This window comes from Stenella coeruleoalba (genome assembly GCF_951394435.1).
Source record: "Stenella coeruleoalba genome assembly, chromosome: 4".
In the NCBI taxonomy this organism is placed as follows: Eukaryota; Metazoa; Chordata; class Mammalia; order Artiodactyla; family Delphinidae; genus Stenella; species Stenella coeruleoalba.
Window position 1 is genome coordinate 35,818,114 of NC_137149.1, and position 110,682 is coordinate 35,928,795.

At 50.8% G+C, this 110,682-nt stretch overlaps 1 protein-coding gene across 4 annotated transcripts; it reads left to right on the forward strand.

The window, feature by feature from the left end:
* Positions 1 to 39,719: 39,719 nt before the first annotated feature.
* JAKMIP1 (janus kinase and microtubule interacting protein 1) lies at positions 39,720 to 110,070 on the forward strand (the record flags this gene model as incomplete). 4 transcript variants are annotated; one of them, XM_079920520.1, is made up of 20 exons in its annotated part: positions 39,720 to 39,848; positions 46,799 to 47,293; positions 55,745 to 55,954; positions 56,754 to 56,873; positions 59,935 to 60,081; positions 61,011 to 61,151; positions 62,854 to 62,913; positions 74,705 to 74,833; positions 76,018 to 76,146; positions 77,527 to 77,610; positions 80,662 to 80,724; positions 82,618 to 82,716; positions 85,293 to 85,394; positions 86,138 to 86,191; positions 86,722 to 86,787; positions 92,641 to 92,709; positions 94,108 to 94,197; positions 97,018 to 97,221; positions 107,109 to 107,174; positions 109,768 to 110,070. In XM_079920520.1, the coding sequence occupies 20 exons, from the start codon at positions 39,720 to 39,722 to the stop codon at positions 109,816 to 109,818; spliced, it is 2,508 nt and encodes an 835-aa protein (XP_079776646.1). In that variant the 3' UTR covers positions 109,819 to 110,070. The 4 variants fall into 4 exon arrangements, with proteins under 4 accessions (XP_079776646.1, XP_079776647.1, XP_079776648.1 ...); XM_079920521.1 differs by having other exon boundaries at positions 94,108 to 94,185; XM_079920522.1 differs by lacking the exons at positions 85,293 to 85,394; positions 86,138 to 86,191; positions 86,722 to 86,787; ... (3 more) ...; positions 107,109 to 107,174; positions 109,768 to 110,070 and having other exon boundaries at positions 62,857 to 62,913; positions 82,618 to 83,069.
* Between the last annotated feature and the right edge of the window lie 612 nt (positions 110,071 to 110,682).

Below are 110,682 nucleotides of genomic sequence, written 5' to 3' on the forward strand. Positions count from 1 at the left end.
GCTGTCAATATGCCTGGTTCTTGGAAGGTGATGGCATGATGTGCAGGAAGGAGCCTGGCTGTTCATTCCTAAAAATGTTCTTGGGTGCCTTCTAAGAGCATTCATGGTGCTGGGTCCTGAGGATAGAAAACAAAATTGACAGTTCTTTGGGCACCTGGGAAGTGGCCTTAGAGTCAGACATACCTGGGTTCAGTCCTGGCTTTGCCACTTACAAGCCACAGACCTTGGGCAGGTGACTTCACCTCTTTGAGCCTCAGTTTCCTTATCTGTCAAATGGGGATAATACTGTTACTTGTTTCACAAGGACGGATGGACTGAGGATGGATTGAGATGGGTAGGTCCAGCACATTGCCTGGCATAGAGTAGGCTCTCATGAGTGGCAGCTCTTGGTTTAACAATGCTGCTTTTAGGGCCCAGAGGAAGGAGTCCTGCCCCAAGAGTCCCATGCAGCCTGACTCGGGGCCACCCTGGGCCACTCCCTTCCTCTTGTTCTCCGGCTGGCAGAATGGGTAGGGTCACCTTCTGCAGAGGAGGTGGCTGTGTGTGGGGGTGAGAGGCCTGGTTTCCTGTGGGTTTGCGGCAGTATCCCATCAGGGTCTCCCAGGAGAGCACGGCCAGCGACCACCCCCCCTCCCCCTTGGCCTCTGCCTTCCTGTCCAGCTCTATCCAGTCTGCCTCTCAGCAGTGGTATTTACTGAGTGCTCCCTGGGCAGGTGCTTTCTGCTTCTCTCTGGGCCCCTCAACCACCGTGTAAGAAGGTAGGAGGGCACAGGAGGCCCTGGGAGGTTACACAGTCATTGAACCGTCAGAGTTAGTGAGCGGTGGAGCCTCAGGACGAGAGCCTTGCCCTCTCTCCACCCACGCTGGCGCTTTCTGGGTGGGCTCAGCAAAGGTGGCTTAAGAGGCTGAGGTTTGGGTGTGGGTCCTTCCAAGAGCAGCTTCATGTGGACTGTCCAACAAGTTTTCATGTCATGAAAAAAAGCAAAAACTGTTTGAAAAGCACCTCTAATCTTTATTTTTTTTGCCCTCTGAACATATATGCTAGTTTTGTATTTTACTGGGGTCATACTGAACCAACTTTGTAGCCTGCCCTTCTTTTTAAATGGAGCAATCGAGGCTGAAGACTTCCCCACGGCGTGGTTCCTTTGGGGCGGGGACAGGAAGCAGGCTGTGGGCGTGGCTAATGAGGTGGGCTGGGGACAGGAAGCGTAAGGGGAAGAGTCAGGCTCCACTTTAAAAGTCCGTGGCAGGAAGTGACGCAGGACTGGCCGGAAGTGGAAGGGGCAGGAATCAGAGTTGGCGGCTTTGGGTTAACGTCAGGGCCTTAGTGAACAAACTTGCTTTTGGAGTTGAGGAGGCTTGGCATGGGGAGAGGAGAGGTGACCAGGCAGAGGGATGAGGGATGGCCTGCAGCGTGTGAGAGGCCCCGTGGCAGGACGGGGTCAGGTGCTTCCCAGGCCGCAGAGAAGGTGGTGGCTCTGACGTAGGTAGTGGCATTGGAGGGGAGCAGAGTCTGTGGCACTGACATTAAAGGGAACGCAGCTGTTATTGTATGGCTGTTCTCTGGGCCCATCCATGGAAGTCTAGACTCTGCAGGGGTCTTCTTAATTCATGTAATCCTTACAACATTCTCAGGAGGCAGGGTTTTCTTTCGTTCAGGTGACATGACTTGATTTAGGTCCTACAGGAAATAAGGGATGGAGCCAGGATTCGACTCTGGGTCTGACAGTGAAGTCCAGGCTTTTTTGGGAGTCCCAGGATTTCAGGGGCAGGAGCCTTGGCAGTCATGGAGGACTTCCTGGAGCCGGTGGTGATGTGGCTTATACACCTTTACCAGGCTAAGTATGAGGTAAGGGTAAGGAGAGCAAAGGATTGGGTTCAAATCCTGCCTCCCTGTGTACATTTGCATTAGACACACCATCTCTGGGCTCCATGTCCCATCTGTACAATGGGGAGGTGGGACCAGATGGCCTTTCTCAACATCCCTTCTAAGTCTCGGGCTCACTCCTTCTCTACAGCAATGTTTGCTAAATATTTTCCTCTTGGGGAAGCCTGACATCTGACTACCAACACTGTCTCTCTTCCTGAGCTCCCTTTCTGGTTCCAGGATGCCAGTGGGTGCCCAGGTAGGTGTCCCTGTTCACGACAATGAGGGCTGTGCCCTGCCCGCCATTTTGAAAGACTCCAACTCTTTCTGGCCACCTGGGCTATCAGTGCTGCTAGGAGGTTCACCTGCTGGGTGACGCCATGAAGCAGGCCCTGGGGCCTGACAGACCTGTGTTCAAATCCCAGTCTTCTTGCATGTTCGGTGGAACCTTAGGCCAGTCCCTCTGCCTCTGAGAGCCTCCATTTCCCTATTTGTAAACATGGAGGTATTATCTCCCTTATCTCCCTTAGTCTCCTGACCTCCCTCCCCCATCCCCCCACCCTTGGTTTTCACCCTGAGGGCAGCGGGAAGCCAAGGGTGAGGTGAAGCAGGGCTGCTTCACATTTCTGCAGAAAAGCAGCCCTGTGGTAGGAATGATAAGGAGCTTGGTGAACCCTTTGACGAGATTTAAAAATAGATTAAAATGTAAAATACAGCTTAATTCAAGCTTTAGGAAATCTTCTTTGTCCCTCTCGTCCTATGGGTTTTGCCTCCTGAAATATTCACATCCGTGGCTCACCTCAGGCCTCTTCGTCCCCTACCAGGTGAGGACACAGCCTCAGCACTGTGCCTCTGGGGGCCCCCTCCAGGCAGCCCTCCGTGTTGACCCTGAGCAAGTGGTCTGAACTGCATGGGTATCTGACCTTTTCCTCCCAGGCATAAACCTTAACCAGTGGCTCCCTGCTGTGCTCAAGGTCACGTACTAGCCCTTTAGGGATTTATTGTGCTTCCTCCTACACGAAGAGCCTGTAATCACTCCAGGGCAGCACTGCGTCTTGTTCATCTCTATACCATCAGTGCCTGGGAAAGTATCTGACACTTAGTAGATTCTCAGTCAGTGGTAATGATGCTGCCTGTCTACTGAGCAGGGTACCTCCTCCACTGTTAAGAGTTTCAGTTACAGCCCTGTGGATGCCAGTATTATTATCTCTTATATGGATGAAGAAGCTGAAGTTCAGAGGATAATGGGTCTTGATGGGATTCAAAATGATCATTAAATAAATATATGGTTACTCTCTTAAGCTCTTTAAAGGGAGCCATGAGGCATCTATTACTTCAATTGGACAAAAAAAACCCTGAAGTCTTCCAGGTGCAGAGAGAGCCCAGGATAGGCAGGCATGCTGCAGATGTGGGTAGGGTCATGGGCTAGGGCAGCGTCCACCTGCCTGGGCAGAGCTCAGGGGGAAATCCTACCTGTGCCAGCCACACTGAGGTGAGTTCCCAGCTGAAATCAGGCCACCAGTTTTATCTCCTGTGCATAGCATATCAGCTATATCAGCATATAGTGACACTGAGATGCTTGTGGAATTCTTCATCACTTAGCGCCTGCCAATTTCTAGCCACTTTTATTTTTCCACTGTGAAAATTTTACACCATACAAAATTAATGGAAGTATTGCATAAAGAAAAAACACACCAGCATCCACCTCTATTCCTAGCACCCTCTGAACCACTGTTGTAATTTCCTTTCCAGCACTGTCCAGAGGCAGTGTGCATGTAGAGACCTGCATCGATGAAACATTTTGCCTTTAATGTGGGATGAAGGGATCGGGCTTGGAGCTCACTTCTTTGTGCCTTGGTTCTATCACTCCTGAGCTGTTGAACTAGGGAAAGTTTGTCAACCTCTCTGGGACTCCATGGCCTTAGCAGTCTGTCCCGTAGAGAATGCCATTGCTGGTCAGGGCCGCTGCTTTCTGACGTTGGTTGGGATGGCGGGTGAGGGGAGTCCGAGGGGATCTGTGGTAAGGGGGAGGTGGGGAACAGACGAGGAAGGGCTTTATCCAAGCCAAGGAGTTTGGTTTTCCCCCTGAGGCCAGTGGAGAGCCAAGGGCAGTCTACGAATATATTTTACTATTTCTGACTCTCAGAAAAGTAGTGGTAGACACCCGGATCAAGAGGCCCTGATCAGAACTCTGCGGCGCTCAGGGTGGCCGTGGCCGTGGGGGCAGTTGGGGCTGCATGGAGTGGGGCGGGGGTGAGGAAGTGGCCAGATCCCATCCCTACAGATGGGAAAACTGAGGCCCACAGCGGCTGTGTGACTTCTCCAGAGTGACTCAGCAGTTGAGAGGTGGGAGCCCAGGTCCCCTGCTTTTCTGCGCCATGGCCCACCTGGCCCACGCTGCCAAAGCCCAAGGACAGAAGGACCCTACTGTCCTGCCTGAGAGCGTGTGGTTTGTGTTTTCTTAGACACAGAGCTAAGGACCAGGGCTGGCATCGGCTGAGGGGTGATTTGAGACTGATCCTCGTTTATCGCTGTGCCCAGAACCCCTTCCAGCTGCCCTGCCCTGTTGTCAAAGATTATTCTGTACTTAATGATGTTTATTATTCTTGATTGTTATGTTTTACTTTTCCACTTGATTATTTGGGAAAGTTTGTTTGTGGTTTGGAGTACCTCTGACAGAGACAGAGCTGCATCCTGCCAACAACTGCTATTTAATAAGTGCTGCGTGAAGAAAAAGAATCATTTTGCTACATAGGACATCATTGCAACAGTTGGTGACATTGGAATATGAAATGTATCAACGATAAAATTTCCTGGTCTTGATAATTGTGTTATGATTTCATGATGTCTTTGGCGGTAAGGGATGAAAGCCACAGCACTGAGCGTGAGATGTCATGATGTCTGCAATATACTTTCAAATGATTCATAAAAATAGACGTTTATATATAGAAATGTATCTTTATAAAGTAGCTGTGGGAAAATGTGAACAATGGTGAGTTTAGGTGAAGGTATGAGGAGTTCATTATACTATTCTTGGGACTTTTCTGTAGTTTCAAAACTTTGCAAATTGAAAAGTTTGTGAAAAATACTCCTAGCGGGAGAGGTGTGGTGAGGCTCGGCTGTGTCCACCTGTCCACCCTGGTGTCTCTGGCCTCTTCTGTGTCTCATTTGCCTCTAGGTGGAGAGATCTGCTCACCCCACAGTTCGAGTCTGATCAACCCCTTGGGGGCCAGTCTTGAAATAGAGGCACAGCCTTTTGACAAAATTCATTCTTCCCTCTATAGAGAATTCATTAGATTTTCAGAATCTTTGCTTTTGGGTCAACTTCCCCTAAAATTTTCATTTCCCTCCTTCCCTTATTACATTTTTTAAAAAGTTGTGTTGCCTTCCAAAATTACTAAAGTAGTATTTGTTATTTTAATTATTCAAACAGAGAAGAGAATAAAGAAATGAATAGACTCTATTTTTCTCCATCCAGTGTGGGGTAACCAGTGGTAGGTGGAACCCCCAGAACGTTCTCCCATGCTCGTGGGAACACATAGAAATGCACACACACATCTAGTAGGGCTTGGTGTCTTCTTTTCATTTTTTGTCCTTTGTTAACCTGGGCTTCCTGCCTCTCCTTGAAGACATGGCCTAGGGGCCACCTCCTCCAGAAAGCCCCCCAGACTCTGAGCGCTGACCTTACTTCATTGCAGTCATCTGATTACAAGCCGCCTCCCCTGCAGATCGTGGGTAATGCAAAGGCAGCAGCTGTTCCCATTTCATCGTCTGCACTCGAGCCAGGAGCCCAGGAGATGTACAGTCGGTGTTTGTAGAGTGAACAGATGGGCAGGGCAGGCATCCTGGGCGAGGAAGCCACATGACCAGAGCCTTGCAGGTAAGAGAAGCCTTCTCGTTCAAACACTCCTAGCCCCTGGGAAGAGAGTCCCAGGCCCCTGGGCATCTGGGGTTGGAAAGTCACTTTGGGGAACATGGTCACTGCCGCCCTGAGGCTCCCATGCCCGGGCTGATTCTGTCCTGTCACTAATGCCCTATGTGGGCCAGGCTGGTGAGATGGCCATGAGCAACCAAGGGCGGGCAGGGCTGGATCCTCTCTTCCATCCCAAGCCCCGTACAGGCTTGGCCCACTGGGAGTCTCAGGGGCGACAGGAAGAAGCCCAGGCCAGGGCTGGAGCAGCACAGGATTTAGACGTGAGCCTGGCCTAGTCTTGTTATCTTGCCATAATCCCGACTGCTTCCTCATTAGAGGCACTGCTTTCTGCATCTGGGATTTATTAATCTTATCTGCAGGTCGTCCGATTGGTGCCAAGGGACCAGGTCACTGCAAGCTGGAGGAAGTTAAAAATTTCAGCAGGATGTAAAGCTGAGGGGCTGGCTTCTCAGCCAGTGTGCTTGGCTAGTGCAGAGAAGAGCATCCCTTGCTCTGGGCAGCTGTCCCAAGCTTGCCCGCCAGTTCAGGCTGGAGGGGCCCTGGCTTATCTGATGGCGGGACTGTAGACATTAGAGCACTGGACCAAGATTTTAGACGATTTAGGTTACTGGAAGAGAGTGCGCTGCGAATTCCCTGGTGGGATGGTGTGGGCATGTGTCCTGGGAAGAGCGGTCATGGTCAGTGTCAATTGGGGAGCCTGTTAGAAATTAGAAATTCGGCTTTTCTGTTAGTTTTGATTATTAAATTATTAAATAGTTATTCAGTATTAATAGTGCTTGACTATTAAATGTCTTCATAGCTTTGTAGGAATATATACTTCAGCAGGTTTGAAATTAGCATTTTCCCTGTTTAATGGAGGCATAAGCTGAGTGGGAAAGTGACTTTGGAAAGTCAGGTCTTGTGGACTCATTCCTGATGCCATGCCAGGCCCCGGACCGAGAGTCGACAGTCGGAGATGAAAGAAGCACAGTCCTAACCTCACCTAGTCTAGGTGGTTTTTAGGTTTGTCCACCAACGTGCAGGGCATGTAAAGCTTCCTCTTCTGTCTCCCACGCCCGTCACTATTTTGTATTCATTCCCATGGCGTTTAGTTCTGAACAGGTGCTGAAGTGAATTGAGTTGGGCTACATGACAGCAGGTTCTACATCCTTCTCTCCCTCTCAGTTTCTTGTCTGCTCGTCCACATAGGCTGACATTCTTTGATGGCTGGAACTGTACTGTGAATACCCAGTGGTGGTGCTGGTGGGGTGGTGGGGAGGGTGGTGACAGTGATGATGGTGCTAGTGGTGGCAATGGTGACGGTAGTGGTGGTGGGGAGGGTGGCAATGGTGACGGTATTGGTGGTGGCGGTGGCAGTGGTGGTACTGATAATGGTGTTGGTGGTAATTGTGATGGTGATGGAGGTGGTGGTGGTGAGGATGGTAACAGTGATGATGGTGCTGGTAGTGGTGATGGTGACGGTATTGGCGGCGGGGAGGGTGGTGATGGTGATGGTATTGGTGATGGCGGTGGTGTTGAGGGTGATGGTGGTGGTGTGTTGGTGGTGGTGAACGATGGTGATGGTGGTGGTGGTGGTGGCAGTGGTGATGGTATTGATTGATGGTGGTGGTGGTGAGGATGGTGGTGGTGGGGAAGGTGATGGTGGTGGTGAAGCTGATGTGGCAGTGGGGATGGAGGTGGCTGTGGTGGTGGTGGTGGTGTTTACTAAACTTAAAATTATGGGCCTGTCCGTACTAGGCACTCTTGTAAGCACTTTAGTTGTCTGAATCTGTTGCCTGCTCATAACAATCTATGAGGTTGTAACCATTGCTAGGCCCATTTGCCAGGTGAGGTGATTGAGGCACAGGGACACACAGTTAGTGCATGCTAAAGTTGGCTTCAGAGCCCACACTAAATCAGAGTTACCCAAGGATGGTCGTGGGTTCTCCAGCATCACATCACTTGGGAGCTCTGTGGAAATGCTGACTCATGGGCCCCGACTCATGGGATCAGCATCACTGGGGAGGGGCCAGCTAAGGGACATTCAAGGAGCTTGTCATTCTCATGCACGTTAAAGTTTGAGAATCACTGCATTAAACTGTCACCGAGTCCTGCTCTCAGTGGCTGAGTCAGCTTGTAACCAGGCTCATGTGACTCTGACCTTGTTACTTAGAGTAGCCTGCGTGCAGCACAGTAGCAACTTAAACAGGACCTGGGCCTCACCCCTGGCTGGATGAGAGCTTCTAATCCAAAGTAGGGGGAGGGGCAGGGAGAGGAGAAGAAGGGAGGGTCTTCTCACTCCTTACTGTGTGCTTAAATCACCTGGGCATCTTGTTAAAATGCAGATTCTGATTCAGTGGGTCTGGCGGGGGGCGGAGAGAGCTGAGACTATATCTCGCAAGATCCAGTGATGCTGACGCTGCCAGCCTGTGGACCCACTTTGAGTTGCAAGGCCCTAGGCAAGAGATTCTCACACTTAAACTAGCATCAATGGCACCTGGAGGACTAGCTAAACTCACCCCCAAGTTTCAGATTCAGCAGGTCTGGGGTGGGCCTGAAATCTTGCATTTCTAACAAGCTACCTGGTGGAGCCAGTGCTCTGGACCTGGAGGCCACACCTGGAGCAGGCAGGGCCCGAAGCCAGCGACTTCAGCTTGGACTGCACGTTGGAATTACCTGAGGACCTTATAAAACCACTGAGGACTTAAAAAACCCCACTCCAAGACGCTGAGTCACTAGGACTGAGAGGGGCCTGGGCGCTGGGAATTCTTAGCCAATGTTGAGAACTGCTGCTCAAGCCTTTTTTTTTTTTTTTTTTTTTACCCTAGTTGCCTGGGGAGGTGAGAATATAATACCATCTTGCCCCTGGAGAGTTCTCATTCTGTGGCCAGGTGGAGCCAGGCAGGGGCATGAACAATAAATTCTCCAGACTTTTCCGGTGGGCAGTGTGGCTGAGAACAGCTGCCCCGGACCTAGAGCTTGTGCCTGGCCCCTCGAGGCTCTTCTGCTGCCGGCAATAGGTCCTGAGGGCCAGCCTTGCATTCCTAGCCTCTAATTCCTTACCTTGGTGAGGTGAAGCACCTTGAAGTCAGAGACCTACACAGAGACTCCGCTTCTCCTGCTCCCCGCTGGGCTGTGTGACCTCCGGGAACTTACTTAACCTCTCTTGAAGTCTGTCTTCATCTATAACATGGGGGAAATAAATTATTTGCTCCAAAGAGTTGCCTGAGAAATAATGTTTATAAGCAGCTTGCACAGCACCCGACACCCGGGAGTCCCCCTCAATATCAGTAGCTGCGTATATGTGGGTAGTACTGTTTATCAAGTACAGCAGCTCTCCAGCGTGGGGGGCAGGAGAATCACCGGGGGACTTTAGGAGCTGGGCCTCTGTGACCTTTATGAGCCCTCCAGGGCTTTTGGTGCACAGCAGTTTGAAAACCACTGATGTTATAATAATCTGGTGGCTATTATTAGCTAGTAGCTAAGAAGCACACCCAGATTTCTGGCCTGGGAGTCTGGTGGGGTCTTCTCTGGGCTGAGGAACATGGTAGAAGCACAGATGTGAAGGAGGGAGATGGGGAGCCCAGTTCTGGGCTACTTAGTATGAGGCATCTGGGGGTCAGCCAGGGGAGGTACAGATGGCAGTTGGGGACATAGGTCTGAAACGCATGAGAGAGTCCTATGCCGTATTCCTACCATCTCTGAGGAAAGGCTCTGGTTCTTCAGGACCTAGAGCTTCTTGCATTGCACTGTGACATTAGCAGTCGGTCGTACAAGCGAGATCCATTTGTGGGATCTATGGGGATGCTCTATGCCATGAACTGGCTCTGGGTCTCACTCACTGTCTGCCTTGTCCCTCAGGCTGTGGCTCTCAGCACTCTGACCACTGCCTCCCACGTGCTTTGTCAACCCCTGGCCTCAATTTCTTTGCCCTTCCTCCCCTGACACCCCCTCTGAGGCTGCCTCTCTGAGGCCATGGTTAATGGTTTAATGTCTCTGGTCAGATCTGGTCACAGCTGTCCTTTGCAGGCTGTGGGCATCGACATGGCGTCTCTCAGCCTTGAGAGTTTTGTTTGTTTCACTTGCCTAATGGTTAAAAGTCAGTTTAAAAATAAATCATATATGCTCAACAATGCTAATTGTTAGAGAAGTGCAGATCAAAACTACAATGAGGTACCACCTCACACCGGTCAGAATGGCCATCATCAAAAAGTCTACAAATAGAGACTTCCCTGGTGGTCCAGTGGTTAAAACTCCAAGCTTCCAATTCAGGGGGCGTGGGTTCAATCCCTGGTCAGGGAATTAAGATCCCATATGCTGTGGGACGTGGCCAAAAAAAAAAATCTACAAATAAATGCTGGAGAAGGTATGGAGAAAAGAAGACCCTCCTATACTGTTGGTGGGAATGTAAATTTGTGCTGCCACTATGGAGAACAGTATGGGGGTTCCTTAAAAAACTGAAAAGTTACCATATGATCCAGGATCCCACTCCTGGGCATATATTTGGAGAAAACCATAATTCAAAAAGACACATGCACCCCAGTATTCATTGCAGCACTATTTACAGTAGCCAAGACATGGAAGCACCCTAAATGTCCATCAACAGATGAATGGATAAAGAAGATGTGGTACATATATACAATGGAATACTACTCAGCCATAAAAAAGAATGAAATATTGCCATTTGCAGCAATGTGGAAGGACCTAGAGATTGTCGTACTGAGTGAAGTCAGACCGAGAAAGGCAGATATCATGGTATCACTTGTATGTGGAATCTAAAAAAGAATACAAATGAATTTACTTACAAAACAGAAATAGACTCACAGACATAGAAAATAAATTTATGGTTACCAAAGGAGAAAGCGGGGAGGGATAAGTTAGGAGTATGGAATTAATAGATACACACTACTATATGTAAACCAGGTAGCAGGATTTACTGTATAGCACAGGGAACTATGCTCAATATCTTGTAATAACCTGTAATGGAAAAGAATCTGAAATATATATATATATATAAAACTGAATCACTTTTCTGTACACCTGAAACTAACACAATATTGAAAATCAACTATACTTCAATTAAAAAAAAAAAAGGAAAACATCATGTATATATGTGTGCACACATACACAGAGTTTCCCAGGGCTGCTGTAACAAAGTACCACAAGCTGGGTAGCTTAAAACAGATATTTATTCTCTAGTGGGTTTAAAGTGCTGTCTCACTGTGGTTTTGATTTTCCTTAATGACTAGTGATGTTGTGCATCTTTTCATCTGCCTATTGGCTATTTGTATATATTTTCTTTGGAAAAATATCTATTCAAATCTTTTGCCTATTTAAAAATGAGGTTGTTTGTCTTTTCATTGTTGAATTATAAGAGTTCTTTATATAGAGTTCTGGATATAGGCCCCTTATTGGATATACGACTTGCAGATATTTTCTACTGTGGGTTTTCTTTTCATTTTCTTCGTGCTCTCTGTATTAATTTCCTGGGGCTGCTGTATGACTACAAACTGGGTGGTATTTTCTTAAAACAACAGAAATCTATCCTCTCACAATTCTGGAGGCCAGAAGTCTGAAATCAAGGTGTCAGCAGGGTCATGCTCCCTCTGAAGTCTCGTCCTGGCTCTCCCAGCTTCTGGTGGCCCCAGGCATTCCTTGGCTTGTGGCCACATCAATCCAATCTCTACCACTGTTTTCACACAGCCTTCTTCCCTGAGTGCCTTTCTGGTGTCCTCTTCTCTTCTTATAAAGACACCAGATCCAGAATGATCTCATCTCGAGATCCTTAACTAATTATGTCTGCACATACCCTATTACCAAATAAGGACACATTCTGAGGTTCTGGTGGACATGAATTTTTGAAGGACACTATTCAAACCACTACAGTATCCTTCAAATTTAAAAATTTTGGTCAACTCCAATTTATCTATTTTTTTCTTTTCCATTTATGCTTTGGGTATCTTATCTAAGAAACCATTGCCTGATCCAAGGTCATGAAGATTTATTCCTATGTTTTCTTCTAAGAGTTTTATAGTTTTAGTTATTGCATTTAGGTTTTTGATCCATTTTGAGTTAATTTTTGTATATGGTGTGAAGTTCATTCTTTTGCTTGTGGATATCTAATTGCCCAAGCACCATTAGCTGAAAAGACTATTCTTTCTTTCTTTATCAACTTGTCTTGGTACTGTTGTTAAAAATCAAATGACCACAATGTAAACATTTATTTTTAAATTCTCAATGCTATTCCATTTATTTATACGTCTGTCCTTATGCCAGTATCGTATTATCTTGATCACTGCAGCTTTGTGGTGAGTTTTGAAATCAGGAAGTCTGTGTCCTCAAACTTTTTGTTTGTTTTCAAGGTTGTTCATGTTGAAATGTGAATTTCAATGTGAATTTTAGGATCAGCTTCTTAAAGAAGTCAGCTGGGATTTTGTTAAGAATTGTGTTGAATCGGTGGGTAAATTTGGTCTTAACCATATTGTCTTCTGATCCATGAACATAGGATGCCTTTCCATTTATTAAGGTCATCTTTAATTTCTTTCAACAATATTTTGTATTTTTCAGGTTTTTACTTCTTTTGCTAAGTTTATTACTGAACATTTTATTCTTTTATATCTTGTTTATTTTTAAAAGTTGTCCTAAAAGCAAAATTCCTCAGTGGAAAAGACTCCTCCAGTTTGAGAAATGATTGTTTCCCTCCTTTGAGTGGTGCTTCTGCTGAGAATTTTCCTTCTAAGCCGAGCCCAAGAATTGAGGCCAGCCCCAGGCATCAGGGGATTGTTCCATAAAGTCCTAGAAGCTCAGGTTGGAAGGATCTTATGGACCCCCTGGACCAAACTCTGCTTGGGCTCTAAATCCTCTATTGAAGTTCTGAGTTGAACTGAGAAGTTTTTCTTTATCCCTCTGTTTATCCATGCATCCATGCATCCATCCACTCTCCCACCCCTTTAAGCCCGCCACTGGGGTATCCCACGTGCACCCTGTGCTGAGGGATAGAGACTAAGATGACTTAGACCCAGTCCCTGCCCTCCAGAAGCTCACAGTCTGCAGGAAATTAGGAGGCAATCCAGATGACAGCCTCAATGACTGTGGCAAAGCAGAGAGAGGCAGAGGTTAGGGGTGTTGGGGACAGAGGGAAGTCTTTATTTTAATGGGAATGACCCAAGTATATAAAGCTGACAGTGAGGTGCCCTGGAGGGAGGTGACACTGCAGCAACTGGGAGAAAGAAGGGAGGTTTGGGAAAAGATGGGGATGATAAGGTGTCCAGGGCCAGAGAAGAAGGGGGTGTTGATTTGGGGGCGTGGGGTTGAGGGTGACCCTGTCTGATTCTCAGTTCAGCTTGCTCTCTCCTTTATAGAAAAGTACCGTTTTCTTCTCTCTCCTGAACAGTCTGTGCTGTTCATTCCTAACTCCTTTTGTTTCAGTTATAAATGGAATCTTCCAGTTTTATCCACAAATTGGTTATTGCTGGTATATAGGAAAGAAGGCTATTTTTTGGGTCACTTAGCCCTATCCAACTACTTTGGGGAATTCTAGAAGTCCCATTAGTATATTTCAGACTGGACGTTTGACTTTCATCTTCTCAGTGCCATTGTGGCTTCTCTCCAGCCTAATTTCTTCTCCCTCTCTTTTTCTTGGCCTAAACCTAGCCCACCCCCACTCCATTTCCTGGTTCTTTTCTCCCTCCCTGCCCCTGATAGGAGCCTTCCACCTTCTCTTTCTAAGAATCCTCTTTGTTCACACAGCCTCCTTCCCCTGCCCCTAAATGGAAATACTTTCTTGGCTTATCCTACTCGTTAGGGCTGTGATGTCAGCGAGTGTCTCAATGTGGGGTTTTTCCCCTGAGAAACGGGATCACCCCGTTTGTGACCAGCTTTTCTCACATACACGGGTATACAGAAATCTTGCCGTGGCCTCTGCGGCTTGGACGTATTATGATTTATTTAACAAGTCCCTTATTATTCCCATCTTTATGGATTATCCCCTTGTCTGATTGTTCCCTTAGGAAAGATTCTAGAAGTGAAGCTACTGAGTGAAAGCAATCCATGTTTAAAAAGGTTGACAGAATTGCCAAATGGCACTCCAGAAGAGTTGCGTCAATTTGCACCCACCAGGGATGAATGAGAATAGCAGCTTCCCAGAACCTTGCCAGCAATGGATATTGCAGATCTTTGCCAGCGTGATAAATGCGAGTTCTCAGCCCTATTCTCACTCCTCTGATTGCAGTGAGGCTGAGCATCTTGTGGTCTGTGTACTGGCCACGTGCTTGTCTTCTCTGGAGAACTGCTTCTTCATTATTTATACTAATTGTTCTATTGATGTGTTGCTTAAAGCAATTTTGATTTGTAAAGTCTCTTCACTAAAAGGGATATTAACCTGTGGTCCTTAATATGTTACAGATATTTTTTCCCAGCTTTTGGTCTGATGTTTTTGCTCTGTGATGCTTTTCCCCTCCGGAAGTTTAACAGTGGTGCCTTCCGTGGACGCTTAGACTGTTTGCCTCCTTTAATACTTGTTTTTAGGAGATTCCTTTGTTTTGTGTTTCTTTGGTTTTTTTAAACAAATGTATTTTTAAATTGAAGTATAGTTGATTTACAATGTTTCAGGTGTACAACAAAGTGATTAGGCTACATACGTATATGTATATATATATGTATGTATGTATATATATATATATATATATATACACACACACACACATACACCTATTCTTTCAGATTCTTTACCATTATAGGTTATTACAAGATACTGAGTATAGTTTCCTGTGCTGTACAGTAGGACCTTGCTGCTTATCTGTTTTATATTTAGTAGTGTGTATCTGTGAATCCCAAATTCCTAATTTATACCCCCCTTTCCCCTTTGGTAACCATAAGTTTGTTTTCTAAGTCTGTGAGTCTGTTCCTGTTTTGTAAATAAGCTCGTTTGTATTATTTTTTTAGATTCCACATATAAGTGATATCATATGTATTTGTCTTTCTCTGTCCAACTTACTTCACTTAGTATGATAATCTCTAGGTCCATCATCTCTAGGTCCACGTTGCTGTAAACGACATTATTTCATTCTTTTTTAAGGCTGAGTAGTATTCCATTGTGTGTGTATGTATATATATATATATATATACCACATCTTCTTTATCATTCATCTGTCAACGGATCTTTGTCTTTATTTCAATTTGTAATCCACTTGAAAGTTGTTTTACTGTAAGGATCTAGGTAGATATCCAGTTTTATTTGTTCCCAAATGGCTAGTCCTTTATCCCAATCCACTTGTAGTGCATGAGCTGTTCTCTGTCCCCATTTGTGTGTGTTAAATTCCTGTGTCCATCCTTGGATCTGTTTTTGGACTGTCTCTGCCATCTCACTGATCTGTTGAGCAGCCCACGTTTTACCCCTAAGGAGAGAGACACAAACTCCCAGTTTGAAGTTTTCAAACCAGATTTTTCTTTGCTAACTGAAAAAGATGGACTTCCTGTCTGAGAATGACAGCTGTTATCTGAAGGAACCCAAAAGATCGTCTGTGGGTGACCAGCCGTATACCCCAGCCCCTCTAGAATGTTCTTATACCTTCTTTCTCCCTAATCATATCTCACCCGGGGCTCCAACACTAAACCTTTACTTAACCTACAGACATTGCTTGCCACCTCCTCTGCCAGGCCCTGTGCCGGGGCAGCCACACGAGTTAAGCAGGGGCTTCAGAAACCATGACCCCTGGTGCCTTTCTTCACCCACCACAAAGCTTTGTGGACCTGTGTTCATTCACAGCATCTCTGACATTCCTACTTGGAAGCAGGCGGGCAGGCAGACACCACCACCCCACTGCTGTCCCTATGCTGGAAGGCTCTTGGCCTTCAAGTGCTTCGTGTTCGAGCCTGTGGGAAGCTGGAACGTGCGTGGGGAAAGCTGGGATGTCTGGAGCACTCGCTCTGTGCTGGCCTTTATCTGTCCTCAGTTCTGACAGCATCCCTGTGAGGTGGTCCATTCTCATCAACCTCACTCTGTTGAGGCTTGGAGACAGTGAGAAGAGGGCAGAATAACCTGGCCAGGGTCCCACACAGGGGAAGGGGCGGAGCCAGCCTACAGCTGGGGCTCTGCCGTGTTGCACTGTTCTCCGTTCCTCTAGCCCTGGAAATGTGGCCCAAATAACTCTTCTGAAGTTGTGGAAGCTTAGTTAGCTCTTGCTCTTTGGGGGAATAAAATGCTCCATAGAAGGAAAGCTGAGCTAACCCGGTGCTGTTGCTCTAAATGAAGACGTCGTGCGAGTAGCTCTCCTCCCCAGAGGCACTGCAGGAGGGGGCTCTGTGCCTGGTGCTTTGCAGAGAGGTGGATCTAACTGTACAGGGAATGGGAGAACTAGACAGTTAGCCCCAGGTTACACACGAGGAGATGGAGGCTCAGAGAGCTTAGGTGGCGTGTCCAGGGCAGCACAGGGAGACAGTGCTGGGATTCTGGCCCCAGTTCCTGGCTCTTAGCTGCTGTGATGGTTTGTGCCACTGACTCACGAAAAGGTCTGGGCAATGATGGATTTCAATCAAAAAAAAAAGGCAAGTGTTACGATGGAAAGTAGGTGCTGAAGTTTTCCTGAAAGTTTGAGCATTTCTACTCATTTGTGTCTCCTAAATGTCACGAATTACCTTGTATAGAAATTGCTGCTATTCAGAGAATTTTCAAATGAATCTCATTTGGTTCTCAGAACAACGCTGTGTAGTGGGCCGGATTCCCATCCCCAAGCCCTTCTTGCAGATGAGAGTAACCTGCCTAGGGTGTCCGACTTTCATCTAGCCGTGGGACCTGTTAAAGGACATGCAGGGCTGTAGAGCACTGGCCAAAGGGTGCCGGTCCTCTGAGTGCTGAGAAGTCACAAGAGGACCAACAGCTGTTGTGGACAGACCACGTGCCAGGCCGAACATCCAGGGGCGACGGGGCTGGGATGAACCCGAGTCTGGGCCAGAAGCACCCTCTGGCCCATCCTGTGGCCTCCAAGAATGTAGAGAAACCCTCCAGCCGATGCTGTCAGAAGTTTCCCAGGTGAAGACAGGTGAACAAGCCTGTCATTTGCATCAGATCTTGGTTTTGCATCTCAGCAGCAAAGGGTTGGATGACCAGGAGTACTGGGGGCTGCAGCCACAAGCTTAGGACAGATGGCATTGGATTAATTCTTGAAAATCATGAGAAAGGGGATGCACAGCAATCTGTTAGCTGTGTTGGCATCCGACTTTAATTTTTTAAAATCAGAATTATGTACTCAGTTCCCGTATTTTAATAAATCTAAGATGACAGCAATTGAGAGATGGCATCATTATCTTTGTACCACTAAGGAAGGGGAAGAAACAACGCTGCCAGCTAAACCATGACAGAGTTAGGTTGTAAGACACATTCTGATTTCAGAAATGTTAAAACGTGAAAGGACGTGCAACTCAGAATCAATGCAGACGGCAGTGTTCATGTGTTTATGTGTTCATGTGCTGGTGGACCGCGTCCGAGGGCTGGTTCTGTGCTGGGTACAACAGGGTAACAAGATGTTCACAGGCCCTGCTCCTCAGAGGCACACAGATTGGTCAGTTATTTAGACCTGCCAACAGAGCATTGCAGAATAGTTTGTTGATTGATGTGTTCATTCAGTCACCAAATATTTCTCGAGCACCTGCCGTGTGCCAGGCACTGTTCTAGGCACTGGGGACCCTGTGGTGAACAGAACTACTCGCGGAGCTCACCCTTTCCATGGCATAAATATTCATCCCCAGCAGTGGTTCTCAAACATTACCATGCAGAAAACTCTACATGTAAAGATTCTGATTGCCAGGTCCCACTTCCAGACATTGTGTTTCATGAGGTCTAGGAGGGACCCAGGAATCCACATTTTCACACACACCCTGGGAGCTCCAGGGGCAGGAGGACTTCAAACCGAAATGTGATAAATAGAGTTTATGACTCTGTTAGCACGTTAACGACTTCATAGCATCCCACTGCGTAAATGCTCCTCAGTAGTTCAGGACGTTTGCTAATATTTGGATGTTTAGCAAATACTTAGTCGTTTCTTGTTTTCCTGTTAGAAACAACACATCCATGAATATCCCTGCAGCTAAATCCTTGCGTAACTCTCCCGTGGTTTCTTTAGGGTAAATTGGGCAGCAGTACTTGGGCTAACTTTCTAAGGGTGAGGTATGGGTCTGCCGTAGTTCTCCCAGCCCGTCCACCTGAGTTCCTTTGCCACTTGTTAGCTGGGCACTTTTGAGCAACTTCCTGAACCTTGCCATATTTTCTCATCCCTAAAACGGGACAATAATAGTGCCTACATTTTAGGGCTATTGTAGGGGTTCGATGGAGGTGCTTAGAGCGGGACTGGTAAATGGTAACCAGGCTGTGTTATGTGCATATTAGCTGCAGTGCTGGTTGTGATACTGCCTGGCAGGTAGAGGGGCCCTGCTTTCTCTGCACGGTGTCTGGGCACAGCAGTGACTCTGGAAGGATGCTCTGGATACAAGCAGTCAAGCATATACGATTTGATGCTGGAGACTCACTTCGTCATCACGGATCCAGTTTCAGCCTGTCTCCCACATTGTCACCAGAAATTTTCTACCACGCTCGTCTGGAAGTGTTTCTCTGCTTGTGTCTCCTCCCTGACTTCCCACACTGCCTGAGGATGAACTGTAAATTCCTTACACACCGGACAAGGAAGGAAGGCCCTTTAGAACTTGGCCCCAGCCCCATGGAACAGCCCCCCGGACCCCGCCCTGCCCCGTGTGCTCTGTGCTGCTCTGTGAAGGGAGAGATTCTATGAGGGGAGACTTCCTGTGGGAGGTGATGGTTGAACTTGACCATCATTCCTGGGCCTTTGAGGAATGAATAGGAGTTTTCCAGGTGGAGAAGGAAGGAAGGGCTGTCCTGGCTGATGAACCGGCACATGCAAAGGTGTAGCTGAATGTTTGGGGTGATGTCAGTAGATCATTGCGGCTGGGTATGGGGTGTTGGGATGGGGCTCATAATCTAAATTGAGAAAGAGGCAGCTGGGGGCTGGGTTGGAAGGGGCTCCAGTTGCCGGGCTGCAGAGTCGGGCAGTGGTTCCTGCACGCAGGGCTCTTGAAGTCATGCTAAGGTTCCCCGTCTACCTTTTCAATAGGGCCTTTTTCTAGGCTGCAATCCACCTCCCCATTCATTCTCTATTTCTGTTTTTTAGAGGACTGTAAACATCTGACAAACTCCTTGCCTAGTTGCTAAGGGCACAGAAGGCTTCCCTTCAGTTATTTAGCTCGTTGCAATACTGGGACTTGGAAGGCTACCAGTCCCTCTTTGCATTCTTTGTGGCAAATCCCTTCTGGGAATGCAGATGCGACATCTTGGAGGGCTTTTCTTGCAAAAGGTTTTGATGTGAAAGCGACCGAGTTATTAAAATAACTTAGTGGGCTGAAAAAATGCAGGCAGAGGACGGAGAATTAGGAGTAGCTCTCCCAAACGTAGCCTTTGCACTTTCACCGCTTTGTTTCTCTTCTGCATCCACCTGGTTTCCTGCTTGGCTCTGCTTCTGGTCCCCTCTCCCTCTGGGGTGGCCGTTTCTCTGAATGCAGCATTTATCAGCTCCGAGGAACGTAAGCTGGCTGCTTCCCGCTGCAGGTGGTGGAACTCAGTCAGGTTGGTCAGAGATGGAAAGGAGATGGGCCGTGGATTGTCCCTCGTGTTCAGCAGCCAGTATTTAGTAAGTGCTTGCTGTATACAGGGCACCGGGCTAGACTCAGTGACAAGTAAGATGTGGAATCCAGACTTTCAGAGCTAAAGGGGCCTCGGGAGGGAGTGGTCACTTCATTAAGTATTTCTCCATGGGGCATGCATCGCTTTGTAGGTGCGTGAGAAGATTTGGGGTGGCACTTGGACGTTTTATTTTAATAGGAATTATTTCCGCGTGTATTAGAGAAAGTATACCTAGCCCATTAAGCCTGTCATTTTGTGGATATCATTGCTTAGAATAAAGCTGAAGCCGTGTATGTTTTTAAAAAGTCAGTCATTTTAAAGGAAAATATTAAGCAAACAAAGGTAAGTTGCAAAGGGGTGTGAGGGAACTTTTGGGGGTTCCCCCAAACGTTTTCTATCTCAATTGCTAAAACCCTTTGAGCTTCCACTTAAAGTTGATTTTTAAAAAGTAGTACTTGTTATATGTATTTTATGCAGAAATTACAGCAGCTGCAACCGGATGACTGAAACACTGTCCAGCCCAAATGTGCATTTTTCAAAGGATGAAACTGAGGCCCAGAGAGAGGCGAGACGTGGCCCGAGGTCACACAGTGCACTGAGGGAAGAATGGGGATCAAAACCCAGGGCTGGCGGCGCTCAACTCAAGATCCACCCCAGATCCAGCCTGCGACCAAGGCCTGTGTTAACAGGAGGCCGGGGTGCGGCAAGGTCTGGAGCTGAGGCGGCCGTGGCGGGGGAATCTGAGTGCTGGTGACGTGCAACAGGTGTTCGGGCCAGGTGCACGAAGGTCTGGGTGGGGCTTGAGTTTGAGGCCTTGTGGCTGGATTTGCCTGCTGAGTTGTCAAGGAAGGTGGGAGTGGTGGACATGCCTGGTTGTGGCTTGTTACAGCAAAACAGATGGTCCTCAGGTTAGCAGGTCGGCGCTGTGGGTTACTAGAGTTGCTAAGGAATACCCACTCCTGGGACAATATTCTGAAGACATCCCCATGGCAAGAGTGAGGGTTTAGAAGTTTCAGGATCAAAGAAGGAGAGTTTAGGTTAACTTAGGGGTTAAACCATCGTGTAAACACTCCTAGGGGTCCGATGTTATGGTTCTCTCTTGTTGACTGCCTGCGTTTTGAGGGCTGGCCCAGCTCCTCCGATGCCTGGTCTTACCTTTATGTTCACGGCACACAGAGAAGCTGCAAGATTCCTCAGCGGGTTGGTGGGGGTCGGGGGGTGGGGCGCTGGGAGCAGAGGCTCCAGGCTCAGGTAATGCAGCCTCCGCCAAAGAAGATGAAAGTCAGGCTTGGGTAAGTTAGGACAGTTCATCAAAGCCGCTGCGGGGTGTCATGGCCAGAATTCGAAGAAATTTGGCTTTTTTGCTCCCATTTAGGGCATTGTCTGTCGGTTATGCAGTTTTATTCCAGGTAGATTCATTGGCCTTTTTCTTTCTTCCTCCTTCCCTTCCTCCCTCCCTTAAGTGGCTTACAGTGTATCAGGAAGAGTGGTGAGGACTGTAGTCGCTACCGAGCCAACACAGGAACATCAGCTAATGTTTAGTGAGCGTATAGCAGGTGCCCAGCACTACGTTAAGCTTTTACTTACATTATCTCATTTACTTCTCGCAACAACACTGTGAGTTAGGTATGGTTGTTTAATAATCCCATTTTCCAGTTGTGTGTCCCCTGAGCTCGCTGGTGGACCACCTGCTTCAGGTGTAGAAGTGGGTGTCTTCTGTCTGGAGGCATGACTGTCCTGCTAAAACGGAGGAACCCCAGATGGGTGTAGGCAAATCATACCCGTTATTTAACCGTCATGGTCTAGGAAGGTGATTTTAGAGACCTGCATTTCCAAAGGTGCTTTTCAAAGAGTTTGCTTCCTATCAGCAGCATCAGGGCCATTTTGGGGGCCCAGGTGGAGTCTGTCGGGTTTCAGGGAGGAAGACAGGCAGACGCTGATGCAGATGCTGCCGGCTCCCTGGGCTGTTCATCACGATGGAGAGGCCGTTTCGGGGAACACTGCTCAGAAGCCGAGAGTGGAAGCATGTGTCTATTCCTGGACGCGGAAACCACTCAGTTCAGCAAGCAGGGCCGTGTCCCTGCTGTGTCAGGCCGGAGACAGGGCCCTGGGGATGCAGAGGTGATGAGCTGCAGACACTGCCCTTGAAGTTCAGGGCACAAAGGTCAAGGTTTAGGTAGATTGAACCCTGATGGGTGGGTGCCGCTTCCCAGCCCATGATCTTGGGTAGGTCACTTAATTTCTCTGGGTCATGGTTTCCCCTTCTCTGAAATGGGGGTGGGGTGGGGAGGGTGACAGCATCTCTTTCAAAGAATCATGACGATCACCGAGCACATAGCATGAGTCTGCTCTTGAGAGCTGCTCCTCTCTCTCTCTCTCTAGAATGTTCTGTGCTGTAGGAGCAGGGTGGGGACACTACCTGTCTCATTCACCTTTCACTCACAGAGCTTGGCATACAGCAAACTTTGTGGCATGTTTGTTGGAAGAATGAATGTGACAATGGCCTTGGAGAATTTGGAGTTCAGGCAAGTGGAGACCTGGGAAGGCGGGTCAGTGTTCTGGGCAAGCAGGGAGCACAGAAGGAGCAGAGGTGCAGAGGAGGGGAGGCCGGAGGCCTGGGCAGGGGTGAGAAGAACGGCCCGGCTGGAGGGCGGGTTTCTGTAGGGAGAGTTGGCAGTGGGACGGGAGAGGTCAGCAGGGCTGTGCTGCAGATCCTGACCACCAGGCGGATGCTGTCACTGAGGTTCTGAGGCTGTCTTTTGGGTGTGGGTAAGAGATGTTTGGCCTCGTCTTCTCCAGCCTGGTGGCAAATGGAGGCCTGCTCTGTGCTGTTCAGGAGCTGAGAGATACAGCCCTCCCCGCTCTTGGAGCTTACAGCCTGGTCAGGAGAAAAAGACACTGCAGGTGCAATGAGAACTTGATATAATTTGGACTTTGTGAGCAGATATAAATATTGATGTACAGCAGAAACTAACACAGCATTGTAAAGCTATTCTCCAATAAAGATATTAAAAAATAATGAATTTTAAGTTAGGTAATTTTTTGCCCTATTTTTTTAATCTTTGGAGGAGAGATGAAATGAACTTTCCTTCCATCTTGAGCACATGTGGCACAAACTGTGATTTGCAGTCAGATCTGGTTTCAGATCCTGGACTCAGTATTTCTTACCTGGGTGGCCTTGGGCCATGTCACTTGATTTCACAGAAACTCTCTTTTCGTGTCTATAAAGTGTGAGAGTCCTTCTTCAAACATAAGACTTGAGGGTCGACTGGGATGGTCTCACAGAGCTGGGCCTGGACTAAGTGCCCGCTCACTGCTGGGCCTTTCCTTCTGGGAAGAAAGGTTGCAAAGACGCCATGTGTTGGGTGTGAGGTGTGGGATTGTAAATTAATTTTGTTTTTTTTTCTGAACCCCTCAAATTTTTTCTTTGCTTAGCATGATTTTACTTTTATAATTAAGAATATGACTTATAAAGAAAAGCCCCAACAAGCAATCTGCTCATTTGGGTCCTTGCCTCTGCAGACTGGCCTTGTGCCCACTGGCGGCAGGTGCGGGACTCAGGAGCCCCATGCCCGTGGTGGGTGGATGCCATGTGCTGCTCCAAAGCTTTGAAACTTCCCAGGCAGCCAGAGAAAGGGAGATACTTGGACCCTGGTACATTTGCAAAACCATTCGCTTACATGCTCATATGCATTTCCTGCAGTGCAGAAGCTGAAGCTTGAAATCCTCATTTGCTTAGGAAGAAACAAATGCAAAATGTCACCAGTCCTCTGCTCCAGAAAATCTGCTAGGTGTGAGCCAGCACTGGGGACTGTAAGTCAATCAGCTGCATGGAGCGTCTCAGGAAATGCACCTGCCCCGCTCTTGGTCTGAAACTGACGCACCGTAGCCATCACATCATTGCACTCCAGCTGGCATTCAGCTTGGAATATGCCAGAGTTCAGTTAGCATGTACTGTTACCCAACCCACAACAGTTCCAGAAAGCCATTCTGCAGTGGAAATCCTGCTTGATTTTCATTCTGTCACCCACTATTCTCTGAGCACCTACTCAGCCCCAGGCACTGTGGTAGATCCCGGAGCACAAAGCTGACCTGACCAGGTCCTGGCACCTAAGGAGTGAATGTTCAGAGGAGGTCAGCTCTGGGAGGGCAAGGACTTCTGTCTGTCGGGTGGTCCCAGTGCTGAGAATTGTGTTCTTCAGAGTGGAGGCTCAATAAGCCTTTGTCAACTGGATGAATGATTGCGTGGGAACAAGTCAGTGGGTGATGCCAGCCCAGCATAGCCAGGGTAGCCCTGTCAGAAGGAAGTACGGGAGCTGTGGGTACCCTGAAGCGGATTATGGAAGCTTCTGGAGGAGGAGACTTGTGAGCTGAGAAGAAGACTGTGTCCAGACTGAGAACAGGGCCTCTGGTCAGAGGGAGGCAAGGAGGCAGAACCCACATTGTTAGCAACCATGCGAGTCCAGTGAGATGCACAAATACACCTGTGTCTTCTGGGCCGTAGCTGGGTGTTTTCTTAATTGTATTTTCCCATTGTTCATTCCTAGTGTATAGAAATGCAATCAATTGTTGTATACTAATCTTGTATCCTGCCACCTTGCTGAATTTGTTTATTAGTTCTAATAGTTCTGTGGGGTTTTTTTTTGGGGGGGGCGTCGATTCCTTAGGGTTTTCTATACAAAAGTTCATGTCCTCTGCAAGTAGGGGTAGTTTTACCTCTTCTTTTCCAATATGGATGCCTTTTATTTCTTTCTTCTGGCCTTATTGCACTGGATAAATCTATAGTATAATGTTGAGTAGAAGTGATGAGAATAGACATCCTTGACTTGTTCTGAACTTAGAGGGAAAGCTTTCAGTCTTTTACCATTGAGTATGATTTAGCTGTGGGTTTTTGGTAGGTGCTTTTTATTTGGTTGAGGAAGTTCCCTCCTGTTCCTGGTTTGTTGAGTGTTTTAACCATGGTAGGGTGATATGCCTTTTCTGCACTGAGATGGTCCTGAGGATTTTGTACTTTGTTCTATTAATATAGTATATTAAACAAATTCATTTTGGATGTTAAATCAACTTCGCATTCCTAGGATTAATCCCACTTGGTCACGGTGTACAGTTCTTCTCATATGTTGCTTGTTTGTTTTTCTAGTATTTTGTTGAGGATTTTTGCATCTATATTCATAAAGGATATTAGTTTGTAGTTTTCTTATAATGTCTTTGCCTGGTTTTGGTATCAGGGTAATGCTGTCCTCATATAATGAACTGGGAAGTATTCACTCCTCTTCTACTTTTTTGGAAGAGTTTAGCATTGATTCTTCTTTAATGTTGGGTAGAATTCACCCATGAAGCCATCTAGGCCTGGGCTTTCTTTGTATCTAGCTGTAAAGTTTGTTTAATACATAACAGTTTTCATCTCTGTTGTGGCATTACAGTTTTACCTGAATTGGAAAGGAATGGCTAACAGGGCCAGGGCTTTTAAAGGATAAATTTACATCAGATTTGCACCTTTTTTTTTTTTTTTTTTTTGCGGTACGTGGGCCTCTCACTGTTGTGGCCTCTCCCGTTTCAGAGCACAGGCTCTGGACGCGCAGGCTCAGCGGCCATGGCTCACGGGCCCAGCCGCTCCGCGGCATGTGGGATCTTCCCGGACCGGGACACGAACCCATGTGCCCTGCATCGGCAGGCGGACTCTCAACCACTGCGCCACCAGGGTAGCCCCTGCACCCTTTTGATATAAGGATGCATAGGCAGGAATGGTAGTTTTTTTTTTCTACCCAAAATCAGACCTTTGGCGGCATCATGACAAAGCTCCTTCCTTTCTAACCCGTCTACCCACACCAGCCTTTGTGCTGAGCCTGGGTCACCATCTCCCCTTTAATCTCACGGATGCTGTGAGGTGATTCTGTGGTCCCCTGTTCCAGATGAGGAGACTGGGGAGAAGGGAAGGTGCTCACCCAGAGCCATTAGCCAGTAAGTAGCGGGGGAGCGGACTAGACTGGCCCCAGGCCCCGCAGGCCTTCCGTTGTCCCCTGATGACCAGAGAGAGTCACTGTGAGACTATTCTTTTTCTTCTCCATTTAAATAAAAAGCCGTGCTCCAGAGCAGCATGCATTAGGATCAGCTGGAGGACTTGTTAAACCTCGCGTTGGTGGGCCCACCCCCAGTTTCTGATTCGGTAGGTCTGAGTCGGGGCCAAAGGCTTTTAATTTCTAACAGGCTCCCAACTGGAGCTGATGCTACTGGTCCAAGGACCACACTTTGAGAACTGCTGTTCTAGGGGAGGCATCCAGACTAAGTTAAAATTTTAAAAAAACCAATTATCCAGAGGCTGTAGGTGAAGCTGTAAGAGACTGAATGGGACCTGGGGTGGATACAGCAGCGTTGCTTCTTGTCTTCGTTTTGGAGTGTGAGGGGGCCCATGCTGGCCTCAGAGGGGACCTGGTCACTCTGATGAGCCCGTGTTCAGAGAGGGCCACAGAATGAGTCTATGGCAGCTGAGCCTTAAGCCTTGGTGATGGCAAAAGGTGGTCTCCCACTTCTAGATCAAAATTCGGACAGGGGGCCACAAAGCCCCTAAGTCTGTTCAGAAAGCTTTCAGAACATATCCAAAGGAAAACAAAAACGGGATAATAAAGGTTTAACGTTTTCTGCGAACTCTGCCAGGTGTCAGGTGCTGTGCAAAGTGCTTTACATGTGTTAAGTCATCTAATCCTCACAGGTGAGAGCTGTCATTGTCTCTACAGATGGGACGCTAAGGCTCAGAGAGGTCCAGTAACTTGCCCAGAGTCACCCAGCCAGGCAGGACCAGAGTGTGTGCTGAACCTGAGTCTCCCAGAGCCCCTGGAAGGCATCAGGGTAGTTTTTCTCTTTATGTAGATAGTGTAGTTGGAAACAAGAGGCCGTACACACGTGCATACCCACACACACACAGTGCTGGACTAGGGAACCAGGATTCCAGGTTAACCTCTGTCATTTCCAACTGTGTCATTTAACTTTTCCATCCTTAGTTTCCTCATCTGTGGACAGTGAGGTTGAGTTATTATCTCCGAGGTCACTGAAAACCCCACGATATCATTTATCACTTCTTAGAAACCTTGCAGACAGCACTGGGAGTATTTAGATGAGTGTGTCTCTTGGTGGTTCAGTCGTATGATAATCTCAGCCCCTGTGGACTGCATGCTGATTGCGGCCAGGCCCTGTGCTAGGAGCTTTCCATCTTTGTCTCATGGAATCCTACATCAGACTCCAGAAGCCATGAACTTGACCCCTCTGCTAGCTGCCTCTTGAGTCTGAGAGCAGTGACTCCAGATATATTTTAAGATTCAAGATTGGAATGCGGATAGTAACGTTTTGATATGTTAGCTTAAAAAATACCACTAATATGAAACAAAATCAAAATATACAGCTTTTGAATATCACCGAGTCTACTTAGAACTTTTATTGTGTGACAAATCAGCAGTGCTGTGGCTGAAGGTGCAAAAAAAAAAAAATGTCATTAGGAAGCACTAGTCTCAGAAAAAGCAGAATCTGAGAAGCTACCATTATGAAAACATAGGACTCCTGGGTTGGGCCGGCTAACCTTGCCTGTGCAGGTCTAAATGGGTACAAGCCCTTTGGAAAGTTTGTGAGGTTTGGCCAGTGAACCCACTCCTGGGAAGGGAATAATTCTAAATATGCATAAAAGTGCCTGCAAAGCGAGGGTCAGTACAGCTGAAAAAACGTTGTTCACGTTTGTTCTACCCCCTCCAGTCTTTTTTCTCTCTGTGTGGATGAAATGGTTCCCTTCAAAAATTGCGACAATATTTTATATGCCGTTCCCATTACTTAGTAAATATACTGCATTAGTTTCCCATGGCTGCTGGATGAAGGGACCACAGACTGCGTGGCTGAAATGACAGAAAATTATTCTCTCGCAGTTCTGGAGGGTGGAAGTCTGAGGCAGGGTTGGTTCCTTCTAAGGCTGTGAAGGGGGATCTGTTTGAGGCCTCTCCCCCAGCTCCTGGGGGTTTTCTGGCCCTTCTTAGGGTTCCTTGGCTTCTAGCTGCATGCCTCTGATCTCTGTCTTCACACAGTGTTCTCCCTGTGCGCATGTCTGTCTCCAAATGTCCCCTTTTTATAAGGACACCAGTCATATTGGATTAGGGCCCATCCTGATGGCCTCACTTTAACCTGATTACTTTGGTAAAGACCTTATCTCCAAATAAGGTCACATTCTGAGGTACTGGAGGTTAAGACTTCAACATGTAGCTTTTTATAGGAGGGCGAGGAATTTAACCTATAACATATCAAGAACATTTTTCAATATCATTGAAATTTTCTTCTGACATTGTGGCTTTCAAATGTTTTTCAGCTGGCGTGGAATCCTTTTAACAAATGAAATCTTGAAGTCCATGTGAAACCCTCAAGTGCAGGTTAAAGTTGGGGAGGGAGAGTGGTGCCCAGGCTTTAGAGGAGTTCAGAGGAGAGCAGGGCTGGCCCCTGCTGTTGTGTGTGTGTGTGCATGCATGTGTGTGTATGTCCGGGTATGTGTCAATGAGTATTAATTATTAATATTAACTAATGGGATGGGTAATAGTTAATAATTATCCCCACTGTTCCCAGAGGGGTGGGGAAATAAGTGATTTTTAATCTCATCTTTATCTGTCTTGTTCACATTTTCCATAATGAGCATGTAATACTTATTAATTAATTATATGTACTCATTAATGTTAATAACATTAATTAATAATTAAATTATGATTTAACAAGTTAATGCAACTCATGCTGTACTCACAACAACCCAGCCCTGTGAGGTAGGTGTTATTACTTTCATCATTTTCCCAGGTGGAGAAACTGAAGGCCAGAGAGGACAGGTAACCTGCCCAGAGACGCACAGCTAATGAGGGGCAGCTAGCTCAGTCTGATGCCACAGTCAGCCCTTGAGAACCCTCCACTCCACTGCCATTTCTGAGCTTCTGGACTGAGAAATTCCATCAGTGGAGTGTAGGTGAGGCAGGCTCTGTTTGTGCTGAGTGTGAACAAAGTATTGGGTTTTGTGCTGTGTGATTTAACATTGTGTGTCCCCCTTTCATTTCAACTCAGGTTTCTGGGGCACCGCCTTTTTTTTTTTTTGCAGTACGCGGGCCTCTCACCACTGCAGCCTCTCCCGCTGCGGAGCACAGGCTCCGGACGCGCAGGCCCAGCAGCCATGGCTCACGGGCCCAGCCGCTCCGCGGCATGTGGTATCCTCCCGGACCGGGGCACGAACCCACGCCCCCTGCATCGGCAGGCGGACTCTCAACCACTGCACCACCAGGGAAGCCCTGGGGCACCCCCATTTTAATCTGTGTTCAGTTGCAGACAACAGAAGCCACTCTCTTGGGTTCCTTTAAACAGAGGGGTGTCGCACAGGGAAGCAGGTGCTGACAGCATGCTTGGAAGGTGGAGGAGTGGGGTTTGGGCTGGGCCTCAGGGTACCACCCCAGAGTTGCCCTCTGGGGAGCCGGGGGATTAGAAGCCACTGTCCCAGGGCTACAGCTGCAAGCAGAGAGGTGGCCAGACCCCAGGAGCACCAGAGCATCCCATATCCTCCAGGCCCACACCAGCAGATGGGCGCCTGGCACCAGCACCTGGTTGCCCATTTATCCTGGAGTCAAACCTTGTGTTTATGAATGATTGAATGAATTGAATGAAGGATGGAGTGTGAGTCCCACGTGAAACGCTAGCCCCGATGGAGCTGAGAAGTGTAGATCTCAGCTTGCCAGCCTCCGCAGTTGACGTTGGCACGTTTGTCCCCCTAGGGGGTCATTTCCTCAGGGTATGAGAGAGTATGGCCAGACCTCTAAAGAGAATTTTGAAGAGCTCCTGCCTCTAACCTTTGAATGAATCACTGATGTCCTGGAGCAAAGGACTTGAAGGGTTCGTACTTGACATGCAGCCTGTGCTGTTTCCCAGAGTGTGAGTCAACTTTGCAGGAACTGGAGCAGGTGTGTGGCGGTGATGGCTCCACAGGGCAGAGCCTTGTGCATTTCCTGAATCCCAGCGAAGACACAAGAAGTGCAGCCTAAAGCTGCTCTGGGCCCTGTTAGGAGAACAGCGACAACATGCTGTCTCTCAGCAGAGATGGGTGAGCCCACAGGACGGGCACTGAGAACACATGCAAAGCACCTGTCTGTTCACATGGAGGAGCGTGGAAGAGGCGGGGCTGCACGGGCTGTGTTCTGGGGCATAAGATGGGGAGTGCCACCAGGCAAGGCGACAAGCAGCCCCTTACTCTGAAAGTGTGGAGTCGGGTGGGAGGTGGGGGGGAGAAGCAGTTATCCCTTCCTTGGGAGGGCAGAAGGGCCACAGAGTGGAGCAGAGGAGGCTGGAGGGAGCAGGCTGCGGAGTCAGGCCCGGTGGGATCGAGGCCCCCATTTCACCTCCTTGAGCCTCAGTTTCCTCAGCTGTAAAATGGGTAGTCAACTGAATTCCATGAGCTTGTTATGGAGTTTCAGAACAAAACTGTTTAAATGCTGAGTGGCTACATGGTTTGTTGCTGTTGTTTTGTTTCTGCAGGCTGTTCACAGAACAGAGCTTTCTGGGTGCAGAGGACCTGCTGCCATGTGGGTTCTGGCCAGCTGATTTCTTTGTTTTTTCCTGGGCCGGCCATTTCTTAGAAGCCTAGTTTCTTTACCTTAGTTTGGCTCTTAACTAGTACTAAGTTTCATCAGAAGTAAGAAAAGCAAGCAAGAAAGGGCTAAGAGTAGGGGTGGGGTGGGGACGGCAGGGGCCCTTTCTGGCTGTGTGAGCATGGGCAGTGGCTCAGCCTCTCTGTGCCTCAGTTGTCTAATGTGCAGAGTATGCCAGATGAGCCTCCCTGTCAGGAGCTCGAGAGGGTTAGCGAGATGACTCTGTGCAGACACTTAGCACGTTCTAATAGGTCCCTAATTGGTGCTTCCCTCGTTCCTGCTCCTGGAGGGAAATATTACCACTGGGGTGCTGAAATAGGATCTTTCCAAAAGTGCTTAAATATTCTCACGGTTATTTGGGTTTAAACAGACCAAAATATGGATTCATAGATGCCTGCAGGAAACCAGAGCACTTCCATAAGCATTGAAGGAATGGTCCATTCACTGTGTAATTTTCCACCTCCCACTATTTCTTAATTCCCAGGACACCAGTCTCTATCACGGTGTTAGGTGATGATTTGAAAACGTTTGTAAGAATTTCTGTGACAGCTAGCAGTTCTACTGGGCAGTGCTTTGGGAAGGAACCAGTGGACTGGGCTTTCAAAGGTTTGGGTTCAAGTCCAGGCAGAGGTGGGACTTCAAACATTCAATTACTGCTTCAAATATTTCTTGCGTTCCTTTCTCTGTTTCTTCTCTCTTCTCCTCTCATTATGCATATGTTACAGCTTTTGTAATTATCCCACAGTTCTGGGATATTCTATTCTGTTTATCTCAGAGTTGGTTTTTTTTTAATTTGCTGTTCACTTTGGAAAGTTTGTATTGATGTATCTTCAAACTCACTGATTCTTCAGCCATGTCCAGTCTACTAATGAGCACATCAAAGGCATTCTTCATTTCTGTTACAGTGTTTTTGATCCCCAGCATTTTTTGCTCCTTTCTTAGAATTTCCATGTCTGCTGACATTAGCCATCTATTCTTGCATGTTGTCTACTTTTTCCATTAGTGCCCTTAGCGTATTGATCAGAGTTATTTAAGGTTTCAGTCTTATAATTCCAGTATCACTGCTATATCTTAGTCTGGTTCTGATGCTTGTTCTGTCTTTTCAAACTTTTTCTGTTTGGTTGTTTTTTGTTTGTTTGTTTGTTTTTGCCTTTTAGTATACCTTGTAACTTGTTGTTGTTGTTGAAAGCTGGCCAGGAAGTATTTGGTAAAAGGATTCTAAACCGGTTCCCACAGAGGTTTCTACTCCTGGGTTTCTGCTGTGTTATGTTGTTCTCTGTATCTGCCTGTCTGCAGTGGTTTGCCTCATGACCTCGGTTCTCTGACAGATATAAGAAAAGTTACTGATTTTCAGTTTGTTCAGCTCTTGTCTTGTGATGACTCCCAAGTTCCTTACACACCAGACCAGAAACCAGAAGTTTGATTCCATTCTTTCTGTGTTCTCCCTTCTCCCTCCTTCCTTCCCTTTTTCCTTCCCTCCCTTCCTTGTTTTTTTCTTCCATTTTTCCTCCCTTCCTTCCTCCTGTGTAGGGGTCCCCTCCTTTTCACTGGGCGGAACTTTGCCAAAGTGGCCACAGGGCAGGTAACTGCACAGTGTTGCCCTATTTGGGTTTCTCTGTTTTTTTTGGCAGGGGAGGGGAGCTGGCATCCATGAGTGCAGGTGTGGCCTCTGTGGGTCCTTGACTATGAGTCCTGGTGTTTCAGAGTCTGCAAATTCAGAGAGGCCTCCTGTCCCTGAACTTGGCTGTACTCTACTTCTTTGGGACATATCAAGATGGGCATGCTAGGACCAGGTGATGGAGGCTGTCCAAAGATCCCTGGGCTCTCCTGCTCCTGTTGAAGGGGTGTCCTCAGGGTCCAGCTGTTGCTTATGTCAGCTCCAGCCATTCACATGGTCTTGACCTCAGAGGTGACGATGCTGATTCTGTGACTGGGGTGACAATGGCAGGGGACGATGGCAGGTGATGCTGCCATCAAAAGGAGGGGGTGTTCTGACCTCCTAATACTTTTCTAGGGATTGAAGGGTGGTGGTCCTTGGAGAAATCTCACTACACCCTTCTTACAGCAGTTTTAAGGTGCAAAGGGCAGGTCTCCTCCGCAGCTGCGTATGGAGATACAGAAAAGAGCAAGGGAGCAGGGGTCTGAGAGGAGGGAGCGTTGGGCTGGAGAGGCCGTCAGCATCCCGAGGTGGGGGCGGGCTCGGGCGGGGCTACTCGGTGCCGTGGTCCAGTGCCCAGCGCAGTGCCTGCATGCAGGAAGTGAGCGGTGTGCTTCCGCTGAACAGATGAGGGAATGACGTGTTCATTCGGCTGAGCTCCTCTCTGCAACCAGCTACCCAAGGGCAAGGCCAAAGTCTTTGATGCTCATATCTTGTCATTTTGCTGAGGGCCACATTTGACTATGGGGGGTACCCATCTGGCACAGCAAGGGGGCCAGCTTGCAAGTGAGCCAGACCCACTATCCCGGGCACTCGCGTCTCTGTCCACACAGAAGTCAGTTCTTACGTAGTGATGCTCGGCTTCATGGTTGGGGGATTATTTTTACCAAGGACTCAGGAATCCTGCATCCCTTGAAGGATCTCTTGTGTCCTTCTGCCTGAACTTTGTAATTGTAAAGACACCGCGGGCTGGGTATGAAAGAAGGGTATGTGATGCTTTCACAGATGAGCAGATGTCCAGGAGGGGCCCTGATGTCGCCAAGCACCTGCTCTGGGCAGGCACTTTGCTTGATACTGGAGAGTCAAGTGAGTAGCTGAGAATCCGGCAGGGCAAGCAGACAAGGAGACGCGGCAATGGGGCAAGACGGCAGGGGCCTCGCAAGGCATCCTCGGTGATGTGCGGACTTTCCCCTGAGGCAGTGGGACCACAGCAGGTTGACGTGTTGTTTGATTCTTACTGTTGTTGTTTTGATTATTTTCTAGGCAGGGGTGCAATGTGGGCTGACTCCTGCTTCAGGAGGCTTCCTCTTGGTGGCTGTAGCTGGGTGACTGGAGTCGGGGGGCCAGGGAGACTGCTTGGTAGTCTGCCAGGCTGCAGGTGGCAGGTGCGGGGAAAGGGAAGGACGCTAGAGGGAATCTGACAGGTGGCACCGTGGGTTTGGGCATTGCCCGTGAGGGGCAGGCAGCAAAGTCAATGGTGGGAGGAGCGGCCCATGCCTGTGTGTCCCCCTGAGCTGGGGTTTGTCCAGTAGATGAGTCCATTCTTTTCTCTCCACTTGCGGAAGCAAGTTTGCCACCAGCCGGGTTCCCCACTGTGGGGACGAACTCCCAGGCCCCAGGCTTCCCTTCACCCCCTCCTCTTTCTCTGTCCCTCTGAGCTCCATCCACCACACCATCTGCAGTGCCTGGCTCCGGGGGGTAGAGTGCTATGTCCTCACGTTTGGAAAAACACACCCACAGGAAACCGGTGCTGGCCGGCCCTGTCCCCATGGAGAGATGTCCCGTGCTGAGTACCTACTGTCTAGGACCTTCTCAACAGTGACAGCTCCACTTCACAGATGGGAAGACCGAGGCCCAGGGAACTCAGATCACAGACCGCAGACCAGAGTGACTGACTGGGATTTGCATCCAGGTCTGCCTGCCTCTTTTCTAACTGCATGACCGCCTCGATTTAGGGCCTCAATTCCTCCATCCACAAGATGGGGGCAACAGTAGCACCTGCATCACAGTCATTGGGAGGCTTAGATGGATTTGTCCTGTAAGAGGCTGACCGTGGTGCCTGATGAGGGGCATGTGCCTTGCTCTTCTTATGCCTCGTCCCCTGGAGGAGAGGAAGGTGGGGGAGTGTGATGGGCATCTTCAGGCTCTAAAGGGCCTTCTTTGTGGCGGGGGAGTGGGCTTGTTTGGGGAAGCTTCCAGGTGCTGGAAGGCACTAACAGCAGAAGTCCTAAGGAAGCCCTTTTAATTTGTGTGTCTGCATGTTTTGGGCTTGAAATAGGAAGTGCTTTCTAAAGTAGGGATGCCCTGGAGAGCAGACGTTCCCATTGTGGTGGCGTCTTCCTGTCCCTGGAAGGACTTTCAAGAGAGGCTGGAAGGCCACGTGTGGCAGCTCCCGCAGGGGAATGGCCAGGAGGAGGTGACCTGTGGGGCCTCTGGGTCCCAGGGTCCCTGCTCACTGACCTTGTCTTTGTTTGCGTTATTTTTTCATCACACATTGAAAAGCCCTGTTTCTGGGCCACTTCATGGCCTTCCAAGTACTGTCATAGCCATTGTCCCAGTTGGCCCTTACCAGTGTGCTGGTGGGGTCGTGCTAGTGACCTGACCAGTGGGAGTCAGAGGCTGCCCGCCGAGCTTCCCCTGCCAGGGCCCGCAGTCTCTGCCCTGCCACCCCAGGCCACAGCCCACACCCCCTTTCTCCTCTGCTTACCCCCATCCTTCCACAACAACCAGCTTTTCAGCAAACCCAGATGTGTGGCTTTTTAGTGTGTGTGTGTCTGTGTGTGTGTGTGTGTGTGTGTGTGTGTGAGCCTCAATTTCCTCATCTCTTAATCGGAGAACAACCTTGCGCTGCCTGCCCCTGGGTTACTCTGTGGTTTGGCCGCAGTGAGGTGGGCCATGGCGGGCAGCTGGTAAACCAGACTCAGATGGGGCTCGCCTGCAGTGACTTGGGCGCTCTGAACCCCTCTGAGCCCAGTTCCCTCGGTGGAACGATGGGAATGATGATCCCGTCAGCCTGTGGGCCTGCTGTGAGCGCACCTGCTCAGAGCCTGCCGATTCTGTGCTTGCTTTTGTTGTTGGTAACAGGAATTCTGAAGCACCCAGGCCTTCCTGAGTCATTGGAGGCTCCGAGGAGCCTTCACAAGACGCTCAGGACCCCTTCTGGGGAATCCCGACATGGAGGCTGGAGAGGCAGGTCTGCGCGTCTCAGAAAGGCTTTCCTTGGACATTCGGGGCCTCCCCATCCTCGTTGGAAATGCTGACCTAGTGCGTGTGGCGTGTATGGGATGTGTGTTGTGTTTGGAGGGTATGTGTGTGGTGAGTTTGTGGTGTTTGGTGTGCATCTGTGTGTGTGTGTGTGTGGTGTTTGATGCCTGTGGTGTGGTATGTGTGTCTTCGTCAGCTTGGGCTGCTATAACTGAACTCCATAGACTGCATGGCTTAAACAACAGGCATTTATTTCTCACAGTTGTAGAGGCTAGAAGTCCAAGATCACGGTGCCAGGATGCTCAGGTTCTTATGGGAGCCCTCTTCCTGGCTTGTAGACAGCTGCCTTCTTGCTGAGTCCTCACAAGGCAGAGACTACAAAGGCACTAATCCCATTCACGAGGACTGCACCCTCACGATCTAACTTTTTCCCAAAGGCACACCTCCTAATACCATCGCATCGGACATTAGAATTTCGACATACGAATTTTGGAGAGAGACATTCAGTCCTTAGCAGTGCGTATGTGTACTCACTTCTCTGTGGTGTATATGTGTGGTGTGTGCATTGTGTGTGTGCTTCTGTATGATGTGTGCATTGTGGTGTGTGTGCGTTTGTGTGGTGTGTGGTGTATGTAGAATATTAACAGAAGCCACCCCTCCCTGTCACTAGAGGGACCCTCAGATGTTTGTTGGGTGCAAAATGTATAACCTGAACTAGAAAAGGAGGTCAGCACAGCGCAGGCCCTGTGGTTGCAGAGTCCGCGGCTGGGAGACTTGGCAGCAGGGGGCTTGAGTCCCAGCTCAGTGGGAACGGGTGGCCCTCAGTGTAGGGAGGAGCTAGGCAGGGTCTTGGCTCCGGTGGCCCCTGGGATGAGAGGGTCCTAGGTGAGGGGTCAGCCAGCCCAGGCAGGGGAGCCCAGCTGCTGTGATGAATGACATCATTGGCCCGGCGGTGGGGGCCATGGGAGCCGAGGGCACTCCAGTGAGCTGGGGCTGGGCCCGTGGGGTCCGTGTGGGGTGGTGCCCACCCCACAGCCTCTACAGCTCAAGGCAAGCTCTGCCGACTGCCAGGTGGGCTCAGGGGAGTGGTGAGTTCTCCTCTCCCCACTGGGCCCCCCTCCCTGTGACCCCAGGCAGGCCTCCGATCTGTCTGGGCCTCAGTTTCCCCATCGGTAAAATGATTCTGTCTCCTGTGGCAGCCCCAACCCTGCTGGACTCGTGGCCCTGGATGGTGGCTGAGAGTCAGTCTGGTGAGGCTCGGGCTGCAGGGACACCCTGACCCTGCCTGTGGGGCGGAGAGGGCTGCCGGAGGAGGTGTGGCCGGAGTCGCGTGCTGGGCACAGTTAGGAGGTGGCCCTGTCAGGCAGGGAGAGGCACGGGCTGAGGACGGCAGGGGACGGCAGGTGTGGCACACGGGGGCCACCACTGGTTCAGGCCGGGCAGTGGATCAGGGCCCAGCACAGCGGGCTGCTTTCTGTGGCCATGGGCACTGTCCCCTGCAGGTTGTCAGCAGGGAGTGGCGAGGAGGGTCATCCCACTGCCCCTGGAGCCTGGGGGGGCAGGCAGTGTGCAGGCCAGGAGACAGGGAAGGCCACAGTCAGGCCAGCGGGACGGCCAGAGCCTTGGGAGGAGGGGACACCTCTGAGAACTGGTGGGAACAAGGCTTGGTGGCCGGACACTGATGGTCAGGAGCCCCGGAGTCAAGGTGAGGACCGAGCCGCCACACAGAGAGCTTGGAGCAGGGCCCAGGGAGCCGAGCGCTGCCAGATGTGCTGTTCTGTCATCATTTCTAAGACGTGGCAGCTCCGGGCTGCTGGGGTCTGTCGCGGGACGCAGAGGCCCTGGCACCGTGGCCGCAGGCAGCCTGCTCTGGGGTTAGCCATGGTGGCAGGCCTGGCGCCCACACCACCTCTGCGCGGCCCGCTCCACTCCATGGCTCGAGAGTCCTGGGTGAGGAGAGCGCAGAGGTTGGTGGCGGAGCTGGGCTGAGCGACTGAGCCCAGCTCCTTCTGGGTCCTCTTTATAGCCCTGAGCCCCGGAGCCCAGGATGTGTGTTAGGAAAACCCGACTCAGCTGACTTTATTTATTACATCTCATGAACTTTTTTTTTTAAACTCCCACTGACTCTCTTGCACCAACACTGTATAAGAAGAGTCTGGACAGGTAGCACCTTATTAATTTACTGTAATTGGAGAATGAGGTGTCCTAAGAATGTTAATATTTTAGGCCTTGCAGGCTTTTTACGTATTAAAGGTAATACTGAAGGTAATAAAAGTAATTATTATTTTACTCTCTTAAGTTTTGGGGGGGAAGGTATGGTAGAAAAATCTTTGCTCTCTTTTCATTCTCCTATCTGCGTGTTTGCCTTTTGCAGAACACCGTCTGCCGGTTTTTAGTTTCCTTCTGCTCTGAGCTGGGAGAACAGACAGCACAGCTTGCTAGCACTGTGTGTAAATCATGAGATAGTAGGCTCTGAGTGAGGGACAGGGGATTTGCCTGTGGTGTGGCGTGAGCTGGCTTATTACTGATGGGAAAGGAAGCAGGGAAAGAAGCAGGGCTCAGTGCTGAGAAGCTGGCTATCTTAAGTCATTCAACAAAGTGCTGAATGTGTCTCACGAGCGTTTTTCCCTTCATGCCCAGTGTATTCCTTTCCGGTGTCTGCCATAAAGAATTGCCACAAGTGGAGAGGCTTAAAACGACAGAAATTTACTTTCTTACAGCTTTGGAGGCCAGAGTCCAAAATCTGGCGGTGTCAGTGGTGTCGGCGGGGTGCTGCTTACTCTGGAGGCTCTAGGAGAGGACCCCCCGACCTCCTCCAGCTGCATCACTCCAATCCCCCCTCTCTCTTCACACGGCCTTCCCTTCTGCGTGCTCTCTGCTCTGTGTCTCTTTCAAGGGCGCATGTCACTGAATTTAAGACTCGCCCTCATCGTGGATGATCTCATCTTGGGATCTTTAACTTGATTACATCTGCAAAGACCCTTTTTCCAAATAAGGGCATATTCCCAGGTTCCGGGGAATAGGATGTGAACATGTCTTTTGGGGACCATCATTCAGCCCACTGTGGTCCTCATCAGCTAAAAGCTGACCCCTGTTGCTCGGGACCTGCTGCCCAACCAAGCATCCTCAGAGTTGCGCTTAAATTCTGTCCGGGGCCAGCATCGCCGGTGCATGGTGTGGTTGTAGAGGCCGTCAGGGGGCTTCACTCTTGGTTTAATGCTCAGTGTCGTGGTCATGAAAAGCTGAATAGCTTTTGAAACAAGACCCTCGCATTTCCATTTTGCACTGGGCTGCACATTCTGTACCTGGCCTTGACTCTGTCCATGGTCTCTAGGCCCCATGTGGTCGGGCAGTTTACTCCCCTTGTCTCCCTCTGCCAGTGACTTGGGTAATATTTGATAGAGGTCTCAAATACCCCGTTTACTATTTCTTTCCAACGCCAATCCCAATCCAGAGTTATTTTATGTATTCATTTCCGTAGTCGTCTCCCTGGCTAGAAAGTTCTATGACGGCTGGGACGCTGTCTGGCCCTCCATCGCATCCCAGGGCTAGCGCAGGGCCGGTGCTGAGTATAACTTCTGGAGCGCACCTTCTCGGCCCTTCTCTCCCCGTGGTGTGGCATCGAGCAGTCACATCTCCTTGCTGAGACTCTCGGGCTTCTTTGTCAACACTGTGCTGCGCCGTGTTCTGTGGGGTGACAATACACAGTGCTACTAGCTGTCACTAGGGCCTGATTTTAATGGCTTTGGCTTTGACACCGTGTGGGCTGTGAGGGCAGCCCTACCAAATGGAAGGTCTGGGGTCCCCCAGGGAAATGTGAGTGCGGGAGGGACCGTTAGCTTATCAGGGCATCCCGTTGGCCGCCTGACCAGCTCAGGCCTGGCCAGGCAGGCACAGAGGCCTGGAGGCCTGCAGAGCACCATGCTTGGCTGTCACCTCCTCCAGGGGCTGTGCTACTCCCCCAGGCTGGCTTGGGCACCAAAACTGGGCCCAGAGCTAGCAGTTCTGGGCAACCAGTGCTGTGCTAGTCCTTGGGGTGGGGAGGGAACCACTAACCTTTAGTGAGTCAAAAAGCCCAGTTTTCAGAGTGCGGTCCTTAGACTCTGCTCCTGAATCACCTGGGTGTGTGGATGAGACATCCAGGTCCCCTGGCCCCCTCCCCACAGGCCTCAAGCTTTGAGCTCTGTGCTCCCCCAGAATCCTGCCTGTGAATCAAGCACCAGGGTGACCGAGGCCCAGTTACACTTGCAGATCGAGGTCTATAGTTGCTTAGATGGCATGGTCTCATCTTGATGAGGCCGGGACTGGACCAGACAGAGCTACTCAATGAGGGTGGTCACCTGGGAGCCTCACCTGGGAGCCTGGGAGACGTGCAAATCAGATTCCTGGGGGTGGGCCCAGGACTCCGTCTTAACAAGCTTCCAAGTGATTCTGATGCGGCCCCTGTTGGAGAAGCCCTAGGTCAGTGTTGTGAATGGTGGGCCATCTTCGGGGTGAGCAGGTGCCCGGATCAGGGAGGGAGGCATCGGCAAACGCTGCCTGCCATCGTGTTTGAGTGCCCCAGGCGAGGGGGCGCCGGCCCGCTCTCTCTGCTGACCTGGCTTCCTTCCTCCCCCAGGATCCCAAGTGATGGTGGTTTACGCAGAGGAGCTGAGCCCTGTGAGACTGATTAGTGCGGTGGAGCTGGGAGCGGCGCCTGCTGGCTGGCGGGAGTGAGCACAGGATCTCAGCGTCTCAACCTGAGAGGAAGCATGTCTAAGAAAGGCCGGAGCAAGGGCGAGAAGCCTGAGATGGAGGTGGACGCGGTGCAGATGGCCAACGAGGAGCTGCGGGCCAAGTTGACCAGCGTTCAGATCGAGTTCCAGCAGGAAAAGAGCAAGGTGGGAGGGACAAGGGCCTCCTGGCTCAAGTGAGGGGTGGGCTGTGAACTCCCGGGGGACAGACTGCCCCCGAGGGAAGTGTGAAGGGTGTGCCCCAGGGCTGGGGTGGGGCTGGGCGCTCCACCTCTCTGAGCCTCAGCTTGCCTCACTTTAAAATGGGTATAACATCAGTGGTGGTACAGAGACCACCTGGATGCGAATCCTGTCCGCTACCCGCCCCCCACCGACCCTCCCCGACATTTGGCTCTGATGTCGGACAAGGTACTTCACTCTCCACACCGTAATTTCCCTCACCTGCAAGATGGGATCATAACAGTACCACCTGATGGGCCGGTGGGCAGGAGTAAGGATGTAAATACGTATATCAATACGTAAAGCAGCGGTCCCCAACCTTTCTGGCACCAGGGACCGGTTTCGTGGAAGATGGGTTTTGCATGGACAGGGTCAGGGGTAGGGTACAGGCGGTAACGCGAGCAGTGGGGAGCCGCCACGGGGAGCGCCAGCTGAAGCTTCGCTCGCTCGCCCGCCGCTCACCTCCTGCTGTGCGGCCCGGTTCCTAACAGGCTGCGGACCGGTACCGGTCCACGGCCTGGGGGTTGGGGACCCCTGACATAAAGGGCTTGATTTGGAGCCTGGCTCTGTGATGGGAGCTGTTTTGCTCTCGTAAGGCAGGTATGAGCTTTGGAGCCAGTCAGTACGATGCCCCGTTGGGTGCCAATCAAAGTGTCGGCGTGATGGGCAGCCAGTCACAGTGGGAGGAGCCCAGGCTTCCTAACCATGCAGACCTGGCTTCAGACCTCACCTTGACCCCCGACTGGCTTCACGATCTTAGACAAGTGACATAAAGCCTCTGAACCTCCGTTTTCTCACGTGTAACATGGCATCACGATAACCACCCAGTTTAAGGTTGTCTTAAAGATCTTAGGTAATGTAAGCAAGAAAAGCCCATCCGGTGCCTGGGCGCTGCCCCAGCCCTCCTTGTTGGTGTGGTTCTGACCTGGGTGGTTTGAGGGCAGAAGCAGGCGGGGTGGAGGTGCTCTCCTAGCAGGATGGAGCCGCCATTCGTGTGAGAAGAGAAGGAGGACGGGGTTAGGGCTTGCTCCTGGGGGGCCCGACGGAGGGGCTGGCCTTATACCCCAACCGTGAAGGTACCCTCCGGCCCTGCCCATAGCACCTGAGGGAGGGGAGGGACTGCTTGGGGGATGGCAGCAGGTGTCTGGTTGAGAGCTGCAGTGCTGAGCGGGGTCCAGCTCCTGGGTGGGGAGGGGGCTGGGGCTTGGTCCTTGGCTCTGACCCCAGCTCAAGACAGCTACATGGAGAGCAGAGGCAGAGCCCCCGACCTGGGGCGATGAAGACTGGGCTCCTGGAGCTTGCGGACACATGTGCTGCCTCCCATCCCCAGACGCTCAGAGTTCCAGGGCCAGTGCAGCCAAGGTGTTTCAGCACAGTTGCTGGTGGTGCCAGCCTGTCCACATCCTGTCCAGCTCAGGAAGGATTTGCCTGCCAGGATCCCCTGGGTTGTCAGCTGCACAGCTGGGCCTAGAGGGGCTGACCAGGCAGTAGCAGCAGCAGCTGTGGTTATGGGGAAAGCCGCACAGCCAACGTCATTCGGCCAGGTCTCCGTCCCACCTCCACCACCTAACTCGCCTTGAGGCCTTGGGGCAAGCCAGGTAGCTGCCTTATGCCTCAGTTTCCCTATCTGTTAAATGGGGACATCTGATGTGTCTGCTTCCCTGGGTTGTTTAAGGAATAAATGAGAGAGTCATATCCGGAGCCTGGGCACTGCCTGTCACATGTAGTTACTCAGCGGTTGGCAGACACGTGTCTGCTACACAGGCCACACCAGGTACCTTAGAGGGCCTCCTGACCCTCATAGTGACCTGTGAGGTCAGATGTGGCTTTCCCCACTTTATAGGTGGGCAAACTGAGGGTTGGAGAGGAGAGGTGGCTGGGCTGCCGTAACAAAGTACCACAGACCGGGGTAGGGGTTCAACAACAGAGATTTATTTCCTCACAGTCCTGGAGGCTGGGAGTCTGAGATCAAGGTGTGGGCAGGGTTGGTTTTTCCTGAGGCCTCTCTCCTTGGCTTATAGACGGCCGCCCTCTCCCTGTGTCCTCACATGCTCTTCTCTGTGTGCATCTGTGTCCTAATCTCTTCTTGTCAGGGCACCAGTTGTATTGAATCAGGACCCACCCCCAGGACCTCATTTAACTTAGTAACCTCTTTTAAGACTGTCTCCAAATACAGTCACATTCTGAGTGTCTGGGGGTTAGGACGGCCACTCAGGAATTTGGGGGGACACAGTTCAGCCCGTCACAGCAGGTGTGCACAGTCACAGGTCACACAGGTGTTGGCACTGGGTTGGAAGCCAGGCCTACAAGAAACCCAGTCTGTGCCTCCCCAGGCACCTCCTGCCTCTACGTGCCCTGGCTGCCCGTTTGCTCAGTCCAGCCACCCCGTGGCCCTGCCGGGGGCGTTATCCAGGCCGCCACTGGGAGAGTTTCTGTTCTCAGAGAATTCAGCAATGTGCTTACTGGCTGGTATGAGAAGCATAAGTGTAAACTTTGTGATTGCGTTTAACTGCTGTTTCTATATGATCTCATGATAACTGTTGCTGATGTATTTACAGTGTTGTTACTTGAGTAGAGGAGTCCCCATTGAACACCGCAGGGCGAGGGCATGTGGGGAACGTACCTGTTGGTTCATCCACACATTCATCGAGCCCCCAGCCCCCCGCCCCGTGCCTGTGCTCTGGGCCTGGGCTGGGCGTTTGGAAGTGACTCAGAAACGGCCCGCCCTCAGGCAGGCTGGGTGCTCAGATACTCAGGGAGCTAGCCGGATGACAGTACTTGGCATGCTGCACCAGAGATTTTAGGAAGCCATGCAACGGTCAGAGTGGCCCGAGAAAGCTTTGCAGGGGTGGTCTGGAGCTGGCTCTGAAGGATTTTGCTGGCTGGCCCAAAAGGTAGCAGGGCTCACACCGTTCCAAGTGTCTGGCATCACCTGGGAGTATGCGCAGCACCAATCAGCGTGCCAAGGCCACTGGGGCAGAGACCCTGACTTGTTGAGGCCCATAGCCTGGAGTGGGTGGGGGCAGAGAGGGCAGTGGTCAGCACTGAGCTGGTGATTCATTCGTTCTTGCAATGAGCAGCCCACTCTGGTCTGCATCTACATTGGAGGTCCTCTCCTGGAGCTAGTGTCTAATGGGGGAGGTAGGGAACGAAGGCCAGGAGATTAACGTGTAATATTTATTCCATAGTGAAAAGTGCCAAGAAAGTAAAGCAGCAGAAGCTGGCGGAGAGTCGTGGGGCTGCAGTGGGGGTGGCTCTTTTGGGAGGTGGTCAGCAAAGGGGTGCTGCAGGGGGTGGGAGGGCAGGTCCTGCAGAGGCCTGGCTGGGAGCATTCCAGGCAGAAGGGCCGGCTTGGGGAAAGGCCGCAGGCGGGAAGGTGCCTGCATGTCTGAGGTGCAGCAGCCAGGGACGTGGCTTGAGCTGGGTGGTCAGGGAGGAGGACCGGAGAGCCATCAGCCGGGGTCAGTCCTGTGGGCCGGGGAGGACGTGGGCTTGTATGCTGGATGCCACAGAGCCCTCGAGGGTGTTTTTGGTTTTCTTTCGTATTTTTACGTGTATCAGTTCAGTCATTTATATCACTATGAACACTATTTTACACTTCGGCTTATAATCCAAAAGTACTTTATTTTGTTGCTCAGACTGTTCTAGCTTTGGCCACGGGAATCTCTTTCAGTTGACCCCTGTGTTCCTTTGCACCCCATCATTGTGGCATTTATTTATTAATTTATTCTTGGGTACACCCTTACTTTCCAGTCCTGTAAGGTGCTCCAGGTTCGTCTCGTATATTCCCTGCCCCAGTCCTAGAGCCACTCATTTCTCCAAGGAGCCCTGGTCCCACTTATTAGAGAATGGCATGAGAAACCAGGATCTGGGCACTGGGTGTGCTCACCGCTGCTGGCATGTCGTTGCTTCTAGGCTTAGCTGACAGAGCAAGGAAGTGTATGCGTATATACTAACCGTGTATGTGTACATATCTAAAATATTTCTAAATGTAGCATCTATATGTATATTAAGTTAAACATGAGTTCTTACCGATGTCCCCAGGCTAATCCACTAGCACCTGGATCCTCTGGCCTTCTCCCCTGGCTCATCTGTCCTCCCTCCAGCGGGGAGGGCCTGACCCCACCACCCATTTACTTAGTTATTCAGCACTCTAGTGGTTTCAGAACGGTTAACCCTCACCCCGTGGATTCAGAGGGCAGTAGAGGGAAACCTTCTAACGTGTGTGTTCAGAGGCCTGTGCTGGCCGCTGGGAAGGACTAAAGGGCGAGTGTGCGGGGGCAGAGGCAGGGCGATGGGTGAGAAGGTGACTGCCACGGGCTGGCAGAGGGCTGCTGCCGCTGGCTTGGACCAGGGTGGTCGCAGGGAACGGGGAAAAGTGGTCTAGGCCTGGAAGTGGAGACCCGGCGCTGACAGATGGGCTGAGGAGCTGGGGAAGGAGCCAAGTGGAGGCTGACTTCACTGTGCCCAGGGGGCGCTGGCGGTGCTGCCTCAGAGTTCTCCAGGCCAGCCCCTCCCACCTAGATGCCTGCCCTTTGTTGGTCACTTTGCTCTTGCCACATTTAGAGCCCAGGCGCTGAGGCAAGGCTGGTAAGGGCCCCTCTCTCCTGCTGCACCTCTGGACTTGGGGGCGGGGCACAGCTTGGAGGCAGCTGGCGAGTCAAGTGGCACATGACTTTCGTAGACCTGCTCCACTCAATGGAGTAAGGAGCGGGTGCTCTGTGCCCACCAGGGGCCACCCCGCCTCACTGTGCCACACCTGGCTCATGGCGCCTGGGCTGGGCCCTCAGCTTTTCTAGGCAGAGCTGGTGGGACCCAGCAGGGCCTTCTCCCGCAGCCCATCCACTGTTAGCCTCCCTGCCCTACACACGGGTGTCACCTGGCCCATCTCAGCTGGCCCCCTCTGCCCCTCCCAGGGGCAGGCCCGGCCTCGCCCAGGCTGCCCTGCACACGCCTCTGCTCACGCTGGCCGCATTCCTCCTTCCTTTACTGCCTGGGACCAAACTCCCCTTTATCCGCTCATCCGCTTTCAGCTTTCCTCCTCCCAACAGTCTTTAAGGGGCAGCTGTTGATAGCCTTGTTTCCCAGGGAAGGGTCAGGAAGCTCTGGGAGGTCTGTATAGTCAGGGTTCTTCAGAGAGAAGAAGAACCAGTAGGAGAGAGAGATGGAGGGGGATTTGGTGTTTTCAAGAAGGTGGCTCACATGGTCACGGAGGCTGACAAATCTGAAATCGGCGGGGCAGATAGGCTGGAAATCCGAGCGAGCACTGATCTCACAGTAACGAGGCAGAATTCCTTCCTCATTGGGGGACCTCAGTCTTTTCTCTGAAGGCCTTCAACTGACTTGGTGAGGCCCACCCACATTATAGAGGGTCATCTGCTTTACTCCAGGTCTACTGATTTAAATGTTAATCACATCCTTAAAAATTCCTTCACAGCAACATCTAGACTGGTGTTTGGCCGAATGACCTGGTACCACAGCCCTGCCCAGTTGACACGTAACATTAACCATCTCGAGGTTAAGTAGTTTGCAGAGGGAAATGCACTCGTCAGTGCAGATTCGGATTCCGACAAGATCCCATCCCTTTGACTTCAAATCACCGTCAGCATCCCAGAAAGTTAGAACAGTGTTGCCTCCTTAGAAGGAGAATGCCAGAAGCATTTAGTTCCTCCCTGGGGAGATCATGTTAAATATTTAAAGTTCTGGCTTCCTGGCACTCAATCCCTTAGGAAGAGGCCAATTCTAGCTCTTGGGTGAGATGAGCCCTCTGACAGGTCCGGTCCTTGTTTTATTTCTGTGATTATGCGTGTTTGATGTAAGGAGACATTGATCTTGTATCTTTGCCTGGCCAGGTTTATTTGCTCCTTTCCCTGCTGTTATGAGTAAGGATTTATCAACCCGAGTGACATCGTGAAACTCCTCACCTAAAAGTAATTTCAGCATGTTGGTGTTCTGTAGACTGTGGTCTGGGGGAAATGTTGCCACCTTGGAAGCAGCTCATCCATGAGAGACACATTGGTTTCTGTTCTTCGGAGATTGCTGTAATTTAGAAGACGAATGGGTTCCTGTGGAATGTGTGTAATTGTGTGATATTTGAAATAAAAAGATCGAATAAAGCCTTTTGGAGTGTTTGAAGAAGACACTCCCTTGGCATATTTTACAAATAATGTTTTTTTTTTGCTGAATAGACGAATACCTTCTGGTGGGGTTAGCAGCCTGGCACCCGCAGAGCACTGGCCCTGGGGCCGGGCTCCTGGGGGTGAAGCCTGGCTCTGCCCCTTGGCAGCCCCTCATCCCAGGCAGGTCACCAGCGGCGCATCTCTGATGCTCGGCTGCCTTGTGGCAAAGCAGTTACCTCCTTCCTGGCTGCTGTGAGAGCTTCATGTGGGGGGGAGGGTCACAGAAGCCCCCAGCCCGGGCAGGAGAGCCACTCAGCAGTGAGGGCACCTCCACCCTGCCCCTCTCTACGTCCACCTGCTCGGCCTCCTCTAACTCCAGAGTTCAGGGCATGGGCACTGGAAATGTGTTTCTGGTTTACAATCTGTTCTGCTCTGATGAGACAGATGATTTCTGCGCGGCATATTTTGTGACTGATAAACTGTCCTTCCTCGTAAATCTCCAAATTGGAAGGGATGTTAAAGCCTTACTCTCCTCTCCAACACCCTCAGATGTTTTTCCACGGCTGGGAACATCTCAACAAAATAGTAGGGAAGACTCTGCGTGGGACTGATGGAGGTGGCAGGAGGGGGAACTGGAGAGTGGGGACCGGGGGAGGGTCTCAGGGGCCTGTCACACACGAAGGGACACGGGGAGGTGGCGGCAGGCGTGGCTGGCTCCCCCAGCCCGGACCCTGACTGGCTCTCCCCCCACGGCTGCAGGTGGGCAAACTGCGCGAGCGGCTGCAGGAGGCCAAGCTGGAGCGCGAGCAGGAGCAGCGGCGACACACGGCCTACATCTCGGAGCTCAGGGCCAAGCTGCACGAGGAGAAGACCAAGGAGCTGCAGGCGCTGCGCGAGGTGCTTATCCGCCAGCACGAGCAGGAGGCAGCGCGCACGGCCAAGATCAAGGAGGGTGAGCTGCAGCGGCTGCAGGCCACGCTGAACGTGCTGCGCGATGGTGCAGCCGACAAGGTCAAGACGGCGCTGCTGGCCGAGGCGCGTGAAGAGGCGCGCAGGGCCTTCGACGGCGAGCGCCTGCGGCTGCAGCAGGAGATCCTGGAGCTCAAGGCGGCACGCAAGCAGGCGGAGGAGGCACTCAGCAACTGCATGCAGGCCGACAAGGCCAAGGCGGCCGACCTGCGCGCTGCCTACCAGGCGCACCAGGACGAGGTGCACCGCATCAAGCGCGAGTGCGAGCGCGACATCCGCCGGCTGGTAAGTGCGCTGCCCTCTCCCCCCCACCGGCTCGAGTGCGTACCTGACCTTCCGCACACGCAGCCCATCCTCCCTGCACACATGCAAGCCCTCCTGCACACACGCAGCCCATCCTCCCTGCACACACGCACCCTGCTCCCTCTTACGCACAAGCAACTTGTCCTCCCTGCACACATGCAAGCCCTCCTTCTGCACACACGCAGCCCATCCTTCCATGACGCATGCGCCGTGTCCTCTCCACAAGCAAGTGCCCCAGTCCTCCCTCACGGAGCAGTAAATGCCGAGTTTTGGGGACCCACTGTGCTCCAGGTATGGTTCTAGACCCTGGGGTCCCAACAAAGCCCCTGCCATCCTGGGCGTGGAATGGAAGCTTTGGCAGGTCTCTCCTGTCTCTGGAAGACACCTAAGAAATTTAAGGACTGGAGGCAGAAGGACCAGGTGTTCTTTTTGGAGGCCTGGTCCAGCTGTCCATCCTAGACTGGTCACCAGTCAGTGACAGAGCATCAGTTCACAGCTTAACAAGCCAGTACCAAGAATGGCAGAAGAGATGCACTGATTTTAAATGTCTAATGTATAGAAAATCTAAGCACATACCGATACTAAGTTCTCAGAAGTATTCCCCAGCCCCTTTTCCCTTTGTGTGTGTAGGGACGGTGTTATCACATAATAGGAAGAGAAGGCTTTGGAGAAAGTCTCTTCTGGGTGTGAATCCAGACTCCCTCACTCGTTAGCTGTGTGAGCCCAAGCAAGTTGCTTACGGTCCCTAAGCCTCTGGTGCCTCACCTACAAAAGGAGAAATAATCACGTATCTGTTACCGCATTACGAGAATTAAGTTAACTAAAGCATCTATCCGCAGCTTGTAGATTGTGTAATAGGAGACATGTAAAATATGTTCCTCTGTTACAGGAAATGTATATTTAAGGTAAATAAAATGGGGAAAAAACAAGTATTTGCACAAGAGACAGACTGAGCTTAATTTAAAACGAACCAAGGACTTGGTGTCTGTTTCCATTTCAGTGCCAAACAGAAGTATCCCCAGCTCAGGTAGTCTCAGTGTGTGGGGGCCACTTAGGAGAATAGAGTGAAAAGAATAAATGTCCATTTCTCCAGTTCTCCACGCATTTGATAAATGTCCCTCGTCAGACAGGCCTCTTGGCAACGTGTTCAGAAAGTGGCCTGCGTTTTGTTTCTTTGTCAGCTGGATTGGATTAGAAATGCAAAAGGCTTCCAGGCTTCCACTTACACATTTAACATGCCTCTTAAGAAACAGTCGAGAAGAAAAGGCAATTATGGTCAACGTGGGGCTATTGGACACATTCTTTAGACCAGTTAGGATTAGGTCTGAGAAGACTCCCCCCAATACACAGGGGCTTAAAATCTGGAAGTTATTTCTCTTTCATATACAAAATCTGTAAAGTGCTCCACAGAGTAGGGTAGGCCACAGGGCCTCTTACCTCTTCTCTCAGAAGGGGCTCTGGGATGTGGCCATGGTCCTCATGGCCCCTCATGCCATGGAGTGCCAGCCATCACATCTGCATCCCAGGTTGGCAATAGGAGGGCAGATGAAGGAGGGTATGGTCTTCATTTAAAAGCACTTTTCTTTCTGGAGGTTCTATATACCTCCACTTCCGTCTCTTTGGCCGGAAGTTACTTGCTCAGCCTCACCCAGCTGCAAGGGGAGCTGGGAAATGCATGGCAGCTCCTAATAAATCCTGGTATGGCACTCTGTTCATTTCCTAGGGCTGCTATAACAAACTCCATGGCTTATAACAACAGGAACTTATTCTCTCGCAGCTCTGGAGTCTAGAAGTCTGAAAACAAGGTGTCAGCAGGGCTGTGCCCCTCTGAGGGCTCCAGGGAAGAACCTTTTGTTTGCCTCTTCCAGGCTTGGGTGGTTGCCGGGAATCCTTGGCGTTCCTCGGCTTGCAGCTGCATGACTCCAGCCTCTGCCTCCACATGGCCTTCTCTTCCCCACGTGGCTGTGTCTTGTCGTCTTCTTATAAGGACACCAGTTACTGGATCTAGGGCCCACTGCCATCTGTTATGATTTCATCTTAGTTATATCTGTAAAGACCCTATTTCTAATAGGATCACATTCTGATTTTCCTAATAGACATGAAATTTGAGGGGGACACCATTCACCCAACTACAGGTACCAAGGAGGAGACGAGAATGGATCTTGGGGTAGCAGCTTCTTTTTCATTCTTTGATGCTCCAAACTTTGCAAATGAAGTGGAACTAACATTTATTCACAAATTGGTGGGTTCGTTGGGAGCTGACTAAACTGAGGTTTTCACTGAGACGAGTGTCCTGATGGATGTGACTGCTGAGAAATGCTTAGATTCTGTGCCTCTGGGGCTGAGAGAGGGCATAGTGAGGGCTTTGCAGGGGCTGACCCGAGTCTGAATCATGGATCTGCTTCTGACTAGTGTGTGGGCACATTCACCTCTCAGGGCCTCAAGCTTATCTGTAAGATGGAGTAAATAATGTCTACTTTGAGGGTCTTTTGAAGACTGAGAGAGAGAGTGTCTCTTAAGTACCAATGTAGTCCCGAGCTCACACTAGCACGTAAGTAAAAAGTGATAGACGTCATCCAGACTGTTGTTCTTTCCCTAACTGTATGTCAGCTAGAATCTTATGGTTGCAAGGGACAGAAATTCCACCTCACACTAGCTTAAACCATGAGTCTGCCGGCTCTCATGACTGAAGTAGCAGGACTAGCCTCAGGCATAGCCCCAGTGGCACTAATGATGTCACCCCGGACCCAGGTTTCTCAGGCTCTGCTGTGTCCCCTGATGCATCATTCTCAGGCTCTGAGCTCTCAGTGTGCTGGTGAGATGCCACCACTGTGCCAGACCCCACATCCTCACAGGAAACAGCCCAGTTGATTTACAATGTTGTGTTAGTTTCTGCTCTACAGCAAAGTGAAGCTGTTATACATATACATATATCCACTCTTTTTTAGATTCTTTTCCCATATAGGTCATTACAGAGTATTGAGTAGAGTTCTCTGTGCTATACAGTAGGTTGTTATTAGTTATCTATTTTATATATAGTAGTGTGTATATGTCAATCCCAATCTCCCAAGTTATCCCTCCCCCCCTTTCCCCCTTGGTAACCATAAGTTTATTTTCTACATCTGTGACTCTATTTCTGTTTTGTAAATAAGATCATTTGTACCATTTTTTTTAGATTCCACATATAAGTGATATCATATATTTGTCTTTCTCTGTCTGACTTACTTCACTTAGTATGACAATCTCTAGATCCATCCATGTCACTGCAAATGGCATTATTTCATTCCTTTTAATGGCTGAGTAATATTCCATTGTATATATGTACCACATCTTCTTTATCCATACCTCTGTCAAAGGACATTTAGGCTGCTTCCATGTCCTAGCTATTGTAAATAGTGCTGCAGTGAACACTGGGGTGTGAGAGAAGCTCTTTCTTAGCTCCTAAGAAGAAACAGGAGGGGCCTAGCAACACCCTCTTCGGGCCTGTTGGCTCTGATTGGGTCATGTATCCATCCCTGAACCAGTTACTGTTAGGCGGCAGAGCCATGCAGGTGATGTGAGCCAATCAGGGCCTGCCCTGGGAACTTGGAGTGATTTCAGCCCCACCCCTCTCCTGAACCACATGGTGAGAGTGGGAGTGTGGGAGAAGGGGAAATGGATGCTGGGAGGCAACCCAGGAATGTCCAGCACACTCAGGTGTTGGGGTTTGGGGAAGCTTGAGAAGCTCATTGTCAGAGGTTTACACTTCCTCAGGTCCTCAGGGCAGGGGGCAAGATCACTAAGGGCCCAGCCTGGGGGCCAGACCAGAGTCGACAAATAGTGAGAGTAGCTGTGTGAGCTGGCAGGTCTCCTGACCTCTGCAGCCTCAGGACTCTGGCTGGGGAAATGTGACAACCTAGAAAATGTTGGCTCCACAATCTATTCCACATTGTCCATCCATTCCTGGATGCCATCTCCACTAGTGGAGACTGTTTTCTGGGAACCTTTCCCACATGATGGGGTGTAAGTCCTCTGCTCATTTTCTAGGATAAATGGGGAATCTGTGCTCTTCCAGGCTGAGAATTTGGATTTCCAGAGATGTCTTGCTTAAGATGCTGTTCTTTCTTGTGGGAGGAACTAGTGTAATGCAGTGGTGGAGACAGCGCTTCTGGGCTCCAGTGCAAAGCCAGGAGTGTGCAGCTGGGATGCTGAGGGGGACGGACTGGAGCCCTACCTGTTAACTTGTAACACCTCCCCAACTGGCACCACTGATTCCCCTCGATTTATCTTTTTCTCCTAGCATTAATCATGCTCTGATCTACTCCATGTTGACTTTTTTATTCTGTTTTCAGCTACCCTCCCCTCTGGAATGGAAGCTCTGAGGGCGGGGACTCTGTTTTGCTCATCAGTGTTTCCCAGCACCTGCTGATGGCACTCAATTCAGTATTTGTTGAATTAATTAAAGCACGTTTAAGTGGTTTCAATTAATGAACTTTCACTGGTTCACATTGCTTCTGGATTGAACCCTGCAGTGGCAACAGTGTTTTCTGCATCATCAAGTGCTCTTCCCTACAGCGGGGAGGTGTTCCCACCTCCGGCTCTGAAGAGCGGGGAGCTGCGGGTGACCGCCACCAGGGGGAGCAGCGGGCACATTCTGCAGCTGCTGCAGGAGAAGCTGCACCGGGCACACCCTTGGCTGGAGTTCCAGGAAACTGTCATGGGGAGGTGGTTGGGGAGTATCCTTTTTTCTTCTAAAGAAAGGCCACTCAAAGAGCTTGTCAGAGCTCTGGGACTTTGCTTGAAAGCCTCAGTCTGGAGGTTGGGGGTACCATTTGCTGCCTTCTGTAAACTGTATTTTGTAAGTTTTTCATGGTCTGCTGTTTAAATCAGATAGCCTTCTGTTATGCAGGAGCTAAAGTAGATTACTAGTGGCCGCTAACATTGATTGTGTGCTTGTAAGATGCCAGGCTCTGTGCTAAATTCTTCCCGTGGTTGAAGTCTCCCCCCAGTTGGACGGGGTGTTCTCAGTGTCCCCACATTACCGAAGCTGAGGCTAAGAGGGGTGGCCCAGTCTGCCCAGAGTCACACAGCAGGTAGGGGCGGGGATTTGAGCTAGCTTCTGTCTGCCCTCAGGGCAGGGCTCCTAACTAGCATTCTCTGCTGTAGCGATGTTTCAAGTTACAATCAGCTTTAGTTTGTTACCCTCTGAGAGTGTGATGAGTGAGAAGGGCATTTGTATTAGTTTCCTGGGGCTGCCTTAACAAATGGCCACAAACTCAGTGGCTTAAAACAACGGAAGTTTACTCTCTCACTGCTCTGGACTCCAGAAGTCCAAACTCAAGGTGTCAGCTGGGCTGTGCCCCACTGAAGGCTCTCGGGGAAGACCCTTCCTTGCCCTTACAGCTTCTGATGGCTCCAAGAGTTCCTGGGCCTGTGGCTGCACCACTCCAATCTCTGCCTCCCTCTTACATGGTGATAAATGGAATATTTCCTGCCATACCAATAAACAAAGGATGTCACAGTCATCAACGACTGCAGCCCTTCAACGTGAGCCGGTGAGCTCTGAGGAAACTCAAGGCTGACAAGAATACCTGCCATCTAGCAGCCCTCAGACTGCAACCACTCCCTGCAGCGGTGAGCCCTGAGGAAACTCAGGGTGTGAAAATACAGGATACTGGCCCCAGGTAGCTGAGGTGCATATCAAAGGAATGATTTCAGTGAGCCCAGACTCTTGCATCTTCCCATACATAGGAAAGCACTAAATTCCTTTACTTGAGATATCTGGTTTTCTTTAATTAACAATCATCTTTTGACGTTCCCTACTACTTTGCCTTTGTCGCAAAAACTCCTCTATATCCTGGCTCCTCCCCTCGCCTCCTCCGAGCAGTTTCTCAGAGTTGCCTGAAACGCTGTCTCCTGGGCTGCGGTCCTCATTTTGCCCCCAATAAAACCTAACTCGCAACTCTCACATTGTGCTTTTTTTTTAAGTCAGCAATGGCCTCCCCTCTGTTTTTTTTCTTTGGTCTGCGTCTTCTCTTTGTCCTATGAAGACACTTGTCATTGGATTTAGGACCCAGCCAGTTAATCCAGGACGATTTCCTCATCTTAAGATCCTTAATTACGCCTGCAAAGACCGTTTTCCCAAAAAAGGTCCCATTCACAGATATCTGAAGTTAGGATGTGGACATGTCTGTTTAGGAACCACAATTCAAACAACTGCAATATTCATTCATTCATTTCCTCAATATTTGCACACCTAATGGAAACAAAAGTCTAGGAAAGACAGGAACTACTATTTATTGAGACCTACTATGTGCATGCAGCAATTATACTTAGAGCTAATGTTTATTTCATGCCTACTGCGTGCCAGGCAGTTTTTATGTGTTAATGTATTTCATCCTCAAAACATCCCTGTTATTATCCCCATTTCACAGATCGAAAACTGAGGCTTAGGAAGAAATCAAGTAACTAAACCAAGGTGACAGAGCCAATAAGTGGTGGCATCAGGGCTAGAACCCAGGCAGTCTGGGCCCAGTGGCCTTCCTCCTAAGCAGCCTGCCTGTCTCTGCTGTGCCTTTCAGCCCTCACAGCTCCCCTTCCAGGTGGATGTTCCTACATCCCCATGTTACAGGTGAGGAGCCTGAAGCTTAGAGAGGTTGAGTGACTTGCCAGAGGTCACACAGCTTGCCAGTGGGGATTAGTCTCCAGTTAATACTTTTGTACGCCATGCACAGTGCTTTTTCCTCTGTGCCACGTTGCTTTATATCAGTTGGCTTTAACCTTTACGTTGGGTAATCAAGGTAGTATCCACGTTACACTGCCTAATACAGGCCCGCTCGCGGCGGGCACTCACAGGTATGTGTTAAATAAATCCCCATCATATAGACTTTGTCCAGATTTCGTTGAAACCATCCTTACTAAAGCATTAGTATTCCTTTCAGAACTTTTTAATGTACTTTATCTCAGATAGAATTTATTCCTAAGTCCCATGATGATAATAATCACTGTAGCCGAAACTCTTATGGTTTTTGTCAATTAATGAAACTCTAGTACTTGGGAAATTTTCTCTTTTAACACCTGTATTAGTTTCCTAGGGCTGCCGTTACAAAGTACCATGAACTGGGTGGCTTAAACAACAGAAATTTATTCACTCACAGTTTTGGAAGCTAGAGGTCTGAAATCAAGGTGTCGGAGGACCATGTTTTCTGAAGGCTATAGGGGAGGATCCTTCCTGCTGCTTCCGGCTTCTGGAGGCTCCAGGCGTTCCTTGGCTTGTGACCACATCACTCCAGTCTCTGCCTCCATCTTCTCCCTGTGTGTCTGTCCTCTTATAAGGACACCAGTCGTTAGGGCCCACCCGACTCCACTGTGACCTCATCTTAACTAATTATATCCGCAAAGACCCTATTTCCAAATGAGGTCACATTCTCAGGTTGTAGGAAGGATATGGATTTAGGGGAGGGGCACCCCAGTATAGCACCCTTACTGGGGCAGTTTCCCAGCTGTTGGCTTTGTGTTCAGAAACAATCGAAGTGTATGGCCCGGGGCAGAAGCTCCCTCCTCCGTAAGCTTCTTTCTGCTTGGTTTCCTCTAGGGAATGTGGGGCGAGGCTGGGCTGGGGGAGCTGGGGCTCACGCTGAGGCTCAAATATGGGGAGGCTGAGGTGCTTTGGAGGCCCCAGAAGCATCCAGTCGGCTCTCTGACCGCGGGAACCTTAGAGACATCAGGGCGGAGGGAGGAGGTTGGAGTGTCAGCTGCACACGGGGAGTTAGCATGGGTGAGGATGCGGCTGGCTGAGGAGAGGATACAGACTGGGAAGAGAGCCAAGCCTTGGAAACTACAGATTTCGATGGTGACCAGGGCAGGGCGAGAAGAAGATGGAAGCAGTGAAGTCCCACAGAGGGCGCGAGGGTGGGAGCAGTTCACGTAGCTGGAGTGGGCGACAGTGTCAGACGGGGTGAGAAGGAGAGAGGATGGAAAATTGTTCAGTGAGTTTGCGGGCCAGGAGAGCGTTGGAGACGTTAGCAAGAGCCGTTTACTGGAGGGGTGGGGACGTGGCCAGACAGGAGTGGGAGAGAGGACGACCAACTCTGTGAAGAAGCTGAGCTGCTGGAGGGCCAGGGGGTGATGGCTGGAGGGCCCTGGCAGGTCAGGATTTGACTTTATTTCATTAAGGTGAGAGAGACACGAGCACTGATCAGTTTCGAGGGTAAGTGTCTGGTTGACCATATAGGTCGTTGAACCCACAGCTCTGTGCTCCTCTGTGCTGGGGGCGGTGACGGCGGAGCAGGGCCTGGGCTGTGCACTATGGTGTCTCTCTGTCCTGTGTTGCTGAGTTCAGCTGCCCCAGGTCCATGGACCTGCTGCACCTTTCCCTGGGCCTAAGGCCAGCAAAAGAGAGCTTTCCCTGGTCACGAGCCCCTACAATTGAATGCTTATTCTTTCTCTTTCCAGATGGATGAGATCAAGGGAAAAGATCGTGTGATTCTGGCCTTGGAGAAGGAACTCGGTGTGCAGACTGGGCAGACCCAGAAGCTGCTTCTTCAGAAAGAGGCTTTGGATGAGCAGTTGGTTCAGGTCAGAGAGGCTGAGCGGTACCACGGTAGTCCAAAGAGAGAGCTCCCACCTGGCATAGGGGACATGACCGAGCTCATGGGTGTCCAGGTGAGGGGCTTATGCAAGCACTGGGGCCTCAGAGCTGACCACCTACCTGTCCTTCCTCCTACTGGTCATTCTTCTGGCGAACTTGCCTGCCTGCCTGCCTTTCCCCCACCCCTCCCCCTTCCCTCCCATCCATCTGTGCGTCCTTCCTTCCCTCCCTTACCCCTTCCTCCCCAAACGTGAGCTCAGTTGAAAAGAAATGAAAACATGAGTGCCGAGTATACAGTGAGAGCTCAGAAAGGGACCCAGTCAGATCAGGACATGACTTAAAGGCAGAGCTCTGCCCATGAGGAGAGCTCAGCCAGCAGAGAGGGCACCTGGGGCCACAGCTTGGTACTTACCAGGCACAGAGGAGGCCAAAGCTGCATTCCTTCATTCATTCCCTCATTCATTCATTCACTAAATACTCAAGTGTCTGTTGAGTGTGCTGTGTGCAGACACCACGTGAGGTGCTGGCGTCTCAGTGGTGAGTGAGGTGGGCACAGTGCCTGCCCTTGAGGAGCGTCCTGGAACTCTGTGACTGTGCCTTTGTCAGAGATGCTTGGCGGGCAGGGGTTGGGACGGGAAGGTCCCCAGATACCACGTTCAGATGTCAGGGAGCCTCTGGAGGGTTTGAGGTCTTGTCGCCTTTGAGATGAAGTCTTTCCACCTGTTGCTTGATTTGGGGGAGCCCCAGCATGGCGCATGGTCCTCCTAGTGAGGAGCTCACCTTTGCCCTCAGAGTTTTCCACAAAGGGTCCACAGAGCGCTTTGACTCAGTTAAGCTTTTTCAAAGTATGTTTGTATCTTGCTTCTTTTTTAGGATCAGCATATGGACGAGCGAGATGTGCGGCGATTTCAGCTAAAAATTGCTGAACTGAATTCGGTGATACGGAAGCTGGAAGACAGAAATACCCTCTTGGCAGACGAGAGGAATGAACTGGTAATCAGCCCCCAAGAGGCAGATGGCGCCTTGGGATGCAGGAAAGCAGCCCCGGGGCCACAAACCACGCCCTAAACAGGAAGTTAACACACAGGCCATCTGGTTTTCTCTACTTTCCTTCTCATTTCTTCCTGATTAAAAATCTAACACTCGCTTGTTGAGGAAACCTGTTAGTGCCCTTGATTCTGTAGGAATTTATCCTGAGCTGACAATCAGAGAAGTTCAGTGAGGGGTGTGGAGAGGGCTTTCATTGCAGTGTTGTTTATAGTAGCAATCGAAACCGAACCAAAACAAAACCAAGCCCCACCTAAGTATTGATCAAAATAATTATGGAACATTTATGCAGTGAGTTGCGTGCAGTCATTAAGAATGATGTTATAGGTCACGTTTATTTGCCGTAGAAATTTGTTCACGATGAATTAAATGATAAAAGCAGTCTACAGAACAAAAATACATTGTCATCCTCCTGGATTTTGGAAGTTATTTTAGGTGGTGTGATTATGGATAATTTTTATTTTTTGCTTATCTATTTACTTTCTTTTGCATAAAAGTTCACATATTTCTAATTTTAAAAGTAGTGAATGTGAACTTCTGGTTAAAAAAAATAAATCTCTAGTAAGAATAGCAATTTCTTGAATATGTTTAAGTTTGCTGGATAAACAATCAACCTAATTTTTATGTAGTGGTAGTCAACACGTACAAATGTCTCGACAAGTGTCTCGTAATATTTCTCTTTATTCTAAATTTTATTATGAAAGTAAGTGTATCAATAAAATTTGAAAAACATGGGAGATGAAAAGTGTTAAAAAGTGTCACCTCTTCACAATTTTAACAGGATCAGAATAAATTCATTTCCTTCCAGTATTTTTAAAGGCATATTTTTATATAGTTTTCATCAGACTGTACATCTAATATTATGTCTCCACTTTTCATTTAAATATTCATGAGCTTAAAAAAAAATCCCTCATGAGAGGCAAAATAGTTTACTAAGTGGATTAGAAAAAAAAATATCTTGCTTGAAACAATGCAAACCTTCTGAAGTGTTTAAAGTAAGAATCAATAAGCTGGCCAGCACTGGGATCTTAAAATCATGAGGTGACTTCTGTTAACAGTTTGAGGTGATTCTCACGTGTTTTTAACGCTTATGCAAATATTTTGACACCCACGAAGAGCCTTTTTTTTATTGTTTTGTGGTTACAAATGGGACATTTTCCCTGTGTAATATTGTTCTGCAACTTGCTTTTTTCGCTTGCTGTGTCAATCACAGTGCTCCCCAGCAATGCGTGAGATCCACCTTTGTCTTTGTAACCGCTGCATCATACTCTGTTGGTTTATTGAATGGTTTATTCAACCATTCCTCTACTGGTGAAGATTTAGGCCGTTGCGCGTTTCCTTGCTGTTGTAAACAGTGCCTCACAGAAGATACATTTCTGTCTTTACCGACTTGAACCTTTATTTCTGCAGGATAGATTTCTAGAGGTACAATGTATGAGTCAAGGTACATGTTATACTTTAATGGCTACCATCAGTGTTTTATCTTAACTTTCACAGCCTGGTAACCAAAAGCAGGGGTGTGCAGTCAGTCCCTTGTGTTTGGTTCTTGGTCCTGGCACTTTCTACGTGGTACATCACCCCACCTCTTTGTAGCCAGGTTCTTTGTCTGTGGAATGGGGATGGGGATGGGCCCCCTCCTAGGGTGGTGGTCAGGGCTAAATGAGAGGGGATGCCTGGAAGGTCCGAACATCGTTTTGGACACATGGCGAGTACTTGATAGATGCAGTGGTTCTTGTGATTGTTGTGATACTGATAAATATTTTAAATTGTTTATAATTTTCATCCATTAAAATGACCCTGTGAAGACTGTCACTATGCATTTAGTTCTCGTAACAAGTCTCTGAGGCAGATACTACCATCATTCCCATCTTATAGAAGAGGGAACTGAGGCTGAAAACTCGGCGGTGGTCGTGCAGCTAGTGTGTATGTCACGGAGGACACTGTACTCAGAAGGGAAAAGAGTGGGCGCCTCTAATGGAGCAGCCTCCCAGTCCCAGCTCCCCCTCCCCCTCGCCTGTCATCTCTCGTGTCTCTGTCTCGCTGGACTGGCCTCCACACAGCAGTCAGAGGGACGGATTGTTCTAGAAGGCATTCCTGACCACAGAGTGCTCCTGCCTCAAAGCCCTGGGGGCGGCAGGAGTGTGGCTGCAGGTGGAAACAAATGGCAGAGCTCTCAGCTCCCTAAATCAGACCTCACCATGCCTGCCCCTGCTCTGCCCATCCCGCAAACTCCTTGCTCCCGCTGCACTCAGCGACGCGCCGTCTTCTTGTCCGTTCTGAACCCCTGGATGTGTGGTTCCCCGGCCTGGCGTGTCCACCGGCTCCTGTCTCACTGTGTTCTTACCTCTGTTACCGTCTTTGTCCTCTTCTCTCGTCTGTTGGACGGTCACCCCATCGTGTCATCCCTTTGACCCAACTCCCAGCACAGGGCCCGGGCCCAAGAGGGGCTCCTCAGATGCTGATGGGATGAGAGAGACTGGAAGGACACCTCGTCAGTCATAGGGACTGTGCTCAGAGGACTCAGGGCGTGGCTCCAGGGCTGGATGGAGCCCTGAGCATTGAGGCTGGCATTGAGCAGGGCCAAGGGATCGTCTGTTGTCTGAAAAGTGTTGAGCTTTCGGCTAGGTCTCTACCTGGAGAGGAATGGTGGCCAGGAGGAGCTAGGTAGCTGGAATGACCTTTATGCATGTGACCCATGACCTCTGGGGGTTATGCCCGGAGGTAAAGGAAGTGTGGAAGAGGCTCAGGCCGCTTGCCGGCGGGGACGACCTGAGGGAGGTCTCTGGGCCTCCGTGTTGGGCTGCACCCCCTCCTGTTGCCCTGCCCGAGGCCCTCTCAGGCTCAGGTGGGAGCCTGCATTTGGAAGCCAGGTGTCTGTGGGCTCTTCGTGGTGTTTGCACCACCCAGGAGATGTGGTCCCAAGCAGCGGCAGCTCCAGGCCAGGGGGCATCTCCACTGGCCTCTAAGGTTGGCTCTTACAGCTGCTGCCCTCTCTGTCTGGCCGCAGCTGAAACGCTCCCGTGAGACCGAGGTCCAGCTGAAGCCCCTGGTGGAGAAGAACAAGCGAATGAACAAGAAGAACGAGGACTTGCTGCAGAGCATCCAGAGGATGGAGGAGAAGATCAAGAATCTCACACGGGAAAACGTGGAGATGGTAAGTCATCGTCTCGGAGGCCTTGTCTCTGCCCGGGCTCCTCCAGCTCCTGGCCCTCACCGTACACGTTCCCTGGGGCCACCTCCTACCCACCTTCCCCAGGAAGCCTGCCGAGCGGTCTCAGTCTGCACCCGTCCCTCCTGCCTCTGTTCTCCACAGTTCTCAGCACTGTGGGCATCTGTGCCTGACAGAGAGCCCGGGGCAGTCAGACAGTGGGTCTCCACCCAGGGTCCTTAGGCCCAGCCCTCATTCTCTCAGCTTCCTCATCTGTGAACTGGGAAGGAAAATATCAGTGCTGTGGGTTTAAGGAGAGGATGAGTGATGGCGTAAAACATTCTCACAGAAAACCCGGTGCACTGACGAAGCTCAGTACGTGAATGATTACAATTTTGCTCTGAGTGCTTTGAATTTGGGCCTTTTATTTGCTCCAACAAGAATGACTGGTCTTTGTGGTCAGGGTGGTGTCTTGCAGTTGATGGTTTAAGGAATACTCTGAGGTTCATTGTCTAAACTAGTGTCAGTCATGCCCATTTTACAGCTGAGAAGACTGAGGCTCCGGGAGACAGAACACCCTTCTCCCACGCCCTGGCAGGTCCAGGTGTGAGTGTGTGTCGTTACCATGTGTTCCGTGCTCTCTTTCCCCAGCGACCAAGCTTTCCAGACTTGGTGCAGACACCCACCTCTCCCCACCCCAGTGCCCACCCAGCCCTTCCTGTCAGCGTCGGGCACAGTCAGCCACACCTCGGGCCTGACTCTGGTCTGCAGCTGTCCACTCCTCCAGCTTGACGACCTGGGGGCTCTCATCCCTCCCTCCATTCTTCCATCCCATATCCCCAAGCCCACACTCCATGCCCTGACGCACACGGTGGCTTCCTATCAAGTGTTGTGGATGAGTGGCCCTGCAGTGCCCTCTCTTCCCTTGGCTGCAGAAAGAGAAGCTGTCGGCACAGGCGTCCCTGAAGAGGCACACTTCCTTGAATGACCTCAGTTTGACGAGGGACGAGCAGGAAATCGAGTTCCTGCGCCTGCAGGTGCTGGAGCAGCAGCATGTCATCGACGATCTCTCGCTGGTATGTCTGCATGAGCGTGAGCGACAGCCCTCCGTGGGGCGCATGAGACCCAGGCCCCGGGAATGGCAGCAGGGCTGCAGGGCGATGCTGCTGGCAGGGTGGGATCTCACAGAGCTCCTCCTGGTGATGGGCACCTTCCCCCTTTGTTCTTCCAGAAAGCAGCCTCCACTTGTTTATATGACATCACTGGTATCTGGGAGCGGTTTTCATGGCTGCTCTTTTTCTCAAATCTTATCCCTAGTTTGCTGCCATTGAGAAGCAGCATCAGTTTTTTAAAAAGAGCCTTCTGGCCTCTACAGAGTGGGCATGATCTGTCCCCAAGAAATCTATTTTCTTTTCTTCTAGCCTAGCTGTTGCAGACTGTGAACTTGAAAACTGGAACCTTGTGATCAGAGCAGAATTTGAAGGACTTGTTAAGACTGTGTGTGTGTGTGTGTGTGTGTGTGTGTGTGTGTGTGTGTGTGCGGGGCATCATTAAGGGGGTTGTATGTCTTAAGTAGGTGGAGTGTTACACCCAGAGAATTCTGCACCTCTTTGTGGAAGGAGCTTAGGAACCAGGAAGGGAGCATCTATAGTGAGCTTTAGTTGCATCTTAGAAGCAAAGTGTGTTCTGCTTGCCCAAGGGGGTATGTGATGCTTCCGTTAGTGGATCTTCAAAAAGTAGAAAAGCCAGTGATCAAAATTATAGAAAAGGCTTTGACTGTAATTGTCCAATTCATTTTGCTTTCCTATCTCTCTATCTCTACTCCTTCCTTCTCTCCTTCCACTCACCCATACATCCTCCCTCCCATCCCTCCATCCATCTTCCCATCGTCCCCTTCCTCCACCCATCCCTTCTTCCCTCCATCCCACCTTCATTCCAACCATCATCTAATCATTTATCCTTCAATTCATCTTTGCTTCATTACACGAAAGTCTTTATGCCACATAAGATGAAAAAAACACACTCAACAAAACAATGATAGAGTTGAAAGAGAAGATTAACAGATAAGACTAGAGAAAATGAAGATAGCAGCATCAGTTAAGATCAGCAGGGACACATGGGTGGACCATATGGGCTGTGGCCAAGCACCAGATTTGTCTCTGGGTTTCCTGGCAGCCAAAGAGAATAGGAACATTTGATTAGGAAGGAGAGAATTTACTGGTTTTATCTGGGGCAGAATGCTGCTACTCCTGCTACTACTCGATGGATGCCATTTCTACTGACAAGAACCACAGGTACCCACAGTCTCTGAAGGGCGTGTTCCAGTCCATATAGCAAAGGAAGAACCTGAGAGTCAGAGAAATGAGGTGTGTCACCTGACCAGGAGGAGGCCCCATGGGGACTTGGCCCCAGCTCTGTCTGAGATCAAAGCTGCAAGCTTTTTTATTTTCTGCTGGGATCACTGACAGCTGATGTCTAGTCAACACTGCCTAAAGTTTTATAGCTTACAGCCCCAGAGACAGACAGGCTGGAGTTTTACAAGATTGGCAAATCTTGGCATTTTTTCTGGGATGGTCCATGTCCAGTTAACGGCATGGCTCTGTAGCTGTCAGTTCTGAGAAGCAGCCATGCCTTGGGTGCTCAGAACCTGGACTGACCCAGGCCTGGTGCAGACAGGTAGGCACAGCAGCATTGTAAGTTATGCCCTCTGAAGTCAGCTGGGTTGGTGGATGTGATGTGAGGCTGGCTGAAAATCCCAACAGTTGTGTTTCCTTCTAGGAGAGAGAACGGCTCTTGCGCTCCAGAAGACATCGTGGGAAGGGCCTGAAGCCACCCAAGGTGAGCGTGCGAGGGCGCAGCTGCCCTGCTTTGGCTCCATGCCAGCGTCTGCAGGGCGGATGGTCCAGGCATAGGGGGAGAAGCGAGCAATCCATAGAGGAGCCCTAAAGGCAGACACACTCACATCTCTGCATATTCGATGGTGAAAAACCTGTTATAACTACCTCTGAAAGCAACGTGGGGCTGCTTACTGTAATTTATTCATGGAAAATTTACAGATGAATTCTGTATTTAGGTCTCAGGGGATGCACACCCCAAATTAAAAACTTAAATACTTAGACCTTTTGAAGGATTTAAAAGACACTTAGTCTTGGTTTATAACATCTATATCCTGTTTTGAAAAATCAGGAGCTTCGGGCTTTTTTGGAATGATACAGGATGCGTTCTTTTTGGAAAATGTGGTTTTGCCCATTTTATAGAGATGGTGTCCAAACGTCCAGTGAAGAGAGCAGAGCTGGGTTTGGAAAACTCGGATGCCCACAGAGACCAAGCTGGAAATTAAAAGAACAAATTGGTATTTAAAAAGGACTTAGTTTGCATTAATACCCGTAAACATTTTTCACTTCCATGAAGATGTGGGCCTGTTCTCCTTTTTATTGAACCAGATGCCCCTCATGGTTTATCTTTGGGTAGAGATATGGTTGTAGAGAAATATTTCTCTCCTATAAAGAAAACAGCAGTGCAGATGTCTTACTGAATGATCACTAATATATGGCTTTGGTGTCAGGGTGACAATAGGGAGTGGTGGGGACTGTGGAAAACTGGCCCCAGACTATCAGTTGCTATAAGAAAGTGAGCCAGGTGGTATCAGATATTCCAGTCATTCAAGAGAAGTGGGGCTCCTTATGCATTAGTTTCCTAGGGCTTTTGTAACAAAGTACCACAAACTGGGTAGCTTAGAACAACAGAAATGTGTTATCTCAAGGTTCTGGAGTCTAAAAGTCTAAAATCAAGGTGTTAGTAGTGCCGTGCTCCCTCTGAAACCTGTAGGGGAATCCTTCCTTGCCTCGTCTGAGCTTCTGGTGATTTACTGGCAATCTTTGGCTTTCCCTGTCTTAAAGCTGCATAACCACAATCTCTACTTTTGTTGTCACGTGCCATGTTCCCTGTGTGTCTCTGTATCACGTGGCTATCTTCTTATAGGGGCACCAGTCACATAGGGGTCCACGCCACTACAGTGTGCCCTCATATTATTGCAATGACCTTATTTCCAAGTGAAGTCACATTCTGAAGTACTGGGGGGTTAGGACTTTAACATATCTTTTTTGGGGGACTCAGTTCAACCCGTAACACCTTTATGTAAAATCTAAGGATTGTAAATATTGGTGCAAATTGTTTATAGTATACTCTGTGGGCCAAATAAAATATATCTGTGGACCGAATTTGGACACATGGATAAGTGGTTATTTATACCATCTCATTTAATCTTCATAGCAACCCTGTGAGACTGGTGTTATTTTTTTTTCATTTTAAAGTTACAGGAAGTATATAGAAATAAAATTTAGAAATGAGTCAAAGAGGTAAAGTAATTGACAAGGCTGACCTTCAGCCTCAAGTCTCGGGCTCCAAGGCCCAAGCTCGTGCCACCAAGTGAAGTTGAATGAGATACAAATCTCTATGCACTGACATTAGAAACTCAGGAAAGGGAAGTGGTTCAGCAGAACCTGGTTATTTTTAAATATATATATTTTATTATGGAAGTAGTATAACCACATTGTAGACTATCTGGGAGACAAGGGGTCCATCACAGCGGTACCTCCCCAGTGCAATCAATGTTGGCATTTTAACGCAATCTCCGTTCCCCCCATCCTCATTCTGCTTCCATTTTTTTTAAATAATGTAACTGTAGGGCTTCCCTGGTGGTGCAGTGGTTGAGAGTCTGCCTGCCGATGCAGGGGACACGGGTTCGTGCCCTGGTCCGGGAGGATCCCACGTGCCACGGAGCGGCTGGGCCCGTGAGCCATGGCCGCTGAGCCTGCGTGTCCGGAGCCTTGCTCCGCAACGGGAGAGGCCACAACAGTGAGAGGCCCATATACCGCAAAATAAATAAATAAATAATGTAACTGTAATTGTAGAATACACTTTTGCACCCTGGGTGTTTACTTACTACTATACTAAAAAGCATTTATCCATGTTATGCTGCTGTCATCATAAATGTGAATGTTCATGGCTACATAATCCATGGAGTGGATGGGCTATAGACTTGTTTACTGTCCTGTGTCTGCCGAGCATGTTTGCTTCCAGCTCCTCACGGTTGTGAATAATGCTGCAGTAAATGTGTCTATGCTTAGCAGACCACTCTTCACGGGCCAGTTCTGCTGGATTCCCTGAGTGCTGAACATCTCATTGGGTGACCACCCTTTCTGTCTTCCTGGACTTCCTTCTTCTGTAAATGTCGCCACAGCGAACTCTTTTTGTCCAGAAAACTGTGTCCATAGTCTGGATCGTTCCCGTGGGTAGATTTCCAGAAGTCAAAATGTGGGTCAGAGGGTGTGAAGGCTTCAGTCAAGAACATTCGCCCCCAGCCCCCCACCCCTGCTTTATAGAAGGGTTGCGTCATTTTGCACAGTTGCCAGTAATGTACACCAATGCCATTTTCACCACAGGACGTATGTTTAGAAAGCAACAATCTAAAGGTATTCAGTTTGTTGCACGAACTGGATGTGCTGCGGCCTCATATATCCCAGAAAGGTTTTCAGGAAACCCACTTTGGAGCCGTAACTATATTTTTCAAACCTTATCAGAATGCCTGGAATAAGAGAAGATTATGTTTCCCCTTTTCCTGTTTCTGAATGTGTCTATGGGAAGGAACTTTACAGAGGCCTAGAATGGGCTTGGGATTTGCTAGGCTTGCATGTACAGCCGGCAAGGAGGGCAGCACCTGTGTCCTGCTCACCACGTCCTGGTCACTGCCTGGCACAGAGTGGGTGGCCCTAAATAGCTGTTGACTCAATAAACAAATTGCTTTTACTGGAATGATACATTTGCCTGACACTGGGTCTTCTCAGGATGGGGATGTTTGGTCACTGTAATTGCAATAGTTTTATGCCACTGGAAGGTGGAGTTTGGGAACTTCTGTGGGAAATTTCCTGACCTGATTCAGGGTCTTTCCCACTTACTATGACCCACCAGCATCTTTCTTTTTCTCAAGGTTCAGTGTACAGCTGTTTCCCTTATGCTACTGCTCAATCCCAGCTTGTCGGGGCTGGATGGGATGTTATCTGGGTCCATCGGGGACCCGGTTAGGTTTTTAATTCTGTAGGGCTGCCTCTCAAGCTGGGCAACTTCCCTTCCTCCTCTCCACAGGCCGCAGGGATTCAGTACTTTCTTTTCTCTCCTTAAATGCCTCCATCGCACTCTGTCCCTTATGCATCCACGCACTTTACCGCTTTGTCCGGGTCCTTGCATGACACAGTGTCATGGTGAGCGCATTGAAGTGTCCAGAATTTTCTGGAAGTCTGACAGCCATCCCTGCTCTCTGGCTGTTGCGAGCCTCCCTGGACTCTGCAGTTCCCCCGAAGGGGCTCCTCTAACTCCACACCCACAGCCCAGTTGCTGCAGAAGTGCTGAGGGGAGAGCAGTGATGCCAGCCCTCATCTTCCAGGGGACCATCCTGTCCCCGAGGGCTGCTGACCTGTCTCATGGGTCTTCTGGGGACAAGACTGGTGTTGGCTGTCCCTGCCCGGGGACCCTGCTAGTTCAGCCCCGGGTGGAGGTTGCAGGAGAATGACCCTGAGCGGTTCCTCGGGCCCTAGCCAGGGAGGGGGACTTGCTCTGCAGAAGGTCTGATCAGGGCCTAACTGGAATCAGAGCCCCGCCATGGAGTGGCGGGTGGTAGGGGGTCAGCTCGTGCGGCCTGGCAGCAGAGAGCTGTGTCTTAGGAGAGAGCTGGGTGCGTGAAGAATGGCTAAAATTAGTACAGTTTGCTCACGCACCTTGAAAGGGGGGCTGGGATCTTGGATGAGGCTCAGAAACCGTAGCCTGGAACAGCGTGGGGGTCACACCGGCTCCTAGCTGTGTGGCCTTGAACTCTGGGAACCTCGGTTTCCTGGTTCTTACAATGAACATCACACCCATGAGATTAAAGGTAGCTTCTGGCTCCATGCCTGTTGTGTCGTCAGGGATCAGTAAATTATAATTTCTCTTTCTCCCTTCATCTTAAATCAGTAGCTTTCTTTTGGAGGGCCTTTTAGATGCAGGTTCCCGGGCCCTGCCCCTCCCCTCCCCCCCACTCTAATTCACGTCACCATCTTTTAGATAGAGACAGTCTCAGGTAGCAGTGAGGTGACATCTCGATGCCCTGTAGACAGCAGCCATCCTTTGAGGGGAGGTTGGGAAACATCAAAGCACCACCTGAGAATAGGCCCTTCCTTGGGTTCAAGCATCTGTTCTGTGGTCCCCGCTCCCAAATGGACCAGGGGTCTGCTGTCACCAGGACACAGTTCACACCTGGGGAGCTTCTGATACGTCACTCCTGCTCAGTGGCTCCTGCATCCATTCTGATAGGACACCTAGGGCCTATCCAAACTTGACCTTGTGCCTCCGAGGCCAAGCCTGCGGCCTTGTGGAGGGAAGGACCAGGGTCCCAGCAGCTGCTCTGGCACAGAAGCCAGGGTGCCGCACCTTAGCCTAGCTGGATGCCAGGCACTTTCCATCACGTGGATACATTTCCCATTTTTAAGTAGCCAAAGGAATCTTTTTTCCCCTTTCTGGTTGTTTCCACTTGACTTTGTTCCTGTTACAGCCCTTCCCCATGGCTCTGTCATCAGCCTTTGAGTGTGGAGAGGGCTGGATCCTGCCTCGTTCGTCCAGTTATGAGCAGCTCCCAGCACAGCACCCGGCCCACACAGTGGGGCTCGATCACATGGACTAAGTGAGCTATACTTCCTTTCAGTCCTGCTGGTCTGTGAGGCTCCCCGCGTGGCAACGTGCAGCCGAGGGCTTTCGCTGGGTGTTTCCTTCCCTGGACAGGACAAAGGCTTGTCCCTTCCAGGCTGGGCAGCACCCCGTCACTTGTTCCCTCCTCCATAACCCGGTCAGGCAGTTGGCTGAGCTCTACATCAGTAGTACATGAGGCCCCCAGGAGCTGCTCCAGGCGCCGCCTGCTGGGTTTTGGGGGCTGTTTGGTAAAGGACTCAGGAAGAGATTCGGGTCCTGCAGATAAAACATGGGGATGATTTTGAAGATGCAGGGCAGCTGAGTAGCTAGCCGCACACGCAGTCTGCACTGTCCCGACCTGGGGCAGCATTGCAGGTTGCTGGGCAATGGAGGGAGGAGAGAAAGCAGAGCTGGGGGCCTGACCTGGCTGCAGAGCCTGCCCAGGGCACCTCATCCCGCATAGCAACGCCCATGGGGACATCCAGGCCATACCCGAAGACTTTGGAATAGATAGGAGGTGATGGTGGTTCTAGGCAATGTATTCTAGCAGGGCAGGAATCCCCAACACGGGGAGTGAGCATGGGGGTGAGCCTCAGTCTTCGGAGAGGAGCCAGCTGAAAGGCGGGTCTGCAGCTCCTGGCCTCCTGCCTGGTGTTAGGAGGGGATCCCAGACCCAGTGCTGAGGAGCTTGAGGCAAAGCTCCCTGATTCCAGACCCTCCTCTCTAGGCCTCTGCTTCCTCATCTGTCTCCACCATCTTCCTTTGGGCCCTCATCTGCTGTCCTGGAGTTATTGCCACAGCTCCCTGGCTGCTCCCCTGCTTCCAGCATCTTCCTCCCCCAAGAGCTGTTCAGAACAATCTTTTCATGGCACACGTCTGACCCTGCCACCTTCTTCTTAGAAACCCTCCACTGGTTCCCCATTTCTTCTGGGACCTGGTCCCGCTTGCCTCCTGCCCAAGGCCTATGGTGGCTCGTGTCCTCAGTGGGCTAGGTGGTGAAGGCCAAGGTGGTGCAGCTCTCAGCCCTTCCCCTCCCCCCATCTCTCTCGCCATTGCTCCATCATCCGTGGAGCATGTGCCTTGGGCACAGCACAGCGTCAGGTGATGGGTGCAGAGGGGTGCCTCCGCTCTTGAGGAGCTTCCAGCAAAGGTGGGTCTAAGTAGGTCCAGGAGGCAGCCCCACTGGACATGTGTCATGGTGTCCACAGAGCCAGGAATCTGCTTGCAAGGCAAAGGTTGTCTTTCATTTTTCTTGAGGGTTCAGGTGTAGAGCAGCTCAGAGAGAAATCAGTCTTTAGGCTTATCACAGAACTCAACAGTTTGCAGATGACTTGATTTCTAGGATTATCTCCCTCTTCCCCATTAGCCAGGATTTTTTCTGTTGCTAGCGTCAAAAACTCAAAGTCATTTAAACAAAGAAAAAAATTTGTATAACTGAGAAGTTTAGAGTGGTTTCAGGCATGGCTGGATCCAGATGCTCACACGATATTGCCAGGTACCTATCTCCATCTTTCAAATGTACTTTCCTCTGGACTGGCCTCTTTCTCAAGCAGGCTCTCCCATGTGGTGGCCCAAACAGCTTTAGCAGCTTCAGGCTGGCATTATACCTGTCTAGCAACCTTTGTGGTCAGAGGGTGTCTCTCCTTAGTGGTTCCAGCGAAAGTCCCAGAGCTGGTGCTCCTTAGCTCAGCCTGGTCACAGGCCCATGCCTGAACCAGTCCCAACTCTGCCTGGGTGGCAGCTCATTTGGAAGGATGACTTACAGACTTAGCACTAAGTTCCATTGTATGCCATGGTTACGTAGCTCATATCATGGCTACTTTGAAAGGAGCAGAGTATCAAACATTATTAGAGTTAAAATATGTATGAACCTGGCTATGTATATTTTTTCTTTTGTGAACTAATGTTGCTTTACTACCTTTTAATGTTGCTTTACTACCTTCCAAGTTACAGAAGTTTTACTTTTTAATGGTAAGATGCCCTTTTTTAAACCCTCCATTAGGAGGGTTTTTTTCTTTTGATCTTATGCTTAGAGAAGTCTGCAAGAAACGCAAGGCCCTCGTAGGTGCCACACGGTGGGAAACTGAAGACCTCTCTAGTTGCAGTTTTTCTGTTGGATGATGGTTTCTTTCGGTTCGTATAAATGATAAAAACAAATACTTACAGAAGAATTGCTGAGAACCCATGAGTTTAACTAGTCCGGGGCGTGTACAGGGTGGACGGGGATCAATAGAGAAATTTCCCAAGCCTCCCCGTTTTGGGCTCTGGTCATGAAGAAGCCTCTCTCAGCTTCATGGTTGCTAGCGCTCTTCCCGGGGGCCCTTGTGATCATCCAGGGACCTGGGCCCATGGAATGGCCCCAACAGCAGGGCGGCTCAGGGAACCTGGGGTCTGGGAGGAAAGCCCCCAGAGAATAAGCCAGGCTGGAGGCCGTCCTCTGTGACTGACACGCCCAGGCCCGGCCCCTGGAAACCGGCTCCTCTCAGCCCACGGATCTGCCCCAGAGCTGGCATCCCTTTTAATAAAGGTGCATCTTCCGGAGTATCTTCATTCTCAGAGCTCTGCAGCAGAGAAGGAAGACAGTGGGCTTGTGTGGTCGAGGGAAGGAGAATGCTCTGGGGAGGAATCGGTGCTTCCTCCTAGGACTTGAGAGAGACCTAGAAATTGATGGCAATGATATGGCTTTCGGCTCCCTCGACACACACGGCTGGTGGGTCCTGCAGCCCCTCCCCGCCATGGAGTATATCCTCTTTGTGCTGTACTTCTCCTTTTTCCTCTGTCTCTGCGCCCTGGTGTGCCTCTACTTTTCTGGCTGCCAGGAGATGACCTATAAGCGTGACGGTGAGTGGCCAGCTTTGGGGGATAGGTTGTGGCCATGTGAAAGTAAGTGGCTATGATCGGGGAGCTCCTTCCTGTGACCACGATTGTTGGGAATGACACAGATGAGGAGAGAGGAGGCTGAGAGAGGCTGGAGTCAGTTGAAGGGTTGTTTATTTGGGGGGTGCCTCGCCTTTTCCTCTCCATCCCATGTGATCTGCTAAGAATGAGCGTCTATTCAGCACGTAAATGGAGAAGAAATGTTTATTTTTCTGTCATTTTTTGCCCAAACTGCATTTCAAGCATTTGGATTAGTTAGTAAAAAGGTGTCAGCAAGGCAAGACTTTGGTGGTAAAGAAAATAGAAGTCTGGAGGAGTGCGCCCCTTTTATACAGAAAATACACTTGGAATGGGCAAAGATGGAAATTTTATGCTCCTGAAGTGTCTTTTCATAAGAAATTCCCAGAGAATTTTTGAACAATGGAGGCTCCAAAAAATCGATGGTTTCTTTCATGCTTGACTTTTTAAAAGCCCATTATGAGCCGAGCTTTTGAGGAAACAGTATTTGCAGGTGATTTTCCTCTCATTCCTTGGAGGCTGGTGTGGTATTTTGTGTATAGGAAAATGCAGTGGAAGGCAGCGTTGCTTAGTCTCCAAGAAGACAGCCACCAGATTTTCACTTGAAACATTAAAATGTCTTTTTCTATCTTGTTGTTTTATTAATAAAGGCATAAATATACATAGTACATTCTGGCTTCCCATATAATACAGTCACTTAAAAAAACTAACCCTCAGAGGAAACAAACTAACCTCACCCATAAGTTAGACAAGGTGGGGGGCAGGTCATGGTCAGCTCACTGCTGCCCTGGAAATTGTCTGTGCTGTGTATTTGCGGATTCATCTCCTTTCTGATTATGGGGGTATAATTTGATCCTTTTGTGTTTGATCCCCACTCTCAGAGCTGCTTCCTCCTTCCCTCACTGCAGCACGCTTCCTAGGGTTCTTGGTCTCTGGGCCCACATGATACTTCGGGGGCTCCCCTTGAGTCTGGGCAGGTCTGCTTTAAATGCGCGGCTGCGGCGTCTGTAGTTAATACACTGTACTAGGGCTCAGTAATTGAGTACTTAACTCGCAGTCCCGCAAGTGTTCAAAAAGCGGATTGTCCTAGGTAATGGAACACTGAGCCATCACCTCCCAGCATGGCCCACGACGCCTGCAGTGAGTGACCACCACTCAGCATTGCGTCCTGGCCGTGCGGAGACTGTGAGGCTTGATGCTTCCTGGGGCTCCATCGGTGTGCCAGGCGGGGCCCTCCCCGCATCACGGCTCGCTGCCACTCAGCACAACAGGCCTGTCCCCAGAGGCCTAGCAATTAGCAGTGTTTACAAGAAATGAGGTCAGCTGAGTGGCTGCCCAGAAAAATAAGGAGCCTGAGGCTCGGGTGAGCTGCGTGTGCGCAGAGGAGCTGAGCGCCGTAAATGCTTCCGCCATCAGATGTCATAGCCACAGCTCCCTGGAGATGGAACATCTGGAACATCGTTGACACTTGAACTCAGGTGGGGTTTCCCAACCCAGGGGTAGGGGGGATTTGAGTGTAGGATTGTCTCCTCCAACCTCCACTCAGAAAGGAGCCTAATAGGGCCTCACATTCCTACCTGGCGGACTCACCTGGGGTGCACAGTCAGGTGGAGGCCCAGCTGATGCTGGCTGTATGAATGAGGGAAGGGAGGTCACGTGCAAACCCGACACTATTTGTGGGTAAACAGGTTTGTTTGGCATTGAGTTCATTGCAAATACTCATTGAACAACCGATATTTCTTGAGTGTGTCAGGTCCTGGGCTACAGTGGGGAAGAGAAGAGCCCAAATCCTTGCTCTCATGGAGCAAAATCCCTGTCCTCATAGGGCCTATATTCTAGAGGAGAAAGACAGCTAATAGACACGTATGCAAAATATGTCTTATGTTAGGTAGCGATGAGCACTATGGAGAAAAATAAAGGAAGGAGAACAGAGGTTGAGGTGGGGATAGGTTAGTCAGGACTTTGATGTGGTGGTCAGGGAGGTCTTTTGTAATGTTACATTTGTGCAAAGACTTGAGGGAAGGGAGGGAGAGAGCCTTGTGCATTCTGGTGAAGAGCATCTAGGCAGTGCAAAGGCCCTGTGGCAGGCATGTGGAAGATGCAGGGGTGTGCTTGGCAGTGTGGCTGGAGCCCAGTGGTCTCCAGGGCCTGTGGACTGCAGTGTGGATTGACTTTTACCGAGGTATGGTGCAGAGCCGGTGGGCTTTGAGCAAAGGACCAACGCAACCTGACTCTTGTTTCAAAATAGTTCATCTGACCACCAGGGTTTGGGACAAGGGCAGGAGCCGGAAGGACAGTAGGAGGCAGTTTTTTAAATTTCGGTGAGAGACGATGGTGGCTTGAGCCAGGAGGGAGGCGCTGGTTCCTGGAGGATTGGATTCTGGGCTGAAGATGGAGCCAACAGGATTCCTCCCAGAGGCATGGAACATGGGGGGCGGGGCGGGGCGGGAACCTAGGTTTTTGGCCTGAGGAACTAAAAGTATGGAGCTGCCGGTGACAAGCACATTAGACTGTGGGAACAGTTGGTTTGGGGGTGCCCACTAGCCACCCATGGAGCTGTTGAGGAGATTATTTGGGAGTTCACGGGGCAGTACCTGCCCCTCCTGTATTAAATAAACAAAAAGGAGCGCAGGGTGAAAGCAGTTTGCAGAAACACGAACGCCAAATGCAAAGCCATTGTGGGTGACAGCGGTGGTCAGGTGCCTCCAGCACAGCCTCTTGAGAGACACTAACCGCACGAGATGACAAAGGAGCCCCTTCTTCTCCCTTCCTGATTCTGAATTATTTCCTAATCACGTTATTGATTGTGGTACCAACCACATGTTTCTTACATCTGGGCACATGAGACTGTACACAAGCATTAGCCCCAACAGAGTGGGAGGCGCCCTGCGCATGTGGGGAGCGCCCTGACCCCTCCCTCTGTGTATTGCAGGGGGGCAGGCGGGGAGGGGGATCTGGGAGGAGCCGGTTCAGATGAATGGGTAGGAGCCTGGGCTTGGCTCTGGATTTAGTTATAGTTCTTTCTTCATGGCCAAGAGTATTCATTGATTGTAAAAACAAATGAAAATCCTTCTTTGAGGCTATTTTGGGGAAGAAAAGCGCCAGTGTTTCTGGACAAGGGATGTTGATCTGGTGATTGTGAGTTGACATCTGCAGCCCCAGGGGACAGAAGCTCTTTGTGGTAGCGACCAGGCCTGGTTTTGGTCTAGTTGTAGCCCCCAGGCCCAACCTAGTGTCTGACCCATAGAAGGCGCTCAGTCAGGTGTTTGCTGAATGAATGAATGAATGAATGAGTGAACGAAGCCCCATCTCCTGTGATATTTGGGGTGGGAGAAGTGCTGGGCAGGGTAACCGGGAGGCCAGTACACAGAGCATTTAAAATTGCCTCTGAATCTGAATATTGGATGTATGTGGGTCTGTTACACTCTTCCTTCTCATTTTGTAAGTGTTCCAAGTTTTCCATGACAGACGGTTAAACTAAAATTGCCTCACGGGGAACATCTGGTGAGGACCTGGGGCCCACACTTGTCCAGCTGGAGTCCCAGGGTCCACCTGTGGACAGTCTGCCTCACCACCTTCCCCTGTGCCTGGTCTAGAACACCACGTCTCACGTGGCTCCCCTCCCCGCAAGGATGCTGCTCACTCGTACTGCCCTGGGCGTGGTGCTTGGTGACCTCACTTTGTGCCCACAGGTGAGGGGGGGGGTCCCATGTCTGTCCGATGGAGAAAGTAGCTGGCGCTCAGAAGGGCCAAGGGGCTGACTTGCAAAAGGTCATCAGCTCATGCGCCTGGAGCCAGGGCTGGGCCAGCACGCTCTGCGGCAACCCTCCACCCTCTGACCACCTTTGGCGCCCCCTTTCTCCCCCAGCCAATCCCGGACAGACCCTACGACCCACCTCCTGGGATGCCCCGTTGGCCCAGATGCCCATCGTAGCCCCCTCTGCCCCGGGGAAGACGGGATGGAGGATCCAGGTGATTCTGAGTCCCCTCCTCATGTCATGCAAATTGCCTTTTACAGAAGCATGTTGTGGAGACATTTTTTGGATTTGACGAGGAGTCTGTGGACTCGGAAACATTGTCAGAGACGTCCTGCAACACAGACAGGACGGACAGGGCTCCGGCCACGCCCGAGGAGGACTTGGACGACGTAAGCAGACCTCACCCTGGGGATGCTTGTACGGCGCCTCCCGCCTCTGGCCGCTGCAGGCATTGCTCCCTCACTGTGAGGCACGAACCCTGCAGGACCTGTGTGATCACAGTCCAGCGTCCAGGAAAGGTGGTCCCCACTTTCACAGGTTCCGAGAATGGTGATGGGGGCGCTGGCAGCACGTGGGGACCCCTTCCTTCCCCAGCACGGCTTTCACACAGGAGATCCGTGGCCACTGCATTGTTGCTTACCCTTTGTCATTGAAACTGCTGAGTGGCGGGCTGTTCCTCGTCCCCCTGTGCTCACACACGCACATGCATGCACACGCACACAGACACACACACCACCCATGTATATGAAGATGGCATATCATTGTAGGAGAGGATCCAAGCAGCACTGAGAAGGGTAGAGAGCAGAGTGAAAGCCACCTGGAGCCTCTCATCGTGGCTCAGCGCCCTCACGCTCTCCTGACTCTCCATCTGTGCACGCCCGCGTCCGTGACCGTGGCTCTGGTGAGCTGGAGCCACAAGGGAGGGAAGAGTAGCTTCACTTTCCCCCACCTCCCCCACCTGGTGGGGTTCACTCAGGAAACCCCATGAAACGTGATCACGTCAGACACATGCTTTTTGATTTGCTCTTTTCACCAAGAATGTGTAACAGGCATCTTTTGACACCAAACACTGTGTTGCACATCACCCTCTTCACGAGCAGATCCTCATGGATCTGCACGTGCCTCTAACCTAACAGGCCCCGATGAGAGGTGTTACACGGATTCCAGTTTCTCACAACTGCGGCGATGCTCTTTGAGTGGTTGTTTCCTGAGGAGAAACTCCCAGAATGAGGAGGGCTCCTCGTGCTGGGTGGGAGGGGCGCCCTTTACAACGTAGATGCTCACCGTGCAGTCGTGCAGTCGGGGCGGGCTCACCCTTGCTCGCCTGCACGTGACTGAGTGATTCCCGGGGTTCAGGGAGCTCCTGGGAAGGGCGCTGACGGCAGAGAAGGCATCTTGTCCCCGAGCCCTTCACTCCAGAGTTCCAGTTAGGTCCTGGCAGTGACCGGGTCATTGTGTAACTGTTGGCAGCAGTCGTGAGATCTGGACATGCGCTTTGCCTGACTTGACCCTGGCATCGCAGTTCACGTCAAGTCACGCACTTCCTTGTGCTTTTCTTTTCCATGACGTTAAGACTACAACCCGAGAAGAGGCTGACCTGAGGTTCTGCCAGCTGACCAGGGAGTACCAGGCCCTGCAGCGAGCCTACGCCCTCCTTCAGGAGCAGGTGGGGGGGACGCTGGACGCCGAGCGAGAGGCCCGGGTAGGTGCGGCGGGCGGGGCGGCGAGCGTCTGGGCAGAGGCCGGGTGGCTCGTGCCCTTTCCGGCATCGGGATTCCATAGGGGTGCTGAGCGAGGATGGGGACGCCTAACAGCTTCCGCCGTGGCAACATTCCAGTGTTTAGCAAACCGGACGGGGACTATCTGCCCATCCTCAGTGTGACAGTGGAACTCGCAGAAGAAACGCTGCCGTCGCACACGTGTCGTGTGCGCCGTACATTGACAAGAACGGTTTCAGAATTTAAGACTCAGTGATGAAATCAGGCTCACTGTTAAACAGACTCCCCTCTCTCCTGGCTGAGGAGCCCTCAAGCCTGTCCGTAAGGAGCCCAGGCAGAGACGGTCGGGGTGTCCCAGCCCACACGGCGCTCTGCTGGACACGCAGGTCTGGACCACGCCAGCCCTCGTGCTGGGCTGAGCTCTGCCTTGTAGTAATATCCACTCACTGGCCATCACCCCACCTTCAGGAGTCACACAGACCAGGGTCTGCTGGCCCTTCCTTCTGAAGGCGAGGGGGACTCCCAGGGAGCACACCCGCTGGGGCCAACATTTCACCCCAGCGCGTCCCCGTTTCATTCCCACAACAGCCCCGTGAGATGGGAGGTGGCGAGTGAGGCTGGGGGAAGGAAGCTTCTAGCGCTACAGTAGCGTTCCACCTGTAACCGATAGATTGGAGGAGGTATACTGCTGGAAGTGGTTTGGGCTGAATCGTGGTTTTCATTAAAAATTTCATCTACTTGCAGCATTTAAAAGTCAGGAGATTTCACATAGAAATCCCAATTCCTGGCTTCTCTCGAGGGCTCAGAACACCTGGCAGAACGGGGCTTCCCGTTCCACATAGTCCCATTTGGCCGCAACCACTGGGTGGCACTCCCCCTGAGATGGGACATGTGCCTCTGGTTTGCCACAGTCCCCACCACTCCCTATTACCCCACACCCAGTTGGCTTCCTTCTTTATAGTAGCTGCCTGGTCCTTGGGGTATTTTGGAATTCAGCCCTTGTTCTAGGTGGCAAAGGCCCACGAGACGGGCTAAGCGATCATGAAAGTGTTGCTGGCATTCGTGATGCAGCCGCTGCACTTGGTCAGCTGGGCTGGGACCTGACGTGAGTGAAGAATCTGGCCCCTTCTCCAGTCTGCAGACTTATTTCTAAACTGAGGCGGTAGCACTGACAGCCTCTCAAGACCTTGCAGTTCTTACACACGTCACACCTGTAGGTGACAGAGGAACCAAGCAGGCCAGTTTGCACGTGTGCTCCTAAAAAAGGACCCGTTTTTTAGGACTGGATCCTGCAGCCTGGTCCTTTCCACTCTCCTGTCACCATCCAGGGTGACATGCTCACTTCCTGGTCTTTTTCATTTCAGACTCGGGAACAGCTCCAAGCTGATCTGCTGAGGTGTCAGGCCAAAATCGAAGATCTGGAGAAGTTACTGGTTGAGAAGGGACAGGTGAGCAGAAACGGTCGTGTGTTCTGTGGCTGTTTACATTTCTGTTCCCTTGGTGGTGGCCCTGGGGCCTTGGTGCCAAGGGGACTATTCTGTGGATCTGCATCGTTCACTGCGGAGACAAGAGAAAAAAACACTAGCCGAGACCAGGCGAGAATATCCCAGCTCACGTGCCTCTTTCCCGAGTTTTTAAAAATCAGACACGTTATGAGATCCTGACTTGGCTTTTTCTTTGTTTGTCAAATGCACAAGAATAGGAGACAATTCCAAAAGTAAAGTGGTCACCAAAATCTTTTCTGACTTGAATCTGGAAGAAAAGCTGGCATTGCCTATGAGGATTCAGTTGTGGAAAAGAACTGGTACCTGCAGCTACCTCTGAGTGATGGCAGGCAGAGGCGGCCTCGGGATTCCATGCGGTGATTGCCACATAAAGATCTGGGCCCCGAGCTTCTCAGATTAAAGTCACCTCCGTTTGCGCTTTCTCTGAATTTGGTTAGGCATGAATTCTCTGAATTTGAATTCATTGCATATGTTGACAGCAGGACATAGTCGAGAGGCAAAACCTGGGCCCAGACCCATCCCCTGGGGTGGGGGGACCCTGAGGGGCTCTGGGTGGAGGTCCAGCCTCTCAGAGGGTAGCATCTAAAAGCAACATGAACCCAGGGGTCAGTACGGGTGGGCCATGCTCTCCACGTCAGAACTCTCTGTGGAAAGAGATAACTGGGACTTCTCAGTGGCTTACCACGAGGTTTCTGTCCTGCTTGACGCGCTGCGTGTCCTCCTGTAGGCAGAGGGTCTCCGCTCCATGTGGTCACTCAGGGATCCAGCACTGGAGGCAGCGCCATCTTGTACTGGCCTATCCCTAGCACATCCTCCTCGACAGGGGCCAGGAGAGGCTGTTCAGTGCCTCAGCCTGAACAGGCACACTTCCTGCCTCTTGTGAGGGTGCCAGGGAGTGTGTGGGCAGGTGGAGTGTGTGGTGGCACCACTGCCCCAACCCCAGGGCAGGAGGTGACCTGAGGAGGTCTGGCATGGGCTACTAGAGGCCCTACGGTGGGACACTGGGAGTGGGGAGGTGGGTGTAAGGGAAGGGGTTGTAAGAGGCTCCAGGAGGGTTAACGGGGGCTCAGGAAGAGCTACGGAGCAAATGGCTTAGAACTAAGTCTGGTGTCCAGTCAGTGGGATGAGGGCTCAGGTTGTGACTGACATTCAAATGGAGGCAGCTGGCTAGTAACCGGAACTCAAGCCTGCACAGAGCAGTTCACTGTGGCAGCATTTATGCAGGACTGACTGGGCACAGGGTAGCAGCCAGCCCTTGGGAGCTGGTCACATAACCATGGTCAGAATCCTCTGCGGAGGCAGGAGTGCAGTGCAGGGCACACGCTGCAGCAAACCCACCACATTCCAGCCCCACCACTGACCTGTTGCACAGCCTTGGGCAAGTTACGTGGTCTCTTGTGCCTCAGGTTCCTCATCTTTAAAATGGGGCTAATAATAGTACTTAACACATAGGGGAAGGGGAGACTCAGCAGCAGCTGGGCGGAGTCCAGGTGAGAGATCAAGCTGTTTTCAGACTCCTGTCCTAACCGGCTGTTGACCTCAGCTTCCCTCTTCCAGGCTGAGCTCACAGATTGTTACTTACCCGACCACAGTCTATGAATAAGTTAACCTCCTACCTGAGGGTGCTAGGCCCTGTTTGTGGGCCCGCTCTGCCCTCAGTTCCTACTAAATGAAGAGGCCAGTTTGGGACAGAGCACATGGCCATTCATTTGGTGAGCACTTACCAGAGCCCTTGCCCTGCACCAGGCTCTGGGCTTGGTGTGTGGGATAATGTATCAGTTAGCTATCGCCGCCTAACAAATCACCCCCAAACTTAGTTGTTTACAATAACAAAAATTTTATTTGGCTACAGTTTTATGGGTCAGCAGTTTGGGTTGGGCTCAGCTGGTGGTTCTGCTGCTGGTCTCACCTGGGGTCATTCTAGAGGCTTCATTGTTGGTAGATCAATTGGGGATAGATGGCCCCAGTAGCCTCTCTGTCCTGTCTTTGCATTGGTGCCAGCTGTTGGCCAGATTCTTACGGTCTCTCATCCTTAAGGAAGCTACCCTGGCTCCTTTACCTGGTGGTCTGGGGGCAGGAAGAAAAGGCAGGCCCCAAAGCACAAGTACATGCCACACCTCTGCCTGTGTCACATTCACTAATATCCCAGTCACCAAAGCATGCTGCAGGCATGCCCAGCCTCGAGGTTGCAGGAAGAGATGCATCTCTCCATGGAAGGAGCTGCAGAGTCACATTGCAAAGGGGCACAGAGATGGAAGGGACGTTGCCAACAACCTCCCACAGGAAAAAAGATGAATGGAACTGGCTCTGTCCTCACAGGGACTCAGCCTCGTGGGACCTACACGTGTGTCAACCCAGGGATGGCACAGGGTGATAATGTTGGGTAGAAGGAAGGGAGGAAGAAAGTTCCCTCGTGTACTCCTTCATCCATCCCCTGGCGTTTATTGAGCACCAGCTGTGTGCCAAGCACCATGCTAGGCACTCAGGATGCTGGTGTAAAGGCAGACTTAGCGCCTCGTGCTCCTGGAACGTTCCTGGACAAGACTTGTCCAGGCAAAGAGACTTGGTTAGGGCGTCACGGGCAGAGGGTCTAGGATGAGCAGAAATGTGTTACTGTAATGACTCCAGGTGTGTTGAGTGTGGGCAGACCCTTGAGGTGCGGCCTGGGCGCTGGACTGCGGGCCGCAGAGAACAAGCCAGGGGAGGGTCTGTTGGGGCCAGCTCAGTCGCCGTACAGGTGCTTTTCTGTCAGTGATACAGATGCGCTCCCTGTGCTTTAAGGAACATGAGAGGTGGAGGAGGGATGCGCCACAGACCCGCTGGTTCTCTTTTTCAGGTTTTGAGGGATGATGCGATCGTTCTAACTGCTGTCCTTTTCTCTGACGTTTTCATAGAAAGTTTCATACGAAGTGACCTTTCCCACTGCCCCTTTATTTGTTATTTAGCTATCTGTTTGCTTCAATGAGTGTGAACATATTTAGTACTTTTCCTTAGGATTCCAAATGGGTGGAAGAGAAGCAGCTGCTCATCAGGACAAACCAAGACCTGCTGGAAAAGGTATGTGCCGCAGACACCCTGACGCCTCCGCAGGGGGTCACCCTGACGCCTCCGCAGGGGGTCGTGGTATGCGCCGCAGACACCCTGACGCCTCCGCAGGGGGTCACGGAGCCCCATGGGCTTCAGAGGCCTGCTCTGGCCGCAGGGGTCGGACCCGCGCCCCTCCCGGGGGCCCCCGGCCTCGGGTCCTGGTTCTGTCCTCTGGGGCGGGGTCCACAGAACTGGGTTAGAGCACGCTGCAGGCATGACTGGGGCTGCCCATTCTTCTGATGCTGGGCTTCCAGGCCACCTCTGCCATTGCCCTGGGTTCCAGACCTCCTCCCCCGCCTGCTCCCCGTGCATGGGCCTGAGGCACTGGTTGGCAAGCAGGCCCTCGGCGGTCATAGTCCAATTCATGGACTGGAGGCCGTGGCGCTGGCAGAGCTGAGCCTGGCCTTCCCTCTCTGGTCATGGAACTTTCTGGTCAAGGAACTTGACAGAGCTCTCTCAAGGAGTCAGCTTGGCGAGTAGGTCTATAGCTTCGGGACAAGACTTTAGCTTTATTTTTTTCTTATTTGTGAACAATTAGTGCTTTTTTTTTTTAAGTAAATTTACTGAGTCATGCAACCATCCCCACAATGCCATTTTTATCTTTTAAAAAATTTTTTGGCTGTGCTGCACGGCATGCAGGATCTTAGTTCCCCAACCAGGGATCAAACCCGTGCCCCCTGTAGTGGAAGTGTGGAGTCTTAACCACTGGACCGCCAGGGAAGTCCCGCCACCATGCAATTTTTAGAACTTTTTCAGCCTCCCGTAAAGATCCCTCGTGCTCATTTGTAGTCACTCCCCATCTCTCACCCTGCAGTCCCTGGCAACCTACTTTCTGTCCCGATAGATTTGCTTGTTCTGCACCTCCCGTACTAGTGGAATTGGACCTGGGTTAGGCCGTAGCTTCTAAGCATCCTAGAATGCCCCAACTGTATGAGCCCAGCCTTGCCCCCTTGGGTGGGGGGCCGCGGCCCTGTCCCAGCTCTGCACTGGCCCGCTGTGTGGCCATCCATTGTCCCATGTCTCTCCACAGCATCTGGGGCATTGGGACAGGACTGGTCATTGTCCTGCGAGGCAGCCCTGTGCGTAGGGAGAGATTTTGTATCCTTGGTCCTGCTCGCTATATTGGGAGACACGGAAGGCTCTCACAGTGTTTCCAAATGTCTCCCGGGGGTGGGGCGGTACCACCCCAGTAGAGACAGGAGGGAGTAAAGGTGACCGTGACCCACCGGGGCCCTCGTTTCCATGCATTGTCTTAGTCTCACCGCAGGCAGCCTAGTGGGGGGGGCTGCTGTTTGCCTCTAAGGTACCGACAGCTACGTAGCTGGCCCAGGGTCTCCCAGGGGGGTTGGGACCCAGGCCATCCCCCTCCCAGACTGTGCTTTGGGGAGATCTGCTACCATTCGGGCTCCCCATAGGAGCACTCTGGGGAGTACAGGGTGCCTTCCTGCCGGACTCTGGGTGGGCTGACTGGGGGGCCGGGTCGGAAGGAACTCAGACAAGCTCGGGGATCACTGTTGCTTCCCCCACGACTGACCTTGGGGACGGGACTTAATCGCTTCATGCCTCAGTTTCCCCACCATTCGTGTATTCAGCAAACATCTGGCCCCCGTGCTGGGCCAGGCTCGGGGCCACAGGGGCGCAGCAGGCGCGGCCTCCGTCTGTGCCATCCCCAGCTCCCGGAGCAGAAAAGGCCTTCTTCACCCACTCGCTGAAAGCCTCCCCTTCCCACCCGCCCCCTGATGACAGCCCCTGTGTCCTCAGGCCAACACCGAGGGGGTCTGTGATCGAGGGACACATTCTCATGGCCCCTGGTGAGAGACAGTGGTTCTCCCACCCGTTAACCCACAGGTATTTCTGCTCCAGATTTACAGGCTGGAAATGGAAGAGAACCAGCTGAAGAACGAAATGCAAGACGCGAAGGATCAGAATGAGCTGTTAGAGTTCAGAGTGCTAGAGCTCGAAGTAAGAGACTCTATCTGTTGTAAACTCTCAAACGGAGCAGACATTCTCTTTGAGCCCAAACTGAAATTCATGTAAAGTCCCAGATGTTTTCAAGCATGTGTAAGGGGACGTGTGACACTTGCTTTCTTTTCTTTTTTTTTTAAATCTGTATGTTCAGAATAATTTCACTGCCTTAATATGTTCTGGAGAGAATGCTCACCGAAGTCTTTGGACATGTACCAGAGCTAATATATTTATTGCCTACGGCTTGTTTTTGCACTTAATAAAATAATTTGTTTTTGCAATATTTTGCCTTTTTTATTTGTGTTTCATTTCCATAACTACTTCCTTCTTGCATGCATAGTCACCTGGTATGCATTCTGCAAACCCGGACAGAAGCACTGTTGCAATTAATAACACACCTTTTTAAGTGACCTTGCATGCATGAATCTCACCTTTTGAGAGAGCGGGGTCTGACCTGGCCCGCAGCTGACTCTATAATGTGTTTACTGCTAGTTTGGCCCATTTTCTATTTGCCAAGGTAAACACAAGGTAAGTAAACAGGGTAAAAGAAAGTATTTGCATAGGCGGTTGAGAAAGCTTGTAACGTTCCAACTCCTTGATGCAGTGAATACAGACATGGCAAGCAGTGTTGGACTAACACAATTGTTGTTTGTAACTCAAACGGCAACTCAGAATGACTCTTTAGCGTGAAGGGAGATTGGATGTTGTTCACAGGTAGAAATCTTGTCCCAAATCTTCAGTGACTTCCCACATACACGGAGTTGGACCCAGTGTGAGGGGTATTGATGGGACTATTGCTTCCTACTGGAACTTTGCCTCGGGTGTGTTACTGTATTGCCTTGCTACCACTTCATACTCCTTTTTTGTTTGTTTCCATTTAAAAATCATCAACCTGTGAGACATCACCTGAGTTTGTGACTGGTTTTCTCTAAGCATCTGTGGTGACACGGCTCTGCTGTCCCTCCGCTGAAGCCTTTGCATGTCCAGAAACCTCAGTAAAAGCGAGCTCCTTGGCAATGTTGGTGTTTCTCTGATTTTGTTTTCTCCTCCCGGCCTCAGTTAAAATTCTGCTTGCACTGGAACTTCCCGTCTTGTTCTTTGTTGTGCTGACATGGACCGTGGCCTGAATATCTCAGAACCAAGTGTTGCCGTGCAACTCAGCTCTTGCTTGAACCTGAAATGAGTCCTTCCTTCATTCATGCAGCAGGAGTAGAAGTTAGGAAAGGTCATGGTTAATACTACTGCCACTGTTAGAAAACCTTTCACGTCTCTTTGTGTCTTTCTCATGAGAATTCCATAAGCATCGGTCGCTTTACTAGAACTTTCTTTGAGTGTCTCCACCATCCTTTGGAGCCATTGGAAACCAGTCTTTTGCCTTTTGTTCATATAAAACATGAGCTTTCTTTTGTCACCTTTTCTGTGGAGACCCCATTTAAGTAAGCATTACAGGTAGGAAAGGCATCTGTAGCACAGAACCATTGTGAATTGTGGTGTTCTTGTCTAATAAGGTTTTCTATCTAAACCGATTCAAACCAGGTTAGGCAGATTGGGGCTTGGTGGAAATTAATTGAATTAATGGCCCCACCCTTCCTCTCTCCTTTAGAGCATCTGCTTAAGACCTGCCATCTGGTGCTCATCTTGGCTACATTTCTTAGTTGAATGGGTAAAGAAGCCCATTGGTTCTGTAGCTAGGTTCTGCAGGCATGGTCCAAGGCAAGCTTACTTACCATAATTTTGAGAAAATAAAAGCAGTTTGATTTCAAGGTATCATTTGGAAAAGGTCTTCTCTGCTGGCTGACCTGTCCATTGCTCAGGGTTTAAAGGCAGCTCTGTGTAGAAAACACATTTGAGACCAGAGTACTATTCTGCTGCTGTATTTTATTTCTGTAAGTAATTGGGCTTCTCCTGTCCTTTTTAAAAACTTGTCACTTTACACATGATTAATGTACTGCTTCTGGGAAAATGCTTGCTCTCCCTCCTGAGTAGTTGAGATTTGACTATTAATCTAAGGCAGAGGTAGAATGATCATTGCAGTGTTAGTGCGGTTCAAAAACAAATTGTGAACAAAGTCAGCAGATTATATTGAAAAAGATGTGAAGCCAGGGTCAGGGTCCTGGCCCTGCCACTCACTCATGTGGGACCTCGGGGGTCTCTGCCTCCCCAGCCTCCTTCTCTTTGTCCACAAAACGGAGGCAGTCATGGCTGCCTCATGGGGTTGTGTGAGGATGAAATGAGATAACGATGATTTCTGTTGACATTTCACGCGCTTGTTCTTCCCGAGTATTTCATGATGATAGTGTGACTTCCTGAGCTTCCATCAGCAGGTTAACTCAGGACACTCTGCTAACCACTTCTTCCCAGCTGATTAGATTAAGAAGTAACCCCGTGTCCACAGGAGATCCACTGTGGTGCAGACAGGACACAGTCTCCATCAAGATTGTAGCCTGAATGCGTGCTTTCTAGTAACACCTTTGCCAACTGGAATTCGTTGGTTTTTGCTGAGTAACGTGGGAAAATGGCAAGTGGTAAATAATCCAATAAAGTTCTGTTTTTAAACCAAATCTTTTCCCCAGGAGAGAGAGCGGAGGTCGCCAGCATTTAACCTCCAAATCAGCACCTTCCCCGAGAACAACAGCAGCGCCCTCCAGCTGTTCTGTCACCAGGAAGGAGTTAAGGTAGCGTGCCTGGGGGGTGCCCCCGCTCTACTATGGCCACAGCCTGCTCAAACGCTAGGCTCAGCTGGAAAGGGGATCGTGTGCCGGTGCCAGGGGTAGAAATGATTTTAACAAGATACCCCCGTCCCTCCACTATATTTTGAAAGTCAGAGTTCATTATTCCAGTGGGTCACCAAAGGTTACTCTACCTGTACTCATGTTAAAAGAGCAGAGCCTTGGGATGCAGCCTTGAAGGTAACAGCTTGGCTACTTCCCAGCTCTGGCCTGTAACCTCTCTGACCCTCAGTCTCTTCATCTAGGAGAGCTGAGTGGCAACACCCACACCGTGAAGTGGGTGTGACAGTTAAATTAGATAGTGAACATGAAGGGCTCAGTGCAGTGCCCAGAGTGTGCTGAGTATTCTAGAGACAGTAGCTGTGGTCGTTCTAGCAGCTCAGTGTTTGCTGTGACCCTGGAGTCCCGCTAGGCCCGCGGGCACAGAGGGGTCCTTCTGACCCACAGGATTCCGTGAGCCTTTCTAGAAAGTGGTGTTTGTGCTGGCGTAAAACTCAGCCAATGCGCAGCAGTTACCAGTCCTCCCTCCCTCCCTGAAGGAACTGCTAAGAGTAACTCTCTGCCCGGCCTTAGGCTCTAAGAGACGAGAAAGGGAGAGGTGTCTTATCGAGGACTGAGGGCTGAGGCCCTAGATTGGTGTGCATGGTCTTTGTAGCTCACACAAAATGAACGTTGGACATCTTTTCCAGGATGTGAATATTTCTGAACTTATGAAGAAATTAGATATCCTTGGCGATAATGGGGTAACTATGAGCGATCGGTTTCCGGTTTCGTGTTCTTGTTTTGATTCGGGTGTACTCTGTGTGGCTTTTGTTTCGTTTCGTTTTAATTTCTTCCTAATTTAAGAGATCTACTAAGTACAATGTAAGGCTTTTGTATGGCCACATTCCTGCGTGGGTGGCTGGGTCCACATCCATCAGAAGTGGGGTTCTGAAGTTAGATCGTCCTGATAGCCCGTGAGTGATGAGGGGGGAGAAAGCCTAAAAATGAATGTCCAGGAAGAAAGTGGAATCAGTCGAGGTTTCTGAAATCAGAAAGTGAGACTTCTGCCTTCTCAAAAGATCAGCTTGAGCGAGGCCCTATTTCTAAAAGGCTCAGTGCCACTACATGAGACATTCCCACCCCGAGGGCCAGTCCTCAGATATGTCACATCTGGTCCCGTCAGTGAGTGGGGCTGACCCTGGGGAGGCCGCTGTCAGCGTTGTGTAGGGCTGACTGTCTGCACGTGATGTGAGATCAGTGTAAAATGCCCTTGCCCATTTTTGTGTTTTAGAATTTGAGAAATGAAGAACAGGTTGCAATAATCCAGGCTGGAACTGTGCTTGCCCTGTGTGAAAAGGTAGAGCCCAGCGGCATTTCTGTCCATACACCGTGTCTGAGCTTCCCGGCACCATACAAGAAACTGTACATTGGCGTCTCGCTTTGTTCTGGAAGCATGGTTCTGGTCTGTCTGTGTCTGCATGCGCACGTGCATGCCTTTTTGTTTTCTGATTAACGTCACTCATACTTACGGTAGAAAACTTAGAGACCGTGAAAGGAAATCAAAACCCCCTTCAAGGAAACCATCTGCGACAGTTGGGCTATTTCCTTCCAGTTTTTTCCCACGCCCTTTTAAAAAACTTGGTCAGGATCATACTTGAGTTTTTAATCCTGTTTCATAAGCTTCCACCATGAGAATGAACGGCCCTGCATCATTCTACCTATAGCCACACGCTCGGTGCTGATTCTTTCGCTGTTAAGATATTGAGGGCGTTTCTGCTCTTTTTTTCTATTTACCATCATGCAGCGATGAGCGTCTTTACCCATAAGTTTCTATCTACATATTAAAACACTTCTACAGGATAGAGTCTAGAAGTGGAATCACTGGGCTGATGGGTAAGAGAGTTTTTAAGAGCTTTCATGCTGTCAAACGTTTTCCAGAAAAGTGGTACCAATTCCCCTATACCTGAGTGTTACCGCTGCCGGTTTCTTGTTCAGCAAGGCAGATATCACCACTAAGAACTCTGCTGATAGGATAGGCAGAAATTATATGATGTCATTATTTTAATTTTCATTTATTTGAGTGCTAGTGATAATGGATTTTTGTGTATTATCCATTTTCTTCTTTCTTGTGAATCGTAATTACATTCCATTGCCCTTCTTTGTTACTTATTCATTCATACATTAATTCAATCATGCATTCATCTATTCACTTACTTCATACGTATTTGGTCATAACTATGGTTTTTCTTACTGACTTATCTATGTGCTTTACATACTAAATATAATAACTTACTGCCGTATTTATTAAAAATATATCCTGGTTTGCCTTTTCCATTAATTTAGGGTGTTTTAGGCATATCCAACTTGTTAATGTAGTCTGGTCTATAGATCTTTTTCTTTGAAAGCACATGAGTTAAACTTTAAAGTGCTACTTATATCTTGATGAAGTCTTCATGATCTTAATCAGGATTCCTTCCAGAATCTTTGGAAGGGCATTTAAAATATAGTTTTCTTCCCTGAGCACCTGTCCATCCTTCCCCGAGTACAGGGCACTAGACGTTGGTAACAGACTTACGGCAGACCCTTGCTGAGGTCACACAGGTGGTTAAGTGGCGATGCCCACATCACTGCTACTGTCACCTGGCTGAGTCTGTGTCCTCAGGTGGGTCGGGAGATGAGGATGACTCATACCTGGCTGGCTGGTGGCCCCTCAGATACAGGTGATGGTAAGTGTGCGTTCAGTAAGCATCCCTCTCACCAGGAGAGCCAAAGGCTACAGCGTAGCCTCCAGGGGGTCACGCAGAGAGCCCAGCAGACACTTCCAGTTTATTCCTCGTTCACGCCAACGTTCACTGAGAACGAGCCTCCCAGCGCCCAGCGCCCAGCGCGCCCGGAGGACGTGGCGATGCCAGACCCAGGCCTCCTTCCTTATCCCCCAGAGGCCCCTCCTGGGCTGGCTCTTAGCCCCCCGCAACCCGCCAACTGCAGGGGCTGCTGCAGGCCAGCGCCTTCCTCCCTCTGAGCCGCGAGCCTTGCAGAGCTAGTGTCAGGACTCCAGGACACGGCACTTCTAAACGGGACCGAGCCTCGCTGCCGAGCACCTGGGGCAAGGCTGGGGACTGAGAGGTGTTTGAGCGATGGTTGTGGTCAGTGAGCAAAGAGCAGCGACTGCCAGGGACTCGGGGTGGGGCTGGGGCAGTGGTCCTGGGGAGGGGGCTCTCCCTCTCTCCTGCCCCCAGAGACTCCTGGAGGGGGGCAGACTGTCGGGAATCCCCAGCCCTCTGCCAGTTACCGAGTTCTCCCGCCCCGGGCCCTTCCCGACACTCTCCTCCCCACACCAGGTTCCAGACCCACGGCCTTGGCCCCAGCTCAGGCTTTCAGGGCTCCTCTTCTTCTCCACAACTGTGCAAGGTTAGCAGCACGGGTCCCTGGACACAGAGGACACGGGGCCTGCCTGGCATGCGGCTGCTGTCTGCTTTCACCCTGTCGCCCACCCCGTGCCCACCTGTACCAGCCCCTGCCGGCTGCTGCCTGTCTGCCAATGACCACAGAGCCCTGCCAAGCTGGCTGGCTGGCGCTACGCTCTGCTGCCCTGGCCTGCCAGCTCCTCCCGAAATCCCACAAGGGTGGTGGCAGGAGAGGCGGTGCCCGGCGCTGGCCTTTAGAGGCCCGACTCTGGACCAGGTGAGAGGGGCCCAGTTCCCCATTTGGGACAGTCTGTGGGGACTGGACTTAGACTGGTGTTGCCTCATATCCTCAGGGACACTAGCTCTGCCGCATGTCTGTGATTGAAGGCCCAGTGTTCGGGAGGTGCTGTGTCTCCCCCGTGGAGAGAACTCAGTGCTGAGTGCACCCCCGGAAGAAAAGTCGGTCAACGGGACTCCCCTGGGAGCACCTACAGGACAGCCAGGGTGTCCGACTGTCCGGTTTCCCCAGGATGCATGGGACTTTCAGTGCCGAAACGGGGACAGTTCCAGGCAAACGGGGGCGAGTTGGTCACCCTGGGGCTGATGGGTGCGAAGAAAATCTCGCAGTGGGGCTCAGAGGCCCCTGCGACGTCCTCAGTCAACCCCCCTCAACCAAGTTATACCTCATTTAAAAAATTGCGATTCAGTACTGGTATCTGACTGGCGGTACTGAGGTCCACTTCCATTTTCTACTTAGGAGCACAAGGCTCCTTTCAAGACTCCTTTGAGTCACGAAGTGCGACTCAAACTAGTTCGCATGTCCCTTGGCATTCTTGCTGCAAATGGCATCTTGCCCTGGGCGCTTGCCCTCCTCCCATCACCACCTGGGGAAGCCCTGCTCTGTCTGGAAGGTTCAGAGAAACACATGCCGGCCCATCTCAGCGCCCTCCAGACCCGCCTCTGGTTAGCAGAGTCCAAGATTGGGGACGTCGCCTTGCTGCCTCAACCCAAACACACAGCACACATGCTGAGCAGAGAACATGGGGCGTCAGGGGGACTTACAAGTGATCACAAGTCATGCCTCTGCTCCCTCGAGTTCAAGATCAATCAGAAAGATGGAAGTTTTCAAAAATCCACGCTCTCACTGGTAACAACAGATGAGAAGAGGCAGCTTAGGCCACAGGCAAGCTTTCTAATAGTTGGCCCAGCGTCAAGGCCTTAGGACCCTTCTCTGAAGGGAGGGTTGAGGGTTAGAGGGGGGAGGTTCCCCATTCCCCAGCTCTGAGATCAGGGTCCTGCACCTGTGGGCAAAGTGCCGGTTGGGGCGGAGGTGCACCAGCCACACCTCCCACGAGAGTCCTCTTCCCGTGCCCTGTGGGCTGACTCACTTCTCCCTGAGGGTTTGGGGGCAGGCAGGCACCCTGTCTCCACTCCCCAGGTTCTCACCCCAGAGCGAGGCCCCATAGACATCTGGCCGGACTCCGATAAGAAATCCATGCCCTCACACGCCCAGGAGGCCCAGGGCCAGCATTTTCTGTTCTCACTTTACTCTCCCAGTGGCTGAAGAGGACCTGTCAAGTTTTTTCTTTATGTGCATAATATGCCTGTCAAATCTTTGTTTTTTAACAATGAGAAAAAACTGGACATTTTGTTCTACAAAACCTAAGAGCAGCTTGTAGTGATTCAAAACTGGAATTTTTTTTCCATTTTATTTTATTCATTTTATGACTGCTTGCATTAGGATAGTAAAAAACGAAATATTTTTCATTCCTTGTCAAAAATATGCTTACCTGTTTCTAAGACATTGCACACCGGCTCAGCACCGTCTAAAGCAATGCTGCATTGGGTGCCTGCTTCTGCGGCTGGCTCTGGGGCCGCTCTTGGGGGCCATGCTAACATGGACTTTAGCGGGGAGGCTCTGTGGGCGGAGCTTTATCTAGGCTTGTTCGTTCCCACTATGGAGCCAGAACACACCCCACAGACCTCCAGACCCCTGCATCCTCCTTCCCTAAGCAAACGTCTATTAGGTGCTTGCCTCACGCCAGGCCCTGTGCAGGGTAAGGAAATTTAACAGAACACATCCCATGTCGTGGGAAAAGGGAAACAGCAATCTGTCAGGTGAGTGCTGTGACAGGGGATCCATGGAGGGCACCAGGCCCCACAGACTCAGGAAGCTGGGCAGGCTTCCTGGAGGAGGCGACAGCTAACTCAGGTCCAGAGGCTGAGTAGGTAAAAAGGCCTGGGGCTGAAGCTGGGGATGGGAGAGGTGGTGATGTTCCAGGCAGAGAGAGCAGCATGTGCAAAGGCCCTGAGGTGAGGGAAGGCATGGCTGGTCCCCCAGCCATTGTCAGGAGCGATGAGATCTCCTTGGGGAGGCTTTCAGTGGGAGCAGGGAAGGTCCATGAGAGATGCTAAGTGTTTGGAGAGAACACGCTGGCTGGTAGGCAGAAGGGGATTTGGGGTCCAACGTGAGCCTGAGGGCTGAGAGGGGGCCTGCGCTGGGTGGTGGTTGTGGAGTGTGGTGGGTGGGGTTTTGAAACGGGAGGGGGTAGAACCAACGTTTGGGAAGTGAAGGGGGAGGAGCCGTGGCTGCTCCCAGTTCCCCAGTCAAGGTGAGCTGGGGCTCTTCCCGTTCGAGGGAAGCCCTTTCTCAGGGAGCTTGAGGCATCGGGGTGTGGGGGGCAGATCTGGGCTGGAGGGGGACGTTTCAGAGAGGGAGAGAGCATAGGGGAGGGTGGTACCCCCAGGGGAGTGCTGAGGAGAGGGGATGGGCAAGGGTGGGGCCTTTGAAAAGGGCGCCAAGAGTCCAGGACGGGCAGCCGCAGCCAGAGGAGGAGGAGGAAGGGTCTGGGCCGTCGGGAAGGGGCGCGTCCACAGCTGGGCAGCAGGCAGGCCCACGGCAGGGAGGTCGTCCGATGGCTTTAGCAACGAGGAGGTTGAATATACACATTTATACATGTTGTCAAACTGACACCCCTAAAACCTAAAACGTCCCCACAGGGCATTAGCCAGGTGTGTGGACCTCCCACCGTGTCTCAGGTGGGCTCCTCGAAAGAGACACCCACGTGCCTACACCTGAGGAACAGCGGCTCGCCTCCTGCTCACCCCCTCCCAGACCTGAGAACAGGCAGACGGACCCCCATCACCAGCCCATGGCAGGTGCCCCCGCCCGTGCTCTCAGGCCCTCACACCCTGCACGGCCAGACCCCCTTTCACGCCTGCACCCCGTGGTGCCCCCAGCTGCTCAGACACGCCCCAGTGGCTGCAGGGGTGCAGTCCCGCAGGCTGTGTTCGAAATCCCCACTTCTCACCTGTGTGACCTTGGACAAGTGACTTAACTCAGCTGCCATGTCTTCACCTGCTAAATGGGGCGATGCTGCCTTCTCCATGGGGTGGTCATGAGGGGGCCGGACGAGGTCCCAGGCGTGAAGCCGCCAGCACAGCGCTCGGCAGGGTAGAACCCAGGGAGGCTCGCCCGCCCGGCTGCGGGGATCCCAGGGCACACACTCGCAGCCTTCCTCGTGTATCCACCACGCACACCCACAACCTCCCCCACTTACAGGCTTGCCTGGGCTCACACCCCACACCTACCTGCATGCACGTACGCACGTGTGTGTACCCACGATCCCTGTGCTAACATCTGTCGAAGCTGAAACATCGGGATGGACTTGGAAATTCCATTTCGAGGACCACCTTGGGACATGATGGGGACCCTCTCCGGGCCAGGAGCCTCCTCTTGGAGGACGGCCCCCAGGGAGCTCTTGTTCTCACTAGCTGTGCGCTCTGTCCCTGCTGTTTTCCAGTGGCTGAAGCAAATAGAGGGAACGGAGGCGGCCCTGACCCAGAAGATGCTAGACTTGGAGAAAGAGAAGGTAAGAGATGCAACCCCCTAGGAGGGAGGGGGGTTGGCAGCTCAGAGAATTCGCTTCCCAGGAAGGCTTGGCGTGTGTTTCGTATTGATTTGCAATGCATTGCTAAATTTTGCTTTTGCTCTCGTGGCTGTTCTGTTAAGTATCATCCATTCACTCAGTTATTCACTTGATACATATTTTTGGAGCCTCTGCTCTCCTGGACACTATGTCAGGATTAGGGGTTCAGTAATGAATAGCGGGGTCCCTGCCTTGTCTAGCCTGCAAGCCCTTGGGGGTGTATGCGCGGGAGCTGGCAGCGGCAGCGTCGTGTGGGAACATTAGGGGAGGCACTTTGGTGGTAGGGGGGCACATGGACCAGGGGCTCAGACACACCAAGGTGGAGCTCCAGGCTTCACTTGCCCCTTCTTGGCCATGAGTTTGGGAGAGACACACTGGACTTTGCTTCCTCATTGCTAATGGGGTTTCCTATCTCCGCCTCGCTGGGCCATAGGGATGAGAGATACTGGACACATGGCCCGTTTTCACGCTGTGCTGGGCACACGCGGTACCTGATAAACAGTGATGCCAGCTCTTCACCAGGTGCCGTGAGTGTACAGCGGGATCCATCTTCCCCAGCCTGGGGATGTCAGAGAAGTCTTCCCAGAAGAGAGGGTTCTTGAGCCTTCAAAGACCAAATCGAGTTTTCTAAGTAGAAATGAGAGGGGAAGGACCAAGGAAGAGCCTAAGGCCTGGAAGCAGCGTGTTGGGTGGGAAGAGCCCTGGGCTGAATCACCGGGCCTGGGTGTCTAGTCCCACCTCTGTCACCAGTGAACTGTGGCATCTAGGGCAAGGCTCTGGTCCTCTCTGGCCCTCTGTTTCCTCTATAAAATCAAGTGGCTGCAACAGCTGAGCTCTAAACCTGAAACCCTCCGATCAGTAATAAAAAAGAGATTTGGGTTTCGGAGAGATCACGCTTTCAGGGACTGAGTGACCAGAGAGTGGGGAGGATGCGTGCAGCAGGGAGAGTAATCAGGAGGTGGGTGATGCCACTGGTGTGGGGAAGAAGAGCCACATCTGAGAACCAGCCGCATCCAGGGTCCACCGGGATGTGACAAGAGGAATCGAGAAGGATTCCTGTAGCCCGGGGCGTGGGAACCAGGTCAGACACCTGAGAGGAAGGAAGCTGGGAGGAGTTGGGACAGGCTTGATCAAGGCTCCTGGGCCAGCGAGGCTCCTGCTGGGGATTCACGCAGGAGCAAGCAGGGCAGACCTGACATCCCTTCTCACCCAAGCGCCTGGCAGGTCCCCAACTCGGTGGGACCGTCACTGTCCATCAAATGTGAGAAGGTTGGCTCTGAAGAGCTGCCCGGTGATGGCTTCTCACACTGACCTTGATCTTGGGCACCTGCTCTTTTTCAGGACCTATTCAGCAGGCAGAAGGGCTACCTGGAGGAGGAGCTAGACTACCGGAAGCAAGCCCTCGACCAGGCTTACCTGGTAGGACCGGAAGTGGGTTGCATGTTCTGATTCTTTAGACTCAGCATTACAGGCTGCTCTTCCTTTTGGGGCTGACGGCACATTTGGGGTCCTTGAAATGCCGCGTGGCGCGATACCGATGCCATCTCCACATTTTCGACTGGTTTCAACCCGAATGACCATACAGATAAATTGTCACTTTTTCCAAATCAGTCATGATTTTTCAAAAGCATTTAGTTAGCTTGGTGGTTTCTTTGGGCATACTTATTCAGTTCTAGTAATCATTGGAGATGAAGGAAAAGAAACTTTCTGCTTGTTAATATTTCTTATTAATATTTATTTATGCTTAAAGCCCAGAGCAAGTTTTCCCGTAAATAGCAAAAAGAGACAGTCACAGAGGAACAAAGGTAAAGCCATGAGTGGAGGGTGGGTGACGATCAGAACAAGAATTACTTGTTGTGAGGTCCTGTGCAGCATTGCGCCTGGGTCACAGAACTGGTTCTGGACTTACTGGTGATGAACATGAGGTGGGACCATGCTCAGGTTCATATGGCTTTGAGGGGGCATTTCCAGGATGTCCTCACAGCAGAGCGCACTTGGAGTTCAACACCGCTCTTGCAGGAAGAAGCAGTGAGTATATAGAGTCTGGAGCAAGGCTTTGCTCAGGTCATTTGTAGCTAAAATCATTTTACAAAGTGGGTTTGTACCTAAGCAATGCAGAATCAATAACTAAAAGTCCCCGTCTCCATGAAGACAGAGAGTAGGACGCTGGGCTTAGCACAGGTGGGAGATTCTGGATGTGAAGGCTGGTCCACCTCGCTGCGACCCTCGAGCCTTTGTATCAAGGCTCTGAGGCTTGAATCCCCAGGGCAGGGGGCAGCAGATGGAGAAGGTCAGGACGGTTTGAGCCTCATCAAGAAGTGGCATTTTCCCATTCGGTTCTTACTTCTGGGCACGTGCTGTTAAGGGCAATTTAGGAATGAAAACATACTCATCCTTTTCTTCCCTCTTTCACTTTTTTGGGTTTTCCTTGATTCTGTCCATTCTCCATCCTTTTGCAAGCGCCCTTTGCCGCTGCACTATACACCACCTCTGTCCTTCCCTGGCCTTCCCCAGAAAGTTCTGAGGAATATGATTTCAGGAGATAACGTAGAAACGCATGGCCCCAAAAGGAGGGAGAGGCTGCCGGAGAGTAAGTTTGGAAAACTCTGAGGACTTCTTGGGTCCTAAAGGATGGGCTGAGACTTCAAGAGGAACAGAGCAAGCCATGTCCAAGTTCAGTGGTTCTTGGGGCCCTCTTTCAAGGGACATCTTGCAAGATGGGTGTTTCCCAACGCACTTTGGAAAATTGGTGTCCTCCTTTGGCTCTCTAAGTGCCATGTGCAGAAAGGCCCTTGGGGACCCTGAGTCCAGGTTCCACAGAGGAGGCCCCTGGGCGTGCTGATCCTGCCACTGGGTAGAAATGACATTCTTACCCAAAGAATATTCCAAAGCCTCAAGTGGGCTTTCAGGCACATGACGAGATTGGAGCTGTGATCAGCGCTCGGCTGATCTGAACGGTCAGGGAAGAAAAGTCTCCAGAGGGTGGCAGTGCCGTGGCCGCGGGCAGAAGGGAGGACAGCAGGTGCCAAAGTCACACCTGTGTTCCTTTGTCGTTGAGCTGAGTGAGATGGTGCAAGGCCACAGTGGAGCTTCCAGAATTGGATGGTGGGGTCCTGGCTGGAAGCTGGCCACATGCGGGTCTCCTAGGAGCCCAGCTGCTGCAGGGGGAGGGGGCGGCCAGCAGGCACAGGCAAGCTCCGGCTCCATGTGGATCCCTTGGCTGTGTGAGCGGACAGATTCCCACCTTCTAGTTTCCCAGGGGCGACGACTAGGGTCAGGACAGGGGAATTTGATGCCTGCTGGCTAAGATCGGTCTGATGGGCCTGGAATTCCCTTGCGGGGGAGGTTAGCACAGCCATGCTGAAGCCGGGGAGGCTGCAGGAGCAGGTGGCCACAGGCACAGAGGGCCACCCGCGTGGACCCACTGCTTCAAACCTCCTCCTGCGGCTTCACAGCAATTACCATTAAAATGGGTGATTGGTCTATAGCGTCTTTGGAGGAGAAAGAGCTGTTCCTAGCAAGGGACGTGGGTGGGGATTTAGGATGGCAGAGAAGGAGATACTTCTCTCTTCTATCCCTAGATATTCCCATGAGGTAAACGTATTTAAGTGTCTCGCCGTGAGGCTGAAAAGAAATAACTTCCTCTCATGATGAAAACTCTGAGCTTTCACAAGGATCTCCTCCCCTGGCTACTAGTCTCTCATGTGCTCTGCTAACCAGGGGTGTCTTGCTTTTCAGGGGCAGGAGAGAGCAATGAGGACACTGTCCCCATTTGCTTGGGGTTGAAATTGCTTTTCTAACTAGGCAGCTGAATGCCAAGTGCATGGCATTTGGGACACATTTTCCACGCTACTCAAGATAAAAGGCGAGATTTGTTCCCAAGCTGGGGGCAGTAAATTGGAAGCCAAAGACAAAAATAAAGACCAGTTGAGTCAAACCTCTCTGAATCACACATCTTAAGGGGCGGTTATGACTATTTCTTCTTATTGCCCTAGTCCCCTCCTGTACAGAGCACGGTGTCTTGATTGAACAGAGTTAAGAAGTGTTCTCAAAACCGTGTGCACAGGGCTGAAAGGGGCTCCCTCGCCCCCATGCCCACCCCCGAGGCCGCTGGCCGCTCTGCTCGGCCCCTGCATGCCTCCCCTCCCTGCCCAAGATCCCCCAGCTGGGCCTCGCTCGGCTGCAGTGTCCTAGGGGTTCCCGTCCACCCACCTGTGACCTCCCACTGTCTGTGTGATTTGGGCCGCTCAGAAAATCCAGGAGCTGGAGGCCACGCTGTACGATGCACTGCAGCAGGAGCCGGGGCGGCGGGCCAGCGAGGCGCTGAGCGAGGGCCAGCGGGAGGACCTGCAGGCCGCCGTGGAGAAGCTGCGCAGGCAGATCCTGCGGCAGAGCCGGGAGTTTGACAGCCAGATCTTGCGGGAGCGCATGGAGCTGCTGCAGCAGGCCCAGCAGGTAGGGGCAGGGGCCCAGCTGGGCGCCACTGGCCACCATTGGCCACCATCCCCGCTCCTCCACCCCTCCCGTCCCCTGTCGGCACACTGACACCTCTGACGGGCACAGTCGTTGGAGAGCTAGCAGGAAATCAAGTTTCCGTGAAGCAGGGAGGTCTTCCCGTGACGCCCTCATAGCCCACAGGTGAATCCTCAGTGATGGGGAGACGCGGGGCTCTCGGGCCCACTATACCGCCAACTGTTTCTAATCACACACTTAAACAACACAGTCCCCGCCCCAGCTAAATGGTAACACAAACCAAAGCAAGGCGTCCCCTCTTCCTCCAGCATTTGTGTTCTGTTTAAACTCAGGTTCTTGTAACCAGGAGGTGCGGGCTGGACGGTTTGCTCTGGGGCTGATCTTGTGATGACGGCTACTTTGAGGACTGGACCTGTAGGCTGTATTAGTTGTTACCTCTGTATTCCTAAATGTGTTTGGGGTCCTGTGCGAACGTCATGTGCTGCCGAGCGCACGGGGACCAGCTTCCCGGGACTCGTGAGGGGGACAAAGATGAGGATGCAGCAGTCGCTCTGGCATGCATTGGGCACGCACTGTTTTAGATCCTTTACCTCACGGCACTCCTGCAGGTGGGATGATTATGTCCATTTTCCTGGTGAGAAAACTGAGGCTCAGGAAGATTTACTCACGTGCCTAAAGGTCACACAGCTCATAAGGAATCCTGTCTGTGAGGAAGGATCTAGATAACCAGTGGGGGTCGGTGTCACAGAAGGAGAGAGACAGAGACAGAGAATTGGAAGAAGGAGCAGGTAGAGAGCTGTGTCCGAAGCAGCAGAAGCCCCCATTAGGACTGAGAAGCCAAGATCCCCGGTGGGTTTGGAAGGGGTGTGGGGGGCACAGCCGACTGCATTCGGTTGAGGACTGAAAGGACCGTGATGAAGGGGGAAAGGGTAACTGGAGGTTATGACGGCGAACTCTTCATTCCACACTTGATTTGGGTGAGAGGACTTCGGGCATCCCCCACGACCCTCCACCTGGGCTCCCGCACTGCCCCGTCTGTGCCAGTGTGATCTGCTCGCTAGCTCCCGAGTGACCTGGCTCCGATGGGCATAGCTCCTGAGCTGGTATGATGTCTGGCACATGCTAGGAATGCTGGGGACACCAGGAGGGAGAGGATGGAGATGGAGGGGAGAGAAGGGAAAAGCATGGAGGGGGTGTGACAAGGACACTGTCACTGAACCATCTCTGTTATGGTCACATCGCTAATGAAAAGTCCCCTGAGGTGGCCGCACCCCAGCGGGACAGATCCCGAGCATCTAGCGTGACTGGGGCTCTTCAGTCGGTGCACACAGAGTGCTGGGGGTATGGGGAGGTCCCTTCCCAGGGCAAGCTGTGAAGGTCCCGATGGAGGGCCCAGCTGAGCCAGGTTTTGAAGGTAAATAGGAAGAAGCCAGGTGGCCATTGGGGGAGCAGTGTTTCAGGCAGCAGCAGAGCAGGGGTGGTCAGCTGGAGTAGCAGTGGTTTAAAAAACAGACCCTGGGACAAGACAGCCTGGCTTTGAACCCTGTTTTCCCACTTATTGGCTGTGTGGCTTTGGACAAGTGACTTAACCTCTCTGGGTCTCACTTTCCGGAGATGGTAATAATGCCTACTCACTGGGATGCTGTAAGGTTTAAGTGAACTATTACATGGAAAGTGCTCTCGGTAAGTGTAGGCAGCGTTATTGTTGCCAAGTGTCGGCTGTGAGTAGGTGTAGCAGGACCAGGACCAGACCAGGCTAAGAGCTGGATGCTGGATTAGCTAATGCCCAGCACTGGGTGTCGTTTGCAGGACTTGCCAACTGAGTGTGAATGAAGGGGTTGATTTCATGTTCAGCAAATCCAGCTCAAAGCAGAGCATTTGTGTATTTGAACCAAACAGTCATTACCCACCTGAGGATCCAGATCTCACGAAGGTGCTGGTTACAGTCTAAGTCCAGAAAGTGTGATGGAGGGGCCAGTGAGCGCACCCTAAACCCAAAGGGCAATGCCACATGTGGCCGTGACTCCCTGAAAAGCACCATGTCCCACATACGAAGAGAAAAAGGGACTCAGGTGATTAAAAAAAAAAGCAGCAGAAAGCAAGCCATGCTGGCTGTGTGGTCGATTGAGGACTAGTCTCCCTTAAAGAAGAAAATCATTTCAAATACAAGTGTTTTGGAGTGTTTGTGTAAGATCGTATGGGACCAATCACTTCCTTTTCATTTCTCTTGACCTACCTAGTAAATTGCATGTACCTAAGCATGGGGAAAGTTGACTAAGAGCGTGACCCAGGGCTGGGAGCTGCTTTTCCTTTATCTCTGGAACATTTTCAAATCAGTTGAGAATTCTGCTGAGGGTAAATGGTAGATACCCTTCCTCCCACCGAAAATGCCCTCACTCTCATTAATATGCACTGATAGGCGTCTGTCAGCCAATACCAATGACAGATGATATATCACTCTGAGGCATTAGTGAGGTAGGACATGCAAATCAGTTAGTGAGCGCCTGGTGCCTGGGAGGTGTCTAGTAAAAGGAGGACTCTCTTTATATAATTACAAACGTGGATGTTGACACCCGAGGCCGCGTTCTGTTCTGTCCACCCTGGCTACTCAAAGTGTGGTCCATGGAGCATCTCCTGGGAGCTCTTAGAAATGCAGACTCTCAGTGCCCACCCCAGACCTACTGAATAGGATTCTGTTTCTACAAGATTCCCAGGAGATTTCTGTGCAAGTTAAGTTGTTAAATGCTAGTTAGTCTGAGAGATACATGGCTGTGAGTTAGAGAGGGGTGTAAGTGTCTGTATTAGTTTACTTGGGCTGCCATAGCAAAATACTACAGACTGCATGGCTTAAACAACAGAGGTTAGATGTCCAAAATCAAGGCCTGGCTGATTGGGTTGCTGGGGAAGGCTCTTTTCCTGGTTTGCAGACAGCCACCTTCTCTCTGTGACCCCCACATGGCAAGGGGGATGCGGGGGGCAGATTGGGGCAAAGATGGGAGGGAGAGAGATTGTCCTTTTGTTATAAGACCACCAATCCTACCAGATTAGGGTCCCACCTATGACCTTATTAGGGCTTCAACATAAGAATTTAGAGGGGTCACAATTCCGTCCATAGCAGGTTTCCCGTTACATTTTTGGCTTTGTAAGGAAATGAGTTCTCATGCCTTCTTCCCTGACTCAGCTCAGGTGAGCCCCTCCTCCATCACATCATGCCACAGAATCCAGGGGAAAGGTTCCACCTCCTCCCTTCTCTGGGCTCAGCTCTGGAACTGTCAGCAAGGCTACGCCCTCCTGGCCTCCTGTTCTTCGTGGGTGGTTCGGAGCAGCTCTAGCTCCAGGCTTTGTCTTAAGGGTCCTGTGTCACCCTGTAGGCAGAAATGCTTGGCCAAACTCTCCCAGTGTGGCACCGATGTAACCGATGATGCCATGACATTCACAGATTCTTGCTCCCCCCTCTCCCAGCCCAGCATCACACGTGTAATAGCAGCAGGAAGCAGGAGCCCAGGCAGCATCTCAGGGCCTTTGCAAAAGATGCTCAGAGTTCAGAGTACATCTGTTTTACTGGGTGTTTCCTTTAAAGGGATGGGCTGGATTTGGTTCATCCAGGTGATGCCTGGGTAGAGAGACTTTCCTTACAACCAGCCCCGTGACAGCGTGATGCTGGGGACAGAGAGACCCTCCTGTCTCGAGCTTTCATTCAACAGCGTATCACTGGGCACCAGTCACGTGCTGGGCACAGGTCTGGCCGCTGGAGATGCAGCAGTGGGCAAAGTTCCTGCTTTCCTGGGGGGTGTCTTTTCATATCTTACTGAGGGGAAACAGGCAACATGCATGTAGATATCAGAAACGGTGAGACTTGAGGCTAAAATGATGTGAGAGGTGAGCCATTCAGCTATTTGAAGAGAGAACAGCAAGTACAAAGGCCCTGAGGTGGGAACAGGCTTATTATGCTGGAGAAAATGTTTACATTGTTCATCAGCTGTAGTTTTCAAAAGCAGTTCCCACCACATACAGAATTTTTAAAAGAGACCATCAACCCGAAACAATAGTTGTAATGAGCATTGTTAAAACCCCAGTTTGTAGAGTATCACATGACTTGTAAAACTCTTGGCTATCTAAGTGTTTGACCCAGTTTAATTGATGGGAAACAGAGGCCCAGGGGCCAAAACAACTTGATTAAGGGCAACCCGCCTTTAGGAAGCAGTGGCCATTGCGCTAGGGGCCAGTTCTGAGTTCGCGTCATACTAATTCCCTGAGGTTTACTACTTGTTTTTGGCAAGTGTTTGTCCTGAATTTGATAGCGTCTCCAGAAATCTGGCATTAAAAAAAAATAATTTAGAAGAAGCCACATTTCCAATGGGAGAAGGGCGTTAGGAGCCTGAGAATTTCAAACGTGCATCCCAGTGATTTTTTTTCCCTCCAGGAACATAATAAACAGCATTTTAAAGCTTCGAATGGAGAGCTACGATGTGGCGTTAGGAGCACAGGGTCTTGGGTCAGACAGGCCTGGATTCAAACCCCCCCGGCCCCGCCCGCGTAACCTGAGACAAGGTACTTCAGCTCTGTGAGCCTCTGGTGGGTGTCCTCATCTGCAGAATGGGGACACTGCCAGCACACATCTCAAGGGTTGAGGTCAATGGAGAATTTCTGTGAAGCATTTGGAAGAGAACCCACCATGAATTAAGCGCTGGACAGGTGTCAGCTCCTACCCGCTGCCCTGGGCCTTTCCCACCCAGCCTGGCCTCCACTGTAGGTTCTGTCACTCACAGTAACAAGACCCCTGCTGGAGTCCCCAGCACATGCTGATCAGGCAAGTGCGGTCCAGGCTGTGCTCCAGGACTGGGAAGAGGGAGAGTGAGATGCCCTTGGCCTTGTAGAGCTCACACCTGGTATAGTGAACACAGAGGCAGGCCCTGGGCAGGGGGTGGCCATGACGGGGGTTGGGGGGTGCTGGGAGCCAGGGAGAGACCTGCTGGTGGGGGGGACCTCGACATGTACACCTGAGGGTAGGAAGGAATAGGCCCTGCCCAAAACCCCCCAAGTCTTCCCTTCATTCTTGGAAGAAGATCCCAGGTGCATGCGCTCTGGCCCCGTGTCACCCCAGCCCTTGTGCCCAGATCCAGCCTTGCATCTGCTGTCCCCCTGCTGGGGACACATTCCTCAAATGTCACCCGAGAGCGGCTGCCCCATGGTCTTGCTTAACCAGCTGCTCCCCTGATTGACTTTTCTTCCTGTCACTTCTCACTACTTGGTCTTTGCTGACTGTCTCCCCACGAGGCTCTGAGGGCAGGGGAGCTGCTGTGTCCCAGTGTCCAGAACAATGCTGAGTGCAAGCACAGCACAGAGGCACAACACAGCACGCACAACACACAGCACACACAGCACAGCACACACAATGCACAACACAGTACATATAACACACAACTCACAGCACACACAACACAACACAGCACACACACACAACACGGCACAGCACACACAATGCACAACACAGTACATATAACACACAGCACACACAACACAGCACACACAGCACAACACACACACAACACAACACAGTACAGCACACACAACACAACATAGTACAACACACACACAACACAACACAGCACAGCACTGCCAGGCATTCTGGCAGCACTGAGCTGCATCTGACCCGGCCTGGAGCACCAGCTGCCTGCGTTGATGGGAAGAATGCGTCCCAGTTTGCCCTGGATGGCCCCTGTCCGTTTTGCCTGCATTTGGCCCATGGGATGCAGTGATGTGACGTTATCAGCCTGGCCCCAGTGGGCATTTCAGTTTTCAAGCCCTATTAAGTAAGGGGAAAAGTGGGTGCAGGAAAAAAATCAATCAGCCCATGGTACCTTTCCCAACAGAACGATTCTGCATATTTGCAAAATGTTCTCCCGGCGTGAAGATTGGAGTCGATCCACTCATATAAACTTGCTTTGTCCTCTCCCTCCCCAGGCTTTACTCCCCAGCACCAGCTGGCCTGCACCACAGATATCTGCTGAGACCACAAGCAATTGCAGTACCACCCTCACCCCTCACTGCCCCTCCCTGCCAATCCATCCACTGCACCGCAGAAGCCTTCCTAGCACGACATAGCGCCACCCCTCCCCAAAGACCCTCCCTGGCTCCCCTGTGCCCCGAAGATGAAGTCTGGGTTGCTTAGCCTCACACCCTGAGCCCCTGGGCGCTGTGCTCACCTCTACAAATGCACTGGCTGCCTCTCTCACGAGCTTCTCCTGCTCCATGTCACACCATTTTCATCTGTAATTTTTCTAACATCTACATACCAGGCTCTGTTCTAGGTGCTGGGATACAGCACTTGCTCTCATGAAGCTTATATTCCAGTGCAGGGAGACAGATCAGTGATGGCACATAGAAGGGGCTCCATAAATGTTGGTTCACTGATGGTCACACCAACCCTCTGAGTGGGAACCACTGATGCAGTTTCACAGGTGAGGTGAGTGAGTTCTCAGAGAGGGTAAGCAACTTGCCCAAGGTCACACAGCCAGGAAGTAGCAGAGCTGGAATGTGAACCCATGTCATGAGATGACAAAGCTCTTAAGCACTGCCCCTTCCAGCCTCCCATGACTGGATGAGAGACTGACCCTAGTTATTAAAAAAATTCAGGAAAGACTAGAATGAGAATCAGCTTCTCAGGCTGAGTTTTTTTAAATAAAAATATTTATTTACTTTTTTTTCACTTAATCTTTTTAAAAAAATTTATATTGGGGCATAGTTGATTTACAATGTTGTATTAGTTTCAGGTGTACAGCAAAGTGATTCAATTATACATATGCATATATCCATTTTTTTCAGATTCTTTTCCCATATAGGTTATTACAGAATATTGAGTAGAGTTCCCTGTGCTATACAGTAGATCCTTGTTGATGATCTATTACATATATAATAGTGTGTATATGTTAATCCCAAACTCCTAATTTATCCCCCCCCCATCTTTCCCTTTTGGTAACCGTAAGTTTGTTTTCAAAGTCTGTGAATCTGTTTCTCTTTTGTAAATAAGTGCAAAAAATGGGCAGAAGATCTAAATAGACATTTCTCCAAAGAAGACATACAGATGGTCAAAAAGCACATGAAAAGATGCTTAACATCACTAATTATTAGAGAAATGCAAATCAAAACTACAGTGAGGTATCACCTCACACTGGTCAGAATGGCCATCATTAAAAAGTCTACAAACAATAAATGCTGGAGAGGGTGTGGAGAAAAGGGAGCCCTCCTGCACTGTTAGTGGGAATGTAAATTGTACAGCCACTATGGAGAACAGTATGGAGGTTCCTCAAAAAAACTAAAAATAGAGCTACCATATGATCCAGCAATCCCACTCCTGGGCATATATCCAGAGAAAACCATACTTTGAAAAGATACATGCACCCCAGTGTCTATTCATAGAAGCACTGTTTACAATAGTCAAGACATGGAAGCAGCCTAAATGTCCATCAACTGATGAATGGATAAAGAAGATGTGGTACATATGTACAATGGAATATTACTCAGCCATAAAAAAGAATGAAATAATGCCATTTGCAGCAAGAAGGATGAACCTAGAGATTATCATACTAAGTCAGACAGAGAAAAACAAATATCATATGATATCACTTATATTTGGAATCTAAAAAAATGATACAAATGGACTCAGGCTGATTTTTAAAGCCCAGAAGTTGTTCCTGGGAGATTTTTGCAAATCCTTCGAAAGCTGTAAAGCATTGTCCTCCCTCCACGTGGCATTGTGATTTGCAAGGCACTTTCCCCCAGGTCCCCATTTCACCCCCAGGATTACAGGGTCACTGTGCAGTTATTACAGAAGAGGCGTTCCACACAGAGAGATTATTTGATTACATGACTCTCCAAAGTCCACCCTCTGGTAAATTGGGGACCCGGGATCCAAGCAAGGGTCTAGCCGAGTTCTGTGCTCATTCTCAGATGCTCTCTGCCTGCCCGCCTTGCAAGGGGGTCTCTGGAGGGTGGTCACAGTCTCCCTCAGGTGGAAGAGAATTAGAAACATACTAGGTTTCTCGTCCTTTATAGAGCAGGTACTCTCTGCCGACTTTGCTATAAGTACTTTGCACAGATTCACTTGCTAAATCCTCAGATGTGGGCAGCACTATTACCCCCAATTTACAGATAAGGAAACCAAGGCCAGAGAGGCTGAACTACTTGCCCAAGGTCACATATCTGAGAGCAGAAGTATTTTTCATCTCTCTTCCGTGCCAATCCATCTTCTGTTTTGCTGCCAGTGTGATCTTTCCAGAATCAAAATCTCATTATTTCCTTACTTGAAATCCTTCATGAGTTCTCCATGACACCCCCAAATCTGTAAGTTCCTCATCGGGACATTCCAGACCCTCTGAGCTCTGCCCCCCTGCACTCCCAGCTCCCTGCACACACACACAACATTCCTTCTGCCTGGAGTTCCCTTCCCTCTTTGGCGTCTGGAAAACCACAGAGGGCTGGGTTTTGTGTTTCCTCTGGACCCCCCAGCCCACACTTCAACTCCTTACACCCCTCACCTCTGCTCAAGTGTGATCTTCCCTGAGCACCCCTATGAAATAGCACCCCATTCCTTCCTTACCTCTGCTCGACTTTCTCCATGACATCTGTATTCATCCAGGGCACCATCTATGTATTTGCGTAATACCATCGTCTGAACCTGATGGGACCACACACTCGAGGCCCCGGGCATACTGAGCCATATTTGCCGAGTGGGTGAATGTGCCCACAGTGGTGGTTCTCAGGGTGGGGTCCCCCGACCAGCAGCAACCGCATCACCTGGGGACCTGTGAGGAATACAGCTTCTCAGTCCCACCCTGAACTGCTGAGTCAGAAACCCTGGGGAAGGGCTCCTGGGACCCGTAGGGCCTCCAGGGGATGCCGATCTGAGTTTGAGAATGTGGACAGAAGGCTTCTCCGGACTGATGATGGTCCACAGGCTTAACTCGGGCTGACCTGGGTCGCCGCCCTTCAGCCCGACAGCGTTCTCCAGAGGAGTGAGGTCTCCATGTACATTCAGGGTTGGCAAGGCTGTAGCCAGCTAAGCAGCTGTCCGGGGGTATCAGCCCTTGAGGGGTATTGAAGTGCTACTGGACACATGACAATCTGGAAAAGGCTGTACTTGCCAGACCCCCTGGGTGGGATGCTGTGTGTAACTGGAAGGAACAGATGGATAAACCACCGAGGCTTGGTGTGCACCCCCAGGGGCATTCGGCAGGCGCAGAGCCAAGTAGGTGACCAACTGTCCCTGTCTCCCCGGGACTGATGAGTTTCTCAGGACTCTGGACTTTCAGTGCTAAAACCAGGAAAGTCCCAGGCAAATGGGGACAGTTTGTCATCCTAAAACCTAGCACTACGTGGGCTTCTGAGAATCTGAGTGGACGCTACAGCCATGCCTACCACTGGCACTCATCTCTGCACCAGCTCTGAGGCTCCAGCTAAATAAATCTTGGCCAAGTCATTTGGCGCTGCTTCAAATCCGTGATCTCTATTAACCTGCCCCGGGCGCCTCCGTGTCCTGGCCTAGTCTTGATGTTTATGTTTTGAAAAGAGTACGCGCTGTATAATTCCATTACGATGCATTTCAAGAAGAGGCAAAATCTACTTTTAGTGACAGAGGTCAGAATAGAGTCCCATGGGGGCCTGAGGGAGCCTCCTGGGTGCTGGGGAAGCCCTCAGTCTTGATTCACGGGGTGGAGAGACAGGCCTGCACACGTATAAAAGTTAGTCGAGCTGCCCACTTATTATTTGTATGTGTCACTGCTTATACGCCATACCACGATAAACAACGAAGAGTAAGGTTTGAACCTGGAAATGTTACTTTTTCTGATACGGAACTTAATGTGTTGCAGAGAATCCGAGAATTGGAGGATAAACTGGAGGTCCAGAAGCGACATCTGAAAGAGCTGGAGGAAAAGGTGAGTGGTGTGAGCTCAGACCAGCCCCTGGGCTTCTCTCCATGAGTCGTTCACGTGGAATATTCTCTTCTCCTGTCAGTTTCATGCAACCCAAGGAATGGGCTCTGTCTCCAGCCCTCCCTTCTCTGCCCATGTCCCCCAAACTGGCAGTCCAAGAAGTAGATAGCCTCATCAAGTACTTTTCTAGGGAAGAAAAGCACAGTCCGGGGGCTTCCCTGGTGGTGCAGTGGTTGAGAGTCCGCCTGCCGATGCAGGGGACACGGGTTCGTGCCCCGGTCCGGGAAGATCCCACATGCCGCGGAGCGGCTGGGCCCGTGAGCCATGGCCGCTGAGCCTGCGCGTCCGGAGCCTGTGCTCCGCAACGGGAGAGGCCACAACAGTGAGAGGTCCGCGTACCACAAAAAAAGAAAAAAAAGAAAAGTACAGTCTGGGATCAACTTTGTGTGAGGGAGGAGGAGGGTGTCTATTTTTTTTTCCACCAAAGACCTTCAGGTGAACCCCCTCTGACACTACCTCACCTTCTTTTGTGAGCCGTAAACCAGCCACAGACATTGGACTCATTCACCTTGAACGACATATATGCCAAAAACCAGTGAGCGTTCTTAGAAGTCTCCTCCCTCCAGCAGGAAGTATGGCTGACACCCAGCCCCATTGTCTCCCTACGGCTATCACCATTTTAAGAGTGAGAGCATTGAGCCTGAGAAAGATTCAGACACTTGTCCATGATCCCACAGCTGGAAAGTGACACCCGGGGTCTCCAGGGATGTCACACCAGTGCCCCCGCCACACGTTGTTGGTCCAGACGGACAAATGAGTCCACACATGCGGCATCTTTGTCAGGGCACTTACCACTTCCTGTCCATCCACTAGCTTTTATTCATCTCTTTATCCAAGACAGTTCTTGCCACAGAATAGGGCATCATCAAATGCTTGCAGAATGAGTGACAGATGAGTAGAGAGAAAACCTACAACTGCACATTTTATATCGCACAGGTACGCTCACATGTGGGAACAGGTGAAGGGCTCTGACCCCATCGGGCTGGTCCGTTGGGGACAATGTGCCCCAGGAAGCTTGAAGGGTGATGTGCCGTCACCCCGGGGAAGCAGTTGGAGAAAGGGCATTTCTGGGCTTCAGGTATCTGAGGCTGGCCTTTGGAGAGAGGAAGCCGTCTCATTCCATGGACAGAGTGAGGCCAAAGTCACGAAAGCCACCAGAGAGCAGATTCAGGGCTATCTACAAATGGGATGACGGCCCGCTCTGTCTAGAGGGAATCCAATACAATGGCCCAAAGAGACAGAACAGCTCTTCAGATGGTACACCAGCTTCTCTCCTGGGAGTCAGCTATTACACAGGTTAATTCACCTTCTTGGCATCTTCCCATCTGCACCTGGAGCCCTGGGGCCTACCAGCCTGCACAACCAGCAGTGGGGCAGCAGAGGGTCATGGCTGGAGGATTTGGACCAGTTCTCCTGTTGGCGCCCTGGAAATCCCATGGAAATTCAATTTAAGCAGATTCCTAGAGTCCCCATCTGCTGTATGCCATCCCCCCTCCCCAGCTTCCAAGGTTATTTTGAGGAGCTGAGGGGATCTCAAGGATACTTCAAGGATTTCCCCGCGGGCACTACTGGCCTGGGCTGGTAGAAAAATAACTCCAGCCACCATGGTCAGTGGTCAGGAACTCTGTCCCTGCCGTACTCCGCAGGCTGGTCTTGGCAAGGACCTCCCCTACCCCGGGCCTCAGTTTCCTCATGTAGAATATGAAGAGCTAGGTGATTCTAAATGCCCCTTCTAGCTCTAACTTCCAGTGATTCTAAATTTTGTTTAAAATTTGGTGGCTGTCTGTTTGGATTTTCATTTTTTCAATAACAATTTAGGAAAAAAATAATGAATTCTTTTCAAAAGCCCTGGATAATGTTCAGACGTTTCACCTACTCACCAGCAATTCTTTTTGAATAACGCAAGTAATAAATAAACTAAGGGAAAAAACTCTACTCTCAAACTGACCTGTATAATTTTTCATTCCCTTAAAGTCATTTTTTTCTGCAAATTTTTTCTTTTTAAAGTAGACTAATCAAATGGTAAAAAGATTTTAAACAGTGGAATCTCTTGGGAGAGGGGGCCCTGGCAGGGATGGTATAGGGGCCGGTCCGCAGGTCGGACTGGATGACCTGTGACCTGGGTGGAATCTTCCTTGATCCTTGTACGCATGTCATGCCTGGCCTTTGGTGGGACCATCAGCTAGGACTATTGGAGAGGTCTTCCTCTATATATGCTGTCCTGCCAGGTTCTTCAAGAAAGTCACACCTCTGCACCAAAAAGCCCTGGTCCATGGTGTACATCTCCCCTGTCTAAATTAGCCAGATGTTTGGGGACTGTGTAGGGACAACCCACCCTGGGTGACACATCCCACAGGATGGGTTTCTCCGGTGAAATCCACTCCTACAGCCCACTGACTTCCTGTTTCTCTTTCCAAACCCAACCCCGGTGGTGTAGTTCTTGTGAAATGCTGTCATTGAGTTCCATACTACATATCTTACATCTTTTTTTCTTTTCTTTTTTTCCCCCTCATTTTCTTTTGGTCTTATTTTATAGTTTTTGTTCCTTTTTTTGTTTTTCTCACTAGCATTCATTCTGTGGCCTTGATGACGTCAGTGAGCCAGGAACTCGGGTTGGTATCCTTTCATTTTCACTGATAAAAATGATTTTTCTAAAAAGGAGATTTCCTCCCAGCTCTGACTGTAACATTCCTTTAGGTGCCATGGAAAGTGGCCTTGTGGTAGATTGCCCCTGGTCAGGCTCACTGGCCCCAGGGCATCCAGGGGTCACTGGCGAGTTCCACCCCTGAGAGGAAGATCAGGGAGCGCTCTGTGAATAGGATTGGACAATGGGGACCTGGTTGTCCCCCTGTTGTATTTTATCTTGAGAAGGCGGTTGTGGCTTTTCCCCAAGGTTCTTTCTATTTTGGCTTTGGTTTTGGGTGCTCTCTATTGCCTGTGGGACAGTAAATTCACCGTAGGGTCCAGACCAGGGTGGGCTTCTGGGATCAGGGGTCTGCAGGAGTAGGAGGCTGATGGGCAAGTCCATGACCTGCATACAAAATGCCCAGGAAGCCTGTGTAAAGAGCCCAAGCTCCTTGCCTCTCCCCCACCACCTGCCCTGGACCCCAGGCCTGGTTTTGATGCCATCCCGGCAGCTGGTCCTTCTCTGATCGTTGGACCCTGAGTGTGTCTCATCCTGAGTTCCTTCTTTGGCACCCAGGCCTCCCCCGTTCTCCCTGTTCTGAGTGTCCACCATGGACTGGGGTCTGCCAGGGCCCCTAGAGTCTAGAATTCCGCTGCTGAATCCAGCCCAGGTGAGGGCCCTGTGAATTCTGAGGATGCCCACAGCCTACTAGCCGCCTGGACCCCCAGGCTGAGCTCTGACACCTGTCCCTGCCTGATACTGTGGATACCCTGAGCCCAATCCCTGCACACAGGGCTCTTCCTTGGACCCTCTGTGCCCTGGTCC